The sequence below is a fragment of the Phoenix dactylifera genome, chromosome 17 (genome assembly GCF_009389715.1).
Source record: "Phoenix dactylifera cultivar Barhee BC4 chromosome 17, palm_55x_up_171113_PBpolish2nd_filt_p, whole genome shotgun sequence".
NCBI lineage: Eukaryota > Viridiplantae > Streptophyta > Magnoliopsida > Arecales > Arecaceae > Phoenix > Phoenix dactylifera.
Genome location: NC_052408.1, coordinates 9,667,250 through 9,772,273, shown reverse-complemented (window position 1 = coordinate 9,772,273; position 105,024 = coordinate 9,667,250). Strand labels below are relative to the sequence as shown.

Sequence of the window (105,024 nt, the reverse complement as noted above, 5' to 3'; positions counted from 1 at the left end):
GCAGGAAAAAGACCGGGCCCCACGTTCGGACGCTGCCGTGGGGTTCGGATTGCATCTTTCACGTTAGGACTTAGGACGCTGTCGTTGGATCGCGCCCCGCACACCTCTCAAAGCACCCCGAACTTCTTCGTTCGTCCACGTTCGCAGATCTTGAAGCGACCATCGCGCGATCCAGCGGTGGATTCGCCGAAGGAAGGTGAATGCTTTTTTTCGCGCGAAAGATACGACCACTGTCGGCTGCCGTGAGCCCCGCCAACCAGGATGGCAACCGAACTGAGAGAAAACGGCCCCTTAACGCCGTTTTTTTAAAATATTATTATAATAATTATAGGCAAAAAAATTTAAAACTAAAAATGGTAATTTATAATCTGAGTCGGGCCTCTAAAAATATTAATTTATGTTTGATATAAATATATTTAGGTCATAAATAGGCCAATTCATTTAAATTTGTCCATTAAATGGGTTGGATTCAGATTTAGACTTTTGATCCACTTAATCTATTCTGACACATTAAATAATTGGGTTGGATTATGGTCCGTTCCGTTTAAACTGCTTAAAATCTATTTAATTGGTAAAAAATTTGTCTAATTCATATAATGTGTTTAATAAATAAGTTACATAGGCCGAGTCGAATTATCTATTTCATAAATAAATTAAATTTAAGATTAAAATTTTAATTGATTTAATAAATAAATCAAATTTAGATTGATAAATTTTTAACTCGCCAAATTTGTATGTCCACGATCCGATTTGATTGCCACCCTAGTCGAAAGCCCTCGGTGGTGCGACTCGCGAACGTCGTCAAGAGGCAAATTCTCGGTTCGGAATATCTTATCGAGAATATGTCGGCGATATCCTGTGCAGCGGTACCCTACAGTTGTTTCGATTCCGGAATTGGACCACCTCCGCAAAAGCTGCCACCTTGCTGGCAGGAGAGGAAATATAATGATACAAAATTAGGGTAAACCAGTTCTGGGGCAGCACCAGCTCGGCCGGCCTTGCAAGTGGTGGTCCTCAACAAAAAGGCTCCCGAGGAGGTTGGGGTGGCATTCCCTAATTTCCCTTTCTCTGAAGAGACAAAGGTGAGCAAAGGAAGATGCCTGTCTGCCTAATGGAGGCTACAATAATACTTTCATAGTTTCCATGTGAATTGAGAACAAAAATAATGGTAGAAATGTGAACTTCACCCTCCTACGATCCTCGGATGCTATGTTATGAGTTTGGAGTTGCGTAAAGCAAGTGTATCTTCTGCTCCACGATATTTGGACGATGGTGAGAAAGAGCGTTACATTTTAGACTACCCATGTATATCATAAAACTAACGGGACGACCGATTGGGTGACGGTATATATAGCGAGCCATTCAGAAGGCACCTTATAGACTGGAGAGGGAGAGATGCCCGAAGCATTTCGGAACTTTTTATTTTTCGATTCTATTGGATGTATTCGCACCCGTGATGTATGAAATATCTATTTTAGCAACAAAAAAAAAAAGAAACCGAGTGCATCAAGTATTATTATGTGGCATGCTTTGATTTCCATAGAATTGATAGAAAATTCTATTATGGAACACATGTTGCACATCTATTGCAGCATTCTCTTGCCAACATATGGATCGTGCTCGCTTCTGGTGGGGGTCGGATCTTGCAGAGATTTTCTTTATCAAATTTAATGCTTTATATAATCCCACCTTTTATATCGGTATTTTGTAGGTTAGCCAATTATATCCTAAATCTCTCTTCACTCTCAAGCGTGATTCTAACCACCAACATGCTCCATTTTGGTGCATGAACTTCGCATACATATATATAGGGATGTTGATCATGTGTATTGTCTGTATTCGATACCATTATTTTGTACAAAAAAAAACTTGCAGCCCTTGTTTCTGCTCTCCTACTTTGGAACTTAAACTATCATTCTTAAAGAAAACTAAGAGAATCGAACAATAATAAAAGAAGACATTGACTTCTTAGTTACTTCTTTTGAGCCTTTTTCTTAATCTAAAAGGCTGTTCCATGCTCATGATTTTACCTACTACTAATTAGTTACCACCAAACATGTTACGTTTCAAATATTTCAAAACCTTTTTTTATCCATGTCTATATAATTATCTATTTAATATTTAACTTTCCAACATTTCTGTTCTATAGAGATCATGAATTATGATGAATAGGTAACTTCCACTTAGGTCACTGACACCCAGCCTTCCATGACTTTATTAATTTTGGTAACTATCTTCAATGACTTTAGTAATTGAACCAATTGATACTCTCTTCTTTTTATGTGTACGCAATGACCAACAATCACCTATTTTTCATGTTATTAATGATCATCCATTCTTTGATATCCAGTTAATGAAGTGGCATCGTGCAAGTATAATATTATTTATATTCATATTTTCATTTAATATAAATATTTAAATGCATCTATATATTCTAAATGATAATGCAAACTATAAAAAGATGTTGAGATATACATAATTTCTGATTTGCATGATATTTTGGATTAAGCAACGTTTTCGACAAGCACATTTAGTAGAATATCCAAACATATATAAGAGTATTATATAAAGGAACCTAGACTGTTTACCTCAAGGAAATCATAATTAGCTACTTAGACAACCGAACCACACTGGAACATATTAAAACATAGTTACTTTTTCTTTTTTTTTTTTCTTTTTTTCTTTTTAATAACTTCCAACTAAAAACCATCCTCCACTCTTCTAGTTATTAAAGCATATATAATTAACAACAGAATGATGTAAGATTTACAGGTAGAAAGTCCATTAATGTTCGAGGCTACTGGGCTATCATGCAAATACGAAGTCACATCGCTCCTCGTTGGCTGGACGTCATCCTCCTCCGAAGCTCCACTTCAATCTTATCCTCCTAACCATTGTTAATTGTGAAAATAACCTTACCCCGGTTATGGATTAACTTCTCGAGAAGCAAAAGAATATTATAACACAAAAGCAGCATGAAAACAATACGACCCCAAAGAAGAATTGGCGAGCGATAAAGGGGGGAGTCCATTGCCTCCACCGCGGCTTCCAACCATGTTTAGGTGCCGCGACGTAACGCTTAGAAAATCTCGTGGGTAATAATATCGCGATGTCTCGGAAGCCGGTGGTGGTGGTGGTGGGCGGGGTCCGCCTCCTCGTCGGGCTCGGGCGACAAGCCGACAGGGTTGTGGGCCCGAGGCTCGACACGTGAGGGAGTGGGCTCCACGTGGGCCGACATATGGGCCCCGTCCTTAGGGAACTTTTCTGGGGAACAGCTGGGGATCGAGGGTTTTAGTCCATGGAGTTAATCCTGCTATGCTGGCGAAACGTGGCATGAGGTTGTTCCTTGGCAGCCAAACTGGGCCCAGAGATTTTCCTGACAGAAAAAGGGGGTTTGGGGGGTTGGGGTGAGGTGTCGAGAGGGAGGCGGGGGTAGGCCCAGCAGCCCTTAAGTGGGGGCCCTCAAGAGGATATTCGTCATGATGAGCCCAAGATACGCCATGATATTATTTTATATGAGACTGCTACTTTTTCATATGTGCCTGCGACCAACAGTAGTAGTTACTATTCCTTGGAAAAAAATTATAAATGATGTGTGGAAATGGAAGTATATGCACTCCCAAACATGGCCAATCTCTGTCATGATCAGTGGAGGATTGGGTGAACTAGAGTGATGGCTTCTGTTTAAGATGCTGGTGGAGAGAGAGCTAGATGGTTACCATGTGTTGGGTATCCCCCCTCATGAGAAGATGTGACTGTATAATTAATACTGGTTCACCAGAGTAAAAAAAAAAACTTGAAAGAAGTCCTATGGACATGCAATATTGTTGCCTTTCTACCACTGCGCAACATCTTCTATCTAGACTCCCTGGCTTTACTCAAACTAGAGTTGTGGGTGCAGCTGGTTTTTTTTTTAAAAAAAAAAAAAAGAAAAAGAAAACGATCAAAGCTCACCCCAAATTTCCAATCCTCTCTTATAAAAGAAAAGGAACAAAAAGGAAAGAAATTAGAGTTTTTTGGTGGTAGTGTGAGTCCCTTCCTCCCTCGGAACCACTCATTTTCCAACTCTAAGGCCAAGCGCCGGATGGTTGTTGAGAGGAACTGGCAAGGTATTGAAAGAGAACCTTTCTATAGCCACCAAGGTAGTAGCCTGGTGGTAAGGGGGCGATAATTCCGCCCAAGTTGCCCGGGTTCGAAACGCGCGGGCGTCGATTAAATTAGGGGACCGGATGCCCCACGCCCGGCTGGCTTGTTGGCGGTTATGCTTTCCTTCCACTTGTACCAAGGTGGCGCTGGGGTGACGTACCCACACGTGAGGCGGTGAACCCAGTGGGGTGAGCCCACGGGTCGGGGAAGGCACGCGAAACCTGCGACCTGTATCGAACATTCCCTGGTGGAAGGGGGGCCCAGTAATGGGGCTGCTACGCGGGTGGGCTGGTCCCTCCCCCTCCCCTCCTATTTTTTTACCAAAAAAAAAAAAAAAAAGAGAACCTTTCTATCTCTTGGGAGAGCCTATTGGGAGAACTGGGTGAAGGAAGCCCCATCAACTCTATAGCTTTGGGAGAAGGAGGATGTGAAAAAATATAAAAAATATATAAATAAATCTACCTCATCTTATCAACTTAAGCTTTTTAGACAAGTGGTGATTTCAACAAAGAAGAAGGCAATGAGGAAAAGGTGTGGCTTTGTGAAGCTCCATCTCTGAGTTCGTGGTAGTGGTTCTTGATATTTCCATATTGGAATTGTTCAAAAGATTTTGAGAGCTCCATGTGGAGGATTCTATTCCAAAACCTTATGTATTTGTAACTCACCTTTTTATGGTGATGAATCACTTGTGTGTACCAAGAGTTTCTTGTATATCTTGATGTATACAGAAGTCTCTAGGTGTCCCCCAAAGATGTTGTGATCCAATTGTACCGTCTCTTCATGTTATTGGCCGAGAGAGGTTTCTTTTGAATATTGTCATTGCGGATCGGGAGTCTACTGATGTTACGATCCTTGGATTAGCCAAGAAGAAAAATTGAACCTTGTAATCGCATTGTTTCTTGGAGATGGTGGAAGATTGATTGGACTCAGTTCTGTGATCTTTCCTAATGTAATTTTCCATATAAAACCTTGATCTCTTGTCTATTGATGATTTTTTGTTGCTTGTATGCTTTGCTGTATTCCCATATCCCTCACCTCGGGAAGAGATTCTTTTCGTTGTTGCTGTTTCAGAACCACATGCACCGATTTTGGGCGTTTGTGAAACACAAATTGCCAATGTGCATATTGGTTTAATGTGAAATAGAGCTTGTTCCAAAACTCATTTGGCCTTCTTTTTCATGAAGTGGTATCAAAGCATGCCACTGAGCCTGACAAGTGGTGTTATAGCCCTATCTAAGTTGTATATGATCGGTGGAGACATGCACAAGCCAATTCATCATCCTCCACGGCGATAAATGAAGAAGGCAGCCAAGAGCAGGGATGCTGTCTTTGTTGAAAACCTAGTAGTTGATCGAGAGAGAGAGGGAGGGAGGGAGATCCTCTTGAAGTCTCTTTAGAAGATCTTGTTGGTCTAGATGGCTGATTCTCCTAACGGGGAGATGAGCAAGTGGGACATGGTGGAAATGTTGGTAATGGTATTCTCTGATGCCCGCTTAAAGAAGTCCTTATAGGTCGAGAGGGGTAAACCATTGGCCTACTTGTCATTTGGTTAGGTTCAAACTTCAAAGAAATGGAAGAGTCCATGATGAAAGCCCATTTCAGATTCTTTCTGGTAGCGTACGCTCCTTTCTCTTGGAGGAGCCACCCCTTGGGCAGCCTTTGAGCATAGGGCTGAATGGTCATTGAGAGGGATTGTGTGTGAGGTTTTGAGATAACCCTTCTGTCTCTTGGGAGAGTCTCCCCTCGTCGGGAAAACCAGATGAAGGAAGCCCCATCAGACCTTTGCTTTCAAAGGAAATATATTAAATTTTGACAGTTTTTATGACAACCATGGGAGAAAACTATCTTGCAGGAAATTCAAGTCCAAAACAGAAAACCATCTGCCATATATTAGCAGGCATATTCAGAGATAAGAAATTACGCAAAAATAATATATTAGAAATATACTAAAATTATTCCAGGTGTCTTATGGATTCTAGAGTTTTAGAATAGTTGAAGTGCATCAGTTGGGATGTTCGAGTTCCCTGAGATTCTACTGTACCGACAGGGCACTTCAACTTACACAAGGGCGCTACCTACTCTGAGGTGTAATCTTGTTATTTTCAGATGACCTCATCAGATCAGGCAAGCTATGATCCAATACATTCTAGAACTTAATTTATTAGTAGCAGTATTACCATGACTCGTAATTTTGATGGATGGTTCTACAGAGCATCCTTGGACAGCAGGTTCTGTGACTGGATCTTCCGAGCATTGCAGAGTTCATCAACTCCATCCCCTCTTTCAAAGACGGCGGCAGCACCCATTCCGGAGCCTGCATATGTAATATAATAGGTAATTGGTCCAGTCTAACACCGATCAATGCAATAGAGGAAGGGGGGGGCGCGCGTGCCCGGAGGGAGAGAGAGAGAGAGAGAGAGAGAGAGAGAGAGAGAGACCTATGCACATCGTAACCACTCCAAAACGGCAGTCTTTGCCCTTGCGCTTCATTTCATTAAGCAGAGTAGCCACACATCGGGCACCTGTTAAGAGAAAAAGCAACCAACGTCATCCTTCTTCTGCTCCTGATGCAAATTTAAAATAAAATGCAATAAAATTCCAGCATCAAACACAGCATACACTAGCAATCTTCACAGGAAAGTGACTACTCAGAATCCTTGTGTAGCTGCATTAAAAGGTTTCTTGCAGCGCATAAAATTGCATAGATGAAGCTTCATCATAAGAATTTGGAAATGACGTTTGGCCAAGCACTCAAGTTACGCAAAATGGCAAATATGGAGTAAAATAACCAGAATAGCAATATCAGTCTATGGTAGGGAAAACAAAGTTTTGAAGCCAGTCTTAGGTACTGGAATACAGAAGCCAGTCCTCAACAAACCTACAATATAATACTGAAAGGAAGACAGTTGTATGCGCATCATAGACCTTAGTTATTTTTGGTTGGTCAAAACTTGAGACTGTAGCATGCGTCAATTGTCCTCAATTTTGAATGATTGAACTTTATGTAGTACATTGAAGACAATGTAAACCAAGGTACGCTATCTCGGTATCAGACCTTGTACCACCCCATCACTGTCAATGCACTCCTATACCATGTACCGGTATGATATGGTACATCTCATACCGTCTGGTTTAGTACGGTATGGCATACCATGATGCAAACAAATATTGACTGTCATATTTGAATGGTCTCTCAGGAATGGATCAAGATCCACCTTCTAAATCAAAACACCACTCACCACAACCACAACTATATTAAGAACAACTACCGGTCATCGATTCCTTTTAAAATTTTTTATTGCAGTTTCATTGATTACCTTGTTCCGCTGATACAATTAAAATCACAAAACTAGTTTTATATAAACTTCATTGCAGAAAAATTAAGAATCCTATGTTCCATAAACATTAATCAACTTCTATCCATACTCTGGTCCACTACAAGAAAAGATATGACCTCATTTATTTTTCTAATGTCAGTCTGCAATTACCAACTAAAAAGGAATCGATCCAACTACTAATTCGAGCTTTTCAAGACGTCAAATGATCCGACAACCTGAAGTTCTCTTGTATATTCTGCTTCTGAATCAAAGTCGCACCCAAGATTGGACTTTTGATTGCAAAATTACATTGTTGATCATTATTAACACATCTTACAACACACTGATGAAAATTCAGCAGACTATGATAGTTCAAAATGACAGGTAAAACAAAAAAACTATTGTATCTTTCTCATAAAGCTGTTCAACTTGTAGCCAGATGATGCATTAGTAAGATACCTCTAAAATATTTGATTCGTCATTATATTTCTTTAAAGATTACAGATTATAATGAATTGCCTGCATTTTTCATTTAGATGGCCTATCATTTAATTAAAATTAACAGAAGCGTTGGGCTCAAATCCCCCAACAGGATTACAGCCTCATACTCTCTTGCATATCTGTCAATTATTTATTCTCCTGCACTAAATTTTTAAAATCTTTTTTATTATTTGGAAGATCCATCGAAAACTAACCCAGCAGGAAATATCTTGTTGGCCCATGTCTCATCACAAAAGGATGAGGCATGTGATGGAATACAATAGAATCAAATAACCATGGATCATCTTTGGCTATTAGCAAAATCTTCTATTGAAGGCAAACTCTTGAGTGGTGCATGAAGATCAGATCAGGAGGTTGTCTGACTCCACACCAAAAGCATTGCGCAGGGCATGGTCTAGTGATTAAATATTCAAAGGAAAGGAGACAACAGACAATGCATAACTAGTATGAGAGAGAACAATATAGGAAACAAAGGAAGGCAGAAGAAAAAGACAGAAAGGAAGGAAAGAAGGAAGAAGGGAAAGAAAGAACAGAAGAAAGAAGAAAAAAGAAAGGAAGGAAACAAGGAAGAAAGGAAAGAAAGAAGAAAAATAAACAAACAAAGAAATAAATAAATAAGGAGAGAGACACAGGGCACCTACCAAGGTGCTCAACCTGAACGGTTGCCAGGACAGGCCAACAAGACATTCCGTTTCGTGGAAAAACTAAAACTAGGATACCGCCTTCCCAAAGGATTTAAAACCTTACTAAAAGAGTACCCAATCATGAAATTTCAGATATAATTTAGCAGGAAGTAGTTGAAGTATGTCGCATGGAAAAGATAAACAGAAAAGTCAGTGCAATCTATATTTAAAACCTGTATGTATAATTACATACTAGGAGCCATTTAAAAGTCTCAATCTGCTGCATCATGTTGGATGCAATGTCAAATTGGTGAATAGAAGAAAATTAATCTATTCGCTCTAATTAAAGGCAAATAGGCTGAAGGAATCACTTTAAGAACATCATTGACTTCAGCAGACTTAGTCCCTTCCGGGAATTTAGTAAAAGGAAGATCCTAGGACGTAAGATGAAATCAAGGTCAACTAGGAGTAAATCAACTCACATGGCTAGCACAAACAAAGAGGAGAAACGTAATATGATGCTATGTATCTCACAAAGTGATTTTATCATACAAATACAGAAAAGATATGATTGACTGGTAATAAAAAGCAAGTGTTGAATACAAGCACAACCTGATCCACATAGGAAAGTAGACCCCAAAAAACTACACCAAGCTGATGAATAGCATAGTAATGTCTGATCTATGGGATAGTTTTAATGAGAAATACTAATCGATTATCAAAGATACTAATCCACGACCACACATCAACTACCTATATCTCATCCTTGTTATTCCAAGAGAACTAAGCCCCATTTGGGAGAGCTTTTGGAGGGCCAAAAAGTACTTTTTGGCTTTTCAAAAGCACTTTTAGATAAAAGAAGTGTTTGGTAAAAATTTTGGAAAGCTGTTTTAGCTTTCTCAAAAAGCTAAAAACAGTTTTTTAGGAGAAACTCCATTTTGGAGCTTTCCAGAAAAGCACTTTTAGGCCCGATCGGAAAGCTATTTTTTTGACCAATTACAATATAACAATTACACAAAATGTGCCTTTAATAATTGTTTAACCAATTTTATCACATAGCTAGAAAATTTGTTATATTATGAAAAATTAATTTACGTTAATAATTATAATATTTTATATCCTTATATTGTATTATACTATAAATATAATATTATATTACATTATATCATAATACATTGATATGTTATATTAAATAATTTAATATTATATTTAATTATTATGCTACAGTATACAATATTATAATACTATATTATAATAATATTATATTGCATTACAGTAATATTATACTATATTATATATTTATGTATTAATACATATTATATTTTATTATGTTATATTGTATAATACTATGTAATGTTCTTTATAATCATTTTGACATATCAAAAGTACTTTCTCAATTTTTTTACCAAACACATGTTAAAGTGGCACAACACTTTAGAAATGTAGTTACCAAAAAGCAAACAACCTTTTATAAAAGTTCAACTTCCAAAAGCTCTACTTCCAAAAGCTTTACTGCCAACAGCTCTCCTAAACGGGGCCTAAGTGACATGTGAGAGCAGTATAGATGGCAATCGGAATGCACGCTCTACAGGCATTGGTGCAATATTTTGTTTAGGTCTAGGCAGTACAAGAAAAAGAATAACACAAAAATCAGACCATCCACACTCCTTAATAGAATTTATAAAAGAACTACCAGGCATCTAAGCATTTGCATATATCATAGACAGAATAATTATAAGTCACATCCCTTTCTTGCACTTGCACTATTTTTCAAGTTGTTTACTCTTGTCTTGGAACTAGATTAAGTTCTCTTTTCCAGGGAAGGATGTAGTTTTATTTCATCAGTATACCAAAATAATCCTAGGCAGCGTGATGGGAAATGTGATGCTGCAAGTAGGTGTCTGAAGTCCAATAAGGATAGCTAAAGATATGTAGTCATTCTTCACATTATGAAGCCAATTTGTAGGTGTCTGAAGTCCGTATTGTGCTACGATCCTCTAGTACAAGTGCAGAAATTAAGTTAACAATGAACATAATCAAATTTTCTGGGATAGCAGTTCTGATTAGGTCTATTAGGTCAAGTAAGAATAGTAGTTCCTGACATTATTAACTCTGCATGAATGTCATCCAACTTAACATTCAGGAACTCTCTAATTAAATCAATATAGAGTTACATTTTGATACTAGTGCCATATCATATACTATTCTATCCTCAAAAACTAAAGATTCTTAGATTATTCAGATTTAGCAGATGAATGGTATCATCGTAAGATGCAAATATAAATAAAGTAAATCAAGACAAAAATATGCCTAGCATCATATGTTATCTGGTAAGAGAATGTCATCCCAATGAAATCATGTGGGACCTCCTAATGATTAGATGTGATTATTCGGACATTACCTGTTGCACCCAACGGATGCCCAAGAGCAATTGCACCTCCATTTACATTTACTTTTGCTGGATCCAGCTCCAGCTTCTTGCAGCAATAAACAAATTGAGAGGCAAAAGCCTACATAAAAGACAATAATAAAATTCAAAATTTCAAATCAATTTCATACTAGTGAAATGGAGCACAGAATAAGATCACAACAGTTGCCCTAAACCATTACCTCATTTAGTTCAAAGAGGTCGATATCTTCAATCTGAAGACCAGCAGATTTTACTGCAGCAGGTATTGCAACAGCAGGACCAATGCCCATAACAGCAGGATCCACTCCCACTGCAGCAAAGCTCCTACATGGATCGAACATAAATGTTATTTGTTATACAACAACGAATCAGCAAAAGTGTTGTTAAATAAAACCCCCAAGTTAATGGACACAACACAACTTATGGGCAAGATGCCTAGACAAAAACCAAAATAATATATATCTGAATTGAGACAAAATGGCTGGGATGATGTCTGAAAGAGCAAATCCCTAACAGGTATTGGAGAGAATATATATAAATATATTTATAATGACTTCTGGAGAAAACAAGAAGAAAAACTCTAGTATGCTAATCCTATTCATGAAAAGGGGCTGGCTTTATGTACGAACATTTGCCAAAGTTATGAATGGTTTACCACCATTTGTCCAACATGAAGCCAACTCTCTCAATGGGTACTGAATTTTGTGAGTTCTTAGCATAAACAAGGTTTAACCATAAGACCGAAAAGGACAATTGGTGGACAGAGAATCTATTTATCAATTATGGCATTTCAACCCAATCCAATCAGGGAGCAGCAGACTGCCTGGACTTTGAAGAGAGTTTAGCTGAAGTAAGAGCGCATGGTCTGATGTAGGAAAAAAATCATCTCTACGAAAAAATTCTAGTAGTTGTGACTAGTTGATGCTAGTCAGTATCATCTAGGATAACCAAAAAGCCAAGGTGATCTATTGATTGTGGCAGAATCAAAATTGTCAATACTTAAGATTATCCTACGATGAGTGAACCTAGTCAGATGGACTAGCACAGCTAAGATCAAAATATAGGCTTAGCTACATCAAACCAGCATGCTACAATAGTTAGCTAACCTAGCAAGTTGAATTAACTTTGTTCAAATGCATATATAAGTTGCCAACATATTCATGAGGGAAGGTTCTAAACCTGAATACACCGAATATGGGGAACCCCTTCTTGATGGCTACATCTCTCCTCATGAGGAGGACTGCTGCGGCACCGTCACTCACTTGACTAGAATTGCCTATAATTACATCATCAAAATGAGCATCCATATCCACAGTACAACATGATGCCCAAGCAAATCCACAAAAAAGAAATGCTTCATTACCAGCAGTTGTGCTCCCATCCTTTTGAAATACGGGTTTGAGCTTTGCAAGACTTGACAATGATGAATCTGGCCGAAATCCATCATCCATAGATATTGTCACTTGTTTTTCTTTTCCAGTTTTTGGGTCTACAATCTTCACAAATAAGTGCCACCAAATCAACATTAGCCATTTTTTAAAAAAAAAAAAAAATTAGCACCAAGAAGCTGGTGTAAGCATATACAGATGACTGCTCTTCTCACTGTCATTCTAGAGCTTTCTATGCTCTAATCTGTGACACGTAATTTACTGCCAATGATGAAATCACCGGTCATCCAGTGATAAACCTTTTTGGCTTCAATAAGTTGATATTTAATATTTATTAGCTTAATTACATCTTGTATTTTATCACCCAACTAGTTGAGTGTGAAATTATGGCAACTGCCATTTTGCAACAGTCCATCTACATCATTCATATTAATGAGGGTATGAATTTTTTAAACATGGGAGGCATTGAGATAGGACCGTTTAGCAAAATCTCACCTTGGTGGTAACAGGAATGATTTCATCTCTAAATTTTCCAGATGCAGTTGCTGCAGCTGCCCGCCTATGAGATTCAACCTGACCCCAAGTTTCAAGACAAGAATATAATTTCGCACAAGAGAAGAATCATCATATCAGACCAAGTTATACAATATCCAAAAACTCACAGCAGCCTGATCTTGCTCCTGTCGGGTTACACCATAACGATGAGCAACGTTTTCGGAGGTAATTCCCATGGGAAGGAGACAAGCTTGAGCTTGTTGAAGTGTATTTACCTGAAACATCCAAAAAAAAAAAAAAAAAACAAGAGTGCATGATAGCCACCTCCAAATAATCTTATCCAAAAGTAAGAAAAGCAAGAAGTTTGTTAACATCTGAAGCAAAAAATAAATCACAGACATACTTTTGGATTTATTGACCCTTCCCAAGAAACTGAATTAGCAGTCATAGATTCTAGCCCAGCACCAATGCCTGCATTGGTTAAAAAAAAAAAATTAGCACTAGGAGCTTGAATGAAAATAAGACAAAGCATAAACTTACCAATATCATAAAACCCAGCTTTTATGGAAGCAGCAACATCAGCAACTGCCTGAAGGCCAGACGAGCATTGCCGGTTGACAGTTCTGACAGGCACATTTTCTGAAGGATCCAGGAAAAAAAATTTATCTTGTTGGGCATAACAAGAAATGTTAAATTCATATCAAACAAAGAAATGTAAATACCAGGGAAACCAGCATAGAATGCTGCCATCCTGCACTCGGTTGCTCTTTGAGAGCCTGGTGCCAGGACAGTGCCAACCACAATATCACCAACTTCATTTGGATTCAGTTTAGTCTTGTCCAACAATCCCTGTTATTACGGATGACAGCATAAATAAAAGCTAAGAAAGTTCCCAAATCATGTGAGAGTAAAAAATTGAAAAATAGCAAACCTTAAGAATAGTTGCTAGCAGGTCCTCAGGGTATGTATCTTTAAATCCTCCTCGTTTGGACTTGCAAATTGGAGTTCGATAAGCACTATATCATATGGACAAGAGAATAAAAATTAGCCAGGAAATATACAATTGTACTTGTAATATAATAATACGAAGCACGATAAACTATTGACACAAAATACTACAGAACTTCTCACTATGCTAAATCAGTAGAACAAGCGTTGATGCCCCAAGAAGAAAAGGATAAGGTAGATCATCAGAGAAGCCTTGGACATGATGTCAACACAGAGGATAATGAATGCTAGCATGATGTAAACACATTAAAAATAACATACAAATTATGAAGAAAACCTATATAATCATATATATTGCAGTTTAAGATATCCACATTTTGGGTCCAAAATGCCTTTCAGATGATCATATACCATTTTATTTTTCCCATGGTACTTTTGAAGGCAGTACTAACATGTTCTTCCATTTCTATCAGGGAAGGAAAGCTGTGTGAAGCAACGAAGGAAGCAGAAGCAGCAAATGACCACAGATAATGAGGAAAAGATGACACGACATAACAAAATGAGAGGGGCATAAGAAAAGTGGGTAACTGAGGCCATCAAATACATTATATCATCTAAACATGCCTGACATATTAGATTTAATGATTCCATCCCCTGCCAAGTGGGATAGCCTTGAAATTTTCCACAATAAAAAATAGTGAAGCTAATATAGTCTTGTCTGTAGTAGAAAAGCGTCCAATTCCCAAATACTTTGGGAACATTTCCTATATGTTTCGTTTTAACAGGGGAAAAACTTTCCCATTAAGAACGATTATATACCACAATTTGCCAATATTTAAGATGATATCTAGAATAATCAATGTTGATTGTGGAATAGCATTCCCAATCTCATACAATACAGGCATATGCTCTATGTCTTTCTTGCAACGTTAAAAAAAAAAAATAGTAAACTGTTTCTCTTTCTGATCAGCAAATTGCTTTGAAGGAAATCACAATTCTAAATGATGAATACCAGCTACAGATCAACAGCCCCAAATTTTAAAGCAAATCTAAACAATGGATCGCGTATCGAGATAACTTACGCCACAACGACGACATCATCTCCAAAGCAAGAACTCCTCTGATACGCTGCACTATCGCCAGCAGCACAAATAGAAGCCTGCCCAGAAATAGCCAATTCTCTAATGCTAGATAAATAAATATAACAGAAATTAAAGATACAAACAAGAAAAGGACCACCCAACGAAAATAAGCAAAGGCTTAGGCCTCATTCCAAAAGAGAAAGGCCCAAATCGTTGAAATAAGATTCCACAACCGTATCCGAAGAAACGAAATATCCACTTCGCATCAACAGATCAAATCGCATCTAGATTCTCATACCATCGTCGGAAACACAACCAAGAAAACCTAAAACCCGAATCAGGAAACGGACAAAAGATATCTAAAAAGCCGGAGCCTACCAAACGTAAATATCAAAACCAAGAAAGCTACCAAAGAAGAACTGAAGGCCAGCGAATCCAAACCAGAAACCCTCCGATAGAGAGAAAGGAAACCCTAGCGATCCAGGGGAATTCGAAGGGGACGAAATAAATTACCGATAGCATGGGCGATTCATTGGGGGAAGGAGAAGATGGCTGGAGGTGTTGAAGGAGGACTCGCTGCCTGTTGATCGCCTTCTCCATCTCTTCTCCCTTCGATTCAATCTCTCCCTCTCTCGTTTTCCCCTCTCTTCCGATCGATCGCGGGTGGAGATATCAATCCCTGGACCGCTGGACGAAGCGATACGCTACTGCGGATAGGAAGGCAGAGACCTCGGGATGGGCCCTGCGAGCAATATTTATAGCCTCGAGGTTGGGGCCACCGTGTCCGCGGGACGAACAATGCATTCTATGCCACGTCGCAGAAGGCGAATGGTTGGTCCAGGATCAACTGACACGTGGAAGTGTGCCAGAATTGGGATGCGAAGCACTTGCCCTGCGGTATTGTGGTCAGGCCCATCATGTTCTCGAATCTGCAGGTGGGCGGATGATCGGACGGATCACACCATCCACGTTTCTTTCGTCATCCCGCATTTGACTTCTTATGCGGATGATAGGGTGGAATAAAACGAAAGCAGCGGGATAGGATAAGGAGGAACTGAAAATCGTTGGGGTTTTAATCAGCAGTAGATTTAATTTTTTTTATTCCTAAATTTTAGTTGTTTAAAATATTTTAAAATATTTTAAATATCTTCGAACCATCGCATTTGTCTTCGAATAGAATCTATAAATAGACTCCTCTGAAATTAATCCTAATCCAATCCAATCTCTCTCTTTTTCTCATTGGTACTCTGTCTCATGAGAATTTCTTCCACGGATAGAGTTCCTCTACTCTTCAACTTTATATTTTCTATCTTTTATTCTTTTTATCTTTTCTTCTTTTTTGGGCATAGAAAGGAGTCGATTAGATCAAGCCTATCCAACCGTCGTGCTCATTAGAAGAGAATCGAGCTGAGCCGGATTGTTATAACTTGAGGATAAGATCGTTGCAAACCCGCACGTAGGAGCGAATTACATTCTTAGGCCAGTATATATCACACGTCTCGATCCAAACAAGTTTTTTTCAGTTTTTAAATTTTGTTCTATTAGTTTATTCTTTTATAATACTTCTAAAAAATATATATATATAGCAGCTTATAGACAAATTTTTTTCAACAAAAATGGCGTGAGGGAGATTTTGTGGTCGAGAGGGGGTGAACCCCAGAGGTGGGACCTGGCTTAATGTCTCGGCAATAGCTCGAGTTTTTGGCGTTTTGCCTCGCGGCGCATGCCACCTCTTGCCCGTGATGCCGATTGGGAAGGGATAATAGATCCGCCGCCGATACTTGCAGCTTAGCTGGGAGGCTGTCCCATTTGGATAGGATATACCGTGTATTAGTGGAGCTAATACAGTCAAAAGAACTTATGATGTGCATATGAAGCCGTGTATCAATGTAATAATGAGGGGTTTGCATTTGTAATTGTAGAGAGCAACATTGGAATGTAACAGTTCAAGACGTCGCCCAAAATGGCTAGCCCATTCTCCCTTCGTTCAGGATTGACTTCCTCATCAGGCTAAAATTTCAAATCTATTCAAATCTAATCACCATCACCACGATCGGTCCGTGATCAGCCCTAATGGATGTGTTGCAGTGTTCTCTAGTCCACATACATTATGAGCTGGGTCCATTTTGATGCTATTTGTAACAATCCAGACCCTACTCAAAATGACTAGCTATAAAATATTTTTTGAGTTTCTTAATTCTGTATAAGCACCCAAACTTTCTTGGTAAATAATCGATGTGGGCCTAAACATATGCCCGCACGGATCCTCACAGTAAAAACCATACTGTTCGGTCAAGAGAGAGAGAGAGAGTACAGTGGCAATGACCTTGGCAAATAAGGTCATATCCCATTGAGTAGGCAAGAAATAAAACACCCTCTAAATTCTTGCTCAAACTGGCAGCGATATTTTTATGAATAACAAAAGAGAATTTCAATTTCATATCAATCAATCAAATTGGGCTTGTTGAGATCGAAGTTCTTCCGACCTCAGACCTTAGTCACTACCGAACTGGAATAGGAAAAGAAGACTGCATACCCATAAAAGGTATTGTCCGCTTTGGAGATCGGTGGCTCCGGGCCCAGTGGGCTCGCTAGAAGGCGTCACCTCTCACGATTTTGTCCTTTAAAAGGCGCCTCCTGAGGGAAGGGTAATCAAGCCCTCCATTTAAGGCACAGACCTTTTCTTTATTCAGTCGATGTGGGACTAAGTCCGAGACCCTTTATTCCTACAACATCAGCCCCCCCCCAACGGGAAGATCTGTGTCGAGGTCAAGGGCCCCTACCTGGCGCGCCATTGTTGAGGTCGAAGTTCCTCCGACCTCAGACCTTAGCCCCCACCGAACTGAAACAGAAAAAGAAGACTGCGTCCCCACAGAAGGTATTGTCCGCTTTAAGGATCGGTGGCTCGGGCCCAATGGGCTCGCTGGAGGGCACCACCCCTCACGATTTTGTCCTTTAAAAGGCGTCTCCCGAGGGAAGGGTAATCGAGCCCTCCATTTAAGGCACAGATCTTTTCGTTATTCAGTCGATATGGGACTAAATCCTAGATCTTTTATTTCCACAACATCAAGGCTTAAATCGACAGACACTTGATCCTCCTAAAAAATTAGTCACAAAATTAATATTGAGGAAGACTTGGTCTGCGCGTGCGCACGAGCAAGACCCCTGTCCGATGTAAAATGCTAGGATTAATAAGAGTCTAAGTACTTAGCTATGACACTTTGAGACCAAACCAAAATTCTAATCCTAAGCACGGAGTTCTTGGCTCCCTTAGTATAGGTTACCATTAAATATGTCTGCATGAATACCATTAATTCAATATTGTTCTACTATATATTGAGTTGAGCCAAAAAAAAAAAAAAAATCCGGCTAAGCCAATAAGGGGCAGCATCCATGGGCAGAGTATGGGGAGCTGCGCTCCATGATATTATATTTTTCGGCTTTATTGAATATTTCCGTACATGTGTTAAATAAATTAATAAATTGCCCATCTTAAAAAATATGCATATATAGAGTACGTCTGCTGATTTGGTGACACGTGGCGATTTTCAGGTGGGGGAGAGAAGTGGGACCCAGTGAGGTCATCCGTTGCGGGGGCTCCAACGGCATTTGTGTGGTAGGGCGGCGGTGCTGGGGCCCAGATCGTGAATTCGGATGAGCGCTGGGCTGACACCGCGGAGGGACATCAAAAAAGTCAGAGTTAAGGGTGCGTGTAATCATCACGCATGAGGATTAATCCACTGGCAAAGTTGCACCAAGGTACGATCCTGTCGTATAATAAAACGAAGATAGCATTATTATAGAGGTAAATGTCAAAATAAGATGACCCTCCTCATCGTATTATAAAGAGGAAAATGTCGAAATAATATGACCCACATTCTCAGAAAATTAGTGGCAATAATTAAAAAGGTTAGACATAGCATGCCTATACAGTGGACCCATTACAGGCAGGACTTCTGGATGGACTAAGTTGGTTTCTTCGAAACTTTCGCCAAGGTTGCACTGTTAGCCTGTTAGGTCTTTGATTCTGAATTCAGGTAGTTTTGGAGAGAAATTGGAATTGTACTTTTAATGGTTAATCTTTTTTTACCGTGTCGCCCGTCCAATCACGCTCGGCATAGATCTCAAAACAATTCAAACCTTCTGATTCATCTATCTGCCGAGATATCAAAGCAACTATTGTGCCATCTAGTAGTGGATTCGTATGATGGAAGATGAATCATTCTTTTGCATGAAAACAAGAATTTACTGGACCCCCTAAAAAAGTTTATATCTTACTTCAATATATTGTAGCTATATAATCTACATGTCCACTGCATATAGTCAAGAAAGTAAATTATTGCTTAGAAATAACGTACTTATATTTTACTCGAAAAATATCCATGGCTTTGAAATAAATATATCAAAAGAAAAATAACGATCCTATTTCCAAACACATATATCTTATTAAGCATGTTTTCCACATACCGTTCATGTCATGACGCGCTTGTTCTCATCTTTATATGGTTGAAGTGTTACCCGGTTTCCTTGAGGAATGCTTGAGTTAGCTTTACCATCATCCACTACATATGAATTAATATCAACTTACTACAAACCCTTTTTGTAAAGCATTTGTCATATGCATTATAATGTAAATGTAAGTTGACAACCCATATATCACACCTTTTACTCAATATGCTTGGCTATCATATGCACTAAATATATATTATCTTTTAAGCCAGCTTAACATTGCTTTAGCTCATTACAATTACAATAGCTAATTTGAAGCACCCTTATTACACCACAGCATATATAGTAACCAAACAACAAAGCAATCTTCAAGCATGACACGCATTAGAACTATACTATAAGTAGCAATTAATACTACATTGTAGATCATATCAATATTAATAGTCCTTTTTTCTTAAGAAAACAATTAACAATCATTACAGTATAGCCCTGAGAGTTAACATTACAGCATAATTCCGTAAATTTTTGCTAGGCAAGTTAAAGTTCCATTATAACGTTATAACAAGCAATAATGCTTCTGGGTCCCTGCCGCTGTAGCAGCTACATAATGAGATCATCATAGCAATACAAATCTTATATCAGAAGATTTAAGCTAAACATCCCTCTCTCGCATTGTCACAAATATAGCTGTTACATTTCAAACTAGAATCATCAGCATCAAAAGATCGACATACTTGCCTTCTTCCCTTTGGAAGGGCTACTAGAACTTCATACAAACTGATCAAGATATGAAAGGAAGGAAGGAGGACTTTTTGGAAGGCCTCATTAGGGTGTGCCTGTCTCACTCGCAGCATCAGCAGGACTACATAAAGCAGACCTGTTCCTGGGCCTGTTCTCCTCCAGCTGCTTCACAACTTCATCCATGTCCGGCCTCACCGATGACACTGGAGCGCAACATCCCATGGCCAGCTTCAATGCCTGCACCAACCCATCTTCTGTCGGGCTGCTCATCCCCTTCAAGATCTCCATGTCGAGCACCTCCATCGTCGTCTCCTCCAGCACCGCCACCTTGACCAACGATGGCAAGTCCTCGTCGCCTCCACTGCTTCCGTTCCCAGGTTTCTTGCCCATGAGAATCTCCAATAGCAGTATCCCAAAAGCATACACATCGGTCCTCGAGCTGCACTTCTTCATCTTCTGCAGCTCGGGTGCCTTGTAGCCATCGGATTTTGCGGCAGACACCATTTCATCGGCCACCGCCGGCACCATCAGCTTGCCGAGCCCGTACTCGGTCAGCCTCGGCATGAAGAGTTCGTCGACGAGCACGTTCTTGGACCGAATATTTCCATGGGCGATCGGCGTCTGGTGCCCTGCGTGAAGGTAGGCGAGCCCCCTCGCCACTCCCAGTGCTATCTTGTGCCTTCTAGCCCAATTCAGCATGGGCCTTCCAGCTCTAGTTTCTACGACAGCGTTAGAGAATTGAATGAAACGGATGAGGGTTTAGCGATCAAATATATAGTTTGAGATTGAGTTTGGGGCGGGGCGATCCACTTACCGTGAAGGAGATCGTGGAGAGTTCTATCTGGGAGGTAGTCATAGATGAGGAGCTTCTCTCCTCGTTTCCCCTGGTAGAAGGCTCGCAGGGGAACCAAGTTCTCGTGCCGTGCTCGACCGAGCTGCCGGATTACAGGCGAGCACGAAGCCGCATCCTTGCAGCTCCCTTCTCTCAGTAACCTAAGGGCAATGGTACCTCCGTCGGCGAGCTTTGCCTTGTATACGGTGCCATAGCTGGTCTTCTCCATCACTTGGCCAGTGGCATTCAGCACGTCGTCAAGCGTCAAATGCTCACTGCCCTGAAACACCATCAGCTTCCCCTCACCGCCATTGTTGCCATCCCCCTCTATCTCCAGCTCCTCCTCTTCTCCGCTCCTTCCCCTGTTCCTCCTCTTCCTTCCCTGCACCCATCCGATTGACACCGACGCGAGGACCACGGCCACGGTCGTCAGGCCGATCACCAAACCGGCAATCGCTCCGGAGCTGAGGCCGGAGCGAGAGCCACATTTCCCCAGGGTCGGCCCGCACAGCCCGGGGCTGTTCCCCCGGAAGGCCGCCGCGCCGAAGTTGGACTGCTCGAAGGCCTCCGGCAGCGGCCCGGTGAAGTTATTGTAGGAAAGGTTCAATCGTTCCAGGTTTCCCAGTCCAGCGAGCGACTCTGGTATAGGTCCGGAAAACGTATTGCTCCCGAGGTCGAGTTCTTCCAAGCCATGGAAACCGGCGATGAACTGGGGGAACTCTCCTTCGAAACGGTTGGCACCCAAGTCGAGGACGTGCAGGTGGTCACAGGAGGAATTGGAGACGGCGGGGTCGGGGACGGGGCCGGAGAGGTTGTTGTCGTGGAGGCGGAGTGAGACGAGGCGGTCGCAGAGGTTCCAGATGGAGGTAGGGAGTGCGCCGGAGAGTGAGTTGCCGGATAGGTCGACGTCGGAGAGGGAGGGACTGTTGCCGAGCTCGAGAGGGAGAGCGCCGGAGAGGGAGTTGACGCCGAGGTAGAGGGACTGGAGGGAAGAGAGGTCACCGATCTCCGGGGGGATGGATCCGGCGAGGGAAGAGGCGGGGAGGCGGATGGAGAGGAGCTGGAGGGAGGGGTCGGCTGCGAGGGAGAGATTGGAGACGACGGCGGCTTCGTGGCAAGGGAGAGGAGCGCCGGCGGCGGCCGAGGACGTCCATTGGAGGCCGCGCCAGAGGCAGAGAGGGGTGGAGAAGTTCCAGGAGAAGAGCTGGAGGTTCTCCGGCGAGGAGGGGCCCTGAAGCGATGGCTTTATCTTCTCCAAGAGGAGGAGGACGTCGGAGGAGTCGGAGGCGAAGACAGATAAGAAGAAGAGAGACTGTGCGAAGAAGAGAAGAGGAAAAGAAGCCATTGGAGAAGAGGAGGACAAGCAGGGGAGAGTTTGGAAGGAAAAAGGTGGGATTTTTGGCAGCTTTGGTGGAAGGTGGCTGGGGGCAGGATCTTCGGGAGGAAGATGGTTGGGTTTTTGAGGTGGATTTTAAGAAAAAAGGTTATATCTTGGTCACAATCATCTGATGCACCCATTCAAACACCCCGATGGTTGTGGGTCTCACACGTATTGGGCCACAACTGTGGTTTACGTGGGGCCCTTTAACCGGTGGGGAAATGAGGGAAAGATGGGGTTTTGGGAAAAAGGTGTGGGGCTCACCAGCTGTGGACCGCTGACTGCCGGGTTCCGCCGGCGGGTGCACGTCTATTTTCGTTGTACTTTCATTTTTTTTATATCATTCTCTTAGTGGAAAAAAAAATTTCCTCATTAAAATATTTTTAAAATAAAAAATAATATTTAAATATATTATATTTGATAAAATAATTTTTATATATTTGATTTGTCAGAATAATTTATATTTGGCTAAACATCTATTTTTAATTAAAAATATCTTGTCGCAATCTGCTTATAGTTTGAGAGTATATTTAGAAAAAAAATTATTCTAATTTCCAACTTTTGAAAATGAAACTTCTCTATAATCTACATAAATTTTTATTTTTTATACAAAGTATAATTTTTATTTTCATAAAAATACTATTTATATATATATATATATATATATATATATATATATATATATATATATATATATTACAACTAAATATGAAGTTTTTTTTTTAATTAACCCTTTTTTTTTTTTTTAATTCTGCAAGCCAAACAAGTCCTATTTTCTTCCGAGCATGTGAGTTCTCTGCTAGCATAGTTCTGAGCCACATTCGAGGTTGATAACGTTATCTTCCATTCCTTTTCTTTGTCAGAGTTTGGACATACTGGAAGTATTGCTTTATTGCGGATTCAGAATGGTGGCCTGCAAGACCAGGCTTGCAATTAAAAACAATACTAACCTTTAGAAGTTATTCCAAAGGTTGAATGTGAGAGGAACTTGAGAAATAAGTTTAGCTCGGACATGAAACAATCATCACATAATGCGAACGCATGCTTGATGAGATCCAAAACTGGAGCAAAATGATACAAAAGATCATGAAATCTGCCTAAACATCCATCTGCAGTTCAATCTATTTCAACGCTAAAAGCCCACAGAGCTTGCATGGAACTCCAACATTTTTGTTATGATGATAAACACTAATTGAAGGGTGGAAACTCTGTTTGGCTTGATGCGTTAAGTAAAACTAACCTTTATTAACCTCCAAGGTAAGTCTGCAATAATGTGCCTCCTACTAGAGTTCAAGAAAAAACTTGATCTAAGTATGATTAGGTTCCTAAAGACTTAGTCATCAACAATAAATAACACGTTCAAGTCACAAAATTACAAAGATGCTTCTACCTACATATTGCTAGTCTTTATAGTTGTGCAAAAGATGTAAATTGACTCTTGCAGCCAAAATTACTCACTAAATTATAATGCTAAACTAGGATTAAATTATAAGAAACTAATACATTGGGCCAGAATGGTCTGAGGTCGGGTTTAATGTTAGGGCTCAATTACCTTTTGCACTGGTCTTGGAATTGAGACTGGACTAAGGTCTTAAAAATAAATGAGCCCAAGCCTGAATTTATGGGGCCCAGGTTTACAGGCCAACCAAGCTCATCAAAACACCTGATACCGAGCATGATGCCTGTGGAACTATTCTTATTTAATTCTATACTCTGAAAAGTTAAAAATGAATACACCAAGCTCAAAGAAGACCTACTTGCACCCATCCTCTATTATGGCCATGATCGATAGGTTTAGCAAGCCCATTGTACCCTCAGAGTCTTCCATGAAATTGCACACAATCATGTGGCCAAGGCAAATTTGCATTCATCCTTTGAGAACCAAGAAAAACATGGGATATAACCTAGCATAAAACAGACTAAACTTATTCATGAGAGGGCTGGTTCAAATTTCAGAATGTTTTCCTGATCATCCTAACCATATAATCCTAACCATATAAACTTATTCATTAGTTGTTGAGTTGAAATTGGACCTGGCCAGCCTAGGTTTTGCTTTTCTGGCCAGTTTTCACCAGAGGGTGGGTCCTAACCTGCAGAGCCGAGAGCCAACCAAGTTGACTCGAGCTGGTGCCTAGAGTCACCTTAGCCTAAACTTAATTTCAACTTTGCTTGATTCAACATACTAATTATGTTTTTTTTTTTTTTTTTTTTTCCGTTGAAACCGGTTATATTGTAAAGCCCTAGTGTAGACGCACACCCATAAAAATCTCACATAACCAAATCATGAAGACACCGAGGTTGAATTGATACGAATGAGTATACCACTTTGCCAGTATGCTTTGCCATAGAAGATGCCACTCAATCGGCTGCACTGTTGCTCTTTCTATAGCTATGCTTGATCAAACAACTGGTGATGGTGCATCCTTGAGAATAACTCTCATGCAAGATGTTTTGAGGTAAAAGTACAACATGTTTAGATCTGCTGTAAAGACTAAAGACAAAGGTTTTTATCGTAATCTGAATCTTGATTTTTTTTTGGAATTTAGAGGTGTTGACACAAGCCGGAGAATGGGCATTGTCCTATCGGAGAGGACGACCATTAAAAACATGGAACAATAGATGGGATAATTATTAATTATTAATAATGTTTGGGGGGCGGATAATATGTGTTTAACTGGTGCTAAATTCAACATTTAAACAACAATGCTTTGCTGGGCTTCATTTGCTGCACCAAGAGTAGTGGATAAGTACTACTAATGAAAGAAATGCACAACATTTATATCTACCGATATCCGATTAATCGCCATTTATCAATAGTTTATCTCACATTTGATTGATTCATATGGAAGACAAACCAAGATGCTTTTTTCTTTTCCTTTTTCTGTTCGAGGAAAACGGTAACGTCGTAACCACCATTTCATTGATCAAATGAATGATAAAGAGAACCAAGATGCCTAGTTTAAGCTAGTTGTTGCATGAAGTGGGCATGAATATGGATATTTTGTTTTCTTTCATGGAGCGACCTTTAAGCTAGTTTATTCTAGATATCACACAAAAAAGATGAGGGAGAAAACACTGAAAATTATTGCATGCAACTCATATATGCCATATGACTAAACTAACAAATCCTTTCATGAAACAAGGTAGGAGACCAACTCTCTTGGTGCAAATTTCTAATCATCTGTAGGAACAGATTACTCAGCCTACCCCTTTCTGATTTAGGGTTCTGATGCACGGCATGATCGCATTCTGATGCGCAAAAGAAGGGAAGATCATGATAATGCTTAGAACTGGTGGAAAAGCAAACCAAATTCATGGACTAAAATTTGGTACGTTTATGACATGAACTTTAATAACATGTTCTGAAAAGTAAGTTACAATCACTAATGTCGGAGTCATCTTCATATGCAGAGTGTGCAAATTTGTTAGGGTGCTGGTGAAATGCAGAGGCAAATGTGGTTGAGAGCCTTTTGGGCAGACAGTCCATGTTCTTCTTGGCAGAGAGAAAAATATGAACATGAGAGCTTTTCTTTTTCTACAATGAAAGTGATCATCTAATCCTTGCAGCTTGGATGCTTTATCAATTGTGGATAGGTTAAAGTTGGTTCATGTTTGCCAGCCAAGAGTTTAAGATAAAGTTTGAGCTGGAATCGAACTGCTCTGAAAAGAAAACAGATCGAAAGCAGGATATCATGAGATGCTAAAAGCTCAGGAAGCTGAAAGAGGTGGTGATCATTGACTGCTTGTTGTTATTGTGGTGGAAATGCTTAAAGCGCAGGTGTAGCATTCTGCTTCTTTGAATCAAATCTCTAAAAGCTCAAGTTGATAGATGTTGGTGTCACTTGCTTTACGCTGCAAAGGCTTTGTAACCGACCGATTTGAAATCGGATCGGATCGAACGATAGACATGCAGGTCCACCTTAAAGGATGCTGAGGGGCTTTGTTAGGGGTTGTAGGGCCTCTGCACTTTGGCACACCATAGTCAAGAAATATGGATACCTGTTGTCTCTTTTGTGTTGGATCTATCAGTCCTTTGCAGAAACCGTGTTACGAGAAAGATATGGTTGGTATCGTAAACCATGAGCTATAGACAGCTCAAATCGCATGTACCAAACTGTCTCTCCAACAACAGGCAGGTGCTTCGGGAGCAAAGCTTAGGAATTTCCTTGGTCTAGTTTGTATTAAATTCACCTCGTCAATCTTTTGATTATGGAAACAGAGAGACTCGAAGGCGTCGTCTACCATTTCCAGAGCAAGAACAAATGGTTGAGAAGATAATTTCCCGTCTTCGTAATTAACTAGTGTCATGTACAATCCAAGAGTAATCCCTATTGTTTGTATAATGATCTCTGGATTGGTTTGGTAGTTTGAACACACACACACACACACACACACAAAAAAAAAGAAAGAAAAATAGTTAATTTATCAATTTATTATTAAATTATAAATATCCATCCTTTTTTTTGGGGGGCTAGGAACTAGGGTTGGTGGAAGCCTGGCCTAATACCAGAGGTGAGCAGAATGAAACCCAGATGGCACCCTCTATAGTATCCACAAATTGCAGATTTAATAAGTACTAATAATTCTGCTTCTTGTTATTGAGCAGAATGAAACCCAAATGAAGAACGAAGTTTTTGTCCAATTTTCTCATAGATACAGTCTTAGTTGAGATCGCTCGGTTATAACATCCTGTAACAAAAATAAAAATTTTAAAGCAATGAAAAGCAGAGTAGAAGGAGAAAAGATTTAGAGTAACCAAGACTGCAGAAACAACTTTTCCTTAAAAGAAAAATGCATCTGTTACAACAGACTTGCACGCCATATTAATAACAATGCCATGAAAATTGCATACAACAAGGAAGTGAAATTCCATAAGCCAATCAATCCCTGAACAATGGGAGATACGTGAAGTTATGGAGAATATATAAGAGAGAACATAAGCAAGGATCCAGGAATGATAAATCGACAACGCTGCCGCACCTGCTTCACATTCGAATAAGTACCGGAGCAGGCGGAGGTTGGGAAGAGGAATTGCATGGTTGACTGTAAATGGAAAAAAAAATTGCAATGATGTGAAAATAGAGTGCTTCATCTTTTTTTGCGTTCTTGCAAACTGGAGGTGGGTGTAGTAGCATTAGCACTGAGCAGCCTTGCGGCATGAGAGGGCCCCTGCTCCCGAAGTCATCGTTCCAACCATAGAAGAAGGCTTGGCCCCAAGGCTGGAGGCCCTTGAATAGCTTGCTGAAGCCCCTGCTCCAGAGGGGGTGAAATATGCCCCATTGAGCAGCAGGTCACCCTCTGATCTCCAATTCCAACTCTTCCACTCATTCGAAGATGAGTCCAATCTTTTGGTCACCTATCCAATTTGAGGAAACACACAGTTATACACAACTCAATCTGGAAATAGAATCTACAGATCGACAAAAGTATGATCGATAAATTTACTGCAAATTCACTTGATAGATCACCTCCTTGGCAAAGGCGTTGGCGGGGGCTAGGTATCGGTTGCCCTGGCTGTTGATTGTTGGGCTTGCACTCCCACCAATGGCATACATCTCCCAATGGGTATAGTCATTATTTACCACATGGAAGTAACCATGCCTGCATCTGCAAGTTTTTCACAAAAGAAAAAAGAGGAAAGATGCTGACCAAAGGTTTCCTTTCTTTGAGACAACAGACAGGGGAAGGGAAAAGATGGAAGTACCTTGGCATTCTCTGAATCAGGCCTTCACCAAAGTGGTTGAATGCGATGGTAACTTGCATGTCCTTGTCTTTCTCATAGGAATCACTGTGACCCAGAAGCATCACCTGCATCCATTTTGGCTAACGTAGTCAACACGGACAATCGTTACAAATTACATGCAATCAATCTCTTATGCATGCTTAGCTATGGTTTTACCAAACCCTTGCCAATAATAAAAACGTGTGATGTAATCAAAGATCAACTGATACAACCCAGCTCTTGTTCATCTAATGAAACGGCGGCATTATTATGTTCTTGCCATATATTGATGAAGAAAGGGATACCTCATTGTGGTGGGTGAGGTAATTGTTGGAGATGGTTATGGCAGTGGATCCCATGACGGCATCAACGAGGCCGTCGGCGCAGTTAGAGAGGGAGCAGTGGTCCACCCACACGTGGCTGGAGCCAAAAATGGAGACGCCATCCCCATCAGCCATCGTCCTCCAGCCATAGTGGGAAGGAGAGCTGCGGACCATGGCGTTCCCGGTTGCCTTGCAATCATGGATGTGGAGGCCGTGGATGATGATGTTGGAGACGAACTGGATGGTGATGCAGGCGCCGTTGGCGATGTGCACGTTCGCGCCGCGGCCGTCGATGGTCTTGAAGCTGTTCATGATGAGCTCCTGCTTGAGGGTGATGACCATGTCGCGCTCGAACACAATCCAGAGGGGCTCATCCTGGATCACGGCATACCGCAGAGTCCCCGGCCGTGGGTTCACAGGGTCGTCGTCCCCGGGATCGGTCACCACGTACAAACTCCCGTCGCGCCCGCCGACGGCATTGCGGCCAAAGCCAATGCCGCAGTCGGCCAGCCTCGTGCGGTGGAGGTGCCAGTCGGAGTCGCAGCGCCAGCAGTCGTCGATGGGATTGCCGGTTCCACAGGAAAGATATCCCAGGGCCCGGCGAGCGGCGCTGTTCCTTATGGTCCTGCCAAAAATAAATTTGCTTAATTCTAACCATCGCTATCTTTACAGCTGCAATTAGTGAGGCAAACTTCCCACCGTTACCGCGATGGTTTTCATCAAACGGCAGCCCATGGACTGCATCATCACATCTTTCGGATTATATAATTTTATTTTTTTCTCTGGCATTGGGCTATTGAGACAGCTTATGGATCAAAAAAAGAGAACACCAATGCAGCAAATTGGGTGACTTCATATGCCGCTGCAACTTCATTTAAGTGGATCAAGCTTGTCTACTTTTTTTTTGCAGTATATTTTATTTTTTGATTTTTTTGGATAACATTCATATTTGTTATATGTAAGTTGCTGATGTACCAAAAAAAAATAAAAAAAATAAAAAAAATTTAGGAGAACTTGGAGGCCGATCAATTTGAAAGATGAGTTCACCAAAACATGCACTCCAAATCGCAACGAAAGATGGGTTAGGAGCAGGAACATCCAGAATGAGACTCAAAACGAACGCAGTTCCATGATATTCTGTGGGGGCCAACTTTTATGGATAGCGAAAGCTTACCCTCCACCCAAATTGCTGACCAGACCGATCATGTGATCATTTAATGCGAGAATCGCGCAAGTGCATTTTGGTGGATTCGCCATGTTGTTCCGTAATCTCCATAGTCGTCATTGGCCTCGTCCGCGCCCACAAGCCAAATGGCCGCATGGTGCTGCGAGTCGGACGGAGTCGGACCTGAGGCAAACCACAGTGTCCTCCTGGAAACTGGGCCATGTGCCCGTAGACGAGGGAATACGACTTTTGTCGAGCAATTTGGGTACACGAGAGGGAGAGAAGTGGGGAAGGAAACAAATGGAATCCAATGATCAGCTGCAAGGAAAACAGGGGAATAACATAGAGAAGCTGAACGGCAGCTTCCCCATACCCAGACCGACAACCAGGTACGACAAATAGTAATAAAAGTTTGCAGTAATAAAAGGGAAAACCCAAAAGAAATTATAAAATAACCCCTCCATTATGGAATCACAAAACTAATGGAAACGAAAACTTACATCTGCACCGTAGAAGCAACCATTTCCGGGTCATCGACGGCTCCCTCCGCTGCCTTGAGCGCAGGCCTGGTGAACCATGTGGCAGTAAAGTAAATCATTTACTTAAAAAATGACCAAATTGTTACAATGCCACCACTAATCACGAAATTAGATGGAGGAGAAACGGAATAATAAAGTATATGCATCTCGTCTCGCGAGGCAATCCATCTCCGTTATTTCGGAGAGCTTCAATGCTCGAGGCGAGCGGTTGCGTACGGTCCCCAGTTCCCACTTCTCAGTTAACGAGGGGGGTGAAAGCAGGAGGAGCCTGGACTCCACGGTCATCAGAACGCGAAAGGATGGGGGGAAATGATTTCTTTAATTAATTAATATGCCGCATTTGTGTGGTATTAAAACAATTTATCGAACCACTTTTCCACTTGAAAGGATGTCGGAAACGGCATCATACTGGAGAAATTCTTGGGATACGGATTCCGGGAAAATCTTGGGATCCGAGTTTCCAGGAGCAACTGTCTGTTTCTCGGGCTTTTGTTGATCTGATTTGATCGGTGGATTCGCTTCCTCGTTTGCCGAGAAAGCGAAAGGAGTAAACGAAAGAAGAAAAAGAAAGGTCGTTAGTCCGGATTAACCGGCGAGGGCTCGCAGAGCCGCTTGATCCAACGGTAGAAAGGTCTATGTCCTGGTAAGATCCAACGACCCAGAGTTATCCTAGGCCATCCATTGTGGTGGGTCGAGCTAACCTCTCAGCCATGGAAGAAGAAGCCGTCTCATTCGCCGGCGGCCGGCCTTCTCTCAATCGCCTCCGCCCAATTCCCTCACCATTCCTGCTGCGACAATTTATCCAAGGCCAAAAAACAAAAAAAAGGAAAAACAACTTTAATTGCTGAGTTATACATCAGAGCTAAAGACTCATCTCAAGGGGAAAAAAAGAACTTATCTTCTTCACCACATTCATACAAAAACATTTTAATAAAACAAGAAGTGGATTACAGGTAAATAGAACACTAAAAAAACGTTTCACAGGAAGGGGGAGGAATGTACCTTGAATCATAGAAGCCCTCGGCCCCGATCCACCCCAAGCTTCCAGGTAAACCCACGAGAAGCCCGAGAACTAGCAGAGGAAGCCACCTCGGAGACGCCGCCATCGCCATCGCCGCCGCCTCACCTTCGTTTCCCTCTCTCTCCTCTCTAGAGGATAATGGCGAAGGAAAAAAAAAAAGAAAAAGTCGGAGAGAAAGAGAGAGAGATGTGCGGCAAAACAAAGTTTGGAGTGGGAGGGAGGGAGTCCAAAAAACCAGTTCAACGAACCGCCAATTTATAGAAGCCAGCCATGCCCTTAACCATGGTTAAACGCTTTACCCGACTTTAACCCCGCGCTCTAACGGCCACTAACGGATGGATTCCGCGCGAGCACCGACGCAACGAGAGGCCGCCTCTACTCCTTGTCACATGCTACGCCTGCTGTCCTGATTCCTCCTAGTCCCCCAATTACTTGGGTCCCTCCACGTTCTCTGGGCCCACCACTTCCACGTGGGATTCCGCACCGTCATCTCCCGGTTTCTCCGGCGCGTGCCTGGGTCCCGGAATTTCCTACCGTCATCGTCGCGTTTCCATTATTATTAATCTGGTCGTGTTCTTCTTCTCCGGCGAGGATCATGGCCTCCCCAGCCACGCCTCGAACGCCCTCCCATCATCACCGGCGATCACGCGTGTCGCAGGCGCTGCGAGCCCGTCCGCCCGTCATAATATTTACGATATGATGGATCCCACTAGATTTCTGCGCTGGGTTGGATGATTGTGATGGTCACGGAGCAATGCATGAGATCACGGTCAGAGCACACTAGGCTGCCCCTGTACCAGCACAATATCTCCATCTGACGGTGATTGCACCATGGGACTCCATGCATCAACTACAGCCGCTTGATGCAATTGGGCTAACAACGATATCTTATCTGCTGTTCCCATGCACGAAAACAAGGATTGTTGTCCGCCAGCTTAGAGTGAACTGGATGTACAAGTTTATTAGATAGCCTTCTCATGGCGATGCTCATTATATTTGTTTGCAAGAAGAGTATTTATGAAATAATGATTATGATTTGTGACATAAGATGGTCGCTATGATGCAGCAATGTATAGATAAGGATTGTCACTCGTTTGTATATGTAACGCAGAATAAGTTCTCTGAAGCATGGAATGGAGGCAAAAACAGGGGACGGTGGATTGTGTTGAAAGCTAAAGAGTCCTCTGCTTCAGGAGCAAGTTTTGGAACTCCTTAGTACTTCATGATGATTACTTTCGGTATACGCATTAGAACCTTGTTTTCTTCGCATAATGTAATACTGATAGATGGGAACTAAGGGCATCCCACAGTAGTAAAAGAACAAAAGTCCAGTATATAGCAGGGGCACAATTCAACCGTTCGGAATAGGATTTAGAAGAGACAGTATCATAGTTTGTGTTGGCTGGAAATTCCTTCGAAGACTCTGTCACGGTTTTACTTTTTTGTCCTGCGCCAAGGGGGGAAAAGATAAGTTTTTAAGGGGCATGCCCTTGTCTTCCATAATCATTTCAACGACCACCGTGAAAACGCCAGCTGGACCTGCATTGGACCACTTCCTAGTTCTCTTAAGACCGTTCTTAACCATTAATTAGCATGATTTGCTTTGGGATATTTTTGTATCTTGATGGTTACATAGTAAGTTTTTTTTAGGATAAACATGGGTTTCCCTTTGGATTCATTTCATGAGATAAGAATTGAATGCAAGGTGTTCAGATCAAACAGCAAAATCAGAAGTTTAGAAAGAAAAGAAAGTTTTGAATACAAATAGTTCTTGAGGTTCTAGATGAAGCAGTAGAATGCCATTCGAGTCTGCAGTGCTTAATATCAGAGATAATCCTGAACTCCTAGTTTGCTCATGAAATAATTTCCATGAATTTTGGCAAACAAGCAATCCAAAAGAAGATGAAATACTGTCTCGGATTGAGATCGGCAAAGAACAGACAAGGGAGAATGATCCCATCCTCTTTTATAAAGATCGTCAGCTGTTACTATGAAACTAAGAGAAGTTCTCTTTGAAGTACTTAAACATGGGCTAAGTTGGACATCCAGAAACTAGTCATTGTAGCATCCTTCCTATTTATCACTCCTACCGTATCATTTACCCCCTTTTTGTATCTTGGAACAGGTTGAAAAAAACAATATTTTCTGAGAAGGAATGAAAAATAATCTCATGAGATTTGAAACGATCTGGAGCAAATTTGTCATGACATACAATAGTATCTGATACGGTGAATAATTGCCGACCTACCTCATATCCCATTAAAGACGAAGAATGCCCATCAACAATGTGACTACGATCTCGGCAACAATTATGCTAGTTTGACCATAATTGCACAATTGATGCAGTTATCGCCGCGTGCATGACGTGGGACGCTGTCACTGTAAGATTATTGCTCCATTAATCTTGGTAGGAGATCCTCAGGTAACTCATACCTTTAATTCCATAATCTTTTTCTAGTAAAACTCTTATCTCTTCTACTATTTTTCTAAAATTCAATTGATTTAAATGTTGAAGAGTTCTCCATCGAAAAATCTCTGATAAATTTTTTTTTTTTATTTCATATCGAATTTGCATCTTGCATGGCTAATCAACCACTTCACCAACATTTCCGGAAAGCTTCACCTGGGATCACATTCGATCTGGATGTAATCTTGAGGTTCAGCTGAGCTCAGCGGACCTCCCACTCTAGCGGCAACAGTATGAATCCTTATGGTAATCGTGACCGCTAAACCGACGGAGTATTCAAAAAGCAAGCTCGATCTCCCACCGCCTCGCATGACGTGCGGCGCTGGTCGAGCCCGGATTGACGGCATCCAGGCGCCGAGGCCCGTCTTTCGTTTTTGACCATCTAACGTATAGCTATAACTAAAACGAGAAGTGCACGGCTCTCTTTCCCAGCATCCCAAATCGACAAGCCTCGTGCTATGCGCGCTTCGCCATCCGCATCTCTCTCTCCTCCGCTTGTAGCTGCGCAGTGGCATCAACCGCGTCCCGACTCCCATGACATTCCAGGATGATCGCACGTATCCTCTTTTCATCAGACGGCTGTGATAGCATTATATTGATCATCCAGGCGACTCCCAATATGCCGCGCGCATAAAATGGTTGTTGCTTTTGTGGTTAGGAATTACGAATCCCAACTGATTGCGTGGGGAGGGTGGCACACCTTCGAGTTATCTGCTCTAGGGGCGGAACTCAGAGTTGCCTGAAAGAGTGTTTCCTATGCGAGGCGAGTTCTGGAGGTCCGATGCATCATTTTGGAGGGAGACTCAGTAGAAATGTCGAGTGAATTCTACGAGAGGGATCGAAGGTCTTCAACCATCTACTTCTAGAGAACGTCTGATGGTTACTGCAGGAATATGACGTCTTCCAGACTGGACATATGTTCCAAGAGATGAACAGAACTGCTGACTGGATCATCTTCTTTACTGTTCATTATTTTGAAGAGATTTTTTGGATCCATTTTGTACATATTCTCCTACTATTGTGAAGTATTTTGTTTTTTTGACTAAATGGGCAGCGCTAATGCAACACTACTATGAGCCGACAGCTTAAAAAAACAAATGGCTGCATTTATTGGTCAAGGTTGCTGTGCTCCCTTTGAAAGACGGAACTGGCTCCCTTATTTCTGCAAAACCACCTAATGATCGCCCAACCGTCTGATTGGTACGTTCGACTGCCCAATGCTGGAGATATCTATATCAATCATGCGTCTGGACAGCTCAGATCCCAACCGTCAGTCAATCTTTGGCTCAGTTTAAACTTTAGAGCCAGACCGTTCATGTTCTTCTCCATGCGTTGCATCACCCTGTGACCGTGAGGAAAGGGCACTCCTCCCTTTGTCTTCAATTCCAGTGCTCGAGGATCGTCAAAGTCAAGAAAACTTAACTCAATCGTTCAACTCAACTACACGGTCTAGCTGGATCAAATCACTAAAACTATCTACAGTTTTTTTCTTTTTTCTTTACCATGCATATTAACTTTGTATATCATCCGGTATTTCTTTTAGTCCATAACTTCCTCTTCACTTTTCCTTATATTTATGATTTTTCTATTCTATAAGCCATCCTTATGGGTTAACTTGCTTAAATCACCTATCTAGTCTAATATTATGGGTAAAACTAATTCGCAAAATCTCAACATTTGGTTAGGGAGAGCTGGATTTTAGAATGGAAATAAAAATAATTGATTCTTGCTGGGGCCGTTTGGTTGGAGAGAACAATATTTTATTTCGATTTTAGAAAAAAATAATTTTTCAAAATCTAATTCGCCTCTTTTCTAATATTTAAATTTTATTCCAGTTCAGGTTTCAATTTCAATCACGAACCAAATGAAATCTAATTCAACTTTTTTCTAATATTTAAATTCTATTCCAATTCAAGTTTCAATTTCAATCACGAACCTCATAGAAAATATGGCTATTCTGATTTCAATTCTGATTTTGATTTCGATTTCAATCACGAATCAAATACAGCTTGAAGGTGTACGTGGCACGATATTTTTTGAGTAAAAATGGTAAAATAGCATTCCGAAGCGATTACTTTGGATCAATTATTATATGCATGGGCTCAAGGAAGGCAGGTAAGAAGTCCTCCATCGCGGTGCCGGAGGTCCTACAAACCCCTCAGAGACAGAGGATGCAAACTACGGGAGAGACATACCCATCATCGCCACATGGAAGACATTTCTTCTCACATGCATAAATAATATCATCAATTGTTTCGTTTCGGAGAGGATAACTCCATGGGCTCGCTCTGAGTGCTCGAATTTCAAAGGACTTTTTGACTGGCCTGTCCGTTTGGCTAACCTCTTTGTTTGCTGAAGACTTTTATCCCAAGCTTCCTTTCTACTCTTCCAGTTCCCATTTGTTCTCATGGTTGTAGTAGGCCCGATGAAGGGGTGGCGTCTGAAGTCTGATATAAAGATGCTGGACTGGCAAGTCTCAGAAATGGGCTGAAGCTGACATGCCACCGATAGCTGCTTGAAGTTGTTCTGCGGGCATGTGGATGTGTAGTTATCATATCGTGGGCTGTTCCCATAAGTCATTATTTTTTTCATTTTAATCTATGAAGATAAGCGACCTGCTGCATGTTGGTGTTTTGGACTCTGCTTCTTGACGAAGCTTTAATCCGTTGAAAAGACCATGTAAAAAACTAGGGCAACCATCTTCCAAATATTGAGAGGGATCACTAGATTGCTAGCTTTGTTGGTAATCAGTTGATTATAAGTCAGGTTTGAGTTAGCAGCAAATTTCCGAGCTCAATTTTGGTTTTGGGTTTGTTTGCATCATATCTTTCCAGCAGCCAGGGGCATGCACCTTATAGATCAAGCTCGATAGGGTTAGAACAAATGAGAATTATCTGACCCTTGCTATACGGGTTAGAGCTCGACGGTGAAAATTACGCTAAGAGTGGAATATAGGCCGAACATGTAAAATTTAGTTATAGCATGTGTAAAGTAGAGTGGAGGGCTAAGTTGTGGGTGCCAAGGTAATTAAGAGAAGGCTACGGCCGGTATTCAAAGATTTCAAAAACTAAAAGACTATTTCGAAGACCGAATAGAATAGATGGTCAGTATAAGCTATACCAAAATAAGCCAAAGATCGATAAAGCGTGATTATCAGTTTGATAACTGTAGAATGATCGTGCTTGTATATGTGCACAGTGGAAAGAAAGATGATCGACAGTAGTTATCAAAACTACTAATAGTGGAGATCAGATAAGGAAAGCAACTATTGGAGTGGACAATTATAGTGTTTGAGGGTAGTTATTATATATGAATAAAAATAATAGAATGGTACTCTGTATTGGGACCATTTGACAATCAATCAACGCAATTCATTTATCTTATTTTTCCATTTATCTTTTATCTTAAAAGTATATGCAACTTAGTTTTTTACTATAACTCCATGCTACACCTTTATTATACTTCCACATTAGAATCTTTCCATCATAGCTCCGCATTCCATTTCTACTCGGATCCATCTTTTTTGAATGGTGGCGTAAGTTTTTCGATGTCTGGGCATCTAGATCCATGCTATTGCCTACTCTTTCTTCAGATTATCATTCTTCCGACTCATCCAACACCAGTAATATGCCTGCAATGCTGACATGTATACTTCAATGGTGCTAGCAGACATGTATGGTGGCAGCTTTCAAGACCAAGCATCAAAATGCTTCAAGATGCTTGGCTCAGAGCATTCCTATCAACCCCTTCATTTTTATTTTTCCTTTTCTTTTTTCTTTCCGTTTTAAGGGTTGGGCCAGCCATATCTCCACAAGATAGAAACAGTACAAGGGCTCGTGGAAAGAAATGGTCGAGTCTCTTCTCTTCTGCCATCGACTTGGCTTGGGTTCGTTCTTTTCTCCACGCACTCACGTGCGTTGGTCCTCGTTGCTCCTTACACTGGCACTGGACCTGTGTAAATTTGGTAGAAAAAAAGACTGGTCGATGCGATTATGATCTATTTTCAGAAGAAATATGAAAAATAGTCCCTACCATAGAAAGTGTGCAGCTCTATCATTTCACAACCATGGAATGACGATAGATCGACAAAATCCTGCCAGGTCGCAGAAATCTCCAAAGTCAAGCCATGTTGGAAGGGGATGTTATTGTTTCCATGTTTACAGTTGTGATTCGGTCCCAAGCCTCACTTGGCAACCAAACAGATATGATAACTTCAGAAGTTAAACCTACGATCCATGAAAGTGGTGTTTGGTTAAGCCAGCATTGCAATGCGGAAAAGTCAGGAGATTCAAAATGAGCTGATATTAATTTACGACCAATCTTATATTATTTCAGACCACACTGTTGTTTACTATTTTGAAACTTCTTCCAAAAAGCCCTGTTTAGTTTGATCTGGTTTCTGCCCTAACCCAGACAATCAAGTTTTTTTCTTTTCCTACAATGATCCAGACTATCAAGTTAACCTTTGTGAAGGCTCAGACTGCAATAACCTTTGGTTCTAACTCTATTAATTTATTTAATTGAAGTAAAGCCCATTGGGGAAGAGAATTTCCTTCTAGGTATGCTATGAAGTCGGTTACTGCGCGGCCGATATCATATACATTATACTCACCAGAACGGGCGTGTCGCCTGGCGCCAAAAAAGAAAAGCCAGCAAATGCAGAGCGAAGGTCGTTTTGCGTAAGCACGACGGCACCAGTCATCATGCCGGGTGCAAATCAAGTGGTCCTTTTCAAACACAGGAACACCAAACTCCACCTACGGCTCGGAACTCTCTTAAAGTTGATGGGGCCCACAAGCACGTAAAACGGTAAAAGCATCGACACGTCCGCTAATTCCGCTATGCCGTGTTGGAGGCATCACGGAAATCCTTCTCCCTTAACGCTTTTAAAACGACGCTGGCGGGTCGCGGTCCTTCCTTCCGCTCCTCTGTTTGTCATCGCGACATGACATCGCCTAATTCGCCTTCCTCCAACGCCCTCCGAATATTCCTTCCTGCATTCCCATGTCCCCCCTCCAAACGAAAAAAACCCCCCTTAAAAACCCTGATAGAAAAAATACCAAGACTCTCTGACGGCGTTGCAGACGATGACGTGCGCGAAGCACCGCATCGCCGCCCACTTCGTTCTCCTATTCTTCTTCTTCCCGGCGGCGATGGTGGCGGCGGCGGAGGAGGAGCGGATCCCGACAACCCTGGACGGCCCCTTCCGGCCAGCGACGCGGCGGTTCGACCCGTCGCTCCGGCGGGGAAGCGACGATCTCCCGATGAACCACCCCCGGCTCGCCAAGAAGGTCCGATCCCCATTCCCCGAGCAGATCGCCCTCGCGGCCTCCTACTCCCCGACTTCCATGTGGGTTTCTTGGGTCACCGGTACGGGTGGATCCCCTGCATTCTATCGTTTCTTGATGCCTATTAGTCCTCCTTTTTGTTCGATTATTTGATGGATGGAGTTGCGGTTTTGATCGGCAGGGGATGCTCAGATTGGAAAGAATGTGACTCCGATGGATCCGTCGACGGTGGCGAGCGAGGTTTGGTACGGGGAGGAGAGCGGAAAATATAGCTTTGTCAAGGGAGGGACGGCCACCGTCTACAGCCAGTTGTATCCGTTCGAGGGGCTCTTGAACTACACCTCGGCCATCATTCATCATGTACGGCTCGAAGGTGAGTAAAATTTTCGGCCTTCTTGGCCATGACGATGCATGCTCCTGTTAATGATGGATTCGGAGCAGATACTTGCTTCATTCTTGTTGTTTGACGTATTGCTAGGCTGTGATGCTTGATCAAATATGTCTCGACATTTAACAGCATTTAGATGGTTCTTTAGTGTAATGATTGCATCTGTTTCTCTCTCTCTCTATATATATAAAAAATGATTGCTTTGTGCCTTGTGCTTTTTGTTTGGACTCCAAAGAGGAATATTTATAGTCTTGAGATTTTTTTTTCTTAAACAATGATAGAATTCAATTCATTTCGAATCCATAATCTATGGCCTCAATTGCATCACGCAAAGTTACATATCCTTATAGAAGGTTTGCAACAGAGAGCTTCTTGGGTGGTATTTGTATCTAGTCAAAAAAATGGCTAAAGATACACTCAATATGCAATGTTAGTTCAAATGGACTAGCTCTGTGAAATGAACTTTGGAAAAATCATTGATAATTACAACTCAAGTGTTTCCTGAGATTAAGTAGTTATATTTTTTTTTCCTTTGATCTTTTTCCAGGCCTTAAACCAGGAAAGAGATATTACTATAAATGCGGAGATAGTTCTTTAAAGGTTTTGAGCAAAGAACATACATTTGAGACTTTTCCCTCATCTGGCCCAAACATGTATCCTCGTCGAATTGCGGTGGTTGGAGATCTAGGCCTCACAAGCAATACGACAACTACCATTGATCATCTGAGTCAGAATGATCCTTCTATGATTCTAATGGTTGGAGACTTGAGCTATGCAAATCAATACTTGACTACAGGTGGCAAAGGTGCGTCCTGCTTTTCTTGTGCATTCCCTGATGCACCCATTAGAGAGACATACCAACCACGCTGGGACGGGTGGGGAAGGTAACTTGTTTATTAGATGGTAGTTAATATTTACTTCGTTTGATGGTCATTGAGGTGATTTGCATTGTTTCACAATTTATTAGCTCACAGTTAAATTGCACCTCTTTGCTTGCTGAGTCCTTGATATATTAAGTTGTTCTAATAGATTATTCTGTTGTAAGATGAGAGGAAATCAGTATGGAGATCCTTGTCCTTTATTGTTCATGTGCTACTAAAACACTTTTTTGTTCTCTTTTAGAATGAACAAATGCAAACTGTGTATCTCTTAGAATTTAAGAATCCATGGATTTGCATCCTATGAATAACAAACAAATGATTAATGAGATGAAAGATGGATTTTTAGGGGAAAATGAGGAAACCCTTACTCTCACTAAACACTTGCATACCACATGCACTTCCCGCCCCCAACCCACCTACCTCACTTTTTTAATGTAGGCCTAGAACTTGTTTCGATATTGTTTCTGCCTTTAATTCTGACATTATATTTTGAAATAGTTTAGGATAGAGTTTGGGAGGAAAGAACCTCTTTCTATTATCCTGGAAAAATTGACAATTTGAGAATTGGGATACCTGCCTCTTGTCATGTTGCAACAATTTATGCACAAGCGATTACTATCTGCCATATGATTTGGAACCCTGGTTTAGAGCATATTTACAAGACAATTCGAAAAAAAATATTTTCGTTAGAGAAGCCTTACAAAACAATTTGCTTTATTTGGCATTTTATCAGAGTGAAGATCTCAAGATATTTGGTCACATTCTTGTTCACACTCATTGTTCACAAGCAATTCCCTGCCACTTGTCATGTAGGTTTATGGAGCCCCTCACATCAAAGATTCCTATGATGGTGATAGAAGGAAATCATGAAATCGAGCCACAAGTTGGTGGGATGTCGTTCAAATCTTATCTGACACGATTTTCTGTTCCATCAGAGGAATGTGGCTCCAATAGCAGTTTTTACTATTCATTTAATGCTGGTGGAGTGCACTTTATCATGCTAGGGGCTTATGTTGACTACAACCAGACAGGTCACTGATTTCTCTTCTTTGGTTCATAAATTATCACAATTCTGTAGGAAACTACGTAAATGTTTGGTAACTGATGTTTTACTTTTTTGTTGTGTGTACTTGCTTATCCTTCTTTTTATTCGTAATCCTTCACCCTGATAATTTACTACCTCATGGCAGGTGCTCAGTATGCTTGGCTTAAGGCAGACCTGCACCAAGTTGATCGCCAAGTCACCCCTTGGTTGGTGGCTACTTGGCATCCACCTTGGTATAATAGCTATTCATCACACTATCAAGAATTTGAATGCATGAGACAGGAAATGGAAGCGCTTCTATATCAGCATGGTGTTGATATTGTCTTTTCTGGCCATGTAAGTCAACATTCAGAAATGCTTTAATTCTATTTTATAAAATCCTATCTTGTGAAGACCTATGGATCTTATAGAAAATGCATTGGACCGCCAAACAAAGATTGCTTTGCCAAAAATTTCTTCATATTCTGATGATAATCTTGATCTATGTGAATTAAAAAAGATTCCTTTTAATACAAGTCCATCAACATGAATCTATATAAATGCACTGATATCTCCAGTTTAAGAAGAAGGATGTGAATCCTCTGTTTTTTTTTGTTGCTTTTCTGATATCTCTAGTGCTCATAAATTGTTAAATTATATTCCACTAAACCTACACTAAAGCTAGAAAAACAAATTAGATCACTGCCTTTCTAGATGGAGTTGTTTCTAATTCATATCTGAAATATTATATTGAATGAAGATGTGTTCAGGATAACAAGAAATGCTTTTTAGTTGCTAAGAAGTCTAGCTTGAGAAAACAAGCTTCTGAATGTTGAGACTATATTTATTATATTTTTATTCATTTAATACTGTTTGACACAAATAGTTCTTACAACTGGCAATGATTTGACATGCTTTCTTTTAACAGGTCCATGCTTATGAACGGATGAATAGTGTGTTTAATTATACATTGGATCCTTGTGGACCAGTTTACATAACCGTTGGAGATGGTGGAAATATTGAGCAAATTGATATTGATCATGCAGATGATCCTGGAAAGTGTCCTTCAACAAGTGACAATATTCCTGAATTTGGAGGTGTCTGCCATTTAAATTTCTCTTCAGGCCCTGCAAAGGGCAAATTTTGCTGGGAGCAACAACCAGAGTGGAGTGCATTTAGAGAAAGCAGTTTTGGACATGGAATCCTAGAGGTTTAATCTCAGACTTGGTATAATTGTAACGTTCATTGCAGTGTGATACAGGCAATTTTCGTACTCTAGTGTGATATAGGCCATATTCCTACATTCAAGCTGAAACAATTTCCACAGATGCTATAGTTCAACTTTCAGCACTCTTCCTGATGCTTCTGTTCTTGCTTGACTCATGACATTATATTCTGATGTTGGATCAGATTTTGTCCACTCTAATTTGTTTGTGTTTCTTGCACAGGTTATCAATTCGACATATGCCCTGTGGACTTGGCATCGTAATCAGGATATTTATGGAGAAAACAGCAGAGGAGATCAAATATACATAGTACGGCAACCTGAACTATGCTTGATGAACATTGGAGAAGTTACTTCCAGAAACTGGTGAGGTGATCAGATTCTCGTAATGATTAATGAATACCTTGGGTGCAGTCTAAATAATTCCATATCGGAAGAAATTGGAAAACCATTCAAATCCATATAAGCATATAAATATTCAAATTCTTTAATTATCAGTAACTTTTTATGATATCATTTGAAGGGATAATTTATGTCCAGCTTGATATGGTGCATCGACATGTTACAGAATCATTATAAGTTTACAGAATTGTCATTAGATTACTATATAAAATTAATGGTTTCCACTCTCTCCTAACTCCTATTGCAATGGCTCTCACAATTGCTTTAAATTCCCTCGTGTCTGTAATTTGTGCATATATTGCCTTGAATGGAAGCATTCTTATTTAGACGTTGTTAAGTGTTTTGAATTTTTTATTGCAAGTTAATGACACCACACTGTAATCTCTGTTATCAAGATCTCAATCCGAAAACCAAACTTTTTGTGATGAAAAGATCAGCAAACACTTTGTACTGTAGATAGATTATTGAAGTAAATGCAGTTCACCTAATACAAAATCATTATAAGTCTTTGGCTGGTTATTATTACTATACTTTTATTCCATGTGAAGTGAGCAAGGCATAATGGAGCCTTATACAGCATAAGAGTTGCTCAATTAGTTGTCTTATGATCTTATCAGTACATAGCAGTAGTTAGGTTATATAATATAGGTTTTAATAGAATTTCTCATGGAAGGTAGAATAAATTTTGAATAACTGTGTTTTCAAAAGTTCTGTAAGTTAACATATTTCCTTTTTGAGGTAATACTAATCAAGCTTACGGTTGACGATTGGTTTTTATGCTTCAAATTGTTTTGATACTCTCGCAGTACAGCAAACAATTCCTTTTCGGACTGCTTCCTGATAATTGGAGATGTTACATGAACTTGAATATAACCATTTATGTTTCTCCAACAGTTCTCGCTCTTCTCCACAATGCTCTTCATCAAATCAATGTGCATCACAAGGCGTTCAGTATAGATATCTCTTCAGCCTTCTCATGATTGGATCTTTATGTGTCATCCTGGGTGACTTATGGAAGACAATGTTCTCCTGGTAAGAGGTGAGAAATTTGTCAGTTAGTTCAACCTTCATCTCAACGGCGAGGAGTTCCGTGTCCTCGTTATGCTTGGGCAAAGTATGATGTCGGGCCTTTTTTTTTTCGTATTTGTGTGTTGCTTGCCCTTTCTAAAACAGGTCTGGGCATACGCCAAAGGATTTTTCAAGAAAAATAATAAATTGTGTGATATGAAGATCTGATTCAGAAAAAAAATATAACCATTTTATCTATCAGTTTGTTCGAAGAATTATTTGGATTTTATCCAGTAGTTTTGAGTTCTACTGTTCTGAAGTAACAGAAGTCAAGTGTAATTTGTTTGACCATAGAATCAAAGATTGTTGCATTTTTTAGTGGAAAAGATTGTCTGCAGCATGGCCATTGTGGCTGGCGAGAAAGAATTCTACCTGCTGCTTTCTCGCAACAATCAATGTTTTCATTCATCAAAACATGTTCTTTGATATTTTTTTTTCCTATTTCACTATGCTTGGATCGCATGGATTGTCTCCAATGCTATCGTGTTATTTGGCATTCACCTCCTTATCTTTGAAATTTTTTATTGAGTTCTAATGTGATGGGACAGGATCCTGGCTCGCAGAACGGATCGGAGCACCCCCACCAACCCAAATCGCTTTATTGTTCGGTTCGTGGTACGAGGTAATTAGTACGTGTTCATTTTGGGGAACAGATCTCCATCCATCATATTTAGATGAGTGAGATGAATAAAAGAGCATCAGGGGATCTCCATGCATATGTATGTATGTACCTTAAGGCAGTCTTGTTATTTAGGTTTACGGCACCTGTGGCCTTTGGAACAAACAAGGACTAGAGTCAACATGAACAAAAGAAAATTTTCGGTCCACGGCGAGGGGGCTGAAGCAGAGGCGCAGCGGCTTTAGAAGAAGATTCAGGATAAAATCCAGAAGTTGTTTTGAAACATTAAAAATATTTATAAAACATGATTATACTATACATTAATAGTTTTAAATTTGGCTGGTCGGGACTCAGGAGAGCCATCCTTGTGTTGATAAAGTTGAAGGTGAATTTTAGGGTGATGCCATGACTCATAAAAGAGCAAAAATAACTAAATGAGGGAAGAAATAGAAGAACAACGGTGGCAAGGGATGAGGGGTAGGTAGGATCTGCGGGAGTCGGCCTGCGGAGATGCGAAGAAGATTAGGGAAGAGGTCAAGAGCAATATTAGGGTTGAAATCGGATACGGATTGGATACAAATATATCTATATCTATATTTATTTTATTTGACGAATACAGAGATGAATATGAATGTTAGTTAGATGCAAAAATTTACATCTATATTTATTTTAAATAGATATGAATATAAATCGGATACCGATAGTATCTATATATATGAGTCGAATAATTAAGCTTTATGGCTACATAATTAAAGATATAAATGAAGTTAATAGCATGTTAATGTGGTCATGTATTTTTTTTAGAAGTTCATGAGTGTTGTATAAATTAAATAGGGTTAGGATATTCGGAAATAGATCAGATAGTTGTCTATCTATATCCACATTTTTTTTTTCTTTGATGGATCTGTATGGATTCAGACGGATATTATCCAATCCTCTTTCAACCTTAACTTAGTATAGCACCTGATTCTCTCCAGTATCAGTGACCCCCGAACAAAGTAATCATTCTATTTGAATCAGTCGCATATTTGCAAATAAGATGCGAACTTGGTGAATTTTGATATATGTTCGTGATATATTAGCGAATGGACGAATAGTATATAGATTGATTTCGTTGTCTTACCGAATATATGAATAGTACATGATTTTTTTTGAAAAATCAACAGATTTTGAAGCCGTAGCCTCCTTGGGGGAAAAAGAGTCAAATACACTATCAAACTTAAGCCTAAAAATCATAATTACATCAATTACTCTAAATCATTTTATGCGACCACATGTCAGGAATGCAATATGTGGCAGATGGGGGAAGAGCATCATTGGATGAGATGTGGAAGAGAGTTGTTGGATGCGTTTTGCAGCAAAGAAAAATAATTATCAATTTTTCCCCTATAAAGGAGTCTGTGTAATTTAAAAAAAATATTTTTATGGTGAAAAGTAATTTGGACAACAAGGTTTTAATTCTTTTCTTATTGCTCATTAGTTTTCATTATTAATACCATTATAATTGTTGTTATAATAATCTTTCTTTAAATATAAATAATTTTTAGTTATGTTGGGTATCTAGGGTTTCAACTGGTCAGATTTAGTCAAAAATATTTTTGTTAGATTCCGATCCAAATCTAATAAAAGCTCTATATCCATATTTAATATTGGATCTTGTTGCTGCTGAAATCCGGTTGGACCGTTCAACATCAAGATGACGAGCTTGACTGGCGAGATTGATGAAGCTTCTAATTAGATCAATAAGGTCTACTTGGACTCGCTGTCAGTCTCCAAGCTTAAGAAAAAGGAACTAGATGGTGACGACTATGCTTGACACCGGATCCGACCTAAAATAAAGAGAGAAGACTACTTGTTGGAGTGTGTCCAACAGGAGATCTTCCGATGCCTAAATCACACAACGATCTCCGGAAACATGAGTGATCTGAAGAGACAGAGGTTTGGGAGAGAGAGAGAAAGAGTTGTGGATCGGGTGTCAAATGAATATACCCGGAGGTCCCCCAGGCAATCTTATTTATAGATGGAGTTCATTAGAGTCTGTTGAGAGTTTGTTGAGAAACTCAACTGCTTAACCTCGAATCTCACCGGCTAAGATAGTGGGCCGAGCTATAATGGCCTTTTGTTTGATGAATCTTAACCGTCTGTGAAGTAGTGGGCCATGTGGCAATCCCTAATAGGTCAGTTTCGACTAAGTTAAGACTTGATTTTTGATTTTTTGTTGGCTTTGCAACGGCTGAAGTAGTGGATATGTGGCAATTGTTTATTTGTCGGTTCTGATTTAGGCATAACAGTAGCCTCTCATTTCTAACGGCAAGCTAGTATAACTTCTCGAATAAAGCGACCTTATAAAAGTTTGCCCACTTCATCATCAATTATGTGCTGCCTCTCTAAACCAAAACTTCTCTTCTTTTGGCTCATAAGTCTATATTTTGGTTCTACATTCAACCGGTGGACAATTATAGAAGAATCTATACCTGGCATATCAGAAGCTGTCGAGCTCTCTTATGATCGGCTCGTCCAACTATTAACCGAAATGTATAGCTCGGTTCGAGCTTCCATCACCTAACAAAACTGAGATGAGTTCTTCGGCTGGTTCTCTCCTCGTTGCTCTTTCTTTTGCTCATCCTGGCCATTCAAGCCTTTAATTGGCAAAGTCTTAATCGACTTAGCTCTTTCTCTAAGAGTGGCCACATAGTATTGCCGAGCTGCCACCTTGATCACCATTTACCTTGGTGCATGGTTGAATTAACATCGATCTATGTTTATCTTCATTGATATGTTAAAAAGGAAAATTTGGAAGGATTCAAAATTTTTTAAGATTTTGATTGATATTTTGGGATGGAGATAGATATAAATATCTTGACCAATATGACGAGTTTGAATTAAAAAAAAAAACTAGATTAAATATCGATTTTATTTTTTAATTAAAATTATATTGAATACTTAAAGCGAGCAGGAAATATCAGCGGATATTCTACATCCTTTCTTATATGTAGCATGTCCAGAGAGAGCTCCAGTCCACCGAATGTATAAAATTGTCATAATTTTTCTTCATGTATGCATGATATATATGGTATCAAAATTTATTATTATGAAAAGATAATGAAATATCTAAATGGGAATTTGTGCGCAATTTTTTCACGGTTTTGGATGCTAATAGGAGGAAGAAGAAGGTGAAAATTAGCACATAGTAGAGCTGTCAGAGCCATGAATTAAATTGAAAACCGAAAAGAAAGACTGATCGAGCATCGAGAACCAGTGGACCGAGAGAGAAATAACCTGAGAGCAAACGGTGGACCGACGGAGAAAACTGATGGCCGCGTACCTGTGGGTCTTCCTCCGAAGACAGCGGACGCAGGGATAAGATGAACTGCGTTCGTCCTCATCTCTCACCGAGGAACGCGTGGCGGATCGTCTCATGTTCATGGCCAGGTGCAGCGTAACCGGCTGATGCCTAACGCCACCTCGAGACCAAACCCCGGCCGCTACTCTGCTAAATAAAAAGCCCACTCTTTCCCCAACCTTTATCTCTTCTCATTCTTCTTCTTCTTCTTCTCTATCTCATCATCATCATCATCATCATCATCTTCTTCTTATCTCTTTGTCATCGTCCGACACCATGGCGTCCAGCACTACTGCTGGTCATGCTATTTCTTGCAAGGGTAAGCCACTCAGTTTCTTTCCTTCTTCGTTTGATGCCCGACTTCTTGAATTTATCCATCTCCGGTTTATAAGTATAGTGTTTTCACTGCTTATTTATGATGATGGTGATGATGTTTTTGATGCGGAGGCAGCTGCGGTGGCGTGGGAGGCAGGGAAGCCCCTAGTGATAGAGCAGGTGGAGGTGGCTCCACCAAAAGCCATGGAGGTCAGGATAAAGATCGAGTACACCTCCCTCTGCCACACTGATGTCTGCTTCTGGGAGGCCAAGGCACGCTCGCACATATCTCTCTCATACCTTCTGTGTCTTGTACAGCACAAGACAGTATTTTCCTGTAATAATATCATCTCATATTTCTTGATATCAGAAAAAGACCCGCTCCATTTGCCACATATGTGCGCACTTAGATATACAACTAGTCGAGATGTGTCGTGAACTGCAGACATGTCATAAGTTTTAGCAAATGAGAAATTAAGGAGAGACAGGCTTAGAATTTTTTTTTTTTTAAAGCTTGATTTGAGTTGATTAAAGAAAAGGAACGCTCAAAGGATTTTGGCCGTTGATAAAACTACAAGAAACTGCATGAAGATTCATAGAACCCTCGATGAAGGTCTCTTTGCTTTGGTTGTATTAATCTGCTTGTAAAAATTAAAAACTTAATTATCCCCGAGAAACTCAGGATTTAAGAATATATTCTCAAGATTGCTCTTTACATGCGCATGTTCTGATTACATGCTAGTACTTACTGCATAAGTCTTGTACTTCAAAACAACTGATTACACCATCCCACATGTTTCATAACCTTATAGTATATATACGTTTGATTCAGTTCGTCTACCATGTGTTGATGACAGTACCATTTTGATTCTCTTGAATCTTAATGATCCCATGTCTCTGCGGCTATCCTAATTTTCCTGAACAAGACTGCCTCAGAAAAAACTGCTTAGGTCCTATCAATCATGGGTCGGTGCTATGCCATCAAAAGAGCCTTCTAATTAGCTCAACATGATTATGGAACAGAGTGAAATCTGTTAGGGTTTAGCTCTTGTGGGTTTGTCATTACTTGATGTAACTTGTATTCTGTAGTTGCTTAATAAATTTTGGGTGGTATCCAACCTTCCTTTCCACCAGTCGAGAAAAAAAAAAAATCTCACCCAAGATTAGAAATGGAAAAGAGGCATGATGACAGTAACACTTCCAATTATTGTCCTCAATAATATCTTTTATCATATAACGTTAGATGGTTTCATATTCCTAGATTCATCTTCGTTATAACTGAATATATATATTTCAGGGTCAACATCCATTATTTCCTCGCATTTTCGGCCATGAAGCAGCAGGGTAAGCTTGTTCGTCTCGCAGATCTCTCCATGTTTATGTTCCTCTTGGAAACAATATATCGGTCATTCGGAATTTTTGGGCACATAACATGTCCATGGCAGGATCGTCGAGAGCGTCGGCGAAGGCGTGACAGACCTTCAAGTGGGAGACCGTGTGCTTCCTGTGTTCACAGGAGAATGCAAGGAGTGTGCGCACTGCAAGTCTGAGGAGAGCAACATGTGTGACTTGCTAAGGATCAATACAGAACGAGGTGTCATGCTAAGTGATGGAGAAACACGCTTCTCTAAAGATGGGACCCCCATCTATCACTTTCTGGGAACATCCACCTTCAGTGAATACACCGTCATCCACTCAGGCTGCGTTGCCAAGATCGATCCATCTGCCCCTCTTGACAAAGTTTGTATCCTCAGTTGTGGCATATCTACAGGTATCCCCTGTGCCTTGATTTTGTCCATTCGTCTGTAGTTTGTTCAAAACACTTCTACTCAGGAAAAGGGAGGCTCGGCCACCCTAGATTTTAGTGAAACTGGAATATTTACAGCGATAAAGCTGATACAGGAAGAAGAAGAGAATGTGCAGGATTCCTGTAAGGAATCAAAGGGAGATTAGATATATATGCAGCTGAAACTTCACAACAGTGTAACATGATTAAACTGTGGTCATAAAGTATCATATGCGATGTACTCAACAAAAAATGGAGTAGAAAACCAAATATTTCTGATTTTTAGTCAGCCGGTCTTGAAACTACTACTGTTCTTGCTTTTTTTTTTTTTTTTTTTTGGGGGGGGGGGGGGGGGGGGGGGAGCAGGGACTGTGTTTGAATGGTTAAATACTTTCAATATGCACCAATATTTTTTCATGCTGCACAGGTCTGGGAGCCATGCTGAACGTTGCTAAACCGAAAAGAGGCTCATCGGTTGCCGTATTTGGGTTGGGAGCTGTAGGCCTTGCAGTAAGTGGCTCGCAGCAGGATTCATATGTATGCAGTGCAAACCTCGCTCTAGTTCTCAGATGCCATCATCTTATTTGGCTTTGTAGGCTGCAGAAGGTGCGAGGATCGCCGGGGCATCCAGAATTATTGGGGTTGATATAAATCCCAACAGATTTGAGGAAGGTATGGAGTGCTGGCAAGATATTTGGTTGCTGCGTCCATCAATTCTTGTTACTAAATTGTGTTTTCGTTCTGCTTGTCTGTTCAGCTAAGAAGTTCGGTATCGATGAGTTCATTAATCCTAAGGACCATGACAAGCCAGTGCAAGAGGTCTGTTCTTGTTAAGGTTCATGATTGGCTTATTCACCAACTAAAACCAATTCCTATGATCTCTTACAGGTGATTGTGGAAATGACTGATGGCGGAGTTGATAGGAGTGTGGAATGCACTGGCAACATTAGTGCCATGATATCTGCTTTCGAATGTGTTCATGATGTATGTAATTTAACAGGGACTGTATCTCTGGTTCTGTTGCTTCAAAGCGAGCCCTTTTTTGAATACTTCTTTGATCTATGAGTGCACTTTCTAAACAATGGTATGCAGGGTTGGGGTGTTGCTGTACTGGTAGGAGTCCCCAGCAAAGATGCAGCATTCGCGACTAAGCCTATAAATTTTTTGGATGAGAGGACCCTAAAAGGAACATTCTTTGGGAATTACAAACCTCGGTCCGATCTCCCTGCAGTCGTTGACATGTACATGAAGAAGGTGCTTGTTGAGACTGCTTATGCATGCATGCATACATGAATGACCAGATGACAAGATATCATAATACTCATGAAATGTTTTGTTTGCTGCATGCGCAGGAATTGGAATTGGAGAAGTTCATCACACACAGGATTCCATTCTCTGAAATTAACAAGACGTTTGATTACATGCTGAGTGGTGAAAGCCTGCGGTGCATCGTTTGCATGGATGAATAGAGAAGAAGGGTATGTGGATATGACGGGTAGTACGTAGTTATGCTGGTTAGATTCTGAGTGCATGTAGACACAGTATCCACAGCTGCTCCTGCTTCGTTAGTCTTGGAGGGACAACAATAAAGGACAGGGAATTATGAGCACTGTAAACTAATCTTGTAGCTTTGGTGTCCTGTTTCAATGACAACACTTGCAGTAACCATCAGAAGCTTTCATCCTTTTAATTAACGTAGAGTTTATTTTAAAATATTCATCCTACCATATAACAAATAGTTCTTCAGTCATATCACACAATTTCTATTTATGATATGTAAATAAAATATTTTTTTGTCAGAAAAAGATATGTAAATAAAACAACCCATTCATTTTCTGCAAAATGAAAAAGTAAAAGAAAAAGTTATATCATTGCTGGCTAAATCGCTTGGAAAATGTTGGAGACCCCAGATAGACCTGGCAATTAATGCAGTAGCCTTATAAAAGAATCAAATTGTCTCTACCTACTTACTATTCGAGGTGAAGGACATCTGTAAGAACCTCGATGCATTCTAGTGCTGTACCTCCTTCAAGGACGCGGAATTGGACTATTAAAGTGTTTGGCTAATTTTGCTTGATAGATGATGAGCAGTTGAGACAACTCCTTAGACCTTCTCTCCTCTGTCGATGTGCCAGTTTGTAAACCTAGTAGTGATGGCTCATTCAATGTAGCTTCATACTACCAATTCATCAACAATGGAAGTCTTCGTTGGCAGTTCTACAAGCAAAATTTGGAAGGCAAATATGCCGGAAAGGTCATAGTGTTCATGTAGTTGGCTCTGAAAAATAAGCTACATGCAGGTGAAGTTTTAGCAAGGAAAGGGTTGTCCTTTGTGTGGTGTAGGTACCGAGACAGCATCTCATCTTTTCATCAGATGCCTCGTGCTATCTGGTCATCTTTTTATCTCTTGCCTTAACATCAGAAGCATGCCCTCTAACTTCTACATCTTATGGACTTTCTAGAGATGTGGGAAGGTGCGAGCAAGCTATAAGAAAGATTGGGACCAACTTAGCTATGGCATTAATGTGGTCCATGTGGCTGGAAAGAAATACAAATATCTTTTTGAAACGAAAAGCATCACTTTCTTCCATTCTCCATGAGTTTGTACCTCTCTTTTTCTTGTGGGGCAACTTATGTACTGGAAGAGCTTTCGAGGGTCAAAAGCTACAGCTCTTAAGACTTTCTTTCTCCATATAATCTTACTCCTTTGTAAATTCCTCTATATATAATTTTTTCTCTTCATAAAATTCTGGAGGAAATTTCTGATTTTCTCCATGTTTGCTCAAAAAAAAAGAGAGAGAAAATAAAGAAGTCTTTAGTTTGCAATGTTTCGAATCCATCCTCATCCAACTATAGAATTGGGCAGGATATACATCATGTACTTTTCATGCGTTGTCAAATTCTATAGTGCTAGAAACTTTTTTTTTTCTTTCCCAATTTTAAAACACTGAATACAAAATTGGAGCTGTCCATGAAAGCTCCACAGGGACACCAAAACAAAATTTGAGAAGAAAAAATCCCCAGAAATCGTATCGAGTGCATGGGTAATGGAGGAAAACAAAGAGAGACATCAGATCAATGAAGACTCCGACCTTATCCTCTCCCATTTGTGGACCCTCCAAAGAATTAGCATGCCCAATCAGAAACTACCACGTTCGAGCCAGAATCAGAGAACCAAAGAAAGATGCACGCCAACGTGGATCCCGAGTGCTGACTAATGGAACCAGTCAAGATCGAAGTCCTTCCTGTTCGTCTCCTCTTGTGTTGCACTTCTGTGAACGCCACCGATAGGAAGTAGGAACCACCAAATCTGGCGGGCCCTTCCTCCCATAAAATCCCTCCCATTATTGCTGCCAGACCCAGACTTCTGCGAAGCTTGAGTGACGAAGCGACGACAATGGTTTGCAGCTCGATCCAAGGTGGCCTTCTTCTCCCCCTCCACTCCGGGACTGCAAAAGGCTTTGGCTCCCGGACCACCTCCATCCTCGAGCATAACGCTGCCGGTCTTGCCACCATTTATAGTGACAGAAGCGGCAGAGGACGCTTAAAGAGACGGGCGGCGTCGTTCTCGGCCGGAGACCTCCGGCCGGAGCTGGATGAGAACCCGGAGCGAATCATATCCGGAGAATGGCCTGAGAACTACTCCCTCCTCGTCTACGATGACTTCCGTGCTTATCTCGAGTCGCAAGCAATTGCTCACAAGCACGAGGTCTGAATTTCCATCCTTAATTACTACACTTTTCAGTAGCCGTTTGGTTGTCCAAGTTTTGTGGAAACGAGCACGGATCCTCTATGGTGCGGACCGTAGAGTGTTGTGTAGCCATCAAACAACATACATCATGTATGATATGGTTCACGCTCATGAACCGTCTTGTTTTATATCTGTTTATCTCCTGATGATGGCCATCGAGTGCTACATAGTATTTTGCAGTGCAGTCCGCACGCTGCAGAAGATCCTGGCACCCGAAAAACAAGTTTATATAAGCCTAAAGTCAGTGTTTTTTTTTTAACAAAAGCTTTTATTTGGTTCTTTCTTTCATAAAACAAAGACAAACGTGACACCTATGAAAGTTGGAGGAACGAAGCCTGCTTTGCAGAAAATCGGATTTGATTGTAGTCTGTTTTCATAAATTAGCTCAATGAGGAGTACTACACAGATCGATTCTTCTCTTTGTTCTGATTGGATTTTGATTTCCGGGGTGGCAGTTGCGTTCATCCTCGCTTCTTGGGGAAGTGATGTCCGTGCCGATACGGGTGGCGATGGCTGACCAGATGCTGGAAGAGATCGACCACCATTTTGAGTTCGTCTCGGGGCTTCCGGTGGTCGACGGTGAGCTCAGATGCGTAGGGGTCGTTTCCAAGAATGACAGGGCCAAAGCGTCAAATGGGGTCAGTTTGATCTATATTATTTTTTCTCCCGTGGTCTGAAATTATACCGCTAAAAATTAGAAGCTTGCTTTATGAGAACCCACTTGGGACTATAATTTAATCTTACATCGATTATTCATTGCCTAGATCTTGGATGCTTATACAGGATCAAAAAATTTAAATAATACTTTTCAACTAGCTATTTTGGATGAGATCCTAAATTATCATAAATACTATCAGTGCAAAAAATAATAAAAAAATTTTCCAGACCATACCTTAATTAAGGTCATAGAAAATCTGAAAGCTATTTACTTTATTTGTCCCAAACCCTGAAAATTTCGATCCAATTAGTGAGATAATTAACATCTTTTTAGGAAGTATATCAATTTTATGCAGGTTATGCTTTATAACATGGAAAAAATTCACATAAAAAGCAAACCTGCATGGTGACGAAGTTGTTTCACCAAATTTTGGTTGTCTTATGCAATCTCTCTGTCATTGGTTGTAGAAGTTGCTCCCTGTATCTTTCCAAAAGAATTTGATTAGTTTAGACTTATGAGGAGCCTTGTCAGGGTGTAGATTGGAGTATGCGAGAAATTATTCTCTCTGCTTATTTTCCTGATATTGTGATATTGGTTACACAGCTAAAGACTAAGGTTGGTGAAGTCATGGCATCTCCTGCCATCACACTGTCACCTCGTGAGACAGTGAAGGGTAATGTTTCACATAAATCTGAAGTTTCCAATTGATCAACTCGATCATCCAAAATCAAGGAGATGGTCATTATTTGTCACCGAATAATGCAGATGCTGCAGCCTTGATGCTCAGGAAGAAGATCCACAGGATACCAATCCTAAATGAGGAAGGGCAGGTGATAGGTGAGATTTGTTTATACTAATGGAAATCAAATCTTGTGATTTTCTCCCTCACGTCGAAAAGCATATGAATATAGTTCACAGATAAGCTTAACTGCTTAACTTTGTTTACAGGAATGGTTACTCGTAGGGATGTATTCCAAGCGCTAGAAGCTGTGGAAGTTTAGCTCGCGACCCCGTCGTTCGTGGTCACTCTGCATATACCTGTGAATAAACTTATATGGAAGTCATGAATCTGTACGTTTGAATTGTATATCGCGCTGTTTCTTCTGTTGCAGAATTGTAACTATGTTAGACATATAACTGGAACTAGGTATTGAAAGCTGATGTGTATAGGCCATGAAACCATGGATGGTTAATTTCAGCTTCAGGTTTTGGTAGACAGGGATAGCTGAACCAGGAAATATTTAGGTGATGCTAACAAAATAAAGAAACCTATGGAAACATTATACTGCCAGAAACCTGATAGATAATTCCATCCTAACTATTCTAGCTTTCAATTTTTATGCTCAAAGTCCCTAAAACTTTTGCACCCAAACGAAAACATGAACATAATACTTCCAAACCGATCATCCGGCACAACTACATAAACAATCTCATGGAAATAAATTTGGACCAAGAACAACACAAATAAAATTATGAAGGCCGTCTCGGAGCAGATTCCATCAAGCTGAGTTTCTAAACAATATACGGCATGCACATTCATAACCAGGCATGATATGCATTCCCAAGCCCTAGTCCAGCTCATTGTGCCTGACACTACCACTTGAAAAGAAAGTACCCCCAATTACTCAAGGCTGTGATAATAGCATGTGGAGAAGGCTGGAACAAGAAGCAGCTTATCTGATTCACTGACTCAGGTGTACGGCAATAGACATACAATGTGGGACCTTTTGACAGTTTGGGCGGACATGAATGCGAATGTTCTGAAACTCCTTGAATTTTCTGTAGGGATGAAATAACCCCTTCATGCAGAAATAAGAAATGGCAGGATGTTAATGACATGCGGGCTGTATAGACTTCGCTACGGCTGCCAACTGATGCTGCTATGGATGGAGCTGAGCTTGAGGATGATCACCATCTACCCTCGGTATTTTTGTCTCTTAGTTAGGGATCATGGGTGGGGGGAGAGAGAGAATAAAACTTAGACTGAATTTATCAAATTCACCAGATGATTGGAGTGGGAAAATATGGCTGCAAAGCAAACAAACATAAAGTTTCCATCACTCTGGTACATCACCCACTAATGATGAGAAAGAAAAAGCTCCAAAGAATCGACTTTCAGGAACTAAGCTTGCAGTGCAGCGATACAATTAACACCAGTGTGCATCACAGAATGTGCGCCCTCAGTAGGCATCATCTGAATGCCAGTCATGGTGGTAGGATCCACGAGCAGTCACTCAACTCTTCGCAATTTGACATGGATAGGTCTTTCCTTGTAAGAAGTGACCTTCTCAGCTGCCTTGCGTAATGGCCTTCCAACCGAAGATCTCCGCACCTCTTGATTGCAAGACTGTGAGGAGTCACTCCTACCATTCTGCTCCTCATTCTTTCCCTGTTTCATAGAAGCATCTGAACAGGAAGGAGCTGGAATGTCAGGATGAACAGCAGTGTCCTCATGCAAGGGTTCACGAACAAGTGAGTGAACTACTTTGGCATCCTCTATCTTGATCAAGTCCACCATTGGTTCGCATGATTCAGATTTCAAGTTACCAGATCTCCTTCTTAAAGACTTTCTGCTTCACAAGAATTACTAGGTGTATTAGAATTAGCCTAAGTAATGGTGAGAGAAATAGGTGGAAACAACATCCCACAGCTTAATTAAAGCATGCGATACCTTCTCTCAACCTTCTCTTTTGGTGCTACTTCTTCATGAAGAGAGGTGTCCTCATGCAAGGGTTCACCAACAAGTGACTGAACTTCTTTGGCATCCTCTATCTTGATCAAGTCCACCATTGGTTCGCATGATTCAGATTTCAAGTTACCAGATCTCCTTCTTAAAGACTTTCTGCTTCAAAAGAATTACTAGGTGTATTAGAATTAGCCTAAGTAATGGTGAGAGAAATAGGTGGAAACAACATCCCACAGCTTAATTAAAGCATGCAATACCTTCTCTCAACCTTTTCTTTTGGTGCTACTTCTTCATGGGTCATAGCAGTAGAGCCCTGAGCTGCAGCGTAATTGAGGATTAAAGAAGAAAGAAAGCAAAAAATGTATGAAGCAAGGTTGCCATTAATCTATAAATATTAAGTTTTTAAGAAAATTACTACGTTCTTTTGATGTGCGCTTTCTGTTGGCATTGCACATCTTCATGTCATTAGCTTGATGAGATGCATCCACTGCAACCTCAGCACACTTCTTGTGTCCCTCCTTAAATTGCAGATTAAAAATAAACAATATCAGCAAGATGGAAAATTAAGGGTGTGACTATGAATAAATTTGATTAGAAAGATTTAAAAAAGGATTTGGTGACTACCTCGCATCCAATATTCTCACACATTTTTTGGTTTAATTTCTCCTTCTCCTAGAATTAAGAAAGTTCTTGCTCATATAATCCACAAAAAAGAAAAAGAAATACAAAAATATATTTATGATGATTGATGTACCTCAACTTCTAAACTCTTTACTTTAAGGACAGCTTTCATGCATCTAAGTTCATGTTGCAATGCTTTTAGCTGCATCAAAAGTCATACAAGATCAGAAATTTTTATCAACCCCCAAAAGTTACTGCTTTTGGAGTAAAAGTTTGTAGATTCTTGTTGGTTAACTTCGGCTACCTAGATAAGAAACAAACCAAGTACAAACCACTCATAAGGAGTAGAGACTTACTCTGTCTTTGCCTAAGTTGAGCTCCTACGAATCAAGATAAAAGATAGATTAGGGGAACAAATAAAAACTTACGGTACCAAAAACAAGGCAGGATAATCGAAAGATAAAGAGCAAACCGCTTGCATCTGAGAGTTGGCCTGAGCTAACTGCCAATTCTGCTGTCTAAGTTTCTGCAATTCAAATCGAAGCCTCTGCATCTCAATGCTGGTCATTTCTATGATTTTACTGCCAAACCAAGGGACCGACAAAACCAATCAAATTACCAAAAAGTCATGATTGAAACCAAAGCTTGAACGAATTACTCGGAATAGCACATGGCAATCGATCTTTAGAGAACACACATACTTTCTCTCCCCAACAAGCTTCAAAAGAGCAGTATTCTCCTGAAAGCAGGACCAAATTTTTAAGGAAGAAGCACTAAAAAATCCATTTTTCTCTGAGCAACAGAAGTTCAAGAAAAGCTGGGAAAAATTAAAAGATGAAATTTTGAGATGGACGACTAAAGTACCTTCATCAGCTGGGCAACGTAGCCCTTGGTGCTGGGACAAGGCACCACATTGGAATTTTCTTGATCGCCTTCCATGCTGGGTTCGCCAGGCCTCGCCGAACTCACGGTGTTCGTGATGTCGGAGAGCCTATTCCTCCTAATTGCGGTCCCCATCAAACCCACCTTGTGATTCTTCTCCCATCTATGATTCATTCCTGCCATCCAACTAAATCTACCATCATCACCGTCCAACCAAAGAAACCCTAACCCTAGATCCCAAACCCCCAAATCACCAGCAAGCAAAGAAGGCCCAGAGAAACCCTACAAAAGATTAAGAAATTCTAGGAGTAGAGATTACCGATGCCGCTTCCGTTGCTGTTCACGGCCGCGCTCCGAAGGCCGCCGCCTTCCATGGAAGACCGAGAAGAAAGACTTCGAGGAAAAAAAGGACCGATTTTTCTCCTCCTCTTCCTCGCTCCAAGTCTCCTCTCCCCTTCTGGAGGGGCTCCGAAGAGTTTCGCAAAGATAGGGAGACGAATCCCCTCAAAATGGTGGACGGAGAGAAAGCGAGAAAGAGAGCGTGGTCTGCGGTCAGTGTCGGTCGGGAGGGAAAAGAAGGGGGGTTTTGAAAGAGGTTCGGATGCGCAACGGCATCCCGAGGCTAGCTCGAACCTGGTATTCAAGATCTAGCCTGTCCGAGCCTACACCGGACCTCCCCCGGTTCAATGTATCGCTTCCTCCGGCCGGTTCAGTGCATCCCCTCGATTCTAGGAATCTGGTTAAGTTGGGATGGACTCCAAATTGGATGGTCGAAACCTGGCTTCCTGAACTACTTGGGCTTGTTTGGGTTGGAGAAGGTGAAGTTCTATTCGATTGGGTCGAAGCTAATTGCAATGAGGCAATTAAGTAGCCTGGGACAAAGAATGGCTTAGACATGTAGGCTGTGTGTCTAAGCTGGGACTGTCTAGAAGACGTTGCAATTCAAAAGGTTGTCAAGCAATTTGTCCCGAGAAACAAAATTAAGATATACTGCATTAGCCTTCACATTGCTTTGGTCCATTGAGAAGGGAACAAAATCGGCTGAACGCAAAGCATTGCCGGAAGCATCATTTATTTCTTCGAGACTTTGGAGCAGCCAAGCCACTAGGAGAATAGCAAGTTATGCGTTGGTTGGTCATTTCAAAACTTATCACTACTACTACTACTGCACGCTTTTCCCTGTATTCTATTTCTTTTATTCTATATGCACTTCTACCATGCTGTTGTTTGATTTCATCTGCTTAATGAAATATTACGAGTGGGTTTAATTCTCCCCTTTATCCAAAAATTTAAAAAAGGGCTTGTTTAGCAGTGGTTGCTGTTAGTTTTACATTCACTAAATGGGAATATTGAAAAGAGATGGACAGGTGTGTGCTTGGTAAAAATGGAAGCCCATGCTTTTCAAATTAAGATGGAAGTCACCATAGCAACCATGTTAGTAGCTTAAGTTAGGATTAGTGTCAAGCATTGAATCGCATTAAAGATAGGTGTTGCCAACCTGTTTCAACCTTCTTACCTTTTCATCAGCAATATGATCGAGGCTGGTAAGAATGGCATTTAGAGTAATCTTGCCTCCAAGGATGCAATCTTACCTTGGATAATGTTGGAGCAAATATGATTTTAATTAGAATGGGAAACCCATACTCAAACCTGATAAGTCCAAAGATAGAACAATACCAGGGCCATCGAGCCTTACGTGGTATGGCTCAAACCCTACAAATTGCAAACGACCACACTAAACTCCCTAGTTTGCGATGATGCATTGCTCTTCTTTTGTTCGACATGAGTGCCACTTTTGTCTTACAAATTCTCGCCACAGCATGCATGCATCAACTCTTCAGGTGGTTCGTCTTACTAATTGGCTTCAATTCAAGACATGGAAAGCCAGTAAGACCCAAAGGTAATCAGGAAACCTGAGTTCGCAATCATGATTTTGGTGCAGAGAACAAAGAGAGTGGTTAGGAGCTCAAAGGTTCAGCATGACCGGTTCCCTCTATGCAAAATAGAAAAAAAAAAAATCCATTCATAACAATAAATTAATTTCATAGCAAGAATTTACCTTAACTTGGATCGGTAGTACCAGGCTCCATACAATTAGCATTAGTCTAAGGAGCAAAGAAGAAATCCTAACAACTTCAAGTTATTTTGACATCTCGTAAAAGCCGTGCAGCCATAGATCCATATCTTCTAATTTCCCAGTCATCAACTTTCCCCTTTTCCAATTCCATAGCCTTAATACTGTCTCCAGTCTTCTCCCCAATATCTTCCCTTTCTTCCACCGCACAGGCTTCACTATCCTCATCACTTCGACTAGACTCAGAAATTTGTGCTTCAACAGAGTGGTCGTCTCCGCATCTAGATTGAGTTTTTAACTCCATCATGAAAAGTTGTATGCTGGGGTGTTGGAACTTGTTATCCATCTGCATCATACAGGAAAAGAAGAGATTGAAAACACCTAGAAATGACAAGAGAATAATGTAACATGTTAATTATACTACAGAAAAATTTTCCTTTTTCTTTTAAATAACAGCAATATTAATTATTATATCCTCACATCTGTGAGAACCCATGCTACATATCAAGACAAACCCATGTTTGGCAAATGTGGTGTTACACAACCACACTACAAAGAACAATTTTTTTTAAAAAACAACAAAGTACAAGGAAAATATTATAGAGTACAGAAAGATTGTACAATTACACTGGAATTGGTATTATTTGATACACATTGATAATGATACGATTTTCCCATTTTGCTAACATCGTGGCACCAAAGTGACTTATGATTCATGGTGTAATGCATATACATAATACTGACATATTGATTTTAATTGGGTTACACCGGATTAATGGGATACTAAATAATAGAATATTAATAAAACCAAATAGATGCCTCAACTATTTAAAAATAGATGTTCCAAATATGTAACTTTGATAATGTTAGAGCCAATCTCAACTTGTAATACCTAACAGCATTTTGACAGAAATTTGATCAATACATGTAAACCGATAAAATCCAAGCAAATTCCACCTTAACAGAGTATCTGGAACTCCTTGTATCATTATCAGTTCAAACCAAGTCCAAATTTTTAACAGCAACTCTATTATCCTCTTTTAAATTTATAGTGCAGATTATTGAAACATCGGAACAAAATAATGAGACTACATTCATATGACAGACAGTTATTTGATATCAGCAGTCGACCAATCAGCAACTTTTCCAACCTTTGACAAGAATTCGTATATCAGATACCTTTGCCTTGGGGATGGTTTTTACTATAAAATTGTCCTTCCATATGCGAATCATCTCTTCATGGATTGTGGTGGAGCGGATCTCATAGCCTATCTGGATTTCAGAAAACTAGTATATGAGTATCCACAACAATTAAAATCTTGAAATAAAAAGAATATTCTATGAAGCGTACCAGTATGGTCGTTCTAGGTCCCGATAGGGCCAAAACTGTCTGCAGTAGTGGCTCCAATAGATGCTCTGAGTAAACCTTCAACCAACAAGTTGTTAGTTAAATAAATCTTAGATGGCAGTGGTAGAGAAAAAGCTGTCATATCTCAATTTACAATGCAAATATCAAGCAATGAATGAATCTGAAGCAACCAGTTTCATCCAATTCTTATATGTTAAACTTGATATTGGACAAGCACTAACATGAAAAAAGCCCTATGAACCTAAAACCACTCCTATTCCCAATACATGTTGAAATCAACAAGGTATACATAGTTTAAAATGTTGATAGAATTTGTCCAGCTATTTTCCAATAAAGATATACAACTTATTTTGGTATAGAAAAATTACACAGTTTGAGCATATTTAATATACAAATTGTAACTCCATGGAGAAATCACAGGTGGTCCTTGGATAGCCAAACTTTCTGAACTAATTCACAAAATTATGCCCTCCAAGAACAAACTACATCAGCTTTTTAAGTTCCCAATTTTTCCAGTTGAGCTTATGCTTTTCAAGCATTTGTTGACACCAATTGAACAACAAATCACACCATTATGAACAGTTCTAAAACATCAATTTAATGGTCTGCTGAGAAACTAATTCTGCCAGTTGATTAAGTCATGTTATCTGACAGAGTAATATTTCTGAGTTAACAATTTTTTCCATAGAGAAATCATAAATCATAAAATTTGAAAACTATGTGAAAATAAGAGGAAATATCATTCCAAGCCTACTAATTTTAAAGTCTTATAGCTTGTCTGTAGTAGAAAGCTATATCCAGAGAACTTACAATGTCGGTGCCAATAATGTAATCAAACGGAGGATTAACAGCTTTAATGTGTTCTTTATTTCCCCAGTCCAACTCTGCAGCCTTAATGGAGCCAAATGATGCTGCAAAAGGAAAATTATAGCCACATACATAAGAGAAGCTTACCAATAGTTACAAGAAATGTAAATGTTTTTTTCTGCCCATATAAGCTCAAACTCCTACTCTTTAATAAATGCATCCAACAATATAGAGACCCGACAAAGGAGCAACAAATATAAGCACAAAATGAACCACAGTTGTCTGACATGTATGTTTTTGTACGTTAAGAAGTAATGCAGAGAGAAGAATCCCTAAAATATTTTCAGATTGACAACAGCTTTACATCACTGCAACCATAAGAAAGCAAAAAAAAAAAGTCTTAGGATTTTATTCTATACCAACCACTCCAAGGATAATGTTCTCCATCAATGCAAACTTTAATCATGCATCCACAGAATGTAACATCATATTCAGTAATATGTATGAAGTTTGCTAGTTAGCAGATGCATATGATAACATGTACATTAGGAACTGGAAAAAAAGAAATACTATTAAAATTCATTAATTGAATGCACGAATGCATATAACTCTGCTTTAACATCAAATATCATGGAGAACAGTACACTTCATTATATGGCGCCAACTAAACATGACATGTCTCAAAGATGTACAGGCATACTAGGCCTACCTAATATACTGGTTGCAGTGTTTATTGTCAGATGAAGTCTGCATGCTAATAAGCATTAGGATCAACAATAACAGACACCAGTGCTACAGTATCTTTACCAGCAGATTAGGACTTGTATGGCATGCAGCTATAATTTGCAAACATACAAGTACCAAAGACCAGACATACGATCTTACAAATAGTAAGTAGATGGATTAACAGCTACAAGGATCAGCTGGGCACCCTTGAATCAAAGTCATGTTTAAACAAAGAACTGCTAGCCATGTGAACGATTGCTTTCAACATCTCAAAACTTCCACTAGTATCATCCATGCTTTGAGCATGCATGCCTTGATAGAATTGCTCTCACTCATATTTTTGCCTCTCCTTCTCTTAGGCACAAATTATAAACCAAAACCCAAATTAAAACACCAAGAATAGCATATAAACGGTGTAATGTTTATAATTGAATAAATGAATAAAAAAATCATAGCTAACTAAACCTCATACTATCATCAATGAAAGTTCAAAGCAAACCTGAATCAGGATTTGTCTGCATGATCCAAGAATTATTGCGCTCAACATTTCTCATGAGCAATGGTAACACCTCAGCTTGGTCTGTTGAAATTACATCACATCCAAGGAGTGCCATTCCTGAAGAATACATTATTCTGCTTCAACTAAACAAGACGCACACAAAAATTTTGATGATTGCCATGAATGTGAAACTAGGACAAAAAACTCACCTAGTCCAGCTAGACCACAACCAGCTCCTAGTTCAATCACACGTTTTCCTTTCAACTTGGGCAGGCTAAACCTTCCTTTTCTGCAGTTTTTTTCCTGAATCAAGAAAAACAAAGAAGATCACCACAAAGCTCACAGCATTTAGCTCATGTCTTCTACATGATATATTAGAAAATTTTGAATGGGGCCACCATAGGCAATTTTTAGTTCCTTATTAGCCTGAGAATGGTCAGAGTTGTTAAAGAAAGAATTTTAATTAGATCAAGAGCAAAACAATAGCGTCAATAATTAGTGATGCATGGAAAGGATTCTGGGTAGCATTGTTACTCAATTGATGTAACATCGGAGTGGGGAATAATCGCTTCAGTTTCAAAATGTAGGATGCTGGACATTGATATTTAAGATTAGCTGGAATTTCTATTGAAACTTGATATAAAACTTAGACTGAATTATAATGGTTATCTAAAGAAATGTTAATAGGGAATCTAGGCCTTACACCTAGGGAGCAGGGATAATGGTTCTAGTGTTTGAATTAGGTTTCTTTTGGGGTTTTTAGAGAATTAAACTAGTGGAGTTTTCTAAACATATCTCATTTTTGTTAGAAGGCTATTTTAAATGCCATCAGTGTTTTAAAAGGCAGTTGTGGTATATGTCGTATGCAGGCTACACATGTAGTGTATATGGTTACTATTTTTTAACTATTTAAAAATAAACATAACATATTAATATATATTTTTGGACAAATATTAACAATATTAATAACAATAACAACTAAGAATTGGTGCATTTTGCTTAGTACCTAGTACCTAATAACAATAATTATAATAAAAACAATATTTAATATTATTTATATCCATATTAGGCCCCCATTTAACCAACATCAAATCTAATCATCAGCTTAAACCTGATTCACTTGCATGTCCCACATAAGAGTGGGTTACATATGTTGCTTCAAAAGCTAAGTGGGCTCACATATGCAGTCATACAACACTAAGCAAGCTATATGTATGGCCACAAAATGCTAAGTAGACTGCTTTTTCTATCCATATGTGGTATAACCACATATACTAACCACATATAGGCAATGCAATGCAGTCAAAGGAACGCATGTTTATGAGGCACTATGCACCACATGTTAAAACACGTAATCCAACTATACATAATCATTTGCCACATAAAGGATAGGTTTAGGTTTGGTTTCAAAAATCCAGTCTTTAGAAGCCTTTTAACAGGACTAATGAGATGGTTTCAAGGGAAAAAATACAAATTGAAAAGAACAAAAAGAAATAACCAGCATTTGAAAGAAAAGATAACAAAAGGAGGGGAGGGAGGGTGTTGCCGTACAAGCATGTAGTGGATACCTGTAGCTTTAAGAACACGAACATAAAGAGAAAGTGCTTATGAGAGTGAGTGAGCATGTTTGTGTGTGCATGCACATGCACACATGTCATCGTGTGTGTGAGAGACAGATAAAGAAAGAGAGAGCTTAGAAAATTTCAATTCATACAAAGCCTCGCACAACACTAAAATCACTTTGAAACTCAAATATAATCAGTCTTGGACTTCCTTGACTTAATGTAAAAGAATTATTGGCCCCTATCCCACTAAAAATAATATTTTAAAATCAACACTGTTATAGCTCTCAAAAAATCCAAAAAAATCAAAAATAAACTAAATACCTACTTAACCCTTATGCCCTCTACTAAATCAAGAACCTCTTTAGACCAATACAAACCTTTAATGACTTCTACTTGATGACAGGTTCTATTTAAAGCAGGAATTTATTAGCTTATGAGCTGAAATCATGATTCAGGAAACCTCAAGAGTCAAGATGCTAAATAAATCACGCTTTAGGTTCTTCCCACAACCTCGCCCTTGTACATTCTTGACTTTATATAGTACAACCTACCATAACCTTAGATGTAACATTGAAGAAATATAGAAATAAGCAACCAAAGAATTGTAAAAGATTGATAGTCATTACCAGAAATTTCACAAATACCATCGATGCGTCCCAAACTGTAGTACCTAGATGCCTGGAGTTGGGATCCTGCCATGGTGCCGCAGATTAGACAACCACAACTTTGCAGCAATTTGGAAAGATACACCATGTTAATCAGCTTCCAGACACAAACTATAAAAAAGAAATTTGAAAACCTGCAGCTCGTAGATGATGCTACATAGGAACAATGTTTCAAAGAAGTTATTCTAACTGTTTCCATTTTCCTGTAAGCATGATAATTTGAGGAAATGCAGGGTAACAACGATACGAAACATGTTTGAAGGTTATCACTTCCCATAACTATAAGAGTGAATTTGGGACTGTTGCAACCAGTTCTGTGTCCTGTAAAATCTAGTTACACAGAATAGTCTCATAATGGATGCAGTGCAAAGATCAGCAGCATTAGAGCTATAGAAAGTTACATGCTGCTGCTACACTATAAGCATATTATGCTGCAAAACAAGTTGGTCTCTTTGAGCCAATGATGTTCTTGACCCCAAAAAAAAAATGGTTAAAAGGGAACCAAACATGAATAAAATGATGGTAAAAACTATTTTTGTAAATCCTGTCATAAAATATATTGCAATATAAGAACTTTTGATATCAATTCCCTAAAAGAAATTATAACTATCTGCCACATCTATCACAAATTTATACCTGAGATAAACGCAGGTGATGTCCCAGAACTTCAAGTGTGACAACTGATGTGCTTGGCGAATTCAACCTAAAAAGCGAAGGGTTAACTGGGACAAAAGATTATTCGCTACACCAGTACAATTATTACTTCCAAAAGGTACAAGTCCAACAAGAAATGATAAAACTTGATGAGATATCTATTCTACGTGAAAACATGATGATACAACATGAAGGACCAGCAAAAAATATCACTTGAATTTGGAATGTTGATATTCTTGCTTTCTGTACTCCTATTGCAACAAGTCCTAAAAAATGAAAGCCAATGATCAAGAGACTGGGTTGTCAACAAACGGTTCTCGGCGTCATTCAAAAAGAGGCGAAAAGAGTTGTTATGCAAGAAAACTGGCAGTCTCTTGTATGACTCAAATAGTTCAAGAAACATAATAAGAACAAGCCCTAGGATTACTACCCAACATCCACCAAAGCTTGGCCGGATGGAATGGTTGAATCCATAAAGTTTATATTGGAATTGTACGGGATCGTAACTCTCACGGAATAGAGGAGGTAGAGACTTACCTGTCGTCCTCCATCGAAGCCCTCTCCGCCGGCGGCAGCCGCAGCCCAAGAAACCCCGGTTCCGCAGTTCTCGAGATTCACCTGGGTTACACGGGAGGAGATCAGGCTTCGGAGGGAGAAGCGAAAGGGCGCAGAAATTCTGCCTTCCGTATCTGTACGCATAGCACTTTACGGTCCCGTCAGACCGTCGCTGCCCTATTCTCCGTGTCTGGGTCGAGGGCTAATAGAAAAATGGAATCGGAATACCTAATTCCTTTCTTTCGGCGAACATCGGAATATCTTATCCCTGTCTGGAATAACTATGCACCAAATTATCATGTAAATAATAACTATGGTGATCAATTATGTGATCAATTTGCGACAAATTTAGTATCCTTGCTCGACTGGCTCTCTCGTCATGCAATATCATCGGCATTTGCAGTGTTGATTTCCTTCACAAAAAAAATGAAGTAAAATGGGATGCTAGTAACTTGCTAGCAAGTTTTGCCAAGTAAGATGATAACAGAGACATCAAATTATTATTATTTTTTTAATGTAATAGGAGGGCAGGACCTTATTTTTTTTTTTTTTTTGTTGGAGAGACACCAAAAAATGGGAACCCAACAAATGGTAATCATAAAATATTGGTCTCAATAGACCCAATGACTTTCTCATTCAACTCTCTATCTAGTAATTGAACAAAGATCGTCCCACAAGGATGTTGGTCATGCGCAAAAATATTTACTTCTCTATCAAAAAAAAAAAATCTCTTATTCAATGATTATATATTCAACTTTTAATATCATCTTTCATAAATGCAGCAAAGTTATCGCGAGTAATTGAGAAAAGAAAATGGACTTCATAATTTTATTTTCCAAAATGCAACCATCCATTTATTTTTGAGTCTAACATAAAAAAAAGCAAAAATCTTATTTCAAAATAGCTAACAATTGTTAAAAAATAAAAATTTAATATTTTATAGCTATGTCCAATTCGATATAAGGCTTCAAAGCATTATATTTGTTGAACAACATTCTCGAATGCCACACTTTTTATATCTATTTCTGATTTTTTGAAAAAAAACAATTCAAAAATTACTCAAAAAGTTTCTCTTGTTTTTAAATAATCAAATTAAATTAAATTTGACAAAAATCATGTTATATCTGTTTTTATATGCATAATCTTTACTATTTCTATAAAATCAAAGGTACATATAATTATCAAGAGAAATATTGGCCGAGTCTCAAGTTATTACTCTAGTCCCCCGTACGCGTTTCTAGAGTCTCTCCTCTAATCGGCAGCGGACGCGCGCGCGCGCGAGAGAGAGATGGATCGGCGAAGAAAGGAGAGCGACGATTTCCTCTACCGTTACCCGCTTCCCTCCTCCTCCTTCTCTGCCGGCGGAGGCGGCGCCGGCGCCGGCCCCGACCACCACGACGCCAACGCCAACGCCTCCAAGGGCGGATCCGGCGGCCCCGCCCCCTCCAAATCCATGGTCTACGTCTCCAATTCGGCAAGGTCGCCTGCGTCACCGTCCTCAAAACTGCGTCTCCCGCCGGAGCCGCGGCGTCGCCTTCGTCCTCTTCGTCTTCTTCCATGACGCCGACGCCTCTGTTCGCACCATGGACCGTCTCCAACGGCCGCGCCCCGAGTCCATTCGCCGGAGGGTCTGCGAGGACAAGAGCCGCTGCTACGAGTGCGGCGAAGAGGGCCACCTCTCCTACGAGTGCCCTAGGAACCAACTCGGTCCCAGGGAGCGGCCCAACCCTAAGCGGGCCCGCAGGGGGGCGCAACGCCGTGGCGGCGACGGCGATGGCGGGGAGAATTGGGGATTTGATGGCGGGGATGAGGCCGTGTTCGACGATGATAAGTGGGCGTCGGTAGTGGACACGAGGGGGGCCGAGGAGAAGGCGAGGGGGAGGGAGGAGTGGACGGATGACGGGAAGGATAGGAAGAAGAAGAAGGAGAAGAAAGTTAGCTACTTTAGCGATGAGAGTGGCGAGGGCGAATAGGAAGGTATGCTGTTCTGCTTTCTCAAGCTCTTCTCTCGATATTTTGTTTCTTTTGGTGTTTCTCGGTGATTATGAAGAAATTTTCTTCGGGTCTTCCTTTGCCCTTGGATTGTTTTATTCTTCTCTTTCCCGCAAGAATGGATTTTTCCCCCTCTAAACCAGGTTAGAACAATGTGATGTCTTATAAGACTGAAATCATGCTTGGTTACTTGTTTTTCAAGAGTTCATGGATCCATGTCTATGATTTGCAGAGGAAGAAGTCAGGGTTTTATACAGAAGTTGGATATCCCGGGTGTTCATGAGTATTTTGTTCTGCTGAACTTTTGGTTTACTTAATGTGTATCTTTATTTGAAGTCTTTTTAAGTGTCTCTAGTTTTTATGCTCTGAGGTGGTATCTCCCTTCAACTTTACCACCCTCTTTCAAGAGAAAGATGTCATGGCGTTGTTCCAATTTTGGACCCGTCAACCTTTTAAGTGCAGTCTGTAAAATGATAATTTAATTCAATGCCTTTAAGTCAAGCAAAGTTTTTAGTGAACTTGTCTCCCTGAACTATCATGCTTTTAGAAGTGTTGGATACAAAATGTATTGTCATTTTAATAACCGATGAGTGCACTAGTTCTTGAAATTAGTTTGCTTTAGTGGTGTCTCAAACTTTATTGCAAGCTTGATCTAGGTGAATCTGAAGGGAATATGAATGCGGTAAAATCATCTTCTGTTCTCTTTCTACTTTTTTTGGCTCCTCAGAGATTTTTCTCATAGCAACAAGAGATTACAACAGGCAGACCTTCTTTATTGTTTTTATTAGAAGCTTTTAGCAGAGTTTGCAAACGAAATTAATCAAGTAAGGTTGTTAAGGATTTTGATGCATGTACAAATATTGGAGCCAATGACCTCCATTCAATTTGTCGAGCTCAATTTGATTTGGCTGAGTTTGAGAGTAAGAAATTCTCATCTCATGCATATGAACTGGCTTGAGTATCTGGGTTTACATTGGCTAGACTTTCTCTAGTGAGGTTGATGTTGACGGATTGTATGTGTTTTGACTTTCAAGAGCTTATTTTATTGGCTTTGAGGTCAAAGATTCCTGGTCAAGCACTTTGACTTTGATACTTAGGAACCAGAACTTTTGTCCAGTCATAAGGGTTCAGGAAGTTTTGGGCATAAGACTTCCTTAATTCACCAGTTTTGATGGACTACAGGCCATCTTGTTTGGGATCCTGGTGGGTAAACCAGCAATTGTAAGTGGATTCTTTATGCGCAGTGGTGGAACACATGAGAGTAGGGTATTATTGATCTAATGATGTGGGAGAATGTGTTTAGAGGTAATAGAGTACAGTGAAGGGTTAAGATGAACCTTAGCTTTAGGTAAATAGGCGTAGAGATCGAAATCGGGTAACAAAAGAGTAAATTATTTTGCATATAGTTGGCAACAGTAGATTATAGGTGGTGGACTAAACCTATTAAGACAGTATCCTTTCTATTGAGATGGATTTTGGATTCTTGAAATGATCTGCACGATGGTAACAAGATACACGGAAGATTAGGGATATAAGTTTTTGATACTATATATGAAGGATGCACTATGATTTGATTCAAGTTGAGCATGACACAAGCATGGCCAACAGAAGAAAGTACAAGCACAACAGCATGGCAATGTGGTGAAGAGAGCTAAAGATTCAATTATTAGGAGGTTTTAGGTGTTGAGTTCAGTGGTTTTCGTCAATACTTGATGGAGATGTTATTAATTCATCAATTGTGGTGTTCTTTTTTGGTTCAAAACATTAGTTATAATGTGCTCTTGTTAATTTCTATAGAGAGCTACTTAAAGAGAAAACTAGATGACCAGCCACTATGGTGAATCTCAGTCAAATTTGAGAAGCAAGCAATGCTGTCAATGAAGATTAACAAGGGTCTTGTTCTTAATAAAAGAACAAGGCTCCTGACTGTGTGAAGCCTGAGCATTTGAGGACATTATAGCTGGCTGAACATTGCATTATCAAATCTTTCACTTCTTTTTTAGTTGGTCACTTGACTGATAATTCGTGAGCTTTCTTTTATATTTGTTAGAGGTAGGTGACTTGAGGAGTTTCACATTAGGAAAGAATAGGAGAAATATAGTTGGTTCTTACAGTTTTTAAGGAGGGCTGCTGCTGCTGTAATTTTAGAAGATTCTGATTGTTATGAATTTTTCATTTTTTTTAATTGCTCCGTGCAGTTTTATGCAAGTTTGGCCTACAGTTACCCTAGGAGACTGTATACACCTTTGATTTGCAAGCTCACTTTGCACCACACTGTAGTGGAATTTGTTAATCTTTTTGTTTTTTTAATGGCTTTTGGGAGGAATTTCATGTTACAATAATGTTGTTGAGAAGGGGAGACCTAAGTATTTGTGCTTATCCCTAAAAAACCTTGAGGATGTGAAAGCCATGGAACTTGCTGCATTACTTATGCTTCCATGGGATTGCAGCTCCTAAAATAGGTGAAACAACACCTGTTTTGTAGGTGGTGTTAAGCAGTCTTTTTCTGAAGTCTTTCTCGATCCTCTCTCATTCTTATTGGGAATTGTATATGCACTAGTCAGAACATCATTGTATATATACTCATCAGCAGGTTAATGGTTCCTGGGCACCATGTTTTTCCTCAGAAGTTATTTCACATTTCTTCTGGTGAGGGTTGATGGGATGAGGCAGTTTAGGGTGTGGGTTTAGCTCCACAATTTGAGCATCCCTGTAAATTTCGGTTGTTGAGCTACAAAGGTAGAGTGATGTTGTGGTTCCTGCAGTTAAATTCAAAACATAACTGATCATAAATATGTAGAATATCACCTTAGGTGAAGCTGCAACAGAGTTAGCTGATACTGTAACTTAAAAGTACATTTTAGATGACCATTGTTTTAGCACTGATGAAATGCTTGCATGGTAGAATTCTTGTGGTCCATGCAGTTGAATCCATGGAGGACAGTGTTGGTCCTAGTTTCTAATAAAAAGGAAGTAGACATGAGCTACCTGGAGCAAGAATGTTATCCAAGATAGAAGATTTAAGAGTCTAGAAACATAGTCACTGGACAGAGATATTCAGTACTCACCACATAGGGATATTCAGTACTCCTTTTCTAGCCATGAGTTTGACATGGATATGAGCTACTTCTTGTCAGCTTGCTTAATAAGCAGATGTATTGTTAGCACCATTAGATAATGCCTGATTACTCACTTGCTGCAACTCCATTTGTGACCTTTTGATGGTTTAATTCCTCTTAACTTAGAATTTGTGTGCTGCATACTGTAATGAGGACCTGCAATATCATTCTAATTAGAGCTTTTTGTGATCTCAGTCAATTTTTCACATGCACAGCAACAAGGTATTTGATATCTATTATATTTTTTTACTGACATTAGATTCAGGTTTTTTTTTTTATTATTTTTCTAGTTAAGCACATTGCAGCGGAATGCACTTCCAAGGCCCTGTGCTGGAACTGCAAAGAGCCTGATCGTATGGCCAGCAATTGCCCAAATGAGGGCATCTATCACACCTGTTGTTGTAAGGCTGGTCACCTTGCCAGGGACTGCTCTATACCTCAGCTGACCCTGGGTGATTTGAGGCTCTGCAACAATTGCTACAAGCAAGGCCACATTGCTGCTGATTGCACTAATGAGAAAGCCTGCAATAACTGCAGGAAGCCGGGTCACTTGGGCTCATGACTGTCAGAATAAACCTGTATGCAACCTGTGCAACATCTCAGGACATGTGGCTAGGCAGTGCCTCAAGGCACAAGTACTTGGAGAAAGGTATGGTGGGGGGCTTTATCAGCACAATGGGTGATGTGAGACAGGACTGCATGGTTCCGGTGATGATCTGCCACAACTGTGGAGGCTGGGGTCATGTGGCGTATGAGTGCCCATCTGGGAGGTTCTTGGGCTGTTGCCCTCGACGGTTTTGATGGATGACTGGCGTGATTTGAGACATTACAAATGATGATATGCTATAACTCCATTAGATGAATTGGAATTTTAAAATTTTTATAGCATATCTTTGAATTCTATTGGAGATCAGGCTTGTCGGTGAGGGTTTCCATTGTGGCAAACAAACTTAGTTTTTCGGCTATATGGAATCTGAAACATTTGATCCATGCTGAAACATTGTCTGAGACTGTTGGTAATCTTCGGATATTCACTTATCTGGGTGGAATTGGTGGTGTCTGTTGGCTTTGACATATCTTCAAAACCAGCCTGTTGTAACTGGGTGATTTCAGCTTAACTCAACGGTCAACCGATGGCATAGGGGCAAAAAAGGAGGTCGTGATTTGATCAAGGTAAGGAGAGCCTGCATTTCTTATAATTCAGGTCAGGTATCAACCTGACTAGAATGTTCAGTGTTGCTTTATTAGTTTTCTGCTGGTAGGCATAATTGTGATGTTTGATTGTGTGGAAATAGCTCTTGAAGGTTTGCATGGTGTTGTAGGATTTATAGAAAAATATGGGCTGGTTCTATAGGAAAGTCTTTTGGCTAATGAGGGATGTATTGGAGAGCCAATGTGGAGTTGTTGAGAACAGAGTGGAATGGTGGGAAAGGTCTGGGGCCTGATGCTCAGCTTTCTTATGAGGATATTGATTGGACTGCTCTTTATTGTCATGGAAAATCTTTTAATCCACAAGATAATTCGAACTTCATATGGAAGTTATGGTGGCTGACGTTGTAATACTTTTTCTTTGTTAAGATATTATGGTGATACTTGTTGGACTGCTTTTCATTGTCACCGAGAGATTTTATTTCACAAGGTTATTCGAATTTCATATGGAAATCGTCATGAAAAATATTGTAATACTGCTCGCATCTAGTTACATGCAAAGTGACTCGTATTTTTACAGGCCATTTAATAATATATCTTTTTTTGATGAACCATTTAATAGTATATCATGGCAGTGGATTGGCAAGGATTTCCATTCTTCTTTATACAAGATTTATTTGTCTTTGATTATTTTATTTGCATTCGAAACGTTACCCAGTTGAATCTCATTAAGATTGCATAAATTGCCTACTCCAGAGTAGGCATTTATGCTGAGATGTAACAGAATTTGTTTGAACGCAGCTCTAACTATTTATGTTTAAATAATGCTTGAAAATAACCAATAATTCTCAAGAAACAAACGTAAGGTCCACCATTGCTGCCTGTCTAAGCCAAAAGTATAGTCAAAGGAATCATGCAACAACAAGAAAAGTGTCTGAAATACAGGACAAACAAAACATCATCATTATGCGTAATTATCATCATCACTGAAAGTTTTAATGCAATTCGTATAAGATTAGTTCTAATTTTATCGAATGTCTCTGAAGAAACTGCCACAGAGATAATTAAACATGAAATTGTTATAGGATTACAAAAGCCTGGAAGTAACAAGAGAATTACTTTGTTTTTTTTGTTTTTATTTTGCATATCTGCATCTCCTGTACATAGCCTGTATATCGGATCTAGTTTTTCCAATTGATGCATTATCGAACATATAGACTACCATTGATTTGTAGTAGATTGTTGGTTCCGACTAATCCATTGCCAATGGCCAAGCCCTGGAAAACCATTCTCCAGTGAAATTTATTGTTAAAGCAGGTAAGCATGGTCTTAGAAATCTAAAGCTCCAGAGCCCAGCAATGATGAAGATCATACCTTTGGATTTATGTTAAATACCTTCATTAGCTTTATTTTTTTTTGCTGAATCCGGCTTGTAAGAGCAGAAACAATATGCCTGCATATCCTTGTCCAATTAGGCCGATGTCATTCTGTGCATATTAGTGAAGAATCCCTAAGACCATAAAATCAAAGGCCTAAAGAATCCGCAAGTTAGACCTTGACTTGTTAAATGAGAGGCTTTAATGTATTGTGGAAGTAAAAAAAGATTAAAGTATCAGACATGATTTTGCTATGCAAACATGCTATATTGTTGCCGTGTCACAAAAAAGCTTGATGATGATAAAAAGTTGCTACAAAAATTAATATGAATAATCAATTAAGCACAAGCTCCTACTCCAATATTTTCCTTCTTAATTATTTTCCCTTCGATGTGTATTTGCAGTCTCATCTACAGGACTTAATGAAATTGGAGTTCAAAATTTAATTAAACAAATATTAGGTCAGAACAAACAAAAAAAAAGGGATAGGAAATAATTTCTGATTATTTGATGAATTTGACATAAATTTTGAATTCCCGGTAAAGCATCACTTAATATTATAATCCTAGCTTGACCTACTAGCAGTCTTATGCCATCAGTGTGGTTGATGGATCAAACATAGTATGTGGTCACCATGCACCATCAAAGTTTTAGAACTTTTGTGATTGGCCATCAATCTTGCAACACTCCTTAATTTCCAAGTTTGAGAACATTATTGACAGGAGTTGGCCGGCCAGTTACACCATTATATGTGATATCGGATCGACAGGTGAACTCCATCATGAAAGAGCCATCAATTGAAGAATATCAACATGTCAGGTGCAATCAGCCAAAGAATTGGCAAGTAGGTGGATATTATGGGAGAACAAATGACACGTAGAGAGGAGGCATACGGTCCCCATGAACCTTCTTCTTGTCAGGTAGAGCCATCACCATCTTATAGTTTGAGATTTTCTAGTAACACTCGTGGCCTAACTAATCTGATGACAAAGTAGTCAATAATCCAATTTTTGTTTTGTTTGTATTCGTGCTTTGTAATTAAATCCAGACCTTGGAGATGTACCAACGTGCCACACACTAGAGAGAAGACATTCTCATAAAATAATCACCTTCTAACATAGGGGCTAAGAGGTCCCTTAAATTTTTTTTTTTTATCTGGAAAACGAAGAACAAATAAATTAAAGAAGGTTACGTGGCTGGCAAAGCAACAACCTAACCTTCCAAAAGAAATGCAAATTGGGTTATATACTAATATTTTTCTGTAAGGTGGGTCTAACAACACAACTACCAATGAACCTCATAAGGGCCATCACAAGTCCTGTGACGACAGTTTCTTTATTAGAGCCTGGAACGTTGTTTCTCACAAGGATTCTCGATCTAAGATTAACGGTTATAACTATTTTATAATTCACTGTTCTCCAAGTGGGATTACATCACGATCATTTATTTGTTCTAAGCATCAATTTCCTCCAAACTCGATGCCATAGTTCATTCACGTTAAGAACTGAGGCTGCTAGGATCATATTTCATATGTAAGATAAGAAGTACTGATATCGATTGGCTTAACTTAACTGCAGGTATATTCTTGTTGAAAAACTCTCTCTTACATTGCTTTATTTTACCACCAACATCTATCGTTCATTTAGATTTATATATATATTTTTTTGAGGATCCATCGATATAGAGATTGGAGTAAGCTTTGGCCTTCCATAGTTTCAGGCCGCATTGGTTTCTGCAATAGGAGTTGAGGTCTTGTCTGCACTTTTTGATCCATGAGATTAGGTTTGGGCCACTATATTTGAGTCATTTAATAAATGGGCATACATTAATGGCAGCTCATCCTCCTATTATCATCATATAGATGCCCACAGTTATCTTACAGCAAAATGTTTAGCGCCTTGACACTTCATAGAGTTTCTGAACATTACACAGCGTTAGAATAAATATCCATATCTGCTCAAGGGCTTGCTGTTGTTGACTTACATTTTAAAGTAACTGTGCAATCCTAGGCAATATTTTCTTGTCAGAGCCTATCCCACATCTTTTTTTCTTTTTTGGTGAAAAAGCAAATCCACAGCCTATTACACACTTATAATGAACTGACTATCAAATTCTTCGAAACTACAGTACCTTGGTTGATTTAGAGGGGTAACAAGGTCAAGGCCATAGCGAGGAGGGGTTATAAATGAATCATGGGAAAAGAAAAAAAGGAAGGGGGTGAGAGAGAGAGAGAGAGAGAGATCAGCAGTTCAGCTGGCATTTGGATCCGATTGTGTTTACTTTGCCAAGGCTTCTTCATGTGTTTGCACTGGAATTTTTGTCGAGTTGTTCTTCCAGACCTTGAAGTCATAGCATCAGCAGAAAAGCCACCGATCAGCCGAGCTAACAGCTATCGACAGATATATAACAAAATTAAACTTTAAAAAAATAGAATAGAATACATTCATATAGCTTGACATAGCCTTAAAGGCTCCAAAAAAAAACCTTTGGCCGTATACTTCGGTAAAGCTAGCATACGTACTCTTTCTGCTTTAAACCTTTGGTCATGTACCCTGTTAAGAGCGGTGTGAGACTCCAATGCGTCATTCACAATAAAATATATTCTTTGCTTCTTTTTTTTTCTTTTCTTTCTGATGTGATTTCTCTGGTACAAAGTTAGGATGACCCATGAGCAGCAGTTGCACTCCCGCTAGACGAATCCGCACCAAAGCCAATTTAAAGTGGCAAGGTTAATGACGCATGGCTTGGCCAAACCAATACAGACAGATTTACCCTTTGTTTTTATGCAGGAATTTGTTCTCCTCGAAGGAAGAACCTGACATATTGGGATTACAATTGATAACTAAATATCACCTCGTATGTTGAGAGAGCTGCAGTGCGAATCTTAGTTCAAAACCAAGCGTCAAAATCAGTTGCATTACCACAGTCCATATGAGTTCTAAAACTTTGTATTTTATTCAGGCTTTTGCTTGAATTCTGAAAACGACCTTGTGATGCCTCCGATGCAATCCCAAACCGCTAAACTTTCACCATTTGCAAAGCCTCCCCACAAATCCAGTCTCTGACTGGGTTCAAATTCAAAAGGACAGAAATGACAAGATAGGAAGAGAGATAACAGAAAGGCAAAAAAGAAAGAGATCGGTGTTCGTTTGCTTCTAATCTCACAATGATGATCTCAAGAGACTAACGCTGCTACCAGTGCTAGAGAACACTGAAACACTAAAGGCATACGATATTCTTGATGCTGAGTTTAAGGGGATTTCACCACACCCCCTCGCACACAAACATCATGTCACAAGCGGGAAGTACGTACAAGAAAAGCCAACACTCACTTTTAACCTATGTACCGTCAAAGTCTTCCATCAGATCTCACACAGACTTACCTCCAAATAGAAAAAATTCTTATAATTATTACAGCAGTCAGTAGTAGTACGTGGCGCGTCCCTGGGTCTTTAAGCTGACGTCCTTAGTTGCCGCACCGTTTAAATCATCCCCAAAGGGGCTGTTGTACCAATTGATTGGGCTAACCAAAGGCTTAATCTCCTCGATATTGCACTCCGATGAGCCCCCACCACCACCGAGCAACAGCTTCTCGGTTCCTTGTGTCCCGCAATGGAGAAAGCTGTCAAGAGAGCCCAGCTGTTGCCCACCATTATAAAGCTCGTAATCTACATTACTCCCATAGCTGATCTGATTGCAACTCCCATCGGAGGAGCTGCAGCTCTGCTCGGTACCAAACATGAGGAGGCTGCGATTGTCCTTGACACGAAATTGATGCTTTGAGGCTTGTGGCAGGGAGGAGGAGAAAGTGGGTGTGGCTATAGGGTTCAGGAGATACTGGGAGATCTGCATGTCTTCAAGGCTTGGTGGTGATGAGAATGAAACACTCCCGATATCAAGATTAGACGGGAAGAGATGCTGCTGCTGCTGCTGCTGATAGGGCTTTCTTTGGGATGGTGGGAACCCCAAGAGTTTCTTCTTCAGTTTGGTGTTCCAGTAGTTCTTTATATCATTGTCAGTCCTTCCTGGCAAGTGGGAAGCTATGACGGACCACCTGCACTTGAGAGAGGAGGAGGGAAACTTGGTTCATAAGAACTATAACTAGTCTTTTGGAAAAACCTTTCCTTTTGTAGCAGATATTGATGAGTAGCGATGAGAATCCTTTTCTTTCTCGCAAACTTTGCTCAGAATACACAAGGCTTGGGGTTTCTTTCGTTCTTGTCTCGCGTTATTTAGTCTTGAATCATACCCAAAGGAGGATGAGATAGAGCCAGGCCAACAACAACAAGAAAAAGATAGAAGAACAAGGAGAGACAAATAGAGATTTATAGAATACATTAAATGTTATTTCACCTGCTTCCAATGCTAGCATAAAGGTTGCAGATTGTCCTGTCCTCATCATCAGTGAAGTCCCCATGCTTAATATTTGGTCTCAGATAGTTTAGCCATCTCAACCTGCAGCTCTTGCCACATCTCTTCAGGCCTGCGCAAAAAACCAACCAAACAACACGCCTATGACGAAAAAATTTAGCAAAAGATACTCCTCAACCCCCCACACCAACTTAACAACGGAAAGGAATAAATCAAAGAGAGAAGCCCGAGGTCTTAACCAGCTTTGTGAGGGAGAGCAATCCAATTTCCACCAGTGCCATACTTCTCCATGTACTCCTTGAGCTGTCTGTCTTCCTCTGGAGACCAAGGCCCTTTCTTCACATTGGCTTTGTCACAGCACGGAGCCCTTCCCATCTCTCTCAGATGCGAAGCCCTGTGGTTCCTCCCCTCCTCCCTTCTGCCTTCTGGCTCGTGATAAGCTCTCGGCAGGAGACACTGCCTACGGATTTTAGGACAATATAGAAAGCTGGAGAGAGAGAGAGGGCACCGAGGTACATATGATGAAAAGAGAGACGATGAAAAGGTGAAAAGAAGTCAAACGATAGCTTGTCTGGTTTCAATCAGTTCCAACCTCTTTGCTCCCTCTGTGGCTCTCTCAGTCGCATAGCCTTCTAGGGCTAGCCATTATCTATGAATAAAGTGGGCCATCCACTTTTAGTTGGAGGGCCTACATCTACCTAAACCTTGGTTGGAGAGTAAATTTATAGGAAATTTTATTTCCCAGGATAAAGATTTTTGGTATTTAGTTGAAGAAATAACAGAAAATAAGAAAGAGAATAGAGTGCATCTAATGCATATTAAATTTCGCAATAATTTAAAGTTTATCATAAGGAGAAAATTATCTTTTCACTTTGTGTTGTATTTATGGGAGAATAAATTGGACGATATTGTGGAAGATGATGATCCTAATTTCAACCCTTTCTATAGAATTGGTTCATGACATAAAGGACGGGATGACCCTATGAGTGTAAGGATAAACGAGGAATAGGAGAGTTATCCCGAATTTTTCCCCATCTAAATGCAGCCTTGCTTTCTCTGTTGCTCTTCTTTTCTTTCATCTCTGCGTAATCAAAAGGCGTGAGTAATATAACTAGTGAAAAAAAGGGATGGTAGTGGCGCATCAGGACGTTGCGACATCTTTAATATCCCCAGCCTATGTGCGAACTAGGAAGTAGCTCCGAGACCAACCTAATTACATTGTCCATAGCTAGACTAGACTGAGGGGGTCATACTACAATCAAAGTGATACCAACTCATTAAAAAAAAACAAACAAGAAATTAAAGCCTCGTGCAAGTTGAATCATGTTGAAGTGATTTAAAATTTACAAGTTACTGCAGGTTTTAGTTTTGCAGGAGATATTTGTGATACCATGTGAGCAGACTGTGGAGGTTCATCAAAATTGTGAAAAGAAAAATGTATAGAAAAAAAAATATTGTGAGAAATTTTTTCTACCCGGTCATCATGTACATACAAGAGATTACAGCTAAAATAATAAAAAATAAAAAAAATAACAAATAAATTTTATGATTAAATTTTAAATTTATACTATTCAAAATTCAAAATCTTTTAAATTATTGGTCCTTGATATGAGGCTGAGATGAAAATACTGCCAATAAAATTATCTGCATCGAATTTGTATGCTCTTTTTGCTAAAATAGGCTACAAGTTCCTTCTATCAAGCCTTTAATGCGGATGTTTTTTTCTTAAATTAATCAATTAGTTTATTTATTCATTTAAAGAACAAAAATGGTGGCTTTACCCTTATTTTTTTTACGAAATACAAATGAAAGGAAAAGAAAACCTGCACTAAGGCCCAAGATGACAGACTTAAAAAAAAAAATAAATAAAGAGCTGCATATGTTCTGCACAAGAAAGATATAGTGAGAAAACGGTATGGTGGTGAATGGGGCAAAACATAAAATGAAAGTTTTTGCTTGATTAGATACAGTAAAGATGACCTTTTAGATTCACAATGAACACCTGGAGGAGTTTATTAGAACATGCATCATGGCGTAGCACAATCCTGAATAACATTTATCTACTCTTAGTAGGCATGGACTTGTATCCTCTAGACTATGCCCCTCTGTTTCATCCACTTCAATCTTGCTATAAAATCGTACACTTTTAGTAGAGATGACTCGTATCGTAACGGTACAATGCTATTATCTAGTAAGTGAGAAATCATCAGCTAAACTGAAGCATCGCCTATCTCCTCATTAGAAGAAAAATAAAGGCATCACCTAAAAGCAATCAACTAGAATATGTCCCTGTTTCCTACACTGCAGTCTTGCTATGACCTTTGGGCATAGCCCAAGGACCCCACATAACATGTCCATCAGGTCTAAGATGGATTAGTTGGCAAAGCCAAGTCCTATCTCCTAGGTGTTAGTTAAGAATACAAGCTCTTGCAAAATCAGTGCCGATATCTGTCATCATACCATTTCTCTAACTTATTGGTCCCAATATCAATTCATAGCAGCAAGATGGGACATCCTAACTTCCAAACAGCATTCAAACAACTCAAAAACTCTACTTGACTCGAAAATTGATTGATTTAACTTAAAATCTCGATCAAGTACTCTGGGAGTCTTACACATGAAAATTCAGTTATAAATTATCAATTAATGAATGGTATAGAGTAGATATATAAACTACTAAATGTCACTAGCATGACTATGACTATGACTATGACACACACACACACACATATATATATATATATATATAAATAGTTAGGAAAGGAAATGCACTAAGATTAAATAGTAGAGCAAAACCCACATGGAAGCAAAATCATGAACCATCTATATGAGTTTTTATTAAGTAAAAAAGGGTAGAAAATTCACCTCTTGTTTCATTGACGGATCGAATCGGAACAAGGGCCAATTGACCGAATGAGGCTTAGGTGAACCTAAAATCTGAAGGCAAAATACAAAGATGCCTACATGACTCGCCTCATCTTAGATTGGTTCCCACCTTCCCGAATACCGTTATAGAGCCATATCAAAACACCACCAACCTTTCCTACCCCGTATCATACAACACTAAAAAAACAGGGGAGCTCTTCTCTTGGACACCATCTACTATGACGTGCATGTGTCATCGGAGTTTCGAAACACCGAGACCTAACCTCCAACCAGATCTCAAACCTTGAGGACTCACGTCTTTTTAGTTTTCAACGATGTAATTAATAACCCCATATAACATATATTACAAGCTTAAAAGCAACTGGCTAGATTGTGGGCATGTCGATCATCCATGACTCAGTCGAGTCGTATGAGTTGATCCGAGTCATGAGTTACTCATTGATCCAGAAATCATGTCTTACACAATCGAGTTTTCTGCGAAGAAGCCTCAAAAGCCCATTGAATCGAGTCGACTCAGCCGAGTTTCGAGCAGCCTAGCAAGTTTTTGAGCCACGCTTCCAAACAATCCTCACGCATGAAAGACACGAGTAGTACCTTGGAAAAATGACTGTTAGCAACTTGGCATTGTCCGTATTTTTTGCATAACCTAAAGAAAACAAGACTCTCCAAGAACAATGAGTACGAGCTTTGAAAATTCCAATCAGCTTTCTTCTATGTGCCCGTTGCCTTAGATGTCAAAATATTCGGCTATTAACTCAACAACCGATGTTAGATTCTTTTGCATTGACCATCCAAGATCATGCAAAGCAAATGGAGCATAACTCTAGTAGTTGGAGGCAAGAAATTCTCGCTCTCTTTATCGATCAGTTCGTACCTCCTTCTTTGACACTAATACCATGTGTTTTATAACCTGTAAGACTAATGGAAAGGCAATCATCATTGCTAACCAAACAGGCCTGGCTTTTCACCCCAATTGACTGCTTGACAGAGATTGCTGCCTTGTTAACAAAGATAAGTGCGACACACTGTTGACTTGCTAGAGAACGTATGGTATTAAGTCCATCACAGCTAGAGGCCTTCTCTCTACCTTTATAAGCATCAAAGTTCTTGTTCCAATGATTAAGCAAGTGCAATAAATGAGCGGCTCCATTGATTAATTCCACTCTTACAAGGCCATTAATTAATTCCACACATAGGAGTCCCTATCGAGTGCAGCCATTCTTCCCCCATGCCAATCCACTGTCAAAATTCCGGGCAAGGTGGGAAATCCTCGCCTGCCTGCGACAAAAGCCATTCATGAGATATGTTAAGATAGGATGGATACTTGTGCATAAGATTAGTTGAATCTTTCTCTCTTCTTAACATGCTATGTACGAAAACTAACTGGATTCCTTCATCTCCTCTTTACCCAAGTAAACAGAGATGAGTGAAGCTTATGCTGCTTTCTAACATCCCAGACTTGGGAACAAAGAGAACGGAACTGTAACTAACCGCTAGCTAATTAAGGAGTTTAATATACGAACGATGAGGATGCAGCTTAAAGTGGATGAAGATACTCCTGTGAATTGTGATATATTGGTGAAGATCTTCAGATATCACCTGATATCATAAAGTAAATTTGATAATGATTGAAAAGATTGATTATTTAACGGCAGATATCGCCGAAAGTGTCAAAGTCTAAGCGAAAATTAGATAAGATATCGACGGATTAAATATGCATGGGCATGCACGACTTGTTCTAAGAATTTTAGAGTCCGTCTATTATTGAGGACACAGCGGTACAGACCCTTGTCAGATTAAACAAAGACAGCCAGGAGGAAGAAAAGAGTTGTAGATAATTGACTTTAATTAGATGCTAACTTCCCTGTTTACTTCTCTGTCCTTAACTATAAACAATAACTACCCTATTGGAATTTTATGCATCGTGGCATTGTTTAGTTGTTTACTTTTAAGTGCTAGCTAAATAACATCCCTGATTACAGTAGTCCTGGTTGGTCAGATAAACTTTTATGAATTACTCTTGATTTATCTGCTTAAACACTTGTTCCCTGAAAAAGAATATCTAAGCAAGCACTTAAAAATAACAACTCTTATGTGGAACATACACCGAGCCATGCCAATTCATCCCCTGAACTCATCATTCCATAAAACCTTCTAAAGGAAACCAACTCAAGGTGGCAGTTTGTATGAAAACTATGGCACTGCATTAGAAAGAGAAAAATCCATTCAACTACGGCTTGAAGCTGGTACTTTGTCGCCTGCTGGTTGCCACCTGTGTCCCTCAGTAAAGTTCCAGGTTTAAAACTGGAATGTGGAATCCCCACTGTATTTCTGGACAAAAGAAAAATGAAACCCTAACGTTTGCTGGTCTTCGTGCAGTAAAGAAGTATGAGAGGAAGGCACCTCAAAAGTCAAGTAGATGAACTTTAATTGTATATTAGTCATCTATCTCCTAATAAAGAACACATTTCAGCTTCATGCATCTGTTGATATATACCCGATGATTGATTCCAGTCAACCCTTTCCGTCGAGAACATCTCAAGATGTTTGTTTTTTTGAAAAAAGATCAAGACGGTAAAGAGAGGTTGAGAACCACCAACTTTTATTGCAGTACTAAGATTACCAGTTGAGTTGCAGAGGACTGCAACCCTTTGCTTCTGACCAGCTATTCTAAACATGAGAAGGGACTAAATAGCAACATATTTCACAGAGAAGAACATTGGAAGATAAACTACCAATCCGACCACATTCAAATCAGTTGTTCGCACCCTTTCCTACTGGGGAGAGGTCTTGACTTGGAACCAGGAGGGTAGAATGCTGCCACCTCTCTCTCTCTCTCTCAGACACACACAAAAAGAAACGAAAGGAAAAGAGAAATGTCGATAGGATAGAGATTCCCACTTGCTACCTAACCACTGTCATGAAATCTTTAAACAAAACCAACGTCACTAGTAACATATAATAAGACTCGTGTCCATTAAGCAAGGACATAGTCACATAACCTCATTAAAATATTAGTATCATCACTTGCATCGACAATTTGGACAGCATCTACACAGCATCGATCCGTTCAGTTCTGTTCTGTTCCTCTCCCACTTCTTTCGTGACTCTTAAATCTGAGCAGTAATGCACTATGAGAACGTGCTGCTCTTGGAGAGTGGATTCTTGGTAGATCGGAGTCGAGGGAAAGTTAAAACTGGCTCACATAGGAACGGAGAGGATGCTAAGGATCATATATGAGGTTTATTCCGTCGTGGAATGATTAACAAGAGCTAGATAGATTGATGCAAATGATTGAAGCCAAAATTTAACAGTTCAAGGTGTTGAGTTAGATTTCGATTTCTATATCCGTTCAGAAACCTAAAAATTTTCCTCGCAATTGAATAATAAAATAATATATGTTTGTATATAAAAAATAAAAAATAATTATTTTATTTGTGATGATGACTCGTAAATGCATTAAACAATTCCTAACTTTTATACAAATGATATGTCCGTACATAATTTGACAGAACCAACAATACTAAACCATGTACATAATTTGACGGAACCAACATATAACTGCTTCATTTTTTGAATAAAGAACCTTGTGATTAGGTGGCAAGCACGCATATAAGTCTTCTTACTGGATTAAAGATTGATGACTGTTTTCCTTGCCGTAGTTTTTATTTTTTATTTTTAAGAATCAAATCGCCACCAGCAAGACAGCTAATCTATTCTAAATATATAGCAGACACTCTTGGGTATCTTCATATTTCCACAGCTCTTTCTCCTTCTACCTCATCCACCCAGTAAAATACTTTTTTCTTTTACATTTCGCTGGATGCTTTTCCATGAGCCCAAAATAGCGTACCAGAAGTCCAACCCAAGGAAAAGATGGATGGCTGAAATCCCGTTCCCTAAGAACGTGTTGCTCGGAGTCGTAGGCCGACGGAACAACCAATGCAATGGGACGTCACCAAATGCAATAATGGGACGTCGAAGGCAGCATCAGCGTCGGTGAGATATGAAGCTGGTTAAGAGAGATTGCCTTTTGTGAGGCGACGTCAGTACCTGCGTTTGCTTCGGGAAGGAGAGGGAGAGGCCTTTGTCTTCCGAATATCACAACTCATGTATATTAAATTATATAGCTCACCAATATATGTATTTTTTAATCTATCTTTCACGTATGAGCGCAATATTTTTTTTAAAAAAATCTCAACTAAAGAGAAAAATAAAACTCAAATACCAAGCAATAGTAATATCATAAAATACCGATTTGCTGTTCGAGCTTAAAATACCCAAATACTAGACTCGTATATCAACTGAATTAGGCTCTCAAATTTTCGAATTTGAACATTATTCATAATGAAAAAATATAGTTAAAATAAAATATAATCTAAAATTATATTTTAAAATATTAAATGGAAAATATATTATAGATAAAATATAACATATATATATACACACACACTTAATTAGGCTCTCAAATTTTCGAGCTAAGTATTTTGTTATTAGAGCTCGATTTGAAAAATTGTTCGAGCTATATAAGCTACAGAATTGAGTTGAATCAAGCTTGGACCTGAGTCGAGCTCGAGCAGCTTGCAAACTGTTTGACTCATTTATATATCTGGACTTTATAAAACTGTTTCAGCAGCAATCTGGTCAATAACAAAAGATACCGTTTGAGAGCAGCATGTTTGTTCTCTAGGCCATCCAAAAGATGAGTGTCAATTTTAACACCTATAGCACAACATAGATAATAGAGGGAAGACAACATTATTTTGGAGTTGGGCATCCTTGGGAACTATTAGATATAGCAAACATCCAGGACAATTTCAAGGGATTGGCTTCGCCCAAGCCTGATATTCAGTAGCCCAATAGCATTAAGGCCTGGTCTGGATCATGCTTGGGGAGAACCCTTGCATTGGGCCTTGTATAACCAATAGCATGTCTAATAAATATTTTCATCTATTTTTTTAAAAAAAAATTGCTGTTAGTCAGCAGAGAAATCAGGGGACCAAAAAATAAAAAATAAAAAAAACAGTTTTTCACCTAGAGGAGAAAAAAAAAAGCATTATAATCCACCTCTTTGGAGACATCCGATAAAATTAGAAAGCATTATGAAGCCTCGATAAATACATCAAAAAGAACATTCATAACAAACCTTAATCTTTAAAATAAGATCTATATTATTTAAGGAAAATGAAAAGCAAATTAAAATTAAAACAAAAAAGAGCCACAATAAAAAAGATTTTTAGTGTTTCAATTGGTCATACTAGGGTTCACTTTGTGGCAAAGATTACCTAGTGGAGAGCAAGATAGAATCCCAAAATAGTTTCGAGCTTAGAAACAAAAATCATCCGCGGGAAAAAAAAATTAAAGGAGCAGAGGATGCTGATACGAAGAAATTTGATCCATTCCTCTATCTGCATAAGGTATTATTTTTTTATTTCTCACTTTTTAATATATTGCAGGAAATTCTTTTGTTTAGGCCATGTGGAACTAAACTAGTCAATCCGCCTAACCCTATACTCAAGTAGCAGGGCGACATTAGTTTTAACCAAGCCCAGCGAGAGGGGACGCTCGTCCTATTCGTACCCTTGTTTCAACTCCATCCTTCCAGAGATAAAAATTTGACCCTCATTTTCCTTAATGAGCCGCAAAGAAGAGCTAAAAAGCCTAAAAATATCAATTGATACTCCTATGTTATGATTGATGAGGTATGCAGGCCTTGGGCTTAGTCCAGGATCAATATAGGCTTCATCACAAACAAAATCTCAGGCCAAACCGCAGTGGCCCATCCTGGGTCCATTTGTAATGTGGTCTATGAATCAGTTACTCACTTCCACCCATGACGGGATGGCAATGGAGGCACGAGAGCTGTAGAAGGTGTACATGTAGGCGCAGCACACCATACACCGTGGTCCAAATATGAAATTGTGGACCTCCGGTTATGTTTGCTGCACTGGAGGGAGACTCAAACCAAGTGTGGTGAGACATAGCGTGGACCCCTGCAGGGACTTCATAGGTTGAAGTACTGAGATGATACATTTAAGATTGTCAATGCACCCTCCCCACTTGAAGTTTGTAACAACCCAGGACCTCACCCAAAATAGCTAGCCGGAAAGTATTATTTGGGTTACTTAATCCTGTATAAGTACCCAAGATTTACTCAGCGAATAACCGATGTGGGACTAAATATACGCTCGCATGGATCGATCCTCACATACTCCCTCGTTCAAGTCCCGACATCCTCGTCAGGCTAGGAGTTCAAATCTATTCGAATCTAATCACAAACGTCACGATCGGCTCGTGGTCAGCCCCAATAAATCCATGCTGCAGTGTTTTCTAGTCTACATAGGTTATGAGCTGGATCTGCTCTAATACCATTTGTAATAACCCAGAATCTCATCCAAAATGGCTAGCCAGAAGGTATTATTTAGGTTCTTTGATTCTGTATATGTATTCAAGATCTACCCAGCGAATAACCGATGTGAAACTAAACACACGCTCACACGGATCCTCACAAAGTTTTCATTTACATTTTTTTTATTTTTATTCTATTTGCTTCCAATAGAATCAGGCCCATTGGAGAGTTTTGGAGTTTTTTTTTTTTTTTTGATGAAAGGAGCTCATTCGTGAAACTAGCATCAAGTTCATGAGACATGAACCATGCATGCATCCTTAGAAAAAAACTTAGGACCCCATGTTAACTAGTAGAGGAGTGGTTCCTCGGATCATGATGAAGCCACTCACCTTATGAAACATATAGTACGCGACTACATAATCGATTCTACCTGCCGTTGAAGAGAGATTGTGATAGCGTGGACCCTTGCAGGGACTTCATAGGTTGAAGTACTGAGAAGATACATTTTAGATTGTCAATGCGCCCTCCCCACTTGAATTTTTCATTTGCATTCTTTTTTTTTATTATTCTATTTGCTTCCAATAGAATCAGGCTCATTGGAGATTTTTTTTGTTTTTGATGAAAGGAGCTCATTCGTGAAACTAGCATCAAGTTCATGAGACATGAACCATGCATCCTACGAAAAAAACTTAGGACCCCATGTTAACTAGTAGAGGAGTGGTTCCACTCACCTTATGAAACATATAGTACGTGACTACATAATCGATTCTACCTGCTGTTGAAGAGAGATTGATAACAGTGTAGTCCCTACAGTGCTAGGCACAGACCTGATTTGTGCCTTTGGTAGGTTTCCTTGAGAAAAACGTCCTTCAGTAAGTTGGGTGTACTATCACAATCTATGAAGAAAATATGAAGTAAGGTGGAAAAATTATCAGGCGGACTAGATTCATTATGAACTTAGAATGAAATCAGTTCATTTTTTTTCCTCTTTATTCATTCTTATGTATAACAGCAAGGTTCGCGATGGATCCGGTCTGCCTAATAATTTCTCCCGCTCACGACTCAAAGAGGTAACTTGTGAGCCCCTCCTTCACGTGAATCCGTGGACCTCTATCTACATATTTTACACTTTAGTACATTGAACCTTTATCACCTTTTATTTGGTAGTCCTAGGTCCTTTCACCCAAGAGGAAGCTTCCACATTTTCTTCTTTTACTCTTCTTTAACTTGATTAACTATTCTCTCTCTCTCTCTCTCTCTCTCTCTATCTCTCTCTCTCTTTTATTTTGGTTGGTTCGATTTTTTTTATGAAGAAAAGATTTCAGGATAACAATTACGTCCTTTCATCCCCTCCAAACCAAGAAGCTTACATGAAGTTGGAATAATAGGAGGGGCAGTGAGGGATTTGAGTGGTGGGACTAGAATGCTTTTACCCTGTCGCCTAGATCCATGTACAAGGCCTATCCCAAGGAATGGGATCCTACAGATCAGAGAATTAAAGGGAGGGGAGATGAGAAAGATAATGATAGGAAGAATAAAAAGAACACCTCACATGCAGAGGACAAAAAGCCACCCAAGGCCCTTTAAAGGTGTTCACTCGGTGGCCTCTAATCCAGCACACAGCCACATGGAGATAGACCAACTCCACTAGGGCAACAATAATCAGCCATCATGAACTCAGCACTCTTTTTGTCATTAAACAGCTGAGGTCAAACCCTAATCACCTCCTGACAGTCTTAACCCCCATGAACTCATGTCTTAATTGATGTCTCACCATAGACAACCCCTTAAATCCCTTCAGCTATCATGATTAACGTATTAAACAAATCAGAGTTCCTTTGCTTTTAGTTATCAGTTAGACTTAACCGGCAAGTTTGTCTCAACTTATCTTGGTACCTTCCTCTATTTCGACAAGGTTATAGGTTTAATCTTGTCGAGCCGTGGAAGATTTTTCAACTAATTATAATGTCTGTCCATGTTATTCAGGGTGGCTAGAGACCAAGGATATGGCATGGAAGCTTACTTGCATAGCTATTTAGATTTGGCCTAGCCATAGATTATCTATGAACCCTTGTTCCAAGATGCTAACACTGTGTGACGTGCCATGCTATAGAAGACTGCCTATATGCGTACAGTGTCTCGAGATCCATCTCTATTTCCTTCACAGCTGATCAGATGTTCCCCACTACTTTGTGTTTGGATACCATGCAATTAATCAGCATTGAATAATGTTATCCTGCCATCTTATGCATGCATTTTTCACGACATTTCATGCAGGGTTTTAGAGGCTATTAGATAAAGTCATTGGAGCTAGGAGTAATGATGCTATGAGGTAGAAGGCCAAGGCGGTCCCCCGAATTGAGATTAGACCTTGGTGATGGCAAAAGAAACTCCAAAGTTAATTGGATTGGGATCGGTATTTTATTTTATGAAGTACCCACTAGTTAAGCCATGTGCATCATGGAGTCGAATCATCATCTCTGATCTCCTGAATTCTCCATCAAGTTAACAAAATTAATTTAGCATGGAGCAGTACAAGAAACCGTTGGGGATGCTAAAAGAATTCTTGGACTGGGATTCTCACCCAACAAGTGGATTGGTTTTATTAACGAAATCTTGAGAAACCACAAGGGTTGAAGCCGGCACCTGGAAGCATTGTAATTAAAAAATATTCGGCAAATTTAAGGAAGGTGGTATATGGGCATATTCAACTCTCTGGAGGCCAGGAATGGAAACAGATGAAGCTGAGGTGCAGTTATCTGAAGCCAGCTCATCTTATCAATGCACCACCATAGACAAATTCTACAAAAAAAATCAGGCATTGCCGACGCTTATAAGCATCGTTAGTTTTATCACCGACGCTTTATAAAACGTCACAAAAGCGTCGATTATGTGAGAGTGGAAAAAAAATTTGCAGACGCCTTTAAAAAACTTCGCTAAAGGGTTGCTTTTTAGCGACTAAAAGCCAACTTTAAAGGCACTAATTGAAATCGATAATTATACTTTTTTAATTTTAGAGATAATGCATTAGTTATTCCAACTTGAAGTGCAATGGAAGATTCTGCATGCCCACGTAGGCTGGTACATTCCATGAAGGCCCACTGGGAAAAAAAAAACTAGGGTATTTGAATTTCTTGAGCAGTTATTACCCAAAAAAAATGGAAAGAGTTTGTTGAGGTTTTCCTCTTCTTGGAGGTTGGAATGAAACGGCCATCCTCTTATACGGGATACCCGGAGCTTGGTGCGGGAGCTGATTTCCTGTCAGGTTGTCCATGTTTACCGAGAGGCGAACAGTGCAGCAGATTGGGTCGCCTCCTATGTTGCCCGACATACCGGGGAGGTCTTCTGGTCTAGTTTGGATGGCGTTCCACACGCCTTATTTTGCTTACTTTTCTTTGATATGTCTGGTTGTATTCACGTTAGAGGTATATGAATGAAATACCGTTTTGATCAAAAAAAAAAAGGGGGTCATGCTTGGATATGCTTTAGCATTCAGTAATACAACAATGATACTGAAAAAAGACAATGCATCAAGGGTTAAGCACTGAAGACAATGTTATGATGATAGATAATAAATTGGGAGAAGAAGTTTTCTTTCACCTGATTTCGAGGAGGAGAGAGCGAAGAAAGAGTATTGAATGCAAATACAGCTGATAGACATATGTTTAGGACTTACCAACCATTGTAGAATGATGAACGATTATTTCATTTAGTACTTCATTTTCACAAGTACATGATTCAGATTTTTTTTTAAAAAAAATTATATACCATTTATAGAATAATTAAGATGGGTAGAAGCAAAATGGATGTGCAAGAAAAAAAAAATCTCTAAAATGAGAAAAATATTCTAAATAAAAGATCGCCGTACCTATTAAAGGCTGCTCAAATTAAATAAAACTATGAAAAAGAACTGGATCCTAATTAGCTAGAGGACTATTGATATATACAAAGAGAAGTTCTATGCGGATTTGTCCGAGCCCATGTTCCCAATGATATATACAAAGAGAATAAGCTTCTCTCTCTCTAACTAAAGAAGAAGAAAGAAGAGAAAAACTGCAGATGGTACCCAGAATCAAGAGACCCACGACCAACAAACAGGCGGCCGACGGTGACTAGTGGCTAGCAACGCCAAAACCAACAAAAATAGAGGTTCCGACCCCTTGAACGATGGAATCTACGACATCTTGGCAGCTGAAGTTCCGACCATGGTTTCTAGCCGCTGTGAGAAATTGGAGGAAGGCTCCAGCGATAAGTGTCAACGGCAGATAATGATTGGAGAAAGAGAAGAAGGTCGAAGCTTCTAAAAATAGGGGAAAACAGGCTTTCCCTTCTCGGCCAAAATTCGTCAATCATCGGCCGACATCGAGGCTACAAAGAATCCAGAAAAAATAGAGAGAGGGTGGCTCGACGGAGACCAGGTCTTTACCTAGTTTCTAGTGGTATTTGGATGCGGCAACGACACGATAGCGATCGAGCTTCGAAGAGAAAATCGAAGAAATGCTCCGGCGATAAGCTCTGATCAGAGCTGCGACTCCGATGGGGGTGGAAGAGAGACCAAGAGGGCCACAAGAAGGCTTCACCGTAACAGAAATCCGACTCGAAGTTAGATTCCATCTAATGATCTCGGAGGAGAAAGAATATATAATCTGATAGGAAGTCTCTTCCCTCAGTTTAAGGGGTTTTATGGATAGCGAACGACATGGGATCCCATGCCTTCATCTTAAAGATAGCACATCCATCTGCGGTGTACCAGCACTCCCCCCGTGGCCCTATCCATGCACCATGGCTATTTCAGGGGCCGGTGGGGTCCGGAGTGCTCTTCAGCCTGCGTAGCCCGCACTCCCACAAAGCCCGTACACACGCGTGGGCGTACATCGAATCCCCGTCCCTCCTGCCATTATTTACAGCATGCAAGAAAGAAGGAAAGGTTGGAAAAGCTTCAACGATCACACGAGAGGGGCAGGGCAGGGCAGGGCCACCAAAGAATGAGCGAGGCTCACATGGCTTCGACTTTTACAGAAGCTCTGAGTGGGCTTTGAGTGCTGTCCGAGTCTGATGATTCTGGTTATTTAATAAAGAGAAAGAAGAAGAAGAAGAAGAAGAGAGAAGAAAAAAAAAAGACTCTGCAACCAAAATATTGGAAGGGTGGTGGATGCCATCTTCCCTGCTATCTCTACCACATTTGCTATCTCAGCAAAAAAAATAAAAAATAAAAGAGATGTGGCTTCCGAAGCCTCTTTGCTCTCCTTCTTTTTGACTTGTTCTAGGTTGGCTTTTGCGTATAGCAGCACAAGAGCTGCCAAAAAATGATAATTATATTGTAATCAAAACTTTGAATGGTTAATTTACCATTGTAATTTAAAGAATGGGATTTGCCGACCACTTTGCTTTACACCTAGCAAAGTCCCACCGCAGAGGCTTCCTTGAACTTTTATTCTGTATGATTAGTAGTTGTATTGACATAAGCACAATTCTCTTTGTGGCATTGAATAGTCCATGCTGCTCTCGAGGTGCAGATCATAATCAAAATCTCACTAACTCGATCCAATTATTTTTAAAATTATCGGATATAAATTCAAATAAAATCTTTGAAACTTTATTGGATCGAATTTGAATTCTATATATAAGATCTGGTTTATTGTAGGATCAAACATGGATTCAGCCGTGTTTGGATCCTGAAATTTGATAACCTGAATATTAAGAAATAGATTATATATATATATATATATATATGAAAATATAGAAATATAAAGAAAATTGGCTATATGATTTGCGTTGAATAATTTTTTTTTCAAAAATGATCAGATTTTCTTCAAAACAATCTTGTACTTCCCATATCATGCTTCTTTCATATTGCAATCTCCCTTACACTATTATGATAAGAATTCTTTTAGTTCTGAAACTGTGAACCCACTTGGTTTGTTTTCTCACTAAAATTATGGCCTAAATCAAACATTAAAAAACATGAATCCCTTTATTAATCAATTTTGAATTCGAGTTTGGAGCTTAATGATCTTGATGACTTTGAATCTGAATCCAATTTTTTTTTTTTTTAATCAAGTCCAAATATGGAGACATGGATCCAACCCGAATGGGACCCACTTATAACACCAGTAGTGCATGCTTGTTTCATTTAGGTGATTACTTCAGAAACGCTTACATCTCAGAATTTAGTTTCTAAAGGACTTACGTTCGCATTGGTTCCAGGGTTAAAGGCCTTATTCTGATTATAGTCATAATTTGGAATTCATAATAATTTAGGATGATATATAGAAAGAAATTCACAAGATAATACATAAATGATGTAATTACTAGAAAAAAGTGAAAATTTATATAAATTTTGATTGACACCAATTTTTATCCATCTTGCCCCTCGTTCTTTCTTCGTCTGTTTCTCCATTTTCCCAAGTTCTATTACAAATTTACATCTAATATATAAATATCTCCTCCATCCTTGCATGTGCACTTTATGACAAAAAAATAAATTCAAGTCATGACAATGGAATGCATCTTCGAAGCAACTCCAACTAGTTTCATTTAATTGTTTTGTCACCATATACAAAAAATATCTTGAACAATTTCCTGCTGTCCTTGTGTTCTCTCTAATGAAACAGGTTTAGATAACTATATACCATATCTCTCACAAACCCAAGCTAGTCATTCTAATCTATGGGTTAAAGGTTTCATGCTGCATCTACTTTTGAATTTTCCTTTAAACATGTAACATGATCCAATGGAATCAAGAAAATGACTTAAGCAAGGGCCAGCTGGCCCAAATTGCAAACCTTGTTTTCTATCATGTCCTTTCGAATTTGACCAAATATATATGAGCACCTCATGTCATCATCTTCGTGACAACATTACCAATGTTGTCTTCTAACGTACTCATATGAATGACATCCATGCAAGTTTGGATTTGTCTTCTAACATTGCCTCAGGTGTCTCCAGAATATGAAACAAATCGCCGACATTAGGCTTTTTACATAGGCCAAGATGATAAATTTAAACAGCATCGTGGATAAAAAGTTCAGCATTAATCAGCAAATCTATAGGGGGCAATACTAGGATATTCAGGTGAGGTAGCAAGCTTAATACTCTATGTGAGCAAACAACACCAAAGTTTCTCAAGTTGCAAAGAAGTTGAAAATATTTTTATCTGGTTGAATTTTTGAGGATCCGTACGGATGTTTGTTTAGTCCCACATCGGTTAATCGTTGGGTAGATTTTTGGTACTTATACATGATCAAGAAATCAAAATAATATCTTCCGACTAGCCATTTTGGGTGAGGTCCTAAGTTGTGACAAATGGTGTCAGAGTGGACTCCGCCCATAACCTATATGGACCGGGGGACACTGCAACACGGATCCATTAGAGATGAAGATGAGCCGATCGTGGTGTTTGTAATTAGATTTGAATGAATTGAACCCTTAGCCTGACAAGGATGTCAGGGCTTGAACGGGAGAAATATGTAAGAATCCATGCGGGCATGTGTTTAGTTCAACATCGGTTATTCGCTGGGTAGATTTTGGATATTTATACAGGATCAAGGAACCAAAATAATACCTTCCGGCTAGTCATTTTAGATGAAGTCTTGGATTGTTATAGAATTAATAAAGCCATTGATGATGTTGGATGCATATCATAGATTTTACTCTCATTTTATTTCTAGCTCTTGTCCGAGGCCTTAACTAAATAGAAGATGATATTTTGTATCTGAATGCACCTTGATATTTTAGCAAAAAAAAAAAAAAATGCACCTTGATAGAAGAACGACGGTTGCCAAAACTCAGTGGCCTGGATTTATTCAATCGTCAGCGATCCAAGTCAAGACCACCTTGACCAGTACAATGCATACATGCAAAGGTCCACGTCGAGCCATGCAAACAAACAATACCAAACGATGATGACCCCCAGCCCAACTTCTATACATCCAGACGTGAATCCCCAATCGGATGTACAGAATTGCTCATCCATGTTACCATCAAATCCGTGACTTCTCGTGAGTAAGTTCGAAACCGTGTCCTACTCTGTGAATGGGAAAGACCAGGGTATCCATTGGCATACTAAATTCGCCAGCTCCAAACTGTCACGGCCCAAAAACGATGTTCTATTTGCTAACAAATCTCCACTGCACGGTTTCAGAAATCCATTGGCGTTGCGTTCTTTGTTGTATAATCCACTGATTTATCAAATTAAATTATTTTGATTAGAGTGCAGAAAGATGGTGGACCGGGACTCTGTGTCGAACAACCCGACCCAACCCCATTTTACCCAATCCGATCTGTTTTTAAGAACCCGTAGGACTGGATCAGGTTCTTTGAGCCTGACTTTTATGAACTTTGCCTTAATCTGGCCCAATCTAATTTCTATTTGTTAGCCGATTTGACTTGACTTAATTCAAATCTAAAGATCCATTAATTGGGGAAATAAAAAGGAGGCCAGCTAGGTTTGCTCGTACTATCCGCCCCAAACCCTGAGTCTCAATGCCCCTTGACCGCACTTGTCTCTCTCGTTTCTAATTCAAAACCTTGGATCACTAGTGTCTTTAAAATTTGTCATTGTTTGCCTCGATCTAGAATCCGGCCGCCGGTGATGTCAACCTCGTTGATGGCTTGGTCCCTCGACCCGAACATGAAACCAGATCAAATCAGGAGGATCAAGCATGCTCCGGTCCGGCTCAACATATTTGAATCTCAAAAGGAGGGAGTGGAACTTGCATTGTTAAAAGGAGAGAAATGAAAGAGAGAAAATTGATGCAGCAGAGGGCAAGGGCTATGTGGTTGAGAAAAACACAAGCGATAGCGTGGACTGATGGACTACCCTTGGCTTCACAATCTTCCGCCTATTTACAGATAGAAGATTATAATTTCACATTTCAAACCAAGTCAATTCTTGATAATTTGTTTGCAAGAAAAAATTACTATCATGGTTAGACAAAACAAATAGAGGAAGTTTTAATTTTTCTGTTTACATTAGGAAGAGAAAAAAAAAAGCTAAAAATTACATCAATCAGATGAATTTGCTAAATTCGATGTTCCGAAAGTATTACAAATAACCATCGGGATTGAATCTTCTACCTCGATAAATTGAGATCGAGGTGGACCGATAAATTATTTAATTTTCTTAAATTATTTTTATTCACATCTTGAATTGCAATCTTGATGAATCTATATAAAGTTGGTACTTTCATTGCACACTTAGCCAGGAGTAAAGGTGAATGCTCTTCTTTTTTTTTTGCGTGTAACTTTCCTTGTATCTAGTGACAAAAGAGAAGAGTGTGAGCTTAGGAGTGTGCATTTTATTTTTCAAACAACTTATAGGTTGTAGGCTCGTAGGCTTGGCTTGGAGGAGAAGCAGTCAATTTTTAAATTCAACACGCAGCTGCAAGTTTGGTCAAAAACCCCCACGCTTCCGACCTTTCAGTTTTCACACGTCCTGCTGTCGGGACAACCAGCTTCCAGTCCCCTTTTACTCATTTATCGCGTTAATGGCGCGGTTAAAAATAAAAATAAAGAAAGGCTTGGAACGGAAATTATATGAAAGTAGTTAAAAAGGCAAGGCAAGAAAAGTTACAAGAAAGAGAGAACAAGGGAAGAGGACGAGAGTCTTGCTTGCTCTGCAACATGTCGCTGGCTTCAGAGGACCGTGCTGAGATGATAAAGAGGGGGCGCGTGGAGGAGTGGAACCGCCCGGAGATGCAAGCCTTCCACCTCCACTCCCCTAAAGAAGACTCCCTCGTCACCCAAGCCGTCGAAAAAGGAGGAGGTCTTCCAACCGGCGGCAACGGAGTTAAAGAGTCACCCCTTCCACCTCCTCCTCCTCCTCCTCCTGCTAGTAGTAATAATTCTGTCGCCACTCCTGGTTTAGAAATGGAGGCATCTAATGGCAAGCCGGAAGGAGAGACGGCGGCGCCGGTGGGTGGTGGTAGGGAGGACGAGAAGCCGGCACCGCCGGCTCCGGCCGTGGGATTCGGGGAGCTCTTTCGCTTCGCCGATGGCCTTGATTGCGTTTTGATGGCTATCGGGACTGCAGGGGCTGTCGTTCATGGCTGCTCCCTTCCTGTCTTTCTTCGCTTCTTTGCGGATCTTGTCAACTCCTTCGGCTCCAACTCCGACGACCCCGACGCCATGGTCCGCCAAGTCGTCAAGGTGCTCGCTCCCTTCACAATATTTTTTTTTTGTTCAAGAAAGAAAACGGAATTACATTATATGAACAAAAAAAATATTTTTTTTTATATTTGGAATTTGCAGTATGCTTTCTACTTCTTGGTCGTCGGAGCGGCAATCTGGGCGTCTTCTTGGGCTGGTGAGCTTCGAGTTCTTGAATTCTCCTTTCTCGATTTGCTTTGTGTATGAAAGAGGAGAAGGCGGAGTTTTTGATCCTCTGAATGCAATAGAGATATCTTGCTGGATGTGGACCGGAGAGCGGCAGACGACCAGGATGAGGATCAAGTATCTGGAGGCGGCGCTGAACCAAGACATCTGCTACTTCGATACCCAAGTCCGCACCTCCGACGTCGTCTACGCCATCAACGCCGACGCAGTCATCGTCCAAGACGCCATCAGCGAGAAGGTGGTGCTCCATTTCCGTCGCATCATCGAATCTCCATCCAAATCGTTTAAAAAAGAAAGAAAGAAAGGGTTGTTGTGCTTTAGTTTCTAATGTGGCTATGGTGTTGGGCAGCTGGGAAACTTTCTCCATTACATGGCAACCTTCGTCTCCGGCTTCGTGGTGGGTTTCACCGCCGTGTGGCAGCTGGCCCTCGTCACGCTCGCCGTCGCCCCCCTCATCGCGGTCATCGGAGGCATTCACACCGCCACATTGGCCAAGCTCTCCTCCAAGAGCCAAGGTGCTCTGTCCCAAGCCAGCAACATAGCGGAGCAGGTGAGATACAAAACCTTCTGCTTATACTCTTCTCCTCCTCGGCACTGCGTCGGATTCTCAGTTCGGTTCATGGGCTCCAGGCGTTGGCTCAAATTAGGACGGTGCAGTCCTTCGTTGGCGAGTGCAGAGTTCTCCAGGCCTACTCATCGGCGCTGAAGGTGACTCAGAGGATCGGTTACCGGACTGGTTTCGCCAAGGGTATTGGATTGGGAGCCACCTACTTCACCGTTTTCTGCTGCTATGCTCTCCTGCTGTGGTACGGCGGACACCTGGTCCGCCATCGCCACACCAATGGCGGCCTCGCCATCGCCACCATGTTCTCCGTCATGATTGGAGGACTGTAAGAATATTTTGCCCACCCGAATCCACTCTGCCCATTCGCTCGTGACGGTGCGTGCTAAAACTGTTCATGATATTGGATTTGGTTGGCAGGGCTCTCGGGCAATCGGCTCCGAGCATGGCGGCTTTTGCCAAGGCTAGAGTGGCAGCGGCAAAGATATACCGGACCATCGATCACAAGCCAAGCATTCCCCGCAACAGCGAGTCGGGGACCGAGCTGAACGCGGTCACAGGGCATGTGGAGTTGAAGAACGTGGACTTCGCCTATCCTTCCAGGCCGGAGGTCTCGATACTTCGCAATTTCTCGTTGAGCGTTCCGGCGGGGAAGACGCTCGCACTAGTGGGGAGCAGCGGCTCTGGCAAGAGCACCGTCGTCTCCCTCATCGAGAGATTCTACGATCCCACTTCAGGTAGTCAGGCTAAAACAATGTTCTGAACCTAGAGAGAGATGATGATGATCTTAATTTCCTCCGTTAGCTTCTAACATAGCAGAAGTAAGAGTTATGATGAAGGCAAAACACCTCAGCTAGCTTTCCCTTTTATATATATTTACAAATATTCTACCGTGCTGTTGCTTTTGGGTTTTCGATGTGGTCTTTTGTTCTCTTCTGTGACTCTAGATGCTTAGAAATTATACTAAAACATTCAGTTAATTGTTCTTTTTCTTTCGTTTTCTTCTCAAGGACAAGTATTGCTTGATGGGCATGACATAAAGACCCTGAAGCTAAGGTGGCTGAGACGACAGATAGGGCTGGTGAGCCAGGAGCCTACTCTCTTTGCAACGACCATAAAGGAGAACCTGCTTTTGGGCCGAGAAGATGCCACCCAAGTAGAGATAGAAGAGGCTGCCAGGGTTGCCAACGCCCATTCCTTCATCATAAAGCTACCAGATGGCTATGATTCCCAGGTACGCCATCCATCCACCCTTTGTCGATCTCACATTTGGAAAAAAATCTCTATCTTTCGTATGCTTTCCTCTTCCCCTTTTTGACTGCTCTTAGCCTCTCCCCATGCAATGAGTTCAGCTGTTTGTCCCTCTGTGTGGAGCTTATACACAGTGACCCTCTGTTTAGTCCGGACAAAACTGTCCATCTCTTGGGTCCTCTCTGCAGTCCAAATGAATCGACATTCGAAAGATTCTTTTCTGAGGTCCTGTTCTAAATTTAAGCTGGCAATAGGAGCCTCTTGGTGGGCTGGTTTAAAAATCAATGCTCCTGCCTGATAAGAAATATTAGTTGGAATTGAAGCTCCATTTTGTCCTTAATTACTCCCATTTTTTGACTGTATGTCATTGGAAATCAAAGGGGCAAGCGTGCATGACTTTCTCTATCTCTTTCTCTTTTTTTTTTTTTTTTTTTTTTTTTTTGTGAAGCGTCTGCCAAATCAAAAAAAAAAAAAAAGGTATGTCTCACCAAATGATCTTTTCGGAGTGCCGGCCTCTGAGCTCCCTTTTGGGGCACATAACCCTGAGCCAGTTATGATGCCATGCCTTGGCATGGTGGCTTCAGTCCGGACTAGTCTCCGAACGTATCAGTTCCGGTGCGTGTCCTCCGCATGTTTGAACCCATCATGATGCGTGCTGCAGGTGGGGGAGAGGGGGCTGCAGCTCTCCGGCGGCCAGAAGCAGAGGATCGCCATTGCGAGAGCCATGCTGAGGAACCCGGCAATCCTCCTCCTGGACGAGGCGACGAGTGCGCTCGACTCGGAGTCGGAGAAGCTTGTCCAGGAGGCGCTCGACCGGTTCATGATCGGCCGCACCACAGTCGTCATCGCCCACCGTCTCTCGACCACCCGCAAGGCCGATGTCGTCGCAGTCCTCCAGCAGGGGAGCGTCTCCGAGATGGGCACCCATGATGAGCTTATGACCAAAGGTGACAATGGACTCTATGCAAAGCTGATCCGCATGCAGGAGCAGGCCCATGAGGCTGCCATTGCCAATGCCAGGAAGAGCAGTGCTAGGTAAGCAGAAACAAACTCCCAAGTTATTGTACTGCAATTCTCAGCTTCACCGAGTTTAGTGACTCAGTGTTCGAGTCGATGCCACCAGGCCTTCCAGTGCTCGGAACTCGGTGAGCTCCCCAATTATCACGAGGAACTCGTCATATGGCCGATCGCCGTACTCCCGCCGTCTCTCCGACTTCTCCACGTCCGACTTCAGCTTCGCAACTGACCCCAACCACAGGATGGAGAAGCTCGCATTCCGTGACCAGGCCAGCTCCTTCTGGCGCCTTGCGAAAATGAACTCGCCTGAATGGACCTATGCTCTCATTGGCTCCATTGGGTCGATGGCGTGCGGTTCCATCAGCGCCCTGTTTGCCTACGTCCTGAGTGCTGTTCTCAGCGTCTACTATGCCCAGGACCACGGGTACATGAGACGGGAGATTGGCAGGTACTGCTACCTCCTGATCGGGGTTTCCTCCGCCGCGCTGCTCTTCAACACCCTGCAGCATCTCTTCTGGGATGTCGTCGGGGAGAATTTAACTAAGCGAGTCCGAGAGAAGATGCTCTCCGCTGTCCTTCGAAATGAGATTGCATGGTTCGACCAGGAGGAGAATGCCAGTGCCAGGATTGCTGCAAGGCTCTCGTTGGATGCTCACAATGTGAGGTCTGCAATCGGAGACCGGATATCGGTAATCGTGCAGAATTCGGCGCTCATGCTTGTCGCCTGCACTGCTGGGTTTGTCCTCCAGTGGCGCCTTGCCCTCGTCCTCATTGCGGTGTTCCCTGTCGTCGTTGCCGCCACCGTTTTGCAGGTACTGCATGCAGGCCATCAGGACGTATCCATAGATGGCTGGAAATGTTTGTGAGCCGGCCTTCGCTCGGATGCTTTCTTTGAAATTTAATCGAGCATCTTGTGGTCGCAGAAAATGTTCTTGAAGGGCTTCTCCGGCGACCTGGAGAGGGCGCATGCCAAGGCGACACAGATTGCCGGGGAGGCCGCGGCGAACGTCCGGACGGTGGCAGCATTCAACTCGGAGGCCAAGATCACCCAGCTTTTCGCCGCTAACCTCCAGAGCCCCCTACGCCGCTGCTTCTGGAAGGGCCAGATCGCCGGAAGCGGCTTCGGCGTAGCCCAGTTCCTCCTCTACGCCTCCTACGCCCTCGGCCTGTGGTATGCCGCCTGGCTTGTGAAGCACGGGATCTCCGACTTCTCGAAGACCATCCGCGTCTTCATGGTCCTCATGGTCTCCGCCAACGGCGCCGCCGAGACCCTGACCCTCGCCCCCGACTTCATCAAAGGCGGCCGCGCCATGCGCTCCGTCTTCGAGGTGCTCGACCGGAAGACCGAGGTCGAGCCTGACGATCCCGACGCCGCCCCCGTCCCCGACCGCCTCCGCGGCGACGTCGAGCTGAGGCACGTCGACTTCGCCTACCCCAGCCGCCCGGACGTGTCGGTTTTCCGCGACCTCACTCTTCGCGCCCGCGCCGGCAAGACGCTCGCCCTCGTGGGCCCCAGCGGCTGCGGCAAGAGCTCGGTCATCTCCTTAATTCTGCGCTTCTACGAGCCGAATTCAGGCAGGGTGCTGATAGATGGGAAGGACATCAGGAAATATAATCTCAAGTCGCTGAGGCGGGCAATGGCGTTGGTGCCGCAGGAGCCATGCTTGTTCGCGACCACCATCTTCGACAACATCGCATACGGGCGGGAGTCGGCGACGGAGGCAGAGGTGGTGGAGGCGGCGACGCAGGCGAACGCGCACAAATTTGTAGCCGCATTGCCGGATGGATACCGGACATGGGTCGGGGAGCGGGGGGTGCAGCTCTCCGGCGGGCAGCGGCAGCGTATAGCAATTGCTCGAGCTCTGCTAAAGAAGGCGCAGGTGCTGCTGCTGGACGAGGCGACGAGCGCATTGGACGCGGAGGCGGAGAGGAGCGTGCAGGAGGCTCTGGACAGGACGGGGGCGGCGGCGGCGGCGGCGGCGGCGGGGAGGACGACCATCGTGGTGGCACACCGCCTGGCGACGGTGCGGAATGCGCACACGATCGCGGTGATCGACGAGGGGAAGGTGGTGGAGCAGGGGTCGCATTCCCACTTGCTCAACCACCACCCGGACGGCTGCTATGCGAGGATGCTTCAGCTTCAGCGCTTCCCGCACGCTCCCGGCGCGGGGGCGCCGGGACCATCCAACGGTGGGAGGGAAGCGGATGATTGAGAGGAATTTTGCACGAGAGGAGATGAAAGAAGATCAAAAACACACACAAAAAATGCAGCACGCTCCGTCGCCACCGCACCCACCTTGCCTCTGCTGTGGTTTTGTTTTTATTATTATTATTATTGTTTTTATCTCGGGCAATATCGTATTTGTCATGTAATTAAGTTATTATGACCTAAGTATCCAGTCCACTGCTAGTCCTTCTTATAAATGCTGGGAAGTAGATTTTGTTCCACTCTGTTGCATGATATTTGTTAGGCGGTATCATTGTGACTTGCGGTGCAAACAGGCCAAAACTGGTTTGCTGCATTTAAATATTTTTATTTTTTAAGATTGTGGCTTTTTAGATGAGAAATGTGTTCAGAAAAACTGGTGAAGCTACGAATTGAGTGGCTTTTTATGTGATCTGTTACTATGAAGATATCCTATATGCTGAGGAGAAAGAGTTGTCCAAAATACTGAGACATGATGTTTTTTGATTTTATTGAATGTATCTGTTGTATGAAATGCTCTTTTTAGCGATATATATATATATTTTATGGTACATAATCTCTCCTGAGTTAATATTCTTGTGCAGGACACTGAGCAATTAAATGTGGACCACGAGCCTGGATGGTGGACCACCTTGTGAACGGAAATAATGGTGGAACGATCCAATTTCCAGTGTTGTTTCCGCAATTATGCATCGTAACAACAGCATCTAACATCACTAGGGAAGCATAAGCTTCATGGCTCGTATGTCTATCATTCATCTATTGCTGTCTCCCGGACCACTTGTCCGCTGGTGAGGCAGTGACCCACCTGTTTGCACGCTGAACATGCAAGAATTTGGTTGAGATAGAAGCTTGGTTTCGTTTTCCAGCGGCATCTTAGATTTAGAGCTGCTAAGACAAGAAGCCAAGCCCTGCACCCTGTCATAATTAATTGCATGATTGCCAATTCAACTAGATCGTACCAGTACTTCAATTTCCTATTTGCTAGGGAGAGTGTCTTCAAATTAATTTGG

At 40.6% G+C, this 105,024-nt stretch overlaps 10 protein-coding genes and 2 pseudogenes across 20 annotated transcripts; 6 read left to right on the top strand and 6 right to left on the bottom strand.

Moving 5' to 3' along the window:
* Window positions 1–6,056: 6,056 nt before the first annotated feature.
* On the bottom strand, window positions 6,057–15,660 carry LOC103714894 (3-ketoacyl-CoA thiolase 2, peroxisomal-like). Its single transcript, XM_008802343.3, has 14 exons — window positions 15,424–15,660; window positions 14,911–14,987; window positions 13,812–13,896; window positions 13,603–13,729; window positions 13,421–13,519; window positions 13,284–13,351; window positions 13,048–13,155; window positions 12,881–12,958; window positions 12,361–12,493; window positions 12,177–12,273; window positions 11,198–11,321; window positions 10,989–11,097; window positions 6,585–6,668; window positions 6,057–6,460 (listed from the first exon to the last, which is right to left on the bottom strand). The coding sequence occupies exons 1-14, from the start codon at window positions 15,508–15,510 to the stop codon at window positions 6,351–6,353; spliced, it is 1,386 nt and encodes a 461-aa protein (XP_008800565.2). The 5' UTR covers window positions 15,511–15,660; the 3' UTR covers window positions 6,057–6,350.
* A 4,221-nt stretch (window positions 15,661–19,881) lies between these two features.
* On the bottom strand, window positions 19,882–22,394 carry LOC103714907 (putative kinase-like protein TMKL1). Its single transcript, XM_026807616.2, has 2 exons — window positions 20,915–22,394; window positions 19,882–20,819 (listed from the first exon to the last, which is right to left on the bottom strand). Exons 1-2 carry the CDS (start codon window positions 22,275–22,277, stop codon window positions 20,185–20,187), a joined length of 1,998 nt encoding a protein of 665 aa, XP_026663417.2. The 5' UTR covers window positions 22,278–22,394; the 3' UTR covers window positions 19,882–20,184.
* A 4,661-nt stretch (window positions 22,395–27,055) lies between these two features.
* Window positions 27,056–31,312, bottom strand: LOC103714893 (probable pectate lyase 8). 2 transcript variants are annotated; one of them, XM_008802341.4, is made up of 7 exons: window positions 31,062–31,312; window positions 30,761–30,847; window positions 30,021–30,086; window positions 28,338–28,980; window positions 28,015–28,118; window positions 27,779–27,917; window positions 27,056–27,666 (listed from the first exon to the last, which is right to left on the bottom strand). In XM_008802341.4, exons 1-7 carry the CDS (start codon window positions 31,169–31,171, stop codon window positions 27,445–27,447), a joined length of 1,371 nt encoding a protein of 456 aa, XP_008800563.2. In that variant the 5' UTR covers window positions 31,172–31,312; the 3' UTR covers window positions 27,056–27,444. The 2 variants fall into 2 exon arrangements, with proteins under 2 accessions (XP_008800563.2, XP_008800564.2); XM_008802342.4 differs by having other exon boundaries at window positions 30,761–30,844.
* Window positions 31,313–38,491: 7,179 nt separating this feature from the next.
* On the top strand, window positions 38,492–44,704 carry LOC103714892 (purple acid phosphatase 23). Of its 6 annotated transcripts, none has more exons than XM_039114944.1 (9): window positions 38,494–38,917; window positions 39,017–39,208; window positions 39,771–40,107; window positions 40,918–41,135; window positions 41,295–41,485; window positions 42,057–42,338; window positions 42,577–42,719; window positions 43,650–43,794; window positions 44,372–44,704. In XM_039114944.1, the coding sequence occupies exons 1-8, from the start codon at window positions 38,635–38,637 to the stop codon at window positions 43,789–43,791; spliced, it is 1,788 nt and encodes a 595-aa protein (XP_038970872.1). In that variant the 5' UTR covers window positions 38,494–38,634; the 3' UTR covers window positions 43,792–43,794; window positions 44,372–44,704. The 6 variants fall into 6 exon arrangements, with proteins under 6 accessions (XP_038970874.1, XP_008800560.2, XP_038970872.1 ...); XM_039114945.1 differs by lacking the exon at window positions 44,372–44,704 and adding an exon at window positions 44,353–44,370; XM_039114946.1 differs by lacking the exon at window positions 44,372–44,704 and having other exon boundaries at window positions 38,492–38,917; window positions 43,562–43,694.
* Window positions 44,705–48,061: 3,357 nt separating this feature from the next.
* Window positions 48,062–51,615, top strand: LOC113463239 (alcohol dehydrogenase 1-like). Its single transcript, XM_039115214.1, has 9 exons — window positions 48,062–48,373; window positions 49,398–49,444; window positions 49,546–49,871; window positions 50,314–50,396; window positions 50,483–50,558; window positions 50,644–50,705; window positions 50,775–50,870; window positions 50,979–51,140; window positions 51,239–51,615. The coding sequence occupies exons 1-9, from the start codon at window positions 48,062–48,064 to the stop codon at window positions 51,353–51,355; spliced, it is 1,281 nt and encodes a 426-aa protein (XP_038971142.1). The 3' UTR covers window positions 51,356–51,615.
* A 1,545-nt stretch (window positions 51,616–53,160) lies between these two features.
* LOC103714891 lies at window positions 53,161–55,509 on the top strand. Its single transcript, XM_039114943.1, has 5 exons — window positions 53,161–53,595; window positions 54,093–54,275; window positions 54,899–54,968; window positions 55,061–55,132; window positions 55,244–55,509. The coding sequence occupies exons 1-5, from the start codon at window positions 53,284–53,286 to the stop codon at window positions 55,294–55,296; spliced, it is 690 nt and encodes a 229-aa protein (XP_038970871.1). The 5' UTR covers window positions 53,161–53,283; the 3' UTR covers window positions 55,297–55,509.
* Window positions 55,510–56,264: 755 nt separating this feature from the next.
* On the bottom strand, window positions 56,265–59,233 carry LOC103714905 (shugoshin-1-like). Of its 4 annotated transcripts, none has more exons than XM_039114939.1 (11): window positions 58,804–59,103; window positions 58,467–58,660; window positions 58,304–58,341; window positions 58,075–58,183; window positions 57,959–57,982; window positions 57,736–57,804; window positions 57,606–57,653; window positions 57,400–57,499; window positions 57,239–57,299; window positions 56,967–57,137; window positions 56,265–56,865 (listed from the first exon to the last, which is right to left on the bottom strand). In XM_039114939.1, the coding sequence occupies exons 1-11, from the start codon at window positions 58,856–58,858 to the stop codon at window positions 56,526–56,528; spliced, it is 1,209 nt and encodes a 402-aa protein (XP_038970867.1). In that variant the 5' UTR covers window positions 58,859–59,103; the 3' UTR covers window positions 56,265–56,525. The 4 variants fall into 4 exon arrangements, with proteins under 4 accessions (XP_038970867.1, XP_038970868.1, XP_038970865.1 ...); XM_039114940.1 differs by having other exon boundaries at window positions 57,397–57,499; window positions 58,467–58,671; window positions 58,804–59,096; XM_039114937.1 differs by having other exon boundaries at window positions 57,397–57,499; window positions 58,804–59,096.
* An 854-nt stretch (window positions 59,234–60,087) lies between these two features.
* LOC103714890 (protein-lysine methyltransferase METTL21D) lies at window positions 60,088–67,643 on the bottom strand. Of its 2 annotated transcripts, XR_005506682.1 has the most exons (10): window positions 67,381–67,641; window positions 66,826–66,892; window positions 66,151–66,216; window positions 64,169–64,262; window positions 63,960–64,076; window positions 62,738–62,838; window positions 61,910–61,984; window positions 61,738–61,830; window positions 60,544–60,904; window positions 60,088–60,397 (listed from the first exon to the last, which is right to left on the bottom strand). XR_005506682.1 is itself a non-coding variant. In XM_039114942.1 (9 exons), exons 1-9 carry the CDS (start codon window positions 67,392–67,394, stop codon window positions 60,620–60,622), a joined length of 912 nt encoding a protein of 303 aa, XP_038970870.1. In that variant the 5' UTR covers window positions 67,395–67,643; the 3' UTR covers window positions 60,493–60,619. The 2 variants fall into 2 exon arrangements, 1 of the variants encoding a protein (XP_038970870.1); XM_039114942.1 differs by lacking the exon at window positions 60,088–60,397 and having other exon boundaries at window positions 60,493–60,904; window positions 67,381–67,643.
* A 328-nt stretch (window positions 67,644–67,971) lies between these two features.
* LOC113463238 lies at window positions 67,972–74,242 on the top strand (annotated as a pseudogene).
* Window positions 72,255–74,272, top strand: LOC103714903 (annotated as a pseudogene).
* A 3,887-nt stretch (window positions 74,273–78,159) lies between these two features.
* On the bottom strand, window positions 78,160–79,983 carry LOC103714889 (transcription factor MYB36-like). Its single transcript, XM_008802334.4, has 3 exons — window positions 79,645–79,983; window positions 79,388–79,517; window positions 78,160–79,088 (listed from the first exon to the last, which is right to left on the bottom strand). Exons 1-3 carry the CDS (start codon window positions 79,778–79,780, stop codon window positions 78,455–78,457), a joined length of 900 nt encoding a protein of 299 aa, XP_008800556.2. The 5' UTR covers window positions 79,781–79,983; the 3' UTR covers window positions 78,160–78,454.
* Window positions 79,984–98,193: 18,210 nt separating this feature from the next.
* LOC103714888 (ABC transporter B family member 1-like) lies at window positions 98,194–104,461 on the top strand. Its single transcript, XM_008802333.4, has 10 exons — window positions 98,194–98,789; window positions 98,892–98,946; window positions 99,038–99,213; window positions 99,325–99,525; window positions 99,606–99,865; window positions 99,958–100,274; window positions 100,548–100,771; window positions 101,450–101,823; window positions 101,912–102,617; window positions 102,729–104,461. Exons 1-10 carry the CDS (start codon window positions 98,265–98,267, stop codon window positions 104,016–104,018), a joined length of 4,128 nt encoding a protein of 1,375 aa, XP_008800555.2. The 5' UTR covers window positions 98,194–98,264; the 3' UTR covers window positions 104,019–104,461.
* The last annotated feature ends 563 nt before the right edge of the window (window positions 104,462–105,024 follow it).

Coding starts and splice junctions, on each gene's coding strand:
- LOC103714894 (XM_008802343.3), bottom strand. CDS start 15,510: ATGGAGAAGGCGATCAACAGGCAGCGAGTCCTCCTTCAACACCTCCAG. Junction 13,730..13,811: donor TGCTAGCAACTATTCTTAAG/GTTTGCTATTTT, acceptor CCGTAATAACAG/GGATTGTTGGACAAGACTAA. Junction 13,352..13,420: donor AGCTGGGTTTTATGATATTG/GTAAGTTTATGC, acceptor TAACCAATGCAG/GCATTGGTGCTGGGCTAGAA.
- LOC103714905 (XM_039114937.1), bottom strand. CDS start 58,858: ATGGAAGGCGGCGGCCTTCGGAGCGCGGCCGTGAACAGCAACGGAAGC. Junction 58,184..58,303: donor AAGCTTGTTGGGGAGAGAAA/GTATGTGTGTTC, acceptor TTGGTTTGGCAG/TAAAATCATAGAAATGACCA. Junction 57,654..57,735: donor TAAAGAGTTTAGAAGTTGAG/GTACATCAATCA, acceptor TCTTAATTCTAG/GAGAAGGAGAAATTAAACCA.
- LOC103714889 (XM_008802334.4), bottom strand. CDS start 79,780: ATGGGAAGGGCTCCGTGCTGTGACAAAGCCAATGTGAAGAAAGGGCCT. Junction 79,518..79,644: donor TGCTCTCCCTCACAAAGCTG/GTTAAGACCTCG, acceptor TTTTTTGCGCAG/GCCTGAAGAGATGTGGCAAG. Junction 79,089..79,387: donor TATGCTAGCATTGGAAGCAG/GTGAAATAACAT, acceptor TCTCAAGTGCAG/GTGGTCCGTCATAGCTTCCC.
- LOC103714893 (XM_008802341.4), bottom strand. CDS start 31,171: ATGGCGATGGCGGCGTCTCCGAGGTGGCTTCCTCTGCTAGTTCTCGGG. Junction 30,087..30,760: donor TCTTCTTCCATGGCTGAGAG/GTTAGCTCGACC, acceptor ATGGTTCACCAG/GCCTGCGCTCAAGGCAGCGG. Junction 27,918..28,014: donor CTGATTCAGAGAATGCCAAG/GTACTTCCATCT, acceptor AAAAACTTGCAG/ATGCAGGCATGGTTACTTCC.
- LOC103714890 (XM_039114942.1), bottom strand. Junction 62,839..63,959: donor GCAGACAAATCCTGATTCAG/GTTTGCTTTGAA, acceptor TTCCTTTTGCAG/CATCATTTGGCTCCATTAAG. Junction 60,905..61,737: donor AAACCATCCCCAAGGCAAAG/GTATCTGATATA, acceptor TGTATGATGCAG/ATGGATAACAAGTTCCAACA.
- LOC113463239 (XM_039115214.1), top strand. CDS start 48,062: ATGGCGTCCAGCACTACTGCTGGTCATGCTATTTCTTGCAAGGGTAAG. Junction 49,445..49,545: donor TTCGGCCATGAAGCAGCAGG/GTAAGCTTGTTC, acceptor TGTCCATGGCAG/GATCGTCGAGAGCGTCGGCG. Junction 51,141..51,238: donor TTGACATGTACATGAAGAAG/GTGCTTGTTGAG, acceptor CTGCATGCGCAG/GAATTGGAATTGGAGAAGTT.
- LOC103714907 (XM_026807616.2), bottom strand. CDS start 22,277: ATGGCTTCTTTTCCTCTTCTCTTCTTCGCACAGTCTCTCTTCTTCTTA. Junction 20,820..20,914: donor TCTCCACGATCTCCTTCACG/GTAAGTGGATCG, acceptor ACGCTGTCGTAG/AAACTAGAGCTGGAAGGCCC.
- LOC103714888 (XM_008802333.4), top strand. CDS start 98,265: ATGTCGCTGGCTTCAGAGGACCGTGCTGAGATGATAAAGAGGGGGCGC. Junction 99,866..99,957: donor TCCGTCATGATTGGAGGACT/GTAAGAATATTT, acceptor TTTGGTTGGCAG/GGCTCTCGGGCAATCGGCTC. Junction 101,824..101,911: donor GCCAGGAAGAGCAGTGCTAG/GTAAGCAGAAAC, acceptor CGATGCCACCAG/GCCTTCCAGTGCTCGGAACT.
- LOC103714892 (XM_039114944.1), top strand. CDS start 38,635: ATGACGTGCGCGAAGCACCGCATCGCCGCCCACTTCGTTCTCCTATTC. Junction 41,486..42,056: donor ATATTGTCTTTTCTGGCCAT/GTAAGTCAACAT, acceptor TTCTTTTAACAG/GTCCATGCTTATGAACGGAT. Junction 42,720..43,649: donor GAAGTTACTTCCAGAAACTG/GTGAGGTGATCA, acceptor TTTCTCCAACAG/TTCTCGCTCTTCTCCACAAT.
- LOC103714891 (XM_039114943.1), top strand. CDS start 53,284: ATGGTTTGCAGCTCGATCCAAGGTGGCCTTCTTCTCCCCCTCCACTCC. Junction 53,596..54,092: donor CAATTGCTCACAAGCACGAG/GTCTGAATTTCC, acceptor CCGGGGTGGCAG/TTGCGTTCATCCTCGCTTCT. Junction 55,133..55,243: donor TGAGGAAGGGCAGGTGATAG/GTGAGATTTGTT, acceptor CTTTGTTTACAG/GAATGGTTACTCGTAGGGAT.